Below are 144179 nucleotides of genomic sequence, written 5' to 3'. Positions count from 1 at the left end.
GGGGAGTGTGAGGTTGGGATGTGGGTTTGGGGAGTGTGGTGTTGGGGTATGTGGGGTTGGGGTGTGTGGGGTTGGGGCATGTAAGGTTGGGGAGTGTGGTGTGGGTATGCGGGGTTGGAGTATGTGGGTTTGGGGTGTGTGAGGTTGGGGAGTGTGGGGTTGGGGTGTGTGGGGTTGAGAAGTGTGGAGTTGAGGCATGTGGGGTTGAGGTGTGTGGGATTGGGGTGTGTGGGGTTGAGGTGTGTGGGATTGAGTATGTGTGGTTGGGGTGTGTGGGTTTGGGGTGTGTGAGGTTGGGGTGTGTGAGATTGGGGTGTGTGGGGTTGAGGTGTGTGGGATTGTGGTGTGTGGGGTTGGGATGTGTGCGGTTGGAGCGTGCAGGGTTGTGGTATGAGGAGTTGCAGTGTTTGGGGTTGGTGTGTGTGGGGTTGAGGTGTGCGGGGTTGGGGTGTGTTGAGTTTGGGTATGTGGGGTTGAGGTATGTGGGGTTGGTGAGTGTGGGGTTGGGGTGTGTGGGGTTGGCGTGTGTGGGGTTGGGGCATATGGGGTTGGAGTGTGTGGGGTTGGGGTATGTGGGGTTGAGGTGTGTTGGGTTGAGGTGTGTGGGGTTGAGGTGTGTGGGATTGGGATGTGTGGGTTTGAGGTGTGCGGGGGCTGGGGTGTGTGGGGTTGAGTATGTGTGGTTGGGGTGTGTGGGATTGGGGTGTGTGGGATTGGGGTGTGCGGGTTTGGGGTGTGTGGGGTTGGAGTATGTGGGGTTGGGGTCTGCAGTGTTGGGGAGCATTGGGTCGGGGTGAGTGGAGTTGGGGTGTGTGGGGTTGGGGATTGTGGGGTTCGGGTGTGTGGGGTTGGGGTATGTGGGGTTGGGGTGTGTGGGGTTGGGGATTGTGGGGTTGTGGTATGAGGAGTTGCAGTGTGTGGGGTTGGGGTGTGTGGGGTTGGGGTGTGTGGGGTTGGGGTGTGAGGGGTTGGGGAGTGTGGGGTTGGGGAGTGTGGGGTTGGGGAGTATGGGGTTGGCGAGTGTGGGTTTGAGGTGTGTGGTGTTGGGGTGTGGAGGTTTGGGGAATGTGGTGTTGGGTATGCGGGGTTGGAATATGGGCTCCTTCTTCAAAGACCGCACTTTCCCCTCCGACCTGGTCGATGATGCTCTCCACCGCATTTCTTCCACTTCCTGCACCTCCGCCCTTGAACCCCGCCCCTCCAATCGCCACCAGGACATAACCCCACTGGTCCTCACCTTCCACCCCACCAACCTCCGGATACATCGTATCATCCTCCGTTATTTCCGCCACCTCCAAACAGACCCCACCACCAGAGATATATTTCCCTCCCCACCCCTAGCAGCGTTCCAGAGAGACCACACCCTCCGCGACTCCCTTGTCAGGTCCACAACCCCCACCGACCCAACCTCCACTCCCGGCACCTTCCCCTGCAACCGCAAGAAATGCAAAACTTGCGCCCACACCTCCCCCCTCACCTCCCTCCAAGGCCCCAATGGATCCTTCCATATCCGTCGCAAATTCACCTGCACCTCCACACACATCATTTACTGCATCCGCTGCACTTGATGTGGCCTCCCCTACATTGGGGAGACAGGCCGCCTACTTCTGGAACGTTTCAGAGAACACCTCTGCGACACCCGCACCAACCAACCCAACCACCTCGTGGCTGAACACTTTAACTCCCCCTCCCACTCCGCCAAGGACATGCAGGTCCTTGGCCTCCTCCATCGCCAGACCCTGACCACATGCGCCTGGAGGAAGAGCGCCTCTTCTTCCGCCTAGGAACCCTCCAACCACACGGGATGAATGTAGACTTCTCCAGCTTCCTCATTTCCCCTCCCCCACCTTATCTCAGTCCCAACCCCTGGATTCAGCACCGCCCTCTTGACCTGTAATCTTCTTCCCGACCTGTCCGCCCCCACCCCATCTCCGGCCTATCACCCTCACCCTCACCTCCTTCCACCTATTGTATTCCCAGCGCCCCTCCCCCAAATTCCCTCCCCCCTACCTTTTATCTCAGCCTGCTTGGCACACTAGCCTCATTCCTGAAGAAGAGCTTATGCCCGAAACGTCGATTCTCCTGCTCCTCGGATGCTGTCTGGCCTGCTGTGTTTTTCCAGCACCACATTTTTCAACTCTGATCTCCAGCATCTGCAGTCCTCACTTTCTCCTTGGAGTATGTGGGTTTGGGGAGTGTGGGGTTGGGGAGTGTGGGGTTGGGGAGTGTGGGGTTGGGGAGTGTGGGGTTGAGGAGTGTGGGGTTGAGGCATGTGGGGTTGGGGTGTGTGGGATTGGGGTGTGTGGGGTTGAGGTGTGTGGGATTGGGGTGTGTGGGGTTGAGATGTGTGCGATTGGAGTGTGCAGGGTTGTGGTGTGAGGAGTTGCAGTGTGTGGGGTTGGGGTGTGCGGGGTTGGGGTATGTGAGGTTTGGGTATGCGGGGTTGGAGTGTGTGGGGTTGGGGTATGTGGGGTTGAGGTATGTGGGGTTGGATGTGTGAGGTTGAGATGTGTGCAGTTGGAAAGTGCAGGGTTGTGGTGTGAGGAGTTGCTGTGTGCGGGTTGGGTATGTGAGGTTTGGGTATGCGGGGTTGGAGTGTGTGGGATTGGGGTATGTGGGGTTGAGGTATGTGGGGTTGGAGTGTGGGGTTGGGTGTGTGGGGTTGGGTGTGTGGAATTGGCATGTGCGGGTTGGGGCATGCGGGGTTGGAGTGTGTGGGGTTGGGGTGTGCGGGGTTGGGGTGTGCGGGATTGGGGTGTGCGGGATTGGGGTGTGCGGGATTAGGGTGTGTGGGATTGGGGTGTGCGGGTTTGGGGTGTATGGGGTTGGGTATGTGGGGTTGGGGTGGGTGGGGTTGTGGAGTGTGGGGTTGGGGAGTGTGGTGATGGGAAGTGTGGGGGTTTGGGGTGGGTGGGGTTGGGGAGTGTGGGTTTGGGGAGTGTGGTGTTGGGCTGTGTGGGGTTGGGTGTGTGTGGTTGGGTATGTGGGGTTGTGGTGGGTGGGGTTGTGGAGTGTGGGGATAAGTGTGGGGGTTTGGGGTGGGTGGGTTTGGGGAGTTTGGGGTTGGGGAGTGTGGGGATGAGAAGTGTGGGGTTGGGGTGTGGGGGTTTGGGGTGTGCGGGTTTGGGGTGTTCAGGGTTGGGTGTGCGGGGATGGGGAGTATGGGGTTGGGATATGTGGGTTTGGGTTGTGTGGTATTGGGGCATGTAGGGTTGGGGCATGTGGGGTTGAGTATGCGGGGTTGGAGTATGTCGGTTGGGGTGTGTGGGTTTGGGGTGTGTGGGTTTGGAGTGTGTGGGTTTGGGGTGTGTTGGGTTGGGAAGTGTGGGGTTGAGGCTTGTGGGGTTGGGGTGTGTGGTATTGGGGCAAGTATGGTTGGGGAGTATGGGATTGGAGTGTGCGGGTTTGTGGAGTATGGGGTGAGTGGAGTTGGGTATGTGGGGTTGGGGTGGGTGGGGTTGGGAGTGTGGGGTTGAGAAGTGTGGGGCTGGGGTGTGGGGGTTTGGGGTGTGGGGATTTGGGCTGTGCGGGGTTAGAGTGTGCGGGGTTGGGGTGTGCGGGGATGAGAAGTGTGGGGTTGGGGTGTGGGGGTTTGGGGTGGGTGGGGTTGGGAAATGCAGGTTGGGTTGTGAGGGTTTGGGATATGCAGGTTGGGGTGTGTGTGATTTGGTGTCACTTTACCCACATCTGCCTCATTTATCTTGGCTCCATTGTTGTGTTTAGAGCGCTCTGATTCCTGGACCTCTTTCTTTCAGGCCTAAGTCATCCCTCTCAGTACCCAAGCCTTCCTGCGGCTGGATGGAAAATCTCACATGTCTTCTTTGCCATTTCAGTGGCTCTTGACATCAGGGTTCGACTCAGTTAGCTCTTTACAGCATTGTTGGCATTGCACTGTCCATGTCACCAGAGACTCCTGTGAACTGTGCCCACTGGCACTTGACAAATGCCACTGTACTCTCCTTCCCCCGCCTGTATTTATTCAATCCTTCCACAGGATCCCCCCTCCTGTAACTTACTGCAGTCAGGATTGCCTCCTTCATGTCCGTGAAGTGCCTCGCCTTGGAGGATAAAGTGGAAGGGACATCTGAATTCAGACATTGTAAAATTAATTTCACCTTTTCAGTGTTGTCCAGTCCATGCAGGACCCTGTGGTGATATGTGTTATCAAAGAACACATAGGGGACTATCAACGACTTGAATTTAGGGATTTTCTTGGCAATTTGTGAAAGCTGGGTGATTGAGAAAGGGCTGGTGTCTGTGACGGAGCTGTTGTTCTGACCATTCTGATGGCTGGTGGTCAGAGGGTTCATTGGGGCACGAGCAGGAAGAGAAGAGGGTTCAAGTTGCTTTGGGGCATGAAGCACCTATCTGGACAGGGGTCTGGACTGGAGCAGAACAGCTGGTGTAGTGGACACAGAGAGGTCAAAGTTGTTCTGAAAAGGGAGGTACGGGTTCCCACTCACTATTCAGGATGGCATACCTGAGCACCTCACCCAGTCTACGAGGTGGTTGCTATCCCTGGGCTCCCACAGTGGCGAAGGTGTACATTCTGTACTGACAGTCACAATTTGAGTCTGGCAATCTCACCTGGGGCATTTTCAGTGATTGAGGGTCTGATTCCATGCTTTACATCTCTGACTCTATGACAGAGCAGACTTTATTTTTTCTTCTGCTCAGTGCAAGCTCCTGATTGCTGCTTTGTAGATCTCTACACTGTTCTGCCAGCCTGACTGTGTTTCTCTGGGCAGCGTTGTGATCCCTGATCACCTGCTGTTCCTGCTGGTAAGCTTTCTCAAACTGGACCTGAAATTGCTCCCATGTGCATTTGGTTCACTTGGCTGCAATGCTCCTGCTTTTGGAACTTAAAATTCAATTTTTCTAATTCTAACCTAGTGCCTCTAATTTCTCATAAACATCAGAGGTGCCTAGTCTCCCTATCCCCAAACTTCTCAATTTCGTGTGTGGCTCTAACTATTTCTTCTCCATCACTTTCTGCATGCTTCTTTAAATTTAAGATCTCCTTTACTGCAGAGCTGTTCCATATAACTAGCTACAGCTACCGCATTAACTACTTTGGAAACTCACTTCTCCTAAACGTTTCCTTCCAGCAATTCTGACCTTCGGATCCCAGACCCAATCCTAGTTTATCACAAAATTTTTACTTTCCTGGACCACTTCTTATTCAAATACTTCCTGAGAGTTTCCTGCCAATTCATACTATTGAGCACAGCATGTACTTTATACTCTGCTCTAGGGCTCATGTCTCATGGTTTGTGTGTCCCACGATATGGGCATCTGGTTCTGCCCACTTACTGTTTGGTTAACTTTTCCGAAATACCAGAGTATCCTTTTGGATACTTTTTACTTGGAGCACCCAGTGATGCCAATGCTGTAAAGTAAAAGGGTGAGTAATGTACCCTGATTAACCTTGACGAGTTTACAGCAACCCTTTTCAATTCAGGTACATAATGCTGTGGGGTAGACAAAAGGGATAAGAGACATTCAGTGTTCAACACAATTTCAGTGAACACTTTATCAGGGAAAAACAATATTTACTCAGACTCTAATATTGTATTTTAATTTAACTCTATCAATTTCTTCACAGCAGGCTTCTGTAAACTGTGTTAAATCTCTAAGTAAACAATCTCAAATCTACACGAGCTATCTACTTCTGACACTTGCTTCTGAAGATTTGTTACACCTTATCCACAGGTCCCTACCACTACATTTGAACTGTATTTCTGAAAGTACTGGTAATAACCATTCAATAAGGCTGGGACAGGCTGTTCCTCAGGCTGTGAGAGTTGGCTGCTGTTTCAGGATCCGCAGTTGTTGATTTGGTCTTCCCTTCTCGCCTAGGGCTGTTCTGGTCTTTGGGTCATTTTATCGACATAGTATGTCTCGGAAGATGATGTTAAAGAAGGAACAAAAAGCAGAGAGAGAGAGAGAGAGATGGGGATCTTGGTTGTCCTTTTACCCACCTCTTTGCACCCTTCTCAAAGAATATGTGGCCTGTATGCAACACTAGAATTAGAATTAGAATCCCGACAGAATTAAAATCCCTACAGTGTGGAAACAGGCCCTTCAGTCCAACAAGTCCACACCAACCCTCTGAAGAGTAATCCACCCAGACCCACTTCCCTACCCTATGTTTACCCCTGACTAATGCACCTAGCATCAGGTGGGGGCAGGACGATCCGATGAGGTGACTACTCATTTGGAGCTCACGGGATATAGTATTGAACCATCAACTGTCAAGTGTTGTCCTTGTTACGCTATCTCCCTGGCCTCCTCCCGAGCTGGCTGCCACCAAGTCTGTCTAACATTCTTCTAACGAAGTACATTCACTGGAGGTGTAACCAACCATTTATTCTGAAACAATATGATCATTAGAACTTGACGAGGCGGTTTCAGGCCTGTCGAGTTTCAATGGGGAGTTGATTGACCAAGGCCTGGCTGCATGGATACTGTCTGTACAGTTTGCAAATTGAAAAGTCTGACTAAGTTTAAACTTGGCTTCTACATTTCAAAATTTTATCCATGCTCATGAAAATAAATCAAATTTCTGTAGCAATTCTGGAGGTCATGGGTCACCTGACCAAAGCTTTTGTAGAAAAGGGGCACAAATATAACTTTTTGGCTCTTCCGGTCCACTGTTTCTTGTTAAATATTTTGAAGAGTGACAAATGATTTCAAGGACAGTTAGGAATAGAAGGATCCACATATAAAACAATGATAACCTGCATTTATTTAGCAACTTTAACATATTAAAACATCACTTTTAGGTAGGGAACCGTAGAATTTAGGGTGTAGGCAGCCAAAGATGCGGCGGCTGATGTGGAGTGATTAAAGTCATAAAATCGTAGAATCCCTACAGTACAGAAAGAAGCCATTTGGCACATTGAAACTGCATCGACCCTCCAAACAGCATGCCACCCAGATTCAGCTCAATTACCATAACCCTGCTTTTACCATGTAGAATCTCTACAGTGCAGAAACAGGCCATTCTGCCCATTGAATCTACACTGACACAAGTCATGGACACACAAACAGAATTAGAGCAATACAGGAAAATCAGTAGTGACATCAATTTGGAGAAAAGATAGGAATTAAAGGTTATGCAAACATCAGATTTAATAAAAGGACTATATTGGGGAAGTGGAAATGTCTCCAATATATAGTTCAGCATTCATTTAGTTTCTATTTTAGACCATACAGTCCTGGCAGTGATTAAGTCTTGTCCTCACAGAGGGGCACCTCCTATTGTGTCCTCTGTCATAGTAAATTGCCTGAATTTTCAATCTCCCAAATAATTGTGACAACATGTCACTTCTTACATTGTTACATGATATTTACATCAGAGAAACAGGCCATCCAGCCCAACAGGTTTGTGTGCATCCCTATGTGTAGGGTACATAGAACATAGAACATAGCACACAGAAAAGTACAGCACAGAACAGGCCCTTTGGCCCACGATGTTGTGCCGAGATTTAAGACCATAAGACCATAAGACCATAAGACATAGGAGTGGAAGTAAGGCCATTCGGCCCATCGAGTCCATTCCGCCATTCAATCATGGCTGATGCGCATTTCAGCTCCACTTAATCCTACATTTAATCCTAATGTAAAATATAGTAACTTAACCTACGCCCCCCTCAACTCACTGCTATCCATGAGCATGTCCAGCAGTCACTTAAGTGTCCCCATATGCTGGGCTATGATAGATTGTGCTGGAATAAAATTATGTAGCCACTGCTGATAGCACACAGTGCCTCACGAATGTCCAGTTTTGAGCTAATAGACCACTTCTGAATCAATCATGATGCCATACAACAGAATGAAGAGTGTGTTTGGCACAACCACTGGAGTTTATGTCCACAAGGACTATATGGTAGTCACTCTTTCAATGCTGCCAGAATAGATGTATCTGTTACAGGTAGGTTGTTAAGGGTAAATTTAGATATGGTCATCCCTTGTATGCTCTTTCATCAACTGTCATAGGCTAAATCTGACCGATATGTCCTTCAGGACTCAGCCAGCTTGGTTAGTAGTGATCCTGCTGAACCAGTCTTGGTCATTAGGAATTGAACTGCCTCATCCAGATTATATTCTCTGCCCTTGCCACATCAGTTCTTCTTCCAAGTGGTACTTAAAATGGCCAAATACTAATTGATCAGCTGAGGAAGGTCAATACAGTAGCGCCTCGACATACGAACGACCCCGTTCATGAACAAATCGGTTTATGAACAGGATTGTACATAAAATTTTGCTTCAACGTACGTATGAAATTCAAGGTACGAACGAAGGTACCAACGCAAAAAGCCCGTGTGCGACCATGTGGTTTCATTGTTCTGCTTTGCTACGCGCGCTTTGAACGCAAAAGCTCTCGGGCCCCGCGTGATCTCATTCAGTTCGTCTTTGGCACGTGCGCTGTGAACAGGATTCGTTGCTACGTCCAAGCATTCTTACACTATCTGAACAATGGGAAAAATTGATTCAGTTCGCGAACTTTTCGGTTCGGGAACCGGATCCCGGAACAGATTAAGTTCGTAAGTCGAGGCACTACTATAGATGATGATCAATGGCCCTTCAAAACTGTTCACCATTCAATGAGATCATGGGTGATCTGTAGGCAAAACTCCTATATCTGTCTTGGTGTTACGTCTCTTAATGTTCTTGGTTTGTTAAAATTTATCAATGTCAGATTTAAACTGATAAATATAGCTAGTATCATGGGAGGGTGGGAGGGAGCTCCATGCCCCTCCCAATCATTGCACGTTTCCAGAGTTCTCCAGTGATTATCTTGTCCTAAACTCCCAATTTTAAATTGAGATAGCTATATTTTTGTGAGGAAAGATACCGAGGGATATGGGCTGCAGATCAGCCATGACCTCTTTGAAAGACAGAACAGGCTCGTGGGGCTGAATGGCCTAATCCTGTATGTATGTTCCTATAAATGTGTGGAAGGATGTACTGGACTTTCTGCCTTGCTAATTCCTTTCTTAATCTTATAAACCTCACTGCTGACTCAAACACATGGAGAAGGGCTACTTAGGTGAGAAGGTGGAGATCAGCTTGGTTCTGTAGCACATTGTATTAATAACTTTATACTAATTGAGACCTCATCATTAATGATGTTAAAATGATGTCTGATTTAAGACTAAATCTGTTCACATGGGACTGGGACCTGGACGAAGAACACTCTCATGAAACCTTTTTCACTGATGCCTCTATAACAAGTGTAAAATAACTAAGAAAAGTTTATAAGTTTTCAGTAGTGTGGCATCCTCGTCTGTCAAAAGCATTGAGAATGCAGTTGTGATATTTATGCAGGTACCTGTGCATCACCGAAGCATAAATCCACCTCACTAAGGGAGAAATTTGTCAAAAATGGAATTTGCAGATGCTGCAATAAAGCAACTTTAAAAAAAATGCATTAATCCCTCAAAGTTTATGATGACTTAAACATCTACTTAACCCAGATAATTGCCAACCAATCATCTCGTGCATTACTGTGCACACGATTAATGATATTTCTTCCCTCTCCCCACTTAGCAATTATTAAGAAAAAATGTTAAGAAACTGCAGTGCTGCTAAACAGCTGTTTCTCATAAGCAATCCGAACATGTGAAAAGGGAGGCAAATCATCTTTGGGAAGCAGGGGAAAAAAAGTGAATTATTACTCGGCAACTTTTTACACCATGCTAAAAATAAAGCAAGTTGTGCTGGAAATGTATGGCAGCCTACATTTATCAAAAGTTCCTGTTTCCCTCAAATATCTTCCAATGTCTCAGAGGTAAACTAAGCGGATGGATTTCTCCCACAACATACACTTACACTTAATGTGAATTAATTTTCCTGTTCCCAAATTTGTAAAAACATTTTATATTCTTTTTCCTGTTGCAATTACACTTGCTATCAATTGCTTTTTAAAATTGCTTTGTTCAAGTAAAAATAATGCTGATTTGCATTAGTTATTTTAAAGTAGTCCTATTTTTGTCTCTGCATCTAATTTTTTTTTTTAGGTGCTCTTTCTGCGTCACCAGCTTATGCTTGAACAAAAGGGTCCACACGCAAACTATCTCCCAATTCTTTTCTGTTAACATCATTCACAAGTCAGTTGTAAACCACTGCACACAACGTGAGCTGGTTCAACATTCTGCAGGGAAGTGGTCCCTTTACATCTTCTCAGGCCTCAACAACAACAACAGCCTGCATCGATGAAGCGACCTGACTGTAGCAAAATGTTTCCCCCACACATCACAGAAAGATATTGCACAAATCTGTCATTAAGACATGTAAAGGGATAATAGAACATCCTCGGAAGACACATACAGTATATGACCAATAGAGTACCTTCTGTCTTCTAGTACTTCCCTGGAGCGAAGAGTCTATGTCATGTGCTTTGCAGCCTTCATCTCTTTGCGTGTTATCAGCTATTGACACTTTACTCACACTGTCTAACACACGTGGTCACCTGCAGAGACTTATAATGTGTTGCAGCTTTTTACTTAAGTTGATTCATTTGTGTATGTAACAAAATATTACATCAATTGTATCTGTAATTTAGGCAATGCAAAAGAAATAAGATGCTGATTTGAAGTACAGAGACAATATTGTGTTTAATGTTTTTTTATTTTTTACTTATTTATTAGATTCCTACAGTGTGGATTCTGTAAATTGAATTTTCAATCTATTTTCAGGAGTTGTAGATTGAAGGAAATTCTATTGTGGTGAAATTAGATCCTCTTTACAGGATCTCTTGCAAAATAATCAGTACTTTCATTAGTGTGAAAATAAATATAAACATAGTTTTTCTGAAAAGCGTTCAGTGACATTTATGATTCATTTTCATTATCATGGCTTTATCATTTATTTTAATTTAGATGCCTATGGTTGCAGTAAGTTTTTGTGACCTTTTAGATTAGATTACATTACAGTATGGAAACAGGCCCTTCGGCCCAACAAGTCCACACCGACCCGCCGAAGCGCAACTCACCCATACCCCTACATTTACCCCTATACCTAACACTACGAGCAATTTAGCGTGGCCAATTCACCTGACCTGCGCATCTTTGGACTGTGGGAGGAAACCGGAGCACCCGGAGGAAACCCACGCAGACACGGGGAGAACGTGCAAACTCCACACAGTCAGTCGCCTGAGGCGGAAATTGAACCCGGGTCTCTGGTGCTAACCACTGTGCCACCGTGCCGCCCACCTTATAGAGGTTTACAAAATTATGAGGGGCATGGATAGGATATATAGACAAAGTCGTTTCCCTGGAATCGGGGAGTCCAGAACTATTGGGCATAGGTTTAGGGTGAGAGGGGAAAGATATAAAAGAGACCTAAGGGGCAACTTCTTCACTCAAAGGGTGGTGCGTGTATGGAATGAGTGCCAGAGGATGTGGTGGAGGCTGGTACAATTGCAACATTTTAAAGACATTTGGATGGGTATATGAATAGGAAGGGTTTGGAGGGATATGGGTCGGGTGTTAGCAGGTGGGACTAGATTGGGTTGGGATATTTGGTCGACGTGGACAGATTGGACCGAAGGGTCTGTTTCCATGCTGTACATCTCTATGACTCTATGACACTCCACTCACAGTATTTGTACAATCTTTTGATTTCTCTGCCGTTGAACTCTCTACCCATAAGTACTGTGTTCTGTGTGCTTCCCTCTCACTTCATCTGACGAAGGGGCTATGCTCTGGAAGTCAAGTAAACGTGTTGGACTATAATCTGGTGATGTGCAATTTCTGACCCTGGTTACAGAGGTAGGGGTAACAACGAGCATGAGTTTGCTAGAGTGGTAAACTAGAACCAAAGGCTAATATTCTGGGAACATGGATTAGAATCCCACCCTGGAAGATGGTGAAATTTTACCTCAATAAAATGTTAGCTGAATGGCGACATTGTAATTTCCAATAATTGTTATAAAAGCCATTGGATTCACTCACATATTTTAGGGAAGGAAAGATGTCCATCCTCAGCTGGAGTGCCCTGTACATGATTCCAGGCATGCAGTAATATGATTGATTTTTAAGTGCTCTCTGGGCAATCGGGGATGGGCAAAAAAAATGCTGTCCTGTTAAGAAATGCCCAGTTCCTGTAAAGAAATTTTAAAAAAGACAGGGAGATTTAGAGAGGTAATTACAGATCTTAGGGCTTACTTATTGAAGGCACACTACCAATGGGAGAACACTGAAAACTAGGAATCTACATGATGTCAGAACTGGAAAATTGTGGAGCCTAGGTAAAACACTGTAGGGGATAATGACAACTGCAGACATTGGAGAGTCAGAGTCGATAATGTATGGTGCTTGGAAAAGCCCAGCAGGTCAGACAGAATCTGAGGAGCAAGAGAGTCGATATTTTGGGCAGGAGTTGTAGGACTGGAGGATATTATTACAATGGGGAGGAGCATGGCCATAAGAAATAAATATTGGAAAATTGAAAGTTGAGGCATTTGTGGACAAACTAGCTTACCGATATGTCCTCTGGGAAAGGAACTTGTCACCCCTATTAATTCTGGGCTACCTGTGGCTTCAGTCTCATACAATGTTGTTAATGCTGAATGTTCTCAGGAAATACAGGAATGAGAATGGACAATCACTGCTGCCAAACCAGTGTTACCTACTTTCCAAGAGTAAAATAAGTAAAGATGTTCGGAAGAATGGTCACTGGACTTTCTCTCCACAGATGCTGCCAGGGCTATCGAGTTTCTCCAGCAATTTCTGTTTCAGTGATAAACTAAAAGTAACGGCCACTCTTTGGCATTTCTGTGGCCAATGACCTATGGAGGCCTTCAAAAATTAAACCTATTTAAGGCTGTTTATCCCTCCTTGATAAGATGCCTTTTCAAAACCTTTGGAATAAATGGGATGTTCTATCCAGCTGTGGTCCATTCAAGAAGAATAGTGTTAAATGGCATGCTTTGTATGGTCGCCATGCATTAAGTGACTATCATTTCTAATTTCCACTCATGTGAATTATTGATCTTTTAGGTAGTGAAATTAACGATCATGTCCATAGAATAAAACATGCGTATAATCAGTATACAGTCAGTGAGAGCAAGGGAGGCTAGAGATGTGATATTCTTTACCAAGAAAATTGCAGAAATTATGTTTCTGCCCTTTCTACTTTGCCAAATACATTTTTGAAAAGAAAATTTTGGAGCCAGGGTACTCATTTTACAGAAAACAATTCCCAGTGTTTTTTCACAACTGCTTTGCAATCACTTTTTCAGCGATTAACTGTCTTGCAATAAAACATTGTTAAGTTAATTGTGACAGATATTATTTCAGAGTCTCACTGGGAATTGTAAGCACTTAAGAGGAAACTTAAAAGTTTTCATGATAAGGTCAGAGTACAAATAATAGTTATTAATAGAGATATAAATTATGATTAAAACTTAATAGTGCTTGAGCAATGCCAATCCAATTCATCGTGCACCAAACTTAAAAGCCTGAGATTTAGCTCAGAATAGGAACCATGCAGGTCGAGGGTATTCTGAGCAAAGCTCTAGGCTCTGCTCCTGATGTTAATCGCTGGGTCCCATCTGCATGTAACTCTGGGTGGTTACCTGCCCAAGGTTTACAGCAATTGGCAGCTGGGCGCTTGACATGGGGAAGAATAATATTTCTTATTTTACATACACTCATTGGCTGAAATACACAAATGTGTGTTGAACTGAGTGAACTTGACGATGTCTTATTGATCTTTCATGCATTAGCATGGCACACTGGAGTGCAAAGTAATGTTTGCATCATAATTAAGCCCACACATCACTCATAAACCCATTGCCTTCCTTGGAGAAGAGGTGATTGAGAAAGGTATGATAGAGGCACACAAGATCATCTGGACAATCTTAGTGGGAAAAAAAAAATCCCATTAGCAGAAGAATTGAGAATGAATAGGGCAGGGATTTGAAATAATTGTCGAAAGAAAGATACATGAAGAAAAATGTTTTCACCCAGCTAGTGGTAAGGATTTAAATGTGTTGCATGGTGGTAGCATAATTATACTTTTTCATAATAATTTTATTCTGCCCTTTAAAGTTTTAAATACATTGAAGAGATCATTGATTAGATATGTCTTTCAAGTTGTCCAACAATTAAGATCAAACCTACAAATGAAATTAGGACAAAGTTGTTACAGGAAGATAACAGCCAGGAAATTGGGGTTACTGCCATTTCCTGTAATATATATTGCAAGACCTCCCACAACCTCCACTGTCATAAGCTGTTGGCAGTACCTTTAGTACATTCTTGTCCTGTTGGTAGCTGTGGGAGGGTGGGGAGAATGTTAACAGAGCATTTGGGAAACCCAAGTCATGCATTAATAAGCAGCAAAACAGATCCAGACAGATGGTGACATAATTATATTTTTGCCCAATAATTTTACAGAGGCAATGCCGTCCTTTAAAGTTTGGAATTATTCCTGGATGGAACCCAGCCTGGTGAATGGGCTTGTTTACTGGTCAGATGAGGAGCAGGCTGTGGAATAAGAGAGCCCTGAATACCAGCCAGGGTCAGGGTTGGCTTGGCATAGTGAGGAGGGGTCTAATTCCAGGAAGTGGTCGGTGATTTAAAGTGTTGGTGGCAGGGTGAGGGTGGGGTTGGAGGGGTTGGGGCTGAAAAGAAGGGAATATGGAGTCCATGGGAGTGGGTGATGATCAATTGCTTCAGAAGAGGGTAAAATCCAAAGAGTTCGGGGTGTTGTGCATCTGAATTTTGCTATGGTCTAGGCAGGTATTCTGAGTACAGCACGTAGGTGGAAAGACACTTGCTGGATCGAGCAGTCGCTCACCTCAATTTAGCTGGTGCTTCCCCGAGGATAAAGAAACTGGCCTGATGAGAATTATTTTTCAATTGGCAGCTGAATATGATCTACAGAATCTCATTATAATACTTCAATTATAATATTTACATTTGCATTCTTGCCTCCTGGGTACTGGTTGATCATTTGTCTCCTGATGCCACCTCTTTCAAATTCAGAAATGGATTTTTTTTTTCTGGGGTCAGACTTAACCCTTTACTGTTGCTACAGTGTGTTGGAGCTTTTCACCTTGCACTCATCAGGACAATCAATGCCAACATTCAAAGGGAACAACAATTTGTATTGCACGATAAAGGAACCAAATTGTTTGGGAAGTTGACTCTGATTGACCAAGGTATTGCCACATAGAATATGCTGGGGAGCTATTGTTGCTCATGTTTCTGTTTAATAGAAAAAGGGGACATGGCCTGGACATGTTCCTCTTTCTTGCAGAAGACGGGTCCTTGAAAAGCTACTTCTCAAAATTAAATTGCAACCTTGATCATGTGATTATGTTTTGAAGCTTTAACAAATAATTGTAGTGGAGTCATCATTGGGGGTGGAATAGGAATCATAATTTCTAGGAGAAAGTGAGGACTGCAGATGCTGGTGATCAGAGCTGATAAATGTGTTGCTGGAAAAGCGCAGCAGGTCAGGCAGCATCAAAGGAGCAGGAGAATCGACGTTTTGGGCATAAGCCCTTCTTCAGGAATGAGGAGGGTGTGCCAAGCAGGCTAAGATAAAAGGTAGGGAGAAGGGACTTGGGGGAGGGGCGTTGGGAATGTGATAGGTGGAAGGAGGTTAAGGTGAGGGTGATAGGCCGGAGAGGGGTTGGAGGCGGAGAGGTCGTGAAGAAGATTGCAGGTCAAGGGAGGGAAATATATCCTTGGTGGTGGGGTCTGTTTGGAAATATATCCTTGGTGGTGGGGTCTGTTTGGAAATATATCCTTGGTGGTGGGGTCTGTTTGGATATATATCCTTGGTGGTGTGGTCTGTTTGGATATATTTCCCTCCTCGCCCTTATCAGCGTTCCGGAAAGACCACTCCCTCCACAACTTCCTCGTCAGGTCCACACCCCCCACCAACCCAACCTCCACTCCCGGCACCTTCCCCTGCAACCGCAAGAAATGCAAAACTTGTACCCACACCTCCCCCCTCACCTCCCTCTAAGGCCCCGAGGGATCCTTCCATATCCACCACAAATTCACCTGTACCTCCACACACATCATTTACTGCATCCGCTGCACCCAATGCAGCCTCCGATACATTGGGGAGACAGGCCGCCTACTTGCGGAACGTTTCAGAGAACACCTCTGGGACACCCGCACCAACCAACCCAACTGCCTCATGGCTGAACACTTTAACTCCTCCTCCCACTCTGCCAAGGACATGCAGGTCCTTGGCCTCCTCCATCGCCAGACCATGGCAACACGACGCCTGGAGGAAGAGCACCTCATCTTCCGCCTAGGAATCCTCCAACCACAAGGGATGAATGCAGATTTCTCCAGCTTCCTCATTTCCCCTCCCCCACCTTTTCTCAGTCCCAACCCTCAGACTCAGCACGCCTTCTTGACCTGCAATCTTCTTCCCGACCTCTCCGCCCCAGCCCCTCTCCGGCCTATCACCCCCACCTTAACCTCCTTCCACCTATCGCATTCCCAACGCCCCTCCCCCAAGTCCCTTCTCCCTACCTTTTATCTTAGCCTGCTTGGCACACCCTCCTCATTCCTGAAGAAGGGCTTATGCCTGAAACGTCGAGTCTCCTGCTCCTTTGATGCTGCCTGACCTGCTGCGCTTTTCCAGCGAATCATAATTTCTCCCCAGTTTCCAAATTCTACAGTGCACTCTTCACGCTGGCATCGACATTGGATCCTATGGCTCCTGTTGTGAGCTGTTTGCATGGTCAGGTGCAACCCCCCCAACACCCAAGGATGTTAATGCAACAGTGGAGGGCATGGCTGAGCTTTGGATTCCCTTGTGATGGGAAAACATTCTCTCTGGGCTCTTGTTGTGGGGAATGTGACCAGCCCTTTGGTGATGGAAGGAGATTGCAATTTGACTGCAAGCTGTTTAGATTATCAGGCGAGCTCTGAACTCTCATCATCGTTGATTTTTTTAAAAACATGTTCATATAAAAACTATTTCTATGTTTGGTGCCAGTGGAATAAAGAGTCATTGATGTGGAACCATTATATATTTAGTGAGCTTTTCCATGTACGACAGAGCTCTAACTTGGTGCAGAGAATACAAACCAAGTAAACCCAATCCAAATTTGACCACGAACTAGACACAATGAGTGGAATTGGAAATTCTTGCACTTTGTACTTTTTCTTGAGTACTTTTCTTTGAGCTAATTTTTACTGCTGTATATTCTGGCATGGTATAATATTGTCATGTATAATAGTAATCTCACTCCAAGACTGATACCAAAAAAGAAGTAATTCTTTGACATTCATTCTTCTGCAGAAATGAGAAGAAATGGTTTTACTTAATGAGTTATGTTGATATAGAATGCATTGCTTAAAGGCATGTTGGATGCCATTCAATAATAACTTGCAAGAGGGAATTAGATTTTCACTTTGAAAGAATATCATTTGCGGGGTGCAGAGACAGAACAGGAGAATTGGGATGCTCTTTCAGAAGTTGTTACAGGTATGACACACCAACACCAGTGTCTTTGACCTGGCCAACATCCCTAGTGTTGAGGCATTGACCACTCTTGATCAACTACGATCGGCTGGCCACGTGACCAAAAGAAGACTCTCCAAGCCGGGCTCTATTCCCAGCTCTGAAAATGGCAGGCAAGACCCAGGTTGACAGAGGAAACACTACTGGGATACCCTCAAAGCCTCACTGATGAAGTGTGGCATTCCCATAGACACCTGGGAATCACTGTCCCAAGACTGTCCAAAGTGGAGGAGGAGGAGCATCCGGGAAGGCATTGAGCACCTTAAGACTTTCTATCGGGAAAGCACGGAAGCCAGGGGAAAACAGCATATGGGGCCTGCTGCCACATCAACATCCCACCCACCCCTTCCCACGACCACCTTCTGCCCCAAGTGTAACAGAACCTGCAGTCACCGCATCAGTATGTACAGCCACCGACTGATTCACCCCAAGAGTGGAAGGGAGTCATCCTCATCTGCGAGGGACCATCAATGATAATGCTGATGAAGACAGATATGAGGGACTGAATGGCATTTTTTAAATGTGTCTTGGACTGGTTGGGAAATCTGAAATGATATTAAGTCAAGTATTTACTAGTCAGGTTGTCCAGTGCCAAAGCACAGGCTTTGAGGGCAGGTGTCATGTAATCTCTGTGCTGGCTGACATTTGAACTCACGACCTGCTGATGGAGAGAATGAAACTTCATATTGAGAACTAACAGTCCATCCAACTATTATCCAAGTGCAAAAAGTATTCCAGCGAGGAAAACACAGAATGCACCTTGAGTTCTCATTTGCAAACACTAAATATTTGGGTGATGTTGTCTGACTAAACTAAATTTTAACTCGTGGAATTTTTGCTAAGGACTATGTCTTTGCTGCAGGACTAGATTAGTGAAATATTCCTATTGTTCAAGATGTTAGTTCAAATCTACTATTGCAAATATTCCACATGAGATGCAATTTACAGACTGTGACAACACGATGACTCAGTGGTTAACATTGCGGCCTCACAGTGCCAGGGACCTGGGTTCGATTCCAGCCTTGGGCGACTGACTGTGTGGAGTTTGCACATTCTCCCATGTATGCATAGGTTTCCTCCCACAATCCAAAGATGTGCAGTTTAGGTGAATCGGCCATGCCAAATTGCCCATAGTGTTCAGGGATGTGTAGATTAGGTGTAAATGTAGAGGAATGGGTTTAGGTGGGATAACCTTTTGAGGGTCGGTGTGGACTTGAAGGGCCTGTTTCCATGCTTTAGGGACTCAATAGAAAAAAACAGAAACATGTATTTGCTGTTTAACTTCTGCATATGTTTCTTCCCATTCAAATTGATCTAATCTCATCAAAATATTGCTGTATTGCTTACTCTCTCATGTGTAGTCGTAACTTCTTAAATCTATCTATACTATTTGCCAAATGAATGATAGAAATTCTTAGCAACAATGGGAGTAATTCAGTCTATCCCTTCCCTACTGGCCAATTGGCAGCCAATCTGTCTAACTCCAAATTCCAATCTTGGTCTGTAGCTTCATACAGTATAGCACCTCAAGTACATCTCTACGTTGTAAGAATAACAGTGAACAGAAGGGTCAGGGGAAGCGGCAAGCAAAGTGACAATTTGTTTATAAGACAGGCTGGGCATACTCAGCAACTGTGCTACAAAAAACACAGGGACAGCACTATTTAGGCTGAGATGACAAATTGAAAACTGACACTCATTTTTCTTCAATCCAAATTAATTTACATTTAATTTCAAGTTCATTTGCTAAAATAATAAGGAAGAAGTGCCTTGGGTAAGTGAGAGGTTGTATTGACTGTTTATTACCTTCATTCAGAACACCAAAAATAGGAAATAATCTATTTCCCAATCATTTTGATGTGAGAGATTAATTTTTGAATTGTTATTGCACAATTTCTCTTAAGTGCAACAGAGACATAGCCCATACCACACTGCTTCATGTACCTAACAGTGGGAACCACTCCGTTCCAGATTTGTACTCTCTGGAACTGTGATCTTCCTAGTGTTAAAGGATATTGAATGTGCAATTTAGTGTTCCTAGGCATGACAATGTGAACATTTCAAGCCCCATTTACAAATCTGACTACCGAACAAAAACAATTTATTAATAGTACACCTGATTTCAAGAAAATGAATAACTGTCTTGTTCCCCCAAAACTAGTTTAATAAGGAAAGGCAACTGAAATTTACTGAGACAAACAAAGTAGAGGCTGGAAAATCTCAGTAGGTCTCAGCAGTTTTGAATAAGAGTCATACAGGACTCAAAACATTAGTTCTGTTTCTCTCTCCACAGAAGCTGCCAGACCTACTGAGTTTCTCCAGCATTCTCTGTGTTTGGTTCAGGTTTGTAGCACCTGCATTATTTTGCCTTTATTTGAGCTTTATTGAGAGGCTGACTGGTGGTGTGAGTTATTGAGGTGGCTCAGAAGATGCAAGTTAATGATCCCCTGCTTTCTCCAGTATCAATCAACATGGAGAAGATTTTCAATTTGTCACCAGCGCCTTAAACTGCAGGTGCTGCTCAAGTTCCTGCAGATGAGATTATCCATTTCATTCATATGGTGGCTAAATTAAGGCCGGTTCTAAAACTGATCAGCAAGGCACAGTGCCACATTTATCCTGACCCACAACACAAAAACTAATACCAGTTTCTCCTCACTTCAACATAATTTAATTCAAGCTGCACAACGAACACTTTCAATTATCAGGAACCTTTCTGTTAGTGAGATTAAAAAATAACCCTGCCTCAGGTAAATAAGAATGTTGCAATGTTTGGTTATAACCTTCATTTAGCGCATTAAAAACAGGAAATGATCCATTTCACAATCACTTTGATATGCATGATGAGTCTGACAGCATGAGGCAGTACGATAATATATATTAGAAAAAAAGTCTTAATTTTATATAAAGATTAGTCGCACTTCCCAGCCTCCCCCTCCGCAATTTCTAGCTTTTCTAATGCAATGTGTTTTACATGAGTCATTGAGAGCTTAGCTTTTAAGATGGTAGAGTCTAATTTGTTGAAAATGTGTTGCTGGAAAAGCGCAGCAGGTCAAGCAGCATCCAAGGAACAGGAGAATCAACGTTTCGGGCATAAGCCCTTCTTCCTGAAGAAGGGCTTATGCCCGAAACGTTGATTCTCCTGTTCCTTGGATGCTGCCTGACCTGCTGCGCTTTTCCAGCAACATATTTTCAGCTCTGGTCTCCAGCATCTGCAGCCCTTACTTTCTCTCAAAGAGTCTAATTTGTTGACCAGAATGGCTGAACTGAGGAAACTTGAGACTGTGTTCCTCTGTAGCATCTTTGTTCTTCCTCCCTCCAGTTTATTGCTAAGGCTCAGTCTCCAGCAAGGGGACAATTACTCAGCAACAGCCCAATACGTTCTGGGCCGTCGACCTTATTTGGTCACACGGTTACAAAATAAAGGAGATCTGAAATAAAAACAAAACCAAGAGAGAAGTGTTGGAATTCTAAGTGCTGTGAAACTATGCAGCAGTAGTAAGGGAGGTGATGGCTGGGTGGTATTATTAGTAGACTATTAGTCCAGTGACCCAGGCAATGTGGCTGATGAGTCTGATCCGAGAGCAACATCTCTCACCACACGTTCGGCAGGTTTTCCACAGGAAGTCCTTGGCCTTAAGATCGCTCACGTTCCTTGCTCCAGTTCCTTTTCTGTACATCCTGTTGCTGACAGGTATGATCAAAGAATTGTGTCTCTTCAGATAGGTGCATCCTCCAAGTCAGTTTCTTTTAAATGACGATTGACATCTGCATTGCAGTTCTTGAGGGAAGCCTTCAAAGAGTCTTTGATATGCTTGCTTTGTCCTCCTCTCGTTTGAATACCATCTTTGTGTTGGGTGAATGCAATTTGCTTCGGCAATCGGAACTCAGGCATCCTAAGCCCAACAGAACTGTTTCCACATGATCATGATCTCAAAGCCGATGCTATTGGCTGCATTCCAATATTTATTTGTTCGATCCCGCTATTTCACGTAGACCTCAAGTAGATTGTTACCTTTGAGAATTTATTAATTTGAAACTTAACTCCTCAGACCTCCTCAGTAGAATCTCATTTCTGATTCTATCTGTTGTTTGTTCTTACAAGGAGCACTCTCCCACTCCTGCCATGAGAAGATGTCCTCAGTCCTGACACTAGGCAGGTAAAAGAACCATCAGTGCTCTTGATCCTGGTGCTGGACAATGGTATCTATTCCCTTGATTATACTGTTTCTTTACATTCCTTTTCAATCCCTTCACTTAAATTACCTCTTATACCATGCTGCCTTGGTCTATTTGCTCATCATTCTTGCAGATCTTGCCCTCAACCAGAGCTGGCAAGAATCTTATACATTTGGCATAAAGGCTGAGGTTCCTCCAGCACAGAATCTGAAGAGCAGGGCTTAAGTAGTGAGGTCAGGACAACGGGTTTTGATTCATTTGGGAATCAGTCCTGGGCAATGAGGATATTGTTTCATTGGTCAGACTTAACTATGTGATCTGCCTGTATTGCTCGCGAGACAAAGCTTTTCACTGTGCCTCGGCACACGTGACAATAAATTCAATTCAATTCAATTCAATTTAAACAGGACTGAGGTCCGTTGTTCTGGCAAATGGGTAAATGAGAATTGTAGAAACTATAGAGCTATACATTTTTAACAATGGGGTAGACTGTCAAGAATAACGAAACTTCTCAATCTAAATTGAAAAGAAAATTAAGGACAGTCCATCAAATTGGGACAGAAAATGACAAAGACCTTTAAACAGTAATAGAGCACAACTGAATAAGGTCAACTCCAAGAAAATGGTAATGCAGTAAAATTCAAGATGCTTTAAGAAATAGTAAAAGGTAGATAATTGTTTTACCTTTTACCTGTTAGGCTTCCGAATAGTAGCATTCTTTTTTACAGAATACCTAATAAAAGCTAAGAAGAGCTTGTAACAAAGGCAATACAGTAATTGTGAGGAACCTTAAAACTGGATGAAGACTTTACAGTAGCAGTTGGGGAGATACTAAAAGAGTATTTTGCAAAGAAGAAGGATATGGAAGCTGAGAACTTGGGGAAATAAATAGTGAGAGCTTGTAAAATGTCCATATTACAGAGAAGGAAGTGTTGGATGTCTTAAAGTGCATAAAGGTGGATAAACCCCTGGGACCTGATCAGGCATATCCTAGAACTCTGTGGGAAGCCAGGGCAGTGATTGCTGGGCCTCTTGCTGAGATATTTGTATCACTGATAGCCAGAGGTGAGGTGCTGGAAGACTTGAGATTGGCTAACAAGGTGCCACTATTTAAGAAAGATGGTAAGGAAAAGCCAGGGATCATAGACTGTTGAGCCTAATGCCAATGATGGGCAAGTTGTTAGAGTGGATCCTGACATTACATGTATTTGGAAAGGCAAGAACTGATTAGAGATAGTCAACATGGCTTTGTGCGCAGGAAATCGTCTTACTAACTTTACTTGAGTTTTCTGAAGAAGTAACAAAGACGATTGGTGAGGGCAGAGTGGTAGGCGTGATCTATATGCCTTCAATAAGGCATTCAACAAGGTTGAATAAGGTTTCCCATGGTAGACTGGTTAGCAAGGTTAGACCTCATGGAAGTTGAAACTTTATTGCTGGAACAGCACAGCAGGTCAGGCAGCATCCAGGGAACAGGAGATTCGACGTTTCGGGCACAGGCCCTTCTTCAGGAATGAGCAGAGAGTGTTCAGCAGGAGAAGATAAAAGGTAGGGAGGAGGGACTTGGAGGAGGGGCGTTGCAAATGTGATAGGTGGAAAGAGGTCAAGGTGAGGGTGATAGGTCGGAGTAGGATGGAGGCGGAGAGGTCAAGAAGAAGACTGCAGGTCAGGAAGGCGGTGCCGGGCTGGAGGGATCCGGCTGAGACAAGGTGGGGGGAGGGGGGATGAAGAAACTGGTGAAGTCCAAGTTCATCCCCTGCGGTTGGAGGGTTCCCAGTCGGAAGATAAGACGCTCCTCCTCCGACCGTCGGGTTGTTGTGGTTTGGCGGTGGATGAGTCCAATGACCTGCATATCCTCGGTGGAGTGGGAGGGGGAGTTGAAATGCTGTGCTACAGGTTGGTTGGGTTGGTTCGTCCGGGTGGCCCAGAGGTGCTCTCTGAATCGCTCCGCAAGTAGGCGGCCTGTCTCCCCAATATAGAGGAGGCCACACCGGCTGCAGCGGATGCAGTAGATGATGTGGGTGGAGGTGCAGGTGAATCTGTGGCGGATATGGAAGTTTCCTTTGGGGCCTTGGAGAGAAGTGAGGGGGGAGGTGTGGGCGCAAGTGTTGCACCTCCTGCGGTTGCAAGGGAAGGTGCCGGGAGTGGAGGTTGGGTCGGTGGGGGGTGTGGATCTGACAAGGGAGTCGCGGAGGGAGTGGTCTCTACGGAAAGCTGATAGGGGAGGGGAGGGAAATATATCCTTGGTGCTGGGGTCTGTTTGGAGGTGGCGGAAGTGACGGCGGATGATGCGCTGTACATGGAGATTGGTGGGGTGGTAGGTGAGGACCAGTGGGGTTCTGTCCTGGTGGCGGTTGGAGGGGTGGGGCTCAAGGGCAGAGGAGCGGGAAGTGGAGGAGATGCGGTGGAGGGCACCGTCGACCACGTCGGGGGGGAAATTGCGGTCCTTGAAGAAGGAGGTCATCTGTGTTGTACGTATTTTGAACTGGTCCTCCTGGGAGCAGATGCGGCGGAGACGAAGGAATTGGGAGAATGGGATGGCGTTTTTACAGGGGGCAGTATGGGAGGAGGTGTAGTCCAGGTAGCTGTGGGAGTCGGTTGGTTTGTAGTAGATGTCCGTGTTGATTCGGTCGCCTGAGATAGAAACAGAAAGGTCTAGGAAGGGGAGGGAGGAGTCCGAGACTGTCCAGGTGAATTTGAGGTTGGGGTGGAAGGTGTTAGTGTAGTGGATGAACTGTTCAACCTCCTCGTGGGAGCACGAGGTAGCGCCGATACAGTCATCAATATAGCGAAGGAAAAGATGGGGGGTGGGGCCAGTGTAGTTGCGGAAGATGGATTGTTCCACATACCCTACGAAGAGGCAGGCATAGCTGGGGCCCATGCGGGTGCCCATGGCTACTCCTTTTGTTTGGAGAAAGTGGGAGGATTGGAAAGAAAAGTTGTTCAGGGTGAGGACCAGTTCGGTCAGTCGAAGGAGGGTGTCGGTGGAAGGGTACTGGGTGGTACGGCGGGAAAGGAAGAAGCGGAGTGCTTTGAGTCCTTCGTGATGGGGGATGGAGGTGTACAGGGACTGGATGTCCATGGTGAAGATGAGGCGTTGGGGACCGGGGAAGCGGAAATCCTGGAGGAGGTGGAGGGCGTGGGTGGTGTCACGAACGTAGGTGGGGAGTTCTTGGACTAATGGGGACAGGACCGTGTCGAGGTATGCCGAGATGAGTTCAGTTGGGCAGGAGCAGGCTGAGACGATGGGTCGTCCGGGGCAGTCAGGTTTGTGGATTTTGGGCAGGAGGTAGAAACGGGCGGTGCGGGGTTGTGGGACTATGAGGTTGGAGGCGGTGGATGGGAGGTCCCCTGAGGTGATGAGGTTATGGATGGTCTGGGAGATGATGGTTTGGTGGTGGGGGGTGGGGTCATGGTCAAGGGGACGGTAGGAGGAGGTATCTGCGAGCTGGCGTTTGGCCTCAGCGGTGTAGAGGTCAGTGCGCCAAACTACTACTGCGCCTCCCTTGTCAGCTGGTTTGATGGTGAGGTTGGGGTTGGAACGGAGGGAGTGGAGGGCTGCGCATTCCGAGGGTGAGAGGTTGGAGTGGGTGGGAGGGGTGGGGGAGTTCAGGTAGCGGTTAATATCGCGGCGGCAGTTTGCTATGAAGAGGTCGAGGGCAGGTAGGAGGCCAGCACGGGGTGTCCAGGTGGACGGGGTGTGTTGGAGGTGGGAGAAGGGGTCGTCAGAGGGTGGGCGAGAGTCTTGATTGAAGAAGAAGGCGCGGAGGCGAAGGCGGCGGAAGAATTGTTCGATGTCACTCCGTGTATTGAATTCATTGACCCGAGAACGTGTGGGAACGAAGGTGAGACCTCTGCTGAGGACTGATCTTTCATCCTCAGAGAGGGGCAAGTCTGGAGGGATGGTGAACACACGGCAGGGCGGTGAGCTAGGACCTGGTGTGGGACTGGAGCTGGATGTGGGGGCGGGGTTAGGCCTGGGGGCGGGGACAGAGGTCGGCGTGGGGGCGGAGTTGGACATGGTGATGGACACCGGCGGGGGGGCGGGGTTAGGCGCGGTGACGGAACTCGGCCGGGGGGCGGAGTTAGGCGTGGTGGCGGAACGTGGCGGGGTTAGGCGTGGTGACGGAACGCGGCGGGGGGGCGGGGTTAGGCGCGGTGACGGATCGTAGCGGGGGGGCGGGGTTAGGTGTGGTGACGGAACGCGGCGGGGGGGCGGGGTTAGGCGCGGTGACGGAACGTGGCGGGGGGGCAGGGTTAGGCGCGGTGACGGATCGTAGCGGGGGGGCGGGTTTAGGCGTGGTGACGGAACGCGGCGGGGGGGCGGAGACACATGCGGCGATGTGGTCCAAATGTAGATTGCTGACGTCACTGGGGGCGGAAGTAGCTGCGGCGACCACGGAGACAGAGTTCTTCCCCATAGCCGCGGAGGTCGCCAATCTGTTGGCGATTGTCTTCATGACGATCGCAGAGCAGGTTGTCTGTGCGGCGATCCCGGAGGCGGTTGTTTGGGCCGCGATCATGAAGGTTGCGAGGTCGGTGGGGGCGGAAGTGACGTCATCGTCGGCGGCGTCTGCGGCTATTGCCGCGGGCGCTGTAGCGGCCGCGTGTGTAATGGCGCCGGACTGGTTTCGGAGGCCGATGGAAGTTTCTGGAACGGTTGAGGAATCCGGAGTTTGGGGGTAAGTGCATGAAAGTTTTTGGTACTTACTGCCTTTAATTTCCGAAATGGCTAGAAAGAACTGTTTGTTCAGTCTATGGATTCTTCTGTAAATGAAGAACAGTAGAGGTCCTTTACAGGTCTGTGAGAGAGTTGTCCTGAGCTGGGGTAGGTCGAGTTGCAGGGAATGTAGGTACCGGCGCATGGCTGCAAGCGTGGAGTGGAGGATCCGGAGGGAGGTCCGTTGCTGGAGGCTGCGGATTTGTTGCAGGTACTGGTAGTCCTGGTTGGGTCCAAATTGTGTTGGTCGGAAGGTGATCTGGAGTCCATGGGGGATCAGTCGGTTCCGTAGGCAGGCGCTGAGAAAGGAGATATGGCTGTGGTAACGAGTCTGCTTCAGAATGTGGCTGAAGAGCTTCTGTGCAGAGGAGATGACCTGGGGTGTGCAGTGAGAGAGGGACTCACTGAAATCTTTGTAGAGAGAGGCAGAGAGCTTCTCCAAGGAAGGCATCCTTGTAAGAATACAGGAAGATCAACCATTTGGAGGTAGGAGACAGAGGATGATAGTGGAGGGTTGTTTTTCAGACTGGAGGCCTGTGAACAGTTGAGTGCTACAATGATCGGTGGTGGGTCCACTGCTTTTCATCATTTATATAAATGGTCTGGATCTGAACATAGGAGGAATGGTTAGTAAGTTTCAGATGACACCAAAATTTGAGGTGTACTGGACAGCGAAGAAGGTTACCTCAGATTACAACAGGTCCTTGATCAGATGGCCCAGTGAGCTGAGGAATGGCAGATGGAGTTTAATTTAGGTAAATGTGAGATGTTGAATTTTGGAAAGTCAAAGCAGGACAGAACTTAAACACTTAATGGTAAGGTCCTGGGGAGTGTTACTGAACAAAGTGATCTTGGAGTGCAGGTTCATATTTCCCTGAAAGTAGAGTTGCAGGTGAACAGGTTAGTGAAGAAAGCATTTGGTATACTTGCCTTTATTCATCAGTACATCGAGTATAGGAGTTGGGAGGTCATGTTGCAGCCGTAGAAGACATTGGTTAGGCCACTTTTGGCATAATGCATTCAATTCTGGCCTCCCTGCTATGGGAAGGATGTTGTGAAACTTGAGAGGGTTCAGAAAAGATTTACAATGATATTGTCAGCATTGGAGAGTTTGAGCTATAGGGAGAGGCTATACAGGCTGGGGCTGTTTTCCCTGGAGCATTAGAGGCTGAGGGGTGACCTTATAGAAGTTCATAAAATTATGAGGAGCATAGATAGGGTGAATAGTCAATGTCTTTTCCCCAGGGAAGAGGAGTCCAAAACTAGAAGGCACAAGTTTAAAGTGAGAGGGGAAAGATTTAAAAGGGATCTAAAAGGCAACTTTTTCATGAAGACAGTGGTGAGTGTATAGAATGAGCTGCCAGGGGAAGTTATGGAGGCTGGTACAATTACTGCATTTAAAAGGCAACTGGATGGATATATGATTAGGAAGGGTTTAGAGGCATTTGGGTCAAATGTTGGCAAATGGGACTAGATTAATTTAGGATATCTGGTCGGCATGGACGAGTTGGACTGAAGGGTCTGTTTCCATACTACACAGCTCTATGGCTCTATTATTAGAAAAATAAACTAGTAAATGTAATTTGTAGAAGAAGTTCATGGAATACATTCAAGATAGTTTCTTGGAACTCTGCTTCATGGAGCCAAATGACCCGCTTTAATCTTCAGCATTTATTGCTTTCAACTAGGGAAGTGACTGTGTTAGATCTTGTGCAATGGGATGGTGTTAAATAGTAATCCCATCTGAGACTATTCCATTGAAAATGATTATATATTGTACAATTTCACATTAACTTTGAAAGTCAAATATATGCAATGAGAGTATTAAAGTTAAATGAGGCCAACTTAGTAGATATGAGAGAAAAATCACCTATGGTAGACTGAGTAATCAGATTAAAAGTTGTGATGGTAATTAAGCAATATAGTACATCTTAGGAAATATTTAATAATTCCAAACAAGCATAAAAGAAACATAGTCTATTGGTCACTAACTGAAGAGCTTAAAAATAGTATTGGATTAAAAAAGGGGTGTTATTGATCAAAATGTCCAGTAACTCTTACCCCTCCCTGATGTTCACCCTCCACACAAATGCCTGCAACTCATGATTCAATTCAATGTCTGAGAGGTGATTTGGTTGCACTCCCTCAGTTCTGGTATCATCCTTGTAAACTTTTTTGGCTCATTCTCCAGTGATTCTATATCATTTTTTGGTGATACATAGCACAGAACAGTGCGTAGTGTTATAGTTTTGTTCTTTAACCAGAGTCAATGCAGTGTTGTGGCCTGACATATTCTTCAGTATTCTTGCACTTCTTAGTGCAAATCATTGATGCTAACAGATACAAGATAGTGGTAAAACTCAGTGTTAGAATGATTGTGACACTAACTCATACCCTTCAGCACCAGAATGAAGTTATTCATGCACAGTACAACCAAGTGAGTCAACCCCTCACTTTCCATTCCTAAAACTGCACCAATAGAATTATAGGAATTATTGATTGTCCGACACTTCAGATCATAAAAATAGAAAAAGTAACTGAGTGGCTTATGTGAGGCCAATTTGGAAGCATAAATGTTTTTCATAATTCTATCTATTGTTGAATGAAAGAAGGCAAATCAAATACAATCTTTGATTGAGGATGTGAGGGGTTAAAGGCCTGTTGGTGAAAGTGAGGACTGCAGATGCTGGAGATCAGAGCTGAAAATGTATTGCTGGAAAAGCACAGCAGGTCAGGCAGCATCCAAGGAGCAGGAGAATCGACGTTTTGGGCATGAGCCCTTCTTCAGGAATGAGGAGAATGTGCCAAGCAGGCTAAGATAAAAGGTAGGGAGGAGGGACTTGGGGGAAGGGTGTTGGAAATGTGATAGGTGGAAGGAGGTTAAGATGAGGGTGATAGGCCGGAGTGGGGGTGGGGGCTGTTGATCTGGTCTGTTGATCTGGGATAAACATCCTCACTTACTTATCACATTGGATTTGATGTGATGAAGTTGGTGCAGCTGTGAAAATATCAGCACAGTGTTAATGACTACTTTTATACCAGCCCTTTATCTGCCTGTGTGGGTTGGAATCTTTTGTGCATTACTCACTTGTTTGCAGATTCACAGTCTGCAGGTTGGCAATTTAGGCCTTCCACTCCATTCTTGGGTAAAAAGACAATGAACTCTCCTAATTGAGAATGGAGTCATACCATCATACAGCATGAAAACAGATCCTCTAGTCCAAATGATCCAAAATTACCATTTACACCAATCTGACCCAGTCCCATTTGCCAGCCTTTTGCCCGTATCGTTGTAAAAAGCTTTCTTTTCATATACCTATCCTGATGTCTTTTAAATGCTGTAATTGTACGGCTGCCATCACTTTCCCTGGTAGATCGTTCCAGGCACCCATGACCCCACCATAGGAAAAAGACATTGCCAATGACCCTATCCATGTCCCACGTGGGGGAGTCCAAAATTAGAGGACATAAGTTTAAGGTGAATGGGAAAAGATTTAAAAAGGAGCTGAGGGGTAACAGTTTCATGCAGAGTGAAGTGTGTAGTCAAACCATTTGAGATTAACACTTTGAAGATTAGAATGGGGGTGATTGCAGCAGAATAAAATTCAGATCAATATGTAACACAAAACATAGTGTTATCAACTTGAAGTTAAACATTGACTTGATCTGACCATAATTCAGAACAGCCTAATGAAAATACTTTCCACTCAGTTGCATGCCATTGTAGACTCAAAACAATTTTCTCTGTCCTGTAGGTAAATCTCAAGAGGACCTGGTATCAAACATCAGCCAGAAATGGAAATGTCATTGGAGTAAAAAATCTACTTTATAAAATCTATACAAGGTAAACTTCTTTCTGATTAGTTGCATGAATGGAAATTTAAAAGGACAGTAATCTCGAAATTCTTTAATATTCTACTTTTCTGATTTAAGCACGTGAGTTCTCGTTATATTGGTGTCAAGTTGCATCTTCCAACTGCAACAGCAACAATGTGTATTTAGATAGTGCCTGTAACATAGTTAGAGTCCAAAGCACTTCACAGGAACAGAAATAGATAACAACTGATATCAAGTTATATTAGGAGATATTAGATCAGGTGACCAAAAACTTTGTCAAAAAAATACATTTTAGGAATTGTCTTGTAAAAAGATAGTGAGGTTGAGAGGCAGGGAGATTTGGAGAAGGAATTACAGAGTTGAGGGCTTAAGCACTGAAAGGGGCAGTTGTTAATGATAGAGTAGTGAAAATTGACAATGTGCAAGACTGAATGAGCACAGAGTTCTTGGGGGATTGTAAAAGTTAAAGCTCACCTGTTGCAAGGTCTTCCATTTCACTAATGTGCATGAGGGAGTGATTTAATCTCTTTAATCATTCAGACCAAATGAAAGTCAGGTTTCTTTTTTCAAATTTTTCTTATACATGCATGGGAGGTATACCTGTCAAAGATAGTGTACAACTCAAATCTTTGCCACAAAAACAATGGTTTTATACAATTTTTACACATTACAAATTTCTAATTAACTGGTTACACTTTTATTCACCCATATCTCGAACTAGGGGATACAGTCTGAGAATTACAGCCAGACCTTCAGGTCAGATGTTAGGAAGCACTTTTACACACAAAGGACAGTAGATATTTGGAACTCTCTTCCACAAATGGCATTGGATGCTGAATCAGTTGTTCATTTTAAATCTGAGATTGAAAACACTTTATTAAGCAAAGGTATTGAGGAATATGGGGCAAGGGAATAGGGCAACACTGTGGCTCAGTGGTTAGCACTGCTGCCTCACAGCGCCAGGGACCTGGGTTCAAATCCTGCCTTGCGTGACTGTCTGTGTGCAGTTTGCACTTTCTCCCTGTGTCTGTGTGGGTTTCCTCCGGGTACTCCGGTTTTCTCCCACAATCCAAAGACGTGCAGGTCAGGTGAGTTGGCTATGCTGAATTGCCCATAGTGTTCGGTGCATTAGTCAGGGGTAAATACAAGATTGGGGAATGGGTCTGGGTGGGCTACTCTTTGGAGGGTCAGTGTGGACTTGTTGGGCTGAAGGACCTGTTTTCATACTGTAGGGAATCTAATCAAAGGCAAGTATATGAAATTAGGCAAAAGATTAGCTATGATCTCATTGAACGGTGGAGCTGCCTGAATGGCCTACTTCTCACCCTTCATTCTTGTGTTCCTATCATACTGCTTCCCTCTATGTTGCATAAGCTTCAGGATACCACATTGAGCTTCCACTGAATGAGAACCTTCAAACAATAAGGAAGACATGGGTGATATGATAGTGTCCCGAGAGAAGTGATTCCAGCCTCTAGCCAGGTTATGCATGTTGCATTTGCTAAGTCCACCCCACCTACTGTGTTAACAGTAAAATTATCAAGACTTTCCAGTTAATCCACATTTCAATAGATTATTTTCCTGAAGACAACATTGATGTAACATGTCACCTGACATTTCAAAGGTCACTAGTTGCTACAGAAACATTTGACACACCAAGGTCTTGTCAAGCCATAGAATTACACCACACAGAATGTAATCATCCATCCCATTGCACTGGAGCCAGCTATTTGTAAGAAATAATCAATTAACCCCAATCTCCAGGTTACTTCTCATAGGTCTGCAATTTTTGAGTGTTTTTCCAATTCAAGATTCTTTTGAATCTACTTCCTTTCATGAAGTTATTTACATCATAAAGAATGCTTTTCCTTGATGGTTATTTTGAAACATCTTAAATTGCACAACACCAGGTTATAGTCCAACAGGTTAAATAATTTTTAATTTTTTATTAATTTAATAATAATTTTTAACTTTGTACACCCCAGTCCAACACCGGCATCTCCAAATCATATCTTAAATTGGTGTCTTTTGGTTCCCAAACATTCTCTCAGTGGAAAATCCCTTGTAGGATTTACAATTTTACTAGTCCCACACAAAAGCTTGCCACTGAATTAGCATCCAGGCAGAAGACCAAAGCATCTTTCCTTGTTGACTTATACATAATCTAAAATCTAGTCCACTACTGCTCTTAATTTAATCACAAGTAGATGATGTAGGCTCCTGTGATTCATGTGATTAATGACCAAGAAATGTTTTGGCCTGACAAGGCTCAGCTCCAGATGAGAAAAAAAGAAATTCAATTTTACTTTTCAGGCAGTTAAGTTAACTCATTTGCATTTCTGAGGAAACGAGGAAACAGAACGTTGTTCTCATGAATACTGAATCAATGATTTACTCTGATGTGTCTTGTGCTTCTCAATGAAACCCAAAATCAATTTTTGTATGAGTTTGCCTATAGCTCTTCTGATCCACTGCCCATTTCCCATTAGGTTGAGACCTGTTTCCTTCTCCATTCTCCCAACGACTGCAGTCAGAACGCCGAGATCACATGTTTCTGTTGATTTAACTCAAGTTGCACACTTAAAGAAGGACCCTACTTCCTCCTCCCAGTGTACAACTTGAAAGTTAACATCAGGATATGGAGGCAGAAGAGTCGGATCAGAAATGCCAGTAATAGAGTCATAGAGTCATAGAACTGTACAGCATGGAAATAGACTCTTCGGTCCAACTCATCCATGCCGTCCAGATATCCTAAATTACTCTAGTCACTTTTGGCAGCATTTGGCCCATATCCCACTAAACCCTTCCTATTTATACACCCATCCAGATGTCTTTTAAATGTCGCAATACTACCAGCTTCCACCACCTCCTTTGGCAGCTCATTCCATGTACACACCACCCTCTGTGTGAAAAGGTTGTCCTTTAGGTCCTTTTAAATCTTTCTCCTCTCATCCTAAAACTATGCCCTCTAGCTTTAGACTCATGGTACCGTGGGAAAAAGACCTTTGCCATTCACCTTATCCATGCCTCTCTGATTTTATAAACCTATATAAGGTCACCCCTCAGCCTTCAATGCTATGTTACAGAGAAAACAAAATCCTTATCATTATTTATGGCGCTTAACAATTTAAAGATAAATTTACATCAATGTTATTATGGCATTAATCATTGCATCATGTCTATTATCTTTCTTCCAGTGGAAATTCATCAAATCCAATTAGTTGCTTGTGAAGACTTACTCTTTGAAATCATTCTCATTATTGCTTTCAGAATCCCCTTCAGCACATCAATGACAGTTTGAAGACAACAAACCCAGAACCCAACAATTTAAGAAATACATGAGCAATAAACTAAAGAAGGTAAGACCAAACTTGTTTTGACTGAAATCAAATGTTTTTGAGATACATTCCAGTATTTGATTAATTCAATGCATAATCTTAAACTGGTTTGATGTAGGATCCAGGAACTCAGTGGAAACCTTTTCATGACCATTAGATACTGCATAAAACATTTGTGATATATTCACCAATTTTGTGGCAATATCATTTCATTCTTTCAGCTTAAATATATCAATTTTGTGTGGGCCAAACTGACCTGATTTTGGAGTCCTGGGGTAAAACTCTATAAATATTCACTTTTGATGATGTGGCAATTCTCCTCAATGTTAAGCCCAATGCTGATGCAGTGTATTAAACTTAACCATAAAATGATAACTGTGGTGTGTACTGTAGATGCATGACAAATGTGGGGCCACGCTTTTACTGTAAAAGAGGCAGCTTAACATTTGGTTCAATTTGGATTGGGTAGTGAAACAGGCGATCAGGAGATCCAACAGCTATTGAATCACAAATGCAAGGCATTCTGGTATTACAAGCATCATCAAAATGGAGAAAAGAAATCAGGCAAATGAAGGCTGAAATCCAATGAAAAACCTATCATCTAAAGGATGCTCTAATGGTGGAAAGCGTGTAGGAAATCCAGACATTTACTGATGGCCATGATATGGATGGCTATAGACACCTAAGATGATACAAAGTCCAAGCATCCAAACATCTACCCCATTTGTAAATTAAGAATAGAATGGTGGTCATCAAGGATAGTAAGCACTCGTTGGAAAGACCGTTTTGAGGATTCCTCATTAGAAACTTAGTCCTCAATGTAACTGCTGTCAACATAATCATACAGTATGTTGCCCACCACCATCTTGCAGGGGCAGCATGGTGGCTGCCTAACCGCGCCAGGCACCCAGGTTTGATTCCAGCCTCAGGTGGCTGCCTGTGTGGAGTTTGTACATTCTCCGTGTCTTTGTAGTTTTCCCCCGGGTGCTGTGGTTTCCTCACACAATCCAAAGATGTGCAGGTTAGGTGAATTGGCCGTGGTAGATTGCCCATAGTGTTCAGGGATGTGTAGGTTAGATGCATTAGTCAGGGGTAAATGTAGAGCAGTAGGGGAATGGGTCTGGGTGAGTTACGCTTTGGAGGGTCAGTGTCGACTTGTTGGGCTGAAGGGCCTGTTTTCATGCTGTAGGGACTCTATGATTCTATCTCAGCACAAACCCAGCTGGACTTGAAGTTGAAAAGAACATCTGACACCTGAGAACCAACAAGGCTGCCAATGTAGACAAAATCCTAGCCAAAATATAACAATGCATTAGAGAAACACTCCTGGCTTGTGCAGATAACTTCATTTCCCTCATCTGTAAGAAAGAGGATATGCCAGAGGGTCTTTGTGACACCCTAATGCAACCATCTTTAAGAAGGGAGATAAGACCAATTGTGGTATATACAGAGGTGGCCTCCTTCCTATCACCAAAAGTGAAGCCATTGCAAGAATCCTCCTTAATCAATAACTCTGAGATATAATGCATCAAGGGCAGAAATCAGCAATGAAAATCTACATTGCCTCCAGTGTGCCAGTGCAGCCTTGGCCAGCTGAGGAACACAGAATTTGATGACAAAGATCTTAAACCCAACACAAAGCTAATGACCCATACAGAGGCAAATTGGAGGGGAAATGTCTACAAAAGGGGTTACCACTTTGAGGGTCTCCAACAGACCCAATGGAACAGTCGGAGGAGCATACACATACCCAAACATCCCACCCACAGGGTCCAGGACACATCACCTGCCCTACCTGTGGAAGGGTGTGCTGAGTACTGGACTATTTAGTCACCTCAAGACCCCCAAACACGGTGTAGAAGGAAAGTCACCCTAAGTCTTGTGAGATTGCCTAATATGAACATTTTGGATTTGCAAATGAATGTTACCAAAACTGAATTGCTCGTCCAAGAGAAGCAATGTCATTCTTGAGCACTCAGCTGGAACTTCAGTTTATATATCACCACAACGGTTTAAGGTATGCTAAAATGCAGATAAGCTCAAGTCTCAGCTAGGTTGTCTGTGATCACCTTATGGAAGGGGATCTCCTGCATGCCCATCACAGGGCAATGTGCTGGTGACTGCTGGACAGGAACTCCCAGTTGATTTCATTTCTCAAAGAACATCTATGCTTGCAGCTGTAAATGCACAGAGCTAGCAGCAGGTGTTTGGACTGCCTGAGAGCCCAGGATGGGGTAATTGCCTGGAATTCCAAACACTTACCCCAAGTACATCCATCACCTCCTCCTTTTGTAAGGTGACCACAACAGGCAGCTTCAATTCATTTCCCAGCGAGACCCCCAACTTGTTTTTCCACCTTTTATTGGCCTTCTTGTAACATAGGTACCTACTTTTTACAAATTAGGAAACTTCTCTCTGATTTTGCAAAATCCATGGGGATAGTGGTGGAAGTATCACATTTACTTGTTTGTAGCTTTTCAGAACCTTAAGAGAGTTACCAAACAGATTGTGCAAAAATCTTTAATCATAATAATTAGCTTTGACTTGAAAATACACAATAAAGACACAAAGAAAATAAAGAAATCAAAAACCTTTTACCTCATGACAAATGTCATGATGACACTCAACCAATAACATTGGCTGCAATTCAATCAAACAAGTAGTTAGTCATTTAGATTTTGATAGTTTAAGCCATTCCTCCACTTCAATCTTTAGATAAACAGAGCTTCAGATTCCATCTACTTTGTTTCTGTTTATGCTGCTATCTATGTTTTCTTTCTTGGTTAAATTATAATAAGGCCTATTTTGGGACGAAAGGTGTTTCAACTGCCAAAATTGGAAAGGATCTTTGCTCCAGTCACTGTCTTATCAGTGTGTACTGCTGTGTTTTTTAAGAGTTTAAGTGAAGTACAAATTTCTTCACAATGGTGTTGAAGCTGTTTCAGCTCTAATTATCCTTCCCTTTCAACACTGAATACATTGAGCTGCTAAAACCACTGATGGATCCCTGGAAAGGGAAACGTGTTAGAATTTGGTGCAATAGCAAGGTACATCAGTAATGAGGGTCATCTGTGATTTCCTTCATGGCTAGTCGATAAACACACCCTGGACTCAGGCATAAGAGAACAATCTTGTATGAAGTGCTGTCATGGTACGATTGTCTATGAAATAGTGCCCAAGCAAGGTGTGCATGGGAGACAGTGATGCGATGGTAATGTCACTGAGCTGTTAACCTAACAATCCAGGCTAATAATCTGATGACATGGGTTTGAATCCCACCAGAGCAGATGGCGAAATTTGAATTCAGTAATAAAATAATTAATTCAATTTAAAAGAAAAAGCTAGGTTACTGAACCAATTGACAGTTGGTCACTCTCTAATGCCTTTTAGGGAAGGAAATCTGTCATCTTTACCTGATTTGGCCCATTTGTGACGATATGGTGTGTGAGGGCATTAGGACCTTGGAGCAACCTTTTTTGATGCCACAAAGCTCCATGTCACTGAAACATAAACAGCATAATAGAGACACAGACTCTCTGGAAAAAATGAAGGAGGAGTGAGCGTGAATGGACATGAATACACAAAGAAAATAGTTTAGTTCTTAACAATTAAACTAACAGCCAGAGTCTGGTATATCTCTGTGCACAATTAACAGATCAGATAAAAGTCTGCAGTCCTAAGTCTAAAGTCCTGCCACATTCAATCACAGGTGGTGGTGAACTAATAAACAACTTACAGGAGGAGGAGGCTCCACAAATATTCCCATCTTCCGAGATGTTAGCATTCAGCACATCAGTGCAAAAGTTAAGGCAGAAGCATTTGCAACAATCGTCAGCCAGAAGTGCCAAGTGGATGATCCATCTCAGCCTCCTTCTGAGGAGCCCAGCATCACAGAGGACAGTCTTCAGCCAAATTGATTAACTCCATTCGATATCAGAAATGGTTGAAGGCACTGGATATTACAAAGGTTACTGGCCTGGACAGCGCTCCACTCATAATATTGAAGACTTGTGCTTGTTGTGGTCCGAGCCAAAATATTCCAGTACAGCTTGTACACGTTGCCAGTACAATACTGGCAATGTGAACAATTGCCCAGCTATCTGCACACAAAAAAAACAAGACAAACTCAACCTAGCCAATTTCCACTCCATCATTCTGCAGTCGATTATCTGTATAGAGATGGAAAAAACCCCAGTAGTGCTGTCAAATAGCACTTACTTGACAATAACCTTCCCATTGATGCTTTGTTAGGGTTTTTGCTAAGTTCAGTAAGCTCTTGATTTCATTCCAGCCTTGATTCAAACATGGACAAGAGAGCTGAACTTGAGGAGGGGAAGTGAGACTGGTGGGTCTTGATCTCAATTCGATTCGATGGGAGTCAGGGGAAAAAACCCTCTGCTCTTTGGAATTGTAGATGACACAAAGGAAGATGGTTGTGGCTGTTGGAGGTCAATCATCTCAGTTTCAGGAAGAGAGGCCGTAAGACCATAACAGGAGAAATTAGGCCATTCAGCCCATCAAGTCTGCTCCACCATTCAATTATGGCTGATAAGTTTCTCAACCCATTCTCCTGCTTTCTCCCCAAAACCCTTGATCCCCTTGATACTCAAGAATCCATCTATCTCAGTCTTAAATATACTCAATGACTTGGTCTTCATAGGCTTCTGTGGCAATGAATTCCATAATTCACCACTCTCTGGCTGAAGAAGTTTCTCCTTTTCTCCATTCTAAAAGGTCTTCCCTTTACTATAAGGCTATGCCCTTGGGTCCTTGTCTCTCCTACCAATGGAAACAGCTTCCCAACATCAACTGTGACCAGGCCATTCAGTATACTGTAAGTTTCAATTAGATCCCCCCCTTAACCATCTGAACTCCATCGAGTATTGACCCAGAGTCCTCAAACATTCCTCATATGATAAACTTTTCATTCCTGGGACCAATCTTGAGAACCTCCTCTGAACATGCTCCAGGGCCAGTACATCCTTCCTGAGATATGGGCCCAAAACTGCACAGAGTACTCCAAATGTGGTCTGACCAGAGCCTTATATAGCCTCAGAAGTATATTCCTGTTTTTATGTTCAAGTTCTCTCAAAATAAATGCCATCATTGCATTTGCCTTCCTAACTACTGAATCAACTTGCAAATTTACTTTGAGAGAATCCTGGTCTAGAACTAACAAGTCTCTTTGCAATTGAGACTTCTAAATCTTTTCCCCGTTTAGGAAATCGTCCATGCCTCTGTTCTTCCTACCAAGGTGCATGACCTCATACTTTCCCACATCGTACTCCGTCTGCCACTTCCTTGCCCATTCTCCTGACCTGTCCAAATCCTACTGCAGCCACCCCGCCTCCTCAATACTACCTGTCCGTCTACCTATCTTTGTATCATCTGCAAACATAGCCAGAATGTCCTCAATTCCTTCATCTAGATTATTAATGTATAAAGTGAAAGGTTGTGGTCACAACACTGAGCCTTGCGGAACAACACCTGTCACCAGCTGCCACCCTGAGAAGGATTCTTTTATTCCCCACTCTCTGTTTTCAGCCAGACAGCCAAGCTTCTATCTATGCTAGCACCTTGCCCCTAACACCATGGGCTCTTATCTTACTCAGTAGCCACCTGTGCGGCATCCTGTTAAAGGCTTTCTAGAAGTCACCATCAGAATTTTTATTGAATGCAAGTTCCACCATTTGCCATGGCATGCTTCAAATCCAGATCCCCAGAACATTACCAGAGTCTCGGGAATTACAGTCGAGCAATAATACCACACAGACAGTCATGCAAGGCTGGAACTGAACTCAGGTTCCCTGGTGCTGTGAGGCAGCAGTGGCAACCACTGAGCCACTGTGCTGCGTGACATCATAACCAAGAACTCAAGTTGATATTTTGTCTTTTCTTACTGCCCCCTCTCCTGAGTGGCATTGACGTCAGTGGCAGAGACAGCTGGTCAGCTCAGCATGAATGAGGATTCAAACCCACTATCTCTGGGCCTCTTTCTGCTACTTCTTGAACAGACATTTTCAATCTTCTGGATACAATGCATAATGCAGTGAGAGGCAACTGAAGGGCAGAGAGCGACGAGTTAAAGAGTAAAAAAAAAACAAGGTGACTCATTCCAGCCTGCGCCTCAGTCAATAAAATGGGGCTGGAAGTATTTGTTGTGGCTTTTTGTCCAGCTTGACAGCGTCTTCTGTGCTGCTCATTTAATTGCAGCATTAAACCAGGACAAAATAGTTTCTTTCACTCAAAGCAGGCCACTTCCATTCTCTTCCTATTCTCTGCTTTTTCTGTAGATCGAGAGTAAACGTACCGCTCGACAAGTGCTTTTCCTTGAAGAAGAGGAAAATGAAAATAATCAACATGCATGCCTGGTAATCCATTAAACTCATTTCATGCCTATTTCGTTATTGACGATTAACTCTGAGAATCCATAGCTGGTCAAGGCCAGTCTTTGCAGAACCTGAAAGGGCAAAAACACAACCGATAATATTAACTATGTGTGGACTGGTCCTGGCTTCTCACAGAGCTTGCTGACTGAAACTCACTATACCGTGATATCTAGTGCTGATGATACTACACTCAGTGCGTGGTATACTGTGATATCTTGTGCTGATCATATTACACACAGTGAGTGGTACACCGTGATATCTGGTGCTGATCATATTACGTGCAGTGAGTGGTATACCGTGATATCTGGTGCTGATCATATTACGTGCAGTGAGTGGTATACCGTGATATCTTGTGCTGATCATATTACACACAGTGAGTGGTATACCATGATATTTACTGCTGATGATACTGCACTCAGTGAGTGGTATAATGTGATATCTCGTGCTGATCATATTACACTCAGTGAGTGGTATACCGTGATATCTTGTGCTGATCATATTACACTCAGTGAGTGGTTTACCATGATATCTACTGCTGATGATACTACACTCAGTGAGTGGTATACTGTGATATCTCGTGCTGATCATATTACACTCAGTGAGTTGTATACTGTGATATCTCGTGCTGATCATATTACGTGCAGTGAGTGGTATACCGTGATATCTGGTGCTGATCATATTACGTGCAGTGAGTGGTATACCGTGATATCTAGTGCTGATCATATTACGTGCAGTGAGTGGTATACCGTGATATCTTGTGCTGATCATATTACACACAGTGAGTGGTATACCATGATATTTACTGCTGATGATACTGCACTCAGTGAGTGGTATAATGTGATATCTCGTGCTGATCATATTACACTCAGTGAGTGGTATACCGTGATATCTTGTGCTGATCATATTACACTCAGTGAGTGGTATACCGTGATATCTTGTGCTGATCATATTACACTCAGTGAGTGGTTTACCATGATATCTACTGCTGATGATACTACACTCAGTGCGTGGTATACTGTGATATCTCGTGCTGATCATATTACACTCAGTGAGTGGTATACCGTGATATCTGGTGCTGATCATATTACGTGCAGTGAGTGGTATACCGTGATATCTAGTGCTGATCATATTACGTGCAGTGAGTGGTATACCGTGATATCTAGTGCTGATGATAATACGTGCAGTGAGTGGTATACCGTGATATCTAGTGCTGATCATGTTACGTGCAGTGAGTGGTATACCGTGATATCTAGTGCTGATGATATTACGTGCAGTGAGTGGTATACCGTGATATCTAGTGCTGATCATATTACGTGCAGTGAGCGGTATACCGTGATATCTAGTGCTGATCATGTTACGTGCAGTGAGTGGTATACCGTGATATCTAGTGCTGATCATATTACGTGCAGTGAGTGGTATACCGTGATATCTGGTGCTGATCATATTACCTGCAATGAGTGGTATACCGTGATATCTAGTGCTGATGATATTACGTGCACTGAGTGGTATACCGTGATATCTAGTGCTGATCATATTACACTCAGTGAGTGGTATACCGTGATATCCATTGCTGATGATATTACGTGCAGTGAGAGGTATACCGTGATATCTTATGCTGATCATATTACGCTCAGTGAGTGGTATACCGTGATATCTTATGCTGATGATATTACACTCTGTGAGTGGTATACCGTGATATCTCGTGCTGATCATATTACACTCAATGAGTGATATACTGTGATATCTAGTGCTGATCATATTACGCTCAGTGAGTGGTATACCGTGATCTCTACTGATGATGATATTACACTCAGTGAGTAGTATTCCGTGATATCTAGTGCTGATCATATTACACCCAGTGAGTGGTGTACTGGGATATCTAGTGCTGATCATGTTACACTCAGTGAGTGGGTCAAAAGGTTGAATCATCACCTAAAATAAACTCATCTCATAAAGATCAAAAAGGAGATGGATGTATTTTCTCTAGCTATTGGCAACGAGGAAGGTACACCAGTGGCTGTTGACCACGAGCTCTGTTGTGTGAGAATACGTAAGTGTGTATGTGTGAGAATGATGTAGAAAAACCAAAAGAACCTCAACAATGCAATGCACACCCTTCCCTGCAGCTGCAGTAGCCGATAACTCAGATCAAAGACATTAAAAGGTGCTGAAAGCAACTGCAAGCTATATAAAATACACCAAGATGAGGGATTGGTATCCTATATTAGGCAATGTATAGCAAAGCCCAAGCTCTAGGGCTAAGTTGCTCTATCAATGTCAGTGAGTGATATTTGAATTTCCTGACTCATTTATGACACATCAGATGCCACACACACTGCACCACAAATGAATTCCATGTCTTGTTCATCCTTTTTAATGACATTTGTGTGGTCACTGAGGTACAGTTATTACACTTGTGGTGTCTGAATCTAAGTCAGACTTTGCCTTGGTTTTCTTCTACAGTTGTGCTGTAGACTCACGAGTGTTGGTCTGGCAAAACCTCATAGAATCACAAAATTATTATGGTACAGAAGGAGGCCATTTGGCCCATTGTGTCTGTACTGGATCTTCAACTGGGTATTATTATCTAATGCCACTCCCCACCCATATCTTGGCCCATTATTTCTATCCAAACAATCAGCTGATGCTGTCTTTGATGTGTTGATATCACAATTCTGGGCAGTGCACTTCATACGCTAACTGCTCACTGTGTGAAAAGTTCTTTTCCTGCCACCTTTGCTCCTTTTGCAAATCACTTTAAATCTATGCATTCCTGTTTCTCACTCAATCCAGCCTGCTCATGATTTTGAAAACTCCCTTTTACCCCCTTGTTAACCCAACTTCTTCATTTTATCCTTATAACTAAAGGTCCTCATTTGTTGAACATTGCTTCAGCACTGTCTCCAACACATTCACATTTTTTTTACAATATGGTGCCCAGAATTGTACACAATACTCCAGCTAATATCTAACAAGTGTCTTATACAAGTTCAACATCACCTCCTTGCTCTTCTACACTGTGCCCCTGAGGATACCACATGCTTTATTTACTGCTCTTTTTAACTGTCAACTTCAGTGATCTGTGCACACACCTCTCCTTGTTCCTGCACCACCTTCAGACTTGTGCCCTTACTTGATATTGTCTTCATTCGAAAATGTATCACCTCACACTTCTCCACGTTACCCCTCATCAGCTACCTATCCACCCACTCTACCAACTTGTAATTGTCCTTTTGGAGTTCCGTACTGTTCTCACTGTTTACAATTCTTCCAAGTTTTCTGATGAAAACTGTGAAACTGTCCCCTACACACCAAGATTTAGATCATGAATACGTGTCAGCAAAAGCAAGATTTTCAAAACCAAACTCTGGGGATCTCCACTACAAACCTTCCAGTTTGAAACTTAAAGTCAGGCCAGAGCTGCCTTCACCTTGTTACTTTGTGGTTGGTGTTGGAGGGTCAGAAATGTGGAGCGATGGTGTCCTGTCGTGGCAGTCACCCCAGATTTTGTTAAGTTTTAAAATGACAAAATAATGTTAGACCTGACTTGCTTGCATATAGTTCTGGGCAGCACATTATGGGAAGGATGTGAATGCACTAGAAAATGTGCAGAAAATGTTGACAAGAATAGTTCCAGGATGGAGCACTTCAGATAGCTCTGAAGGCAAGGATAAGGAAGGAAAAAGATAATAAAGACTGAGAAAATAAACTATAAGTGCAAACTAGCAATGAATCTAAAAACTGACAACATGCGCTCCTTCAAATATATAAAAAGGAAAAGAATAGTCCACGTGAAGATAAACCCCTTGGAAAATGAATCTCGGGAGTTGGTTATGGGAAATGGCAGAGGAGTTAAATAGATATTTTGCATCAGTCTTTATGGTGGAAGATACTTTGAACATCCCACTAATACTAAAGAATATGGAGGAGGAATTAAATATCATCACCACCATTAAAGAAGTAATTTTAGATAAGCTAATAGGGCAGATCGGTCCCCTGGCCTTGAAGGCTTACATCCTAGGATCCTAAAAGAGTTAGCTACAGAGATAATGGATGCATTGATAGTAAATTTCCAAAATTCATTGGATTCTGGAGAAGTGTCAATGGATTAGAGAACTGCCAATGTGAAACCCCTAATTAAAAAAAAGGCAGGCAAAAAGCAATAACTATCGGCTAATTAGCCTAACAACTATTGTTGGAAAAGGACTGGAATTAGTTATTAAGGAGGTAATAGCAGAACATTTCGAAAATCATTATCTCATCAAGCAGAGTTAGCATGGCTTCATGAAAGGAAAACTGTGTCTGACTAATTTGTTCAAGCTTTTTGAGGAAGTCTCAACCAGAATGGAAAGAGGGGAACCAGCAGTTGTATTGTATTTGGATTTCCAGATATTTGACAAGGTACCTCACAAATGGTTAAGTCATAAGATAAAAGCTGGAGGTAACTTATTGGCATGGCTAGATACTTTGCTATCGAACAATGGAGATAAGTGGTTCTTTTTCAAGATGATGATCTGTGATCCGTGGCATTCCACAGGGCTCAGTGCTGGGACTGAATATATTTTCAATATACTGCAATGTAATGACTTGGAGAAAGGAAACAAATGTACTTTAGCCAAATTTGCAGATGACATAAGAAAAAGCTAGAAAGACTGGTGGCTGGAAAGATGCAAAATGTTTACAGGGAGAGAGATACCGATAGATTCAGTAACTGGGCAAAATGTTTGCGACCAGAGTACAACATGGGAAAATGCAAAGTTGTTCATGTGAGAGAAGAGAGAATAAAATAACAGAATATTATTTAAATGGCGAAAAACTGCAGAAAGCTGCAACTCAAAGGGACTTGGAGTTACTTGTGCACGAAACATAGAAAGCTACTTGTGCACGAAACAGGGATAGCAAGTAATCAGGAAGGCTAACGGAATGTTGGTCCTTACCTTAAGGAGGTTGGAGTATAAGAGTAAGGAAGTCTCACTGCAACTGTACAAGGTGGTGATGAGAACACAACTGGAGTATTGTGTCTAGTTGTGATCCCCTTATTGAAGAAAAATGTTATTTCATTGGAGGTGGCTCAGAGAAGTTTCACATGGATGATCCCCTGTAGGGAGGGATTGTCTTATGTGCAAAGATTAAACAGGCTGGGAATCTACTCACTGGAGTAGAGAAGAATAAGAGTTACTCTTATTGAGAAATACAGGATTCTTCATGGGCTCGACAGAGTAAATGCTGAGAGGATGTTTCCCTTCATGGGAGAGTCTAAGAACAGAGAGCACTGTCTCAGAATAAAAGGGCACCAATTTAAACTGAAATAAGGATACATTTCTTCACTCAGAGAGTTGTGAGTCTTTAGAACGCCTTACCAGTGAGAGCTGAAAGGTTAGAGTCTTTGTCTATATTTAAGGCTGAGGTAGATAGATTCTTGATCAATAGCAGAACCAGGGGTTATGGGGAAGGGCAGGAAGGCAGAAGTGAGGAGTGTGTTGGAGGGAATCCTGAGGGACAGGATGTACATGTGTTTGGAAAGGCAAGGACTGATTAGGGATAGTCAACATGGCTTTGTGCGTGGGAAATTATGTCTCACAAACTTGATTGAGTTTTTTGAAGAAGTAACAAAGAGGATTGATGAAGGCAGAGCAGTAGTTGTGAGAAATATGGACTTCAGTAAGGCGTTCAACAAGGTTCCCCATGGGAGACTGATTAGCAAGGTTAGATCTCATGGAATAAAGGGAGAACTAGCCATTTGGATACAGAACTGGCTCAAAGGTAGAAGACAGAGGGTGGTGGTGGAGGGTTGTTTTTCAGACTGGAGGCCTGTGACCAGTGGAGTGCCACAAGGATCAGTGCTGGGTCCTCTACTTTTTGTCATTTACATAAATGATTTGGATGTGAGCATAAGAGGTACAGTTAGTAAGTTTGCAGATGACGCCAAAATTGGAGGTGTAGTGTACAGCGAAGAGGGTTACCTCAGATTACAACAGGATCTGGACCAGATGGGCCAATGGGCTGAGAAGTGGCAGATGGAGTTTAATTCAGATAAATGCGAGGTGCTGCATTTTGAGAAAGCAAATCTTAGCAGGACTTATACACTTAATGGTAAGGTCCTAGGGGGTGTTGCTGAACAAACAGACCTTGGAGTGCAGGTTCATAGCTCCTTGAAAGTGGAGTTGCAGGTAGATACGATAGTGAAGAAGGCATTTGGCATGCTTTCCTTTATTGGCCAGAGTATTGAGTACAGGAGTTGGGAGGTCATGTTGTGGCTGTACAGGACATTGGTTAAGCCTCTGTTAGAATATTGCATGCAATTCTGGTCTCCTTCCTATCGGAAAGATGTTGTGAAACTTGAAAGGGTTCAGAAAAGATTTACAAGAATGTTGCCAGGGTTGGAGGATTTGAGCTACAGGGAGAGGCTGAACAGGCTGGGGCTGTTTTCCCTGGAGTGTCGGAGGCTGAGGTGTGACCTGATAGAGGTTTACAAAATTATGAGGGGCATGGATAGGATAAATAGACAAAGTCTTTTCCCTGGGATCGGGGAGTCCAGAACTAGAGGGCATAGGTTCAGGGTGAGAGGAGAAAGATATAAAAGAGACCTCAGGGGCAACGTTTTCATGCAGAGGGTGGTACGTGTATGGAATGAGCTGCCAGAGGATGTGGTGGAGGCTGGTACAATTGCAGCATTTAAGTGGCATTTGGATGGGTATATGAATAGGAAGGGTCTGGAGGGATATGGGCCGGGTGCTGGCAGGTGGGACTAGATTGGGTTGGGATATCTGGTCGGCATGGACAGGTTGGACCGAAGGGTCTGTTTCCATGCTGTACATCTCTATGACTCTATGACTCTCTGAGTGTCGGATCAGCCATGTTCCTATTGAATGGTGGAGCAGGCTCAAGGAGCCAAACTCCTGTTTCTATTTCTTATCGTTTAATTGTGAGGGATGATTCGAGAAGTTGGAACTGTAACCCTTGGAGAAGAGGAGATAAGAGGCAATTTAGTAGAAGTTTTCAAAATCACGAGGGATCTAGACAGAGTGATAGAAATAAACTTTTTCCACTCGTAAATGGATTGAGAACCAAAGGGCATAGTTTTAGAGTTTTGAAGGAAAAAGCAGATGCAACGTGAGAAAGAAAGACTTTTCTCGCAGTGAGTAGTTAGGTTCTGGAATACACTGCTTGGAAGCATGTTGGAAGCAAGTTCAATTAAGGCATTCTGGAGAGCACTGGATGATTATTTAAATAGAACTAATGTGCAGCATTACAGGAAAGAGGCAAGAGAATTGGTGCTAAGTTAAAGTGCTCAGTGAGCCAGTGTAGACGTAATTGGCTGACTTGCTGCCTTCTGCAATATGAAGTTTTGTGATTCTGAGTGGGCCTTGTGCTTTCAGTTTTAAAGATAAAATGTAAATTGTGGTCTTATTTACATCAGAGGATCCATTTTTAGCTTGTCTACCTTCAGAAAACAGGACACTCAGAATTAAGCTCAATTTAACATGATTGCAAAGTGGGCAATGTGGCAGATCAGCCATGAACCCCATTTTGAGGCCAATAACCATTCCACCAGCAATTGGCTAAGTAATGAAAATCCATACCTATTATGGTGTTGGTTATGGCATGTAAGTTGCAAATGCAAATTGGAAATTTTAATGCAAATAAAGTCGGAGATGTATACAGACTACTTATTTACTATAACCTATCACATTTACGTTATCACACTTTTATCCCCATGAAGGTGCTTTGCATGAGTTATATAACCCAGATGCTGGCCTTGGATGAAAGAGGGTTGGAAGTTCACATACCAGTTCCAAGACAACGCACAAGAAGAAAACTTTTAAATCCTGCTTTATAAGCTGAACACGTTCAATGTTGCAAAGTCAACTGAAGCTAGATTGAGGAAAGGAATAACCCATGCCATTTACTGAGTAAGATGACTGAATAGTTTAAACAGAACTAGAAATTAAGAAGTGAGAGATAACAGTGACAGCATTCTTGAAAGTTGCACTTGAAAAGAGCTCCAGCAAAACCTGCAGTGATGATGATGTCAGATGATAACTCTGGATCACCTTAGGACATACTGAAATTTTAATAACAACAAGTGTTTTTTTTAACGAAAACACTACAATAAATCTTGGACAATGTAAATTCTGGGCAATCCAATTCAGCCACCGTTTAGAAGGACTGTAAGAATTATCCTCCCCTCAGGTGGAATGTCACATCTGATGAGTGTCATGGACGCTTCAAAAAGGAAAGTGGAAATGTACTGCAAACTAAACTGAAATGTCCTGTGAGTTATTTCAGATTGTGAACATGATATTGTCTAGGTAAGAAACGTCTGTTTTTTTTCACCTCAAGAATACAGAAAAATAGTGGTTAAAAGCATGTTTCAGTGCAGTTCTTTGTGTGCTCGTGAGTGAAGGTGCGAGTCGTGAAGGTCACAACTGAAAAAATCCCTAGTCACCTCAGTGCTGTACATAAAAAAGAAAGTCACTATCTCTTTTCACTGGAAGCCAGAAAGAAAGTAAAACTGCAATCAGAGAGACAAAGATATTTTGGCTCAACTGCAAAGCAACACATCTTGAAATCAATGCTCACTTCTCAACATTAGGGCTATCATAATCACCAATGCAATGCCAAAACATCTCATTGTCTACTCTTCATGGAATTCAGAGACTGACCCATTGACCTATTAAACTTGTTTTTAATCATTTTGGACTCTTTGTTTACTCCATGTCTGGATATGTAGGTTTTGCATTATTATTTGATTTCTCATGTAATAACCAGTAAATACAATCTCTTGTTAACATTGGAAAAATGGTCACATTGTTCCTTTTTAAAATGTAAATTTGTTTGGTCTGGGACAAGGTTATCCACAAAGAACGGGGTAATTTTTAAATTTACCTAATGCCTTTCACAAGTACTGTCTTCTATGGTTTCATCAGAGAGCAGACAGAATCTTGATTTAAAAGCTCATCCAAAATATAGAACTTCTAGCAGGGCAGCATTCCTTCAGTACTGCGCTGAAGTGTCAGCCTACATTTCTGAGCTGAAGACCTTGTGTAGGATCTGGAAACACAATATTCTGACTCAATAGTGAAAGTGCTACCCACTAAGTCAAATGATCACTAAGATGGAAACAACATTTTCAGAACTTTTGAAATGCTTTTTTTCTTTGAAATAGACAAGATGGGAATATTTAATCTTGTTGCCTTGTCTAATAAAGACGACATGATGTCCTATCCTGTCTTTAAGTGGAAATTATTTGTTACTCTCAGCAAGAACAGACTTGAGACATGTAAATAATCAGGTTACAAATGTGTCACAATAACCACTGGACCTTCTTTGCAAACATCAAAAAGTTAGTCACTCTACAGATCATATAGAAACAGCCTGACACAGGATGTTGCCAAGACAGATTGAGATGCAAAGATATCAAAGCTGCATTACATTCAAAAGTGGGACACTTGACAACCAAAATGTAAAGATTATGTGCCCAAAGGATTAATGGTCAGCCTCAAAAGTCAACACGACTTTTCTCAACAGAGTCATTCATTGAGCAGACACAAGGGGATGCCTTTTTTCAAAGACACAAATGGATTCAGTTTAATAATAGTGGCATCCTTAAAAAAATCATAGTATAATCAGGCAGAGTCAACATGGCTTTGTGAAAGAGAAAGCTGTTTGGGTGTTTTGAGGAAGTTACAGACAAGGTGGATAAGTGGGAACCTGTAGCTGTGATGTATTTGGATATCCTAAATGTATTTAATAAAATGCTATATAAAAAGTTACTACATAAGATAAATAGTGGACTTCATACAGAAATCAATGCTGGGGCCTAACTATTTGCAATTTATGCCAATGATTTGGATGAAACAGCTGTTAGTGGGTAGGTAATTTTGCCAATGATGGCAAAATAATGAGGAAAATAAATTGTCAAGAGCCAGTAGAGACACTGGAAAGAGATATAAAAAGGTTAAGTGAGTGGGCAAAAAGATGGGCAGGTGGAATATCGTGTGGGAAATTTGAACTTGTGCATTTTAGCAGAAAGAACAGAGAACTAATATATTTTTTAAATAGAGAGAAACTGCAGAACTGTAGCACAGAGGGATCTTGGTATCATGGTAAATAGAAACATATAAAACAGAAACAGGATTAGGCCAATCAGCCCTTCAAGCCTGCTCTGCCATTCAGAATAATTATGGCTATTTACCCTACTCAGTACCTCGTTCTGCATTTGCATGATAACCTTTGACCTCTTCAGCCTGAAGAAATATGTCTAACTCCTTCTTGAAAACACTCAACAGTTTGACCTCATGCAACTGAAGCCTGGTTATCGATTCCCTGGTCATCGGGAACCTCCTTCCTGCCTTATGAAAATTCATAGAATTTTGTATAATATTTCCCTTATTCTTCTACACTCTAATGAGTATAGTCATATGGGTTAAATCTCTCTTCATACATCAGTCCTGCCATCCCTGAATCTGTCTGGTGAACCTTCGTTGCACTCCCTCAATAGTCAAAACATCCACCCTCAGGGCAAGGTTGAACGGATTTGATCTGTGAGGTAAAAACAATGACTGCAGATGCTGGAAACCAGATTCTGTATTAGTGGTGCTGGAAGAGCACAGCAGTTCAGGCAGCATCCAAGGAGCTTCGAAATCGACGTTTCGGGCAAAAGCCCTTCATCAGGAGGGTCTTCACTTAATATCAAGATGGGAAGTTTTTTTTCTCTCAGAAGATTGTTAGTCTGTGGAATTCTGTTCCTTAGAAACCTGTAGGGGCTGAAGCATTCAATTTATTCAAGGCAGAATTCAATCAGTTTTAGATAAACAGGGGAGCCAAGGGTTTCAGTGGGCCGACAGGAAATTGGAGATGAGACCACATTCAGATCTTACTGAATAGTGACACAGGCTCGAAGGTTTGAGTGGTCTGTCCCTGCTGCTAAGTCCAATGTTCCTTGAAAACATCAAGTCCTCCACCCTGATCAACCCTAAAGTCAAAGTCAAATTCATAACTTGCTTTGGGAAATAAGGCCAGTTGAGATGCTTAGAATGCAGGTAAAGGAAATGAATATTGCTGGATATTTTTAAGATGATTAAAAGAGTTGATATGGTGTATAGAAAAGAAACAATTCCACTAGTGAGGGAGTCCAGGACAAGGGAATATATCCTTAAATGTAGAACCAGGCCATTTCTTGACCCAAATGTGAGGGTTAGGATTTGGATGAGGATTAAGGTTAGTTATGGCAGTGGAAATCTTGAGCTTTTTCTGCTTATAAAGTTGAATTACATAGTCCATAAGACCACAGATTTAGCAGCAGAATTAGGCCGTATGGTCTGCCATTTGATCGTGGCTGATACATTTCTCAACACCACTCTCCTGCCTCCTTCCCGCAACCATTGATCTGCTTACTCGTCAAGAACCTATCTATTGCTGTCTTAAATATACTCAATGGCTTGGCCTCCATAGCGTTCCTCTGCTGAGTTCCACAGATTAACCACCCTCTAGCTGAAGAAATTTCTTCTCATCTCAGTTCTAAAGGGCTGTACTTTCACTCTGAGACTGAGCCCTGGAGTCCTATCTTCTCCACATCCCCTCTATCCAGGCCTTTCAGTATTCTGTAAGTTTCAATGAGATCCCCTCATCTTTCTAAACTTTGAAAATAGACCAGAGTCCTCAACAGCTCCTCATCTTATAAATGTTCTCTGGACCCCCTCCAATGCCAGCACATCATTCCTTAGATACAGAGCCTAAATATGCTCACAATACTCCCATTTCAGTCTGACCAGATACTTATACAGTCTCAACAGCATATCTTTGCTCTTGGATTCTAACCTTTTGGAAATGAATGCTAATGATGCATTTGCCTTCCTAACTGCCAAGTGGACCTGCATGTAAACTCTAAGGGAATTCTGAGCTAGGACCTCCCCTTTGTGCCATTTAGTCCCATTTAGAGAATAGTCTATGCCTCTATTCTTCCTACCAACTTCACACATTCCCACATCGTATTCCATCTGCCCAATTTCCTCTTCTGTCCAAGTCCTTCTGCTGCCTCCCATTTTCCTCAACACTACCTATCCTTCCGACTATCTTTGTGTCATCTGAAAACTTATCAATGGGAAATAAACCAAGAGAAGTGTAGAATGAATGGAGATTGGATTTGATGGGCCAAATAGCCTCTTCCTGTGCCACAATGATTCTGTAACTCAATGAATAAGAGGTGAGTCTGCTGTTGAAGCCCTGGAAGGTGCACAAAGCATCATAAGGCAGGGGAATGGATCCGGTTATAGAAAGCAGAAAGAAACAGCTTCATGTCAATGAAATTCACATTTTATTGACAGATGGAATATGCAAAATAAACGAAATGGCTGCTTGATACTTCTCAGGGTTAAATCTGAGACAGAAGTTGAAGCAAGAGGTGACAGGATTGGCTCCAGTAATTGCATCATCAAACTAGTGTTCTGTGCATTTTGAGTTGTTAACAATGCAGTTAGGTCTTTGAAAGTCAATAGGTGATGATGCAGATCAGAATCCAAGTACTATTGTTGCTAACTGTATTCAACCGGTGTAAACATTGACAAGACAGGGCATAGATTAAAAATAAAGAAAAACAACAAACCTGCCCAGTGATCTTTTCCAGAATGTCTTCCTGGTTGTGGATTTTCCCATTATTTTTGTCAGGAGGGAGAAGAACCAAGCCACTTTAATTCACCAGCATTCCTTATTTTTTTTAAAATAAAAGTTAGCTTTAGAGGGATGGCAGTGAAGGCAGTGCAATGTTCCTCCTGCAACATGTATGAGGTGAGGGATGCCATCGACATCCCTGCCGATTACACTTGCAGGAAGTGCACCCATCTCCAGCTCCTCCAAGACCGTGTTAGGGAACTGGAGCTGGAGTTGGATGAACTTCGGATCATTCGGGAGGCAGAGGGGGTCATAGATCAGAGTTATAGGGAAGTAGTAACTCCAAAGATGGCAGATAGATGGGTGACAGTGACGGGGACTGGGAGGAAGCAGCCAGTGCAGGGACACCCTGCGGCCATTCCCCTCAAGAACAAGTATACCGTTTTGGATACTTGTGGGGGGGATGACTTACCAGGGGTAAGTAACGGGGCTCAGGTCTCTGGCGCGGAGCCTGTCCCCGTTACTCAGAAGGGAAGGGTGGAGAAGAGCAGAGCAGTAGTAATTGGGGACTCGATAGTTAGGGGCACAGATAGGCGGTTTTGTGGGAACGAGAGAGACTCACGTTTGGTATGTTGCCTCCCAGGTGCAAGGGTACGTGATGTCTCTGATCGTGTTTTCCGGGTCCTGGAGGGGGAGGGGGAGCAGCCCGAAGTCGTGGTCCATATTGGCACCAACGACATAGGTAGGAGGAGTGCCGAGGATGTTAGACAGGCTTTCAGGGAGCTAGGTTGGAAGCTCACAGTTAGAACGAACAGACTTGTTGTCTCTGGTTTGTTACCCGTGCCACGTGATAGAGATTCGAGGAATAGGGAAAGAGAACACTTAAATGCGTGGCTACAGGGATGGTGCAGGAGGGAGGGATTCCGGTTTTTGGATAACTGGGGTTCTTTCTGGGGACGATGGGACCTCTATAAACAGGATGGTCTACACCTGAACCTGAGGGGCACCAGTATCCTTGGGGGGAGGTTTGCTAGTGCTCTTGGGGGGGGTTTAAACTAACTCTGCAGGGGCATGGGAACCCAGATTGTAGCTTCAGGGTGCAGGGCCTGGAGTGTAGGGAGGTTAGGAACATGGCATCAATTTCAAAGGAGGGTGTCTGTAAACAGGAAAGTGGCTTGAAGTGTGTATACTTCAATACAAGAAGTATACGAAATAAGGTAGGTGAACTTGCAGCGTGGGTTGGTACCTGGGACTTCGATGTTGTGGCTATTACGGAGACTTGGCTAGAACAGGGACAGGATTGGCTGTTGCAGGTTCCAGGATTTAAATGTTTTAGTAGGGTCAGAGGTGGGGGTAAAAGAGGGGGAGGTGTGGCATTGCTTGTCAAAGATAGTATTACAGTGGTGGAAAGGACGATGGATGAGGACTTGCCATCTGAGGTAGTTTGGGCTGAGGTTCGGAATAGGAAAGGTGAGGTCACCCTGTTAGGAGTCTTTTACAGGCCTCCCAATAGTCCTAGAAACGTAGAAGAAAGGATAGGGAAGGTGATTCAGGAGTTGAGTGACAGTAATAGGGTGGTTGTTATGGGGGACTTTAACTTTCCTGATATTGATTGGGAAAGCTATAGCTCGAGTTCGTTAGATGGGTCAGTGTTTGTTCAATGTGTGCAGGAGAGTTTCCTGACACAATATGTAGACAGGCCAACAAGAGGTGAGGCCATACTGGATTTGGTTCTGGGTAACGAACCAGGCCAGGTGTTAGAATTAGAGGTAGGTGAGCACTTTGGGGATAGTGACCATAATTCGGTGATTTTTACTCTCGTGATGGAGAGGGATAAGTGTGTACTACAGGGCAAGAGTTATAGCTGGGGTCAGGGAAATTATGATGCGGTGAGGCATGACTTAGGATGTGTGGCTTGGAAAAGTAGACTCCAAGGCAAGAGTGTAAATGATATGTGGAGCTTGTTCAAGGAGCAACTATTGAGTGTCCTTGATAATTATGTACCTGTCAGGCAGGGAGGAAAGGGTCGTGCGAGGGAGCCGTGGTTTAATAAGGAATTGGAATTCCTTGTTAAATGGAAGAGGGCGGCCTATCTCAAGATGAGACGTGAAGGTTCAATTGGGGCGATTGAGAGTTATAGGGTAGCCAGGAAGGACCTGAAGAGAGAGCTAAGAGCAGCAAGGAGGGGACATGAAAGGTCCTTAGTCGGTAGGATTAGGGAAAACCCTAAGGCTTTCTATAGGTATGTTAGGAATAAAAGAATGACTAGGGTAGGAATAGGTCCAGTCAAGGATAGTAGTGGGAAGTTGCGTGTGGAGGCGGAAGAGATTGGGGAGACACTGAATGAATACTTTTCTTCAGTATTTACTCAGGAACAGGGCATTGTCGTCGATGTGAATACTGAGTCACAAATAAGTAGAATGGATGGCTTTGAGGTATGTAGAGAAGAGGTGTTGGAAATCCTGGAAAAGGTGAAAATAGATAAGTCCCCTGGGCCTGATGGCACTTATCCTAGGATTCTCTGGGAAGCAAGGGAGGAGATTGCAGAGCCATTGGCCTTGATTTTTATGTCCTCTTTGTCTACAGGAGTAGTGCCAGAAGACTGGAGGATAGCAAATGTGGTTCCCTTGTTCAAAAAGGGGAGTAGGGATAACCCTAGTAACTATAGGCCGGTGAGTCTCACTTCTGTTGTGGGCAAAGTCTTAGAGAGAATTGTAAGGGATAGGATTTATGCACATCTGGATAGGAATAATGTGATCAAGGATAGTCAGCATGGTTTTGTGAAGGGCAGGTCGTGCCTCACAAACCTTATTGAATTCTTTGAAAAGGTGACGAAGGAGGTTGATGAGGGGAAAGCGGTAGATGTGGTATATATGGATTTTAGTAAGGCGTTTGATAAGGTTCCCCATGGTAGGCTACTGCAGAAAATACGGAGATATGGCATTGAGGGTGAGTTGGAGGTTTGGATTAGGAATTGGCTGGATGGAAGAAGACAGAGGGTAGTAGTTGATGGCAAAGTTTCTTCATGGAGTGCCGTCACTAGCGGTGTTCCGCAAGGATCTGTTTTGGGACCATTGCTGTTTGTCATTTTTATAAATGACCTGGAAGAGGGGTTAGAAGGTTGGGTGAGCAAGTTTGCGGATGATACGAAAGTCGGAGGAGTTGTTGACAGTGAGGAAGCATGTGGCAGGTTACAGCAGGATATAGAGAAGCTGCAGAGCTGGGCAGAAAGGTGGCAAATGGAATTCAATGTAGCTAAATGTGAGGTGATTCACTTTGGGAAGAATAACAAAAAGATGGGGTACTGGGCTAATGGTCGGATACTTGGTAGTGTGGATGAGCAGAGGGATCTTGGTGTCCATGTACACAGATCTCTGAAAGTTGCCACCCAGGTAAATAGTGCGGTGAGGAAGGCATATGGCATACTGGCTTTTATTGGTAGAGGAATTGGGTTCCGGAGTCCTGAGGTCATGATGCAGTTGTATAAGACTCTGGTGCGGCCGCATCTGGAATATTGTGTGCAGTTTTGGTCGCCATACTATAGGAAGGATGTGGAGGCACTGGAACGGGTGCAGAGGAGGTTTACCAGGATGTTGCCTGGTATGGAAGGAAGATCGTATGAGGAAAGACTGAGACACTTGGGGCTGTTTTCATTAGAGAAAAGAAGGTTTAGGGGTGACTTGATTGAGGTGTACAAGATGATTAGGGGGTTAGATAGGGTTGACAGTGTGAACCTTTTCCCGCGTATGGAGTCGGGTATTACAAGGGGGCATAGCTTTAAATTAAGGGGGGGTAGATATAGGACTGAAGTTAGGGGTAGGTTCTTCACTCAGCGAGTCGTAAGTTCATGGAATGCCCTGCCAGCAGCAGTGGTGGACTCTCCCTCTTTATGGGCATTTAAGCGGGCATTGGATAGGTATATGGAGGATAGTGGGTTAGTATAGGTTAGGTGGGCTTGGATCGGCGCAACATCGAGGGCCAAAGGGCCTGTACTGCGCTGTATTCTTCTATGTTCTATGTTCCTTGCACTAAGTTACTACATGCATCAAAATAAACAGCCACTGCATTAGAGAAGTGCACCATTTTCATTTTTTCTCATATTCATAAGTGTTATCACACACGACTGAACAGCTTCCTGCCAACGAATCGCCATGACTTTACTTTTGTTTTTAACTATTAACCACCACTAGTAACTACGTGTGCAGCCAAATAGAAGTTTACAAGCAAAGTCCACCATGGGCAATATGAACCATTAGATTAGATTACTTTACTTTACAGTATGGAAACAGGCCCTTCGGCCCAACAAGTCCACACCGACCCGCCGAAGCGCAACCCACCCAGACCCATTCCTCTACATTTACCCCTGCACCTAACACTACGGGCAATTTAGCATGGCCAATTCACCTGACCTGCACATTTTTGGACTGTGGGAGGAAACCGAAGCACCCGGAGGAAACCCACGCAGACACGGGGAGAATGGGCAAACTCCAGACAGTCAGTCGCCTGAGGCGGGAATTGAACCCGGGTCTCTGGCGCTGTGAGGCAGCAGTGCTAACCACTGTGCCACCGTGCTGCCCACAGTGAGGGCGGAGTATGGAGAGTGGGAAAGGGACTAAATCAAAATGGAGTTGGAGGGGGAAATAAAGCGCTGTATCACCAGTGGTGCCCACCTCTCTCTAAAGGCATAGTGAGTGTTGGTGGACATTGTATGCTCTTTCTCCAATAACATCCAGGCATGAACATAATTTGGAAGTGTGGCAGGGCTCATTTACATGCCACTGCCTGAACCTGTTGAAAGCCAACCTGGCCAGGCCCAGGAGCAGACTCATTGGGAGGTCTGCACCTCTCCACACAGGTTGCCCAAAGATTCAGAGTGTGGGACTAAAGTGCAATCAAAACAAAACAAAAGACTTTTCAAGTAACCAAAATAAAAGGTATGCAATTGCCCACAACTAATGTATACATTGCCTGGACTCCACAGTGCTGCAAATAAACAGTAGGACTGGGAGTCCGGGACTGCTGCATGCAACACCCTCCACCCAGGTCCCCAATGGAAAAGCTATTTTCATTAATACATCTTTACAATTGGCATCAACAGGTGTATGATTGTCCCCTAACCTTTTAGCTTGGCCTATGTGGTGAACAAAATGGGGCCACTTTCTCACCAAGTAACAGCACAATAACAAGTCATTTGGCCCAAATAGCCTTGGTTAGCATCAGTGCTCTATGTGAGTAACAAGTGGCCTGTACCTCTGAACCAGACCTGCGTTCAAGTCCCACCTGCTCTACGATGTGTATCTCTGAACAGGTTGGTTAGAAAACAGCTCATAAGAGGTCTCAATCTCACTTCTATGTCTTAACACCATTCCCCTTAAACACCATTTTTTTCTTCATCCATCTTTCAAAATTTAATTCTGAACGCCACCATCATTTCTGCCTCAGCTCCCAACCGTAGAAGAAATTCCACCCGTTCGCAACTCTCTTTGTACAGAAATTCAAACTGCCCTCTCTTCTACATCTTTAAATGTTTAATTGCATATTTATGCCGCTCATTTTTGACCTTTTAACAAATGGCTACAGCCTTCTTCCATCAACACTGTCCTATAGACTATGAATTACTGAAAATGGAGCTTGAATTATTCAAACACCTTGGCAGCACAAGAACAGTATATGCTACAAGTCACTTCAATGGTAAATTAATATTCATTACAGTTCTGAAGTCAAACAATGTAGTACCTTCAAATGTTGACAGTGTTTGAAAAATTGGCAGTGTTTGGTTAATTTGTTGATTTAATATTTTTTTTTAAACAGACCAATCCAGACAATTGAGGCCTAACTCCGATACATTCCATGATTGGAAAGTGATGGTATCAGTGATTGAGATCAATAAAGTTCATTGGGGAATTTTCATTAGGAACACAGCTAGCTTAGCATATTGCAACATACAAGTCTCTGAATAAACTTGGTGGAATAGACACTGAGGGATTGTTTTTACTGATCAGGGAATCTAAAACGCAGACACAGACTCAGGGCAATTTTCAATCATTGAGGACTGAGATGATGTTTTCACCCAAAGAGTGCTGGATCATTGGAATTCCCTACCTCTGAATGTTTAGATGCCCTAACTTTGGAACCATTTATGGTTGGAATTTTCCATCTCTCAGGGAATCAATGGATATGGAGAGTGGGCAGGGAGGTGGTGTTGAAGACTCCAAATCAGCTATGATTATATTGAATGGTGGAGCAGTCTTAACTGGCTGACTCATCCCTCATCCTTTCACCTTCTATTTGACCCCTCCATACCCCATCCTCATTCAGCTTTACACTCGAAAGCTGATGGAAGCTCCACTTTGCTTTCAGCTTCTTTTGATAAACTGGTGCCTCGAACCCTCTGTGTTCTACACTGTGTCACATAGCCCACTCATTCATCAATGTAGAGCAAATGAGTCAACACAAACCACAAAAAGGCTTTTAAATAATTTAGAAACAATATTTACCAAAATAGACCATTGCATGAATACAGTATGATTTTGATTCCCATGTGACACAAGGCTCTTTGTAAAATGTTTAGCAAATATTCTTTTCTTTGTGGATAGCCATAAGAGACAGGTATCGGTTTCATAATGTGTTAGGTTTTGGCACAGTTTAAATCATTGTGATATGCGGTTATAAACAGGATGATAAAAAAAAAACTCGCTCAAGATTTTTACAAGAGCATTTCTAAGCTGGTATCCTAAACTGGGCAGAAAACTTTGTCTCCCATGAGTCAGATAATTTGCCCATTTGTTGTTTAAATGCTGTACCTTCTAAACGGTGAAAGTATCCTATTTAATACACCCACCAAGTGCAGTTGGCAACCAGCCATTTGACTGCCACTTACAAAAGTATTACAAAGCCAGTCATCTACTATCTTAGAATGCCCTTTGATTGTCCAACTGGTCAATTATTGGAGATGGGTACTCATATGAGACCTTTCCTCAACCCACACTTGCATGCACCAATCTCCTGCTTGAAATAGGATAGGTAGGAACAGAAGAATGGGAGGTCATTTAGTTTGTCAGAATAATTCCATCAAGTAACTGGATTGTGACTGATCTGTTTTTTTCATTCTGATAACCCTTAAGTCTCATTCATGTTTAAACCTCGCTGACCAAAGAGGTTCAGTAATAGTTGTATTGTACAGTCCGCTGGCAGGAAATATGTGGACAAGGGATAGCCCATGTTGCAGAATAGTCAGCCAGTAACATGGCAATCTGCTTGGATCAAAGGCAGCCCAGATGATTGGAGCAAGCTGAAAGGCAGAAAAGTTGATCAGATTCCATGCATGTGGAATCATTTAGAATGCCCAGCACAGATGGCTATTTGACACAATAGGTTTCTGCCAATATTTATGACCCATATGGACCACATTTATTTTACATCATTTAGCTTTAACAGCAGTTCCTAATATGCTTTTCACCCTCATGTATATATTTAGCTGTTTTAAATGTATTTATGCTCCTCACCCTTGTTCAAGAAAGGGAATAGGGATAATACTGGGAATTACAGACCAGTCAGTCTTATGTCGGTACTGGGCAAATCATTGGAGAGAATTCTGAGAGACAGGATTTATGATTATTTGGAAAAGCATAGATTGATTACAGATAGTCAACATGGCTTTGTAAGGAGTAGGTCTTGCCTCACAAGCCGTACTGAATATTTTGAGGATATGACAAAATATATTGATGAAGGTAGAACAATGGATGTGGTGTACATGGATTTTAGCAAGGCATTTAATAAGATTCCCTATGGTAAGCTCGTTCAGAAAGTAAGGAGGCATGGGATACAGAAATATTTGGCTTGCTGTATATAGAATTCGCTGGCTCATAGAAGACAGAGGGTGGTAGTAGATGGAAAGCATTCAGCCTGGAGATCAGTAACCAGTGGTGTTCTGCAGAAATCTGTTCTTGGACCTCTGCTCTTTGTGATTCTTGTAAACAACTTGGATGAGGAAGTGGAAGGGTGGCTTGGTAAGTTTGCCAATGACACAAAGGTTGGTGGAATGGTGGATAGTGTGGAGGGCTGTTGGAGGTTGCAACGGGACGTTGACAGGATGCAGAGCTGGGCTGATAAGTGGCAGATGGAGTTCAACATCCAAAAGTGTGAAGTGATTTATTTTGGAAGGTCGAACTTGAATGCAGATGGCAGGGTTAAAGACAGGATTCTTTGCACTGTGGAGGAACAGCGGGATCTTGGGGTCCACGTACATAGATCCCTCAAAGTTCCCACCCAAGTTCATAGGGTTGTTAAGAAGGTGTCTGGTGTGTTGGCTTTCATTAGCAGGGGGATTGAGTTTAAAAGCCATGAGGTTATGCTGCAGATCTATAAAACCCTGGTTAGACCCTACTAGGAACATTGTGTTCGCCATCATTATAGGAAATGTGGAAGCTTTTGAGAGGGTGGAGAGGAAATTTACCAGGATGCTGCCTGGATTGGAGGGCATATCTTTTGAAGACAGTTTGAGGGAGCTAGGACTTTTCTCAATAGAACAAAGAACAAAGAAGAGGTGACTTGCTAGAGGTGTACTAGATGATAAGATGCATAGATAGAGCAAATGGCCAGAGACATTTTCCCAGGGCAGAAATGGCTATCATGAGGGGTCATAATTTTAAGGTGATTAGAGGAAGCTTTCGGGAAGATGTCAGAGGTAGGTTCTTTACACAGAGAGTGGCCAGTGCGTGCAAAGTACTGCCAGCAGTGTTAGTAGAGGCAGATACATTAGGAACAGTTAAGCAATTCTTAGATAGGCACATGGATGATAGTAAAATGAAGGATATGTAGGTTAATTTGATCTTAGAATAGGATAAAAGGTCAGCACAACATTGAGAGCCTAAGGGCCTGTTCTGTTCTGTAATGTTCTATGTTCTTTGTCTATATTCAACTCAATCACTGTTGCTGGTAGTGAACTTTGAACGATGGACATGAGCATGGGCAATTGAACTGAATCAGAGGAATAGCAACGTGGACTGGAACATTCAGCTGGAATCCATCAAAAAGATAAAATGGAATGAACCCATTAAAAAAAACACATGCTAAATAACATGTACATGTGAGGACATAAATTCAAGTTCAAGAGAAGAAACTACTTAGACAAATTAGATTTAGCTACACACACAGGAAGGAACAGACTGCAGCAAACAATGGAGGTGAATAGTACTGCACATTTCTATGGGAACTGCACAGCATTTTTTCAAAGACATCAATTGATGTCTAACCAGGATGGGATAAATGCCATTATTTGCAGCCAGTCAAGTGGGCTACGATGGCCACCATAGGTCCTAAAGTTCTAATAGTCCCTGGGTGAGATTCCTCGATTTGTTACAGTTCAAGATGTGATTCCTCATACATGAGGAAGGATGCACTGGTTCCACTTGGTTATATACCCACCCTCCTCAGCTGGTTTCAACAAGATTAATTTATAAACAATCCCTTGCCATGTGTGTACCATTCTCCCAGTCCCAAATAAACTTATATTTAAAGTGGAGTCAATTTAACCAGCATTTTTTGAATTAACAAAAATAATACGTTTATTAATTAATTAATGCCAGAAGTAGTAAAACAACACACTTTTAGACAGACTAGAAATAAGAGGTGAGCCTAAAATGTTAAAAGTAAAACAAAATATAAATTCGTCGCTGAATTCTTTGTGAAGAGCAGACAGCTGAATATTGTGACTATGTCAATAGATATGATTGGGAGCATTAATATTAATAATTGAAAAACCATATCAATGCTTTGTGTGGTAATTAAAAACTGTTTTGACTTGATCTCTTGTGGCAGCATTGAGAGTGAGAAGTCTTTCCCTTTTCTTTTACCTGCATTGCAAGGGTGTTAAAATGGCTGTTGTAAGAGTTGAGACTCTCACAGCACACTAATCTAACGACTGCTGTGTTTGTGGAAGGCTAAAACCCAAACATTTAGCAAAAGGGGAGATTCTGCTGAGAGGTAGGGAGATAGTCATCCCCTGTATCAGCTCTTTCAGTTCCGTTTCTATTTCTGTTTGAAGTTTCCCTGACATTTTGCAGATGTCACATTTTATAAGCTTCATACAATAGGAGTCAAATTGCATGTGCAGTCTTTTTTTTACTACAACACTTTTATTTAAAGAAAATCACATTTTAGAGCTAAAGGTGAACAATGTCCATGGTACTTTAGGCTTCTGCACTGTGTCTGACTGTAGAGAGAAAACTCAGCTAAAGACCCAACTAAATTTTGCATGGACACTGTTCACCTTTAGCTCTAAAATGTGATTTTTTAAAAATAAAAGTGTTATAGTAAAAAAAGACTGCACATGCAATTTGACTCCTATTTGACTCCTATGTTAAGCACACTCCCCGAAACAATATTCCTGGTTACCTCCTCAAAAGATTCAATCAAACTTGTCAAACATGTTCTTCCTTTACAAATCCATGCTGCATCTCTCCAAGATTAGGTAACATAGAGTAATAGAATCCCTGCAATGCGGATAGAAGCCCGACAGCCCATTCAGTCTGCACTGAACCTTCGAATGTTCTATGTTTCAAAATTCAGTCTAATAACCTCCACACCACTAATGTTAGACTGATTGGCTTGTAATATTCTGATCAATCCCTTCTTCCTGTTTTAAATCTTGGGAGGACATTAGTAGCCTTCCTGTCCTCTGACACCTCACCTGTGGCCAGAGAGGATTTGACAATGACTGTAAGAACCCCAATATATCCTCCCTTGCCTCCCTCAACAGCTGGAGATACATCTTATCTGGGCCTATGAATTTATCGTGTTTTAAGACTACTAAATCAAGTAGTACCCCCTCTCTGTATCTCAATTTCTTCTAATATTTCAAAGGCTTCCATTTTGATGCTCATAGCCACGTCCTTTTCCATGGTAAAGACTGACACCACATATTCATTAAAGACTGTGTCCATGTTTTCTGGGTTTACGCACAAATTATTTCTATGATCCCTAATGGGCCCTGCTCCTACCTGTTTTTTGTCTTGCTATTCTGATACTTTCAAAAAACCCTTTGGGTTTTCCTTTATTCTACCCATGCTTTCTCATGCAATCTCTTCGATTTCTCAATTTTCATTTTACAAATGCCCCCTTTGCCCTTTTTATATGGTCCAAGGATTCTGTCATATTAAGGCCTCAGCATCTTCCAAAAGCTTCTGTATTTGGCTTAACCCTAATCTTTATTTCCCAGACATCCAGGATTTTGCATTCTTAGTCCTGCCCTTTGTCTTTACGGGTACATAGTTACCCTGTACCCTCTGCCACTTCCTCATTGAATGCTTCCAATTGCTCCGACACTGTTTTGTACACAAATACTCGCTCCCAGTCTACATTGGCCAAATTGTATTTTATCTTCATAAAATTTACCTTCCCCAGTTTAGAATTTTTATTCCCAATCCATCCTTATCCTTTTCTAAAACTATTCTAAATATAACTGCGTTATGGTCACTATCTCCAAAATGGTTCCCTTACTGATACATCTTCCACCTGAGCTGAGCTCATTCCAGTTATTAGACTCAGAACTCCTCTTTGCTTGTTGGACTTTCTGCATACTGGCAATGAAAGCTTTCCTAGATGTAATTTAAGAATTTTGCTCCCTCATGATCTTGCACACTGAAAATATTCCAGTTAAGATGCAGATAGTTAAAATCTCTTACAATTCCTTCATTATCATTCCACATTCCCCTGAAATGTGATTACATACTTGATCCCTTGTCTCTCCCTAAATGTTTCAGGGCCTATAGTACATACCCAACAACGTGTTTGCCCATTTTGTGCTTTTTATTTCCACACATGTGGCCTCGTTTGGTATTTCTTTCAGACATCATTCCTTACTTCTTAATTATGACATCCAGTCCCCGTTTGCCAAGAATCTATCCACCTCTGCCTTAAAATAATTAAAATATATCGCTTCTACTGGCTTTTGAGGAGGAGAGTTATGAAGAAAATTGAATGTATTAAGCTCATTATCTCTCATCAAAATTGTCAGATGAAAGGTCTTTGACGTGAAATGTTGGGCTGAACCCTGCCAACAAGTCCAAATGGAGGTCACCATGCCTCACTGTGTGGGAAATTGTTTCCCATCAGTCACTTTCCCTGAATTTGCCAACTGGGGACCAGAGGGCAGACTGGCCATCCAAACAGTGATGGCAGAACCTCAAAGCTGGAGGGACAATCTGCGGATCACCAGATGGGATGCAGTAATGGGATGCCTTTGTTTGTAAATGAAGGAAAAGATGCCCCAAGGTGAAAGTAATCTCTTCTCACTCATGTTTTCAATTTTAGATTTAAAATAAAAGGCCTTAGCTGCTGAGATGTCACTGTGGGAGAAGTACAAAGTCTTCTTTTGAGGGTACCCGACAGCATGAGCTGAAGCCAGGTATGCTAGGAAGACCTCTTAGGCCATCTCATGTCTTGTCTCCCTCTCTGCCACTGGGAGGCCTCTTCCAGGTAATTACACTGCTCTTTTGCCTCTGTGGACCTGGGGGGTGCCTGCAAAATTTAAATTGAACTCGGACATTGGGCCTGAATATTCATAGAAGAGAATCACCACAGTGTGGAAGCAGAGTCACGATTAGAGTGGTGATGGAAAAGCACAGCAGGTCAGGCAGCATCGGAGGGGCAGGAAAATTGTGTTTCGGGCAAAAGCCCTTTCCTGCTCCTCAGATGCTGCCTGACCTGCTGTGCTTTTCCAGCACCACTCTAATCTTGACTCTGATCTCCAGCATCTGCAGTACCCACTTCTGCCACAGTGTGGAAGCAGGACATTCAGCCCATTGAGTTCATACCAACCTCTCTGAAGAGCATCCCACTCAGACCCACCCCATCATTTCCCATGAATGGATGATCTATCCAGCCTGCATGTCTTTGGACTGTGTGAGGAAATGAGAGCAACCGCAAGGAATGCAAACAGATGCAGGAAGTATGTGCAAACTCCACACAGACAGTCCCCCGAGGGTGGAATCGAACCCAGGTCCCGAGTACGGTGAGGCAGCAGTGCTAATCACTGAACCACAATGCCACCCAGATAATAAATCCTTAATGAACTGAGTTGGTGACCTACCACTTCCGAATGGGTAGCCCTGTCATGTCCCCCATTCACACCTTCTAGCAAAAGGCTCAAGAAAGCGATGGAGTTGGGGAACCAGCACAGGAAATTTCCACCAGCTCACATCAAGGTCAAAGAATTTGTCTCATTAACTTTATTCTACTTTCCATCAACGTTGTCAGATTTGCTGAGTATTGGCATTGAATGCAGCATCTTGAAATACTTTTTTATGGCAGAGATAGACAGATTCTTGATGACTGAGGGGATGGAAGCTTATTGGGGGTTAACAGGAATGCAGCGTTGAGATTAAATCAGATGCACTATGATTTTATTGAATGGTAGAGCACACTTGAATGGCCAAGTGGACTACTCCTGTTCCTTGCAAATATGTTTTTATTGCCAACATTTTCTGTTTTTATACCTGTGCTGTAGCACATTGAAACTTTTTCTGAAACATTTATGTGGCACAATTTACTGGTTTGATTACAAAACAATCATGTGATTATTATGATTCCACTCTGGTTTATAGACAAATGTAGAGGTAACTAAAGGCCTTTTCTACATAAAATTGAGTGGACCATGAATGGACCTTCTGTTGAGAGATTCCCCTGGTCACAGACGTAAGTGTTCCCACTCAATGTAGAACACACCCTGCTTCCACAATCTAAAGGCAAATGGAAGTTGGATTTCTGCTAAGCAGATAGAAGGAGAGACTAGTGAGCTGAATGGTTTAGTTCTGGAATAATCCTGCTTCTCAATCTGTGAACAAGCAAGCCCTGGAATCTCTGTCTTCACTGAGAGATGGATTTCTTGGTCTGAGGGACCCAATGCAAAAGAACAATTCTCCTGATGTACATTATTTCTTATGGTTAAACAGTTGAACTCCCCTTGCCTATCTCAAATAAAATGGTTCCAACTGCATTAACCAGTCATGTGATGGGTAACAATTGAATCTGCTGCAGTGTATCAAGCAAAATAACTCAATTTGTGGATAAGATCCTCTCCGCTTGCAAAACTATCAATCATATTGTTCTTCAGTGTGAGCACTCTGTTTATTTATCTTTCGTTGATTATTGTAAGTAACCTAATCATTGAATGGGATGTGTAATGTTGTTGTGTATAGTCCAAGGTTCACGGAGATAACTCACAACAAGTGTTTGTTTCTGAAGTGTGTCACTGAGACACTGGCCCAGGCCAGTGAATTTTTCCCAGGCCCAGAACAACGTGGGCTATGGTGAGACATTTGGGAGCATTGTCTGAGATGTTCAACGAGGCTTTTCTGGATGTCAAGACCAACATATTGTATTTACCAACCAAGTCCTGGACATGGAGACGGATTCTAATGAATCAGTGGTAAGAAACATATTAATGGGGAAAATCACGCATTATCACTCTCATTTATACCTAAATCTCGCCTTATTAATATGCTCTCTCTCATCCTCCTACCCACCATGTAGAAACTAGAAGCTGAGTATCCGAGGGGGTGCCTGGTGATTCCAACTCGCCACTTGCTCCTCCACATCTCCGGCTTGGACTCCCAGCGCCCAATATAGAATTTTGAATTAAATTGTCGCATGTACTGAAGCACACGGATACATGAGAACAGCAAAAAGTGTACAAAGTTGCCACTTCTGACGCCATCTTAGATACAAAGGTACCTAGTACAAAATCTTCGGTATAAATTAGAAAACATAAGAAAAGGTAAAAGTTCAGCAATACTGTCTTTCTAAAGCAGGGAGTCCGCACTGGACTTCCTTGAGGCTGGGAGTCCCTCAAGTCCGCATTGGCTCAACTCTCCACCATGGATGCCATCTGAGGAATTTAGGGAAATAAAGAGAAAAGAAAGAAAGAAGGAACGAAAATGAAAAGAGGAAAAAGAAGAAGAGAAACAGATTAAGTGACAAGCTCCAGCTTAGGAGTCTATTCTGCTGCCATCTTGAGGAGGGAAATCTCTCTGGTGTATTCCTTTGGCAGTGGTTGTGCACACTCCATGTCTATACACGCTAGCACCCCATACATGCCTGCTTCTCAATATCATCTGATCCACTCATAATATATGCCTGCCCTTTAATGCTGTACTTTTGAATGCACTGGCATCTTCCATTGGAATACTGCTGCAAGGACACTTTGGGAGCAGGTCCAGACCCCCAGCTCATAGACTGGACCAGACTGCATCTCAAAGCTGCTCACACACTCCCTTAGTTACATTCACTTTGCTCCTGCTTACATTTTCCCAGTATCCCAGACTCATCTTGCATTTTAGCATTTTGCCTCACATGTGCTTTTTGGAAGCTCACAGTACTGATCTAGCCGTTTCATGCACACACAATGCTCGGCTGCCTGTCAGCAATTAACATCATAGTCCTCCGTCAATCTCATACATGTAGAGTGTGCCAGGCATGAATGCATCAAGTGAGTGGCCATGTCTCAAAGTCTAAAGGGAGTGATTCTGAGTCAAGTGCGGGGAGATGCCAATCAAGCAGGCACAGCCTCTGATATCAATACCTTTGCTTGCATGTGGGTCAGGATGATCAAAGTCAGGGGGTCAGTATCTCTGCAGTCCAGGAAGTGGCCATGATCAGCCCTGTGTATCTACTACTACTAGTCTATGAGTCACAGAAAGACTGTTGTTTGGGTATGAGTCGGGGTAATAGGAGAGGAGCACAACAATGCTTCTTACTCAGGAATGTTCTTGAAGTTCCACATCATGGGGCCCAGACTTTCCCTGCAATGGCTAAGACTGTCTCCTACACTGTCACAAAATGCACATCTAGGGCCCCACCACTGGGCTCTTGTCCTGATTGTCTAGCCCTATTACAAGGCATTTACATCCATAATGATAGAAAGGGAGGGATTGGGCCATGTGAAAATGGGTGGCAAGCTGTTTGTGCTGTTGTAGTAAGGGGAAAAGTGGCTTTAAGGGCTCACAGGCTCTCTTGAGTTCATTAGACCATAGCGTTATCGTCTTAGCATTGGTAACTGCTCTCCTGGGCTATCGCAGAACCAGGAGATGAGGTGAGAGTGAGAGTCCTTGACATCAAGGCAGCATCTGACTGAGTTTGATATCAAGGAGAGCCAGTAAAATTGGAATCAAAGGGAATTAGGGGGAAAACTCTCTGCTAGTTGAAGCTACAAGGAACCTCGATTATTTGGCATTCAATTATTCGAATTTCGGATGATCCGGCAAGATCGCAAGGTCCTGATACTTGGCTAAACTATATTATCTGGCATTCGATTAACTGAATGAAATACTCCCCGGTCATCTTCTTTGGATAATTGAGGTTGTTGTTATTGGAGGTCAATCATCTGAGGCATAGAGTCAAAGAGAATGTACAGCACGGAAACAGACCACTCGGTCCAACTCGTCCATGCTAACCAGATAGCCCAATCTAATCTAGTCCCATTTGCCAGCAACTGGTTCATATCCCTTTATGCCTTTTAAATGTTGTAATTAAACCAGCCTCTCCCACTTCCTCTGGCAGCTCATTCCATACACACACCACCCTCTGTATGAAGAAGCTGCGTCTTCGGTCCCTTTTATATCTTTCCCTAAACCTAAGCTCTCTAGTTCTGGACTCCCCCGCCACAGGGGAAAGACCTTATTGATTTACCCGATCCATGCCCCTCATGATTTTATAAGCCTGTATAAGGTCACCCCTCAGCCTCTGATGTTCCAGGGAAAACAGCCCTAGCCTATTTAACCTCTCTCTATAGCTCAAAACCTCCAGCCTTGGCAACATCCTTATAAATCTTTTCTGAACCCTTTCAAGTTTCGCAACATCAGTCCCCTCAGAGGGAGACCAGAATTGTACACAATATTCCAAAAGTAGCCTAACCAATGTCCTGTACAACCACAACATGACCTCTGAACTCCTGTACTCAATACTCTGACCAATAAAGGAAAGCATACCAAACACCTTCTTCACTATTCTATCTCCCTGGAACTCTACTTTCAAGAAACTATGATCTGCACTCCAAGGTCTCTTTGTTCAGCAACAGTCCCCAGGAACTTACCATTAAGTGTATAAATCCTGCCTTGACTTACCTTTCCAAAATGTAGCACCTCACATTTATCTAAATTAAACTTCTTCTTCCACTCCTCAGCCCATTGACCCATCTGATCAAGATCCCATTGTACTCTGAGGTAACCTTCTTCACTGTCCACTACACTATGCTGTCCCAGAACATTAAAGCAGGCATACCTCAGGATGTATTTGGCCCAACCATACCAGTCTCTTCATCAATGACCTTCCCTCCACCATATGATGGTTATAGAAAAAAAGGCAGGAAAGTGGAGTTGAAGATTATCAGTTCTGACATAATCTCATTGAATGGTTGAGGAGAATCAAAGGACCGAAGGGCCTATTTCTGCTACTATGTCTATTGTCTTGTAGTCTTATTGAATTTGCTGGTTTCTATTTTTCTATTTGGTTTGTTAGGGGCTCCTCAAGGAGTTCCAATAGCTTTGTCAAATGTGATTTCCCATTAATGAATATTAAGCTAATGTGTTTATAGTTACCTGTTTCTGTCTCCCTCACAATTTGAATAAGTGTATTACATTGGTAATTTACTAATTGCCAATTCCAATCGCCAGGAGTGACAATCGCCGACAATCTGTCGTGGACCACCCATGATGATGCAATGGTCAAGAAGGCATAAGAATGCCTCTTGTTCCTTAGGAGGCTAAGGAAATTTGGCATGTCCATAAGGACTCTCACCAACTCTTAGAGATATACCATAGAAAACATTCTATCTGGATACATCATGGCTTGGTATGGCAACAGCGCCGTAAGAAACTCGAGAGTTGTGAACACAGCTCAGTACATGACACATGCCAACGTTCCATCCATTAAATCCATCTATATTTCTTGCTGCCTTGGAAAGGCAGCCAACATCATCAAAGACCCCTCCCACATGGTTATAATCTCTTCCTCTTCCAATATATCAGGCAGAAGATACAGAACCGTAAACACACATACCAACAGGTTCAAGAACAGTTTCTTTCCCGCTATTATTAGACTTCTGAATGGACTTCTCAAATTTCAAATTTAATGTTGATCTTACTTTCTGTAGACCTTTTTGCATGCCGTAACTATGTATTCCCTACTCTGTTCCATCACCTCATGATCTGTATGTCCTTATTTGCTATGGTCTGCCTGTATTACACGCAAAACAAAGCTTTTCACTGTACCTAGGTACATGTGGCAACCATAAATTGTTATGGACTAGGCCAGACACTCAAAACATTCTTAAGCAGGCAGCCCAGACCATAACTTTGCAATTTGTTTCGGTAAGTGTACAGTGAAAATTACCTGGAGTGAGTTAGCTAGGTTGACTACCAGGTCTTAAAACAGACAAAAAATGAATCACAAGACTACACAATGAAACACAAGGAACAGAATAAAGAACCCCTGCAAAACTCACTCTATCCAAATTAGACATAGTTATGCTGTTCCGAATGTACACAATAGTTCCTATAAGCAAACCCTCTTAAAACATAATTAAAAATGGAACAGATGCTTACAGGTTGAAGTTAGAAGGGCAGAGAGAGGGAGAGTTTGTTTCTACACAGCTCACTGTTGAATTCTCAACTAGTTCTGGACTGAACTAAACAGCTCAGCTAGAGAGCTGACCACTCCCCTTTCATTATAGAGGTCATTATAGAGGTCACTTCTAAAACATGACCACTTTGGCCTGAAGTCTCATCTGTTTACATACAAACAAAAGGCCTCTCAACATCCTTTTCATCTCTGTGCCAACCTAGACAAATCGGCACCGAGAGCAGTTTACGGCCCCTCTGAAAAAAAGCCAAGGACACAACATCCTTGAGAAAAGGAACAACTTTTAGAAAGAAGGACCAGCTTTGTGACAAATTCAAATCAAAAATTGTCTGGGACTTTTCCCAGAATCATCAGTTCTTGGGAGATTACTATCAGTGTATCTGCAATCTCTGTAGCCAGTTCCTTTACTAAAACTTCTGGCAGGATGCCACCATATCTTCTCCTCTCCTCCTCTGTCAGCTTTCTACAGGGACCATTCCACAGGGACTGTCCCCCCTGCAATTCCCCTACATTCTTTCATCAATTTTAAGACTTTCCTCTCTGCGTCTGGCATCTTCCCATGCAACTGAAGATGGTGGAACAGCTGCCCATTTGCCTCCACTCTACTCAACACCCCGGGGCCCAAACACACCCTCCAGGAGGATTTTATTTGTACCGGTTTCAACCTAGCCTACTGTATTTGCAGCTCACAATGTGGTCTCCTTTACACTGGTGAGACTGGGTAAAAGTTTTGCAGAATGCCTCTGCTCAGCTGAAGGAATGACCTCAACCTTCCAGTTGCTTTCCATTTCAATAAACCACCTTGCTCCCACATTAACGTTCCCACTCTTGGCCTCCTGCAATCTTTTGATGAAGTCAATGCAAGCTGGAAGAACAACATCTCATTTTCTGCTTGGAGACTTTACAGCCTTTTGGACTCAACATTGAATCCTAGAATCGTCAGAAGGGCTCCTGCCCGAAATGTCGATTTTCCTGCTCCTCGGAAGCTGCCTGACCTGCTGCACTTTTCCAGCACCACTCTGATCTTTACTGTTGAATCATAGAATCCCTACAGTGTGGAAACAGGCTACTTGATCCAACAAGTGCAAATTGACTCTCTGAAAAATAACCCATCCAGACCTACTCCCCTACCCTATTACTCTACATTTCCTCTGACTAATACACATCACCTACATATCTCTGAACACTAAGGGCAATTTGGCATGGCCAGTTCACCTGACCTGCACATTGCAGAGCACCCAGAGGAAACCCACGCAGACACAGGGAGAATGTGCAAACTCCACACAGTCACCTGAGGGTCCCTGATGCTGTGAGACAGCAGTGCTAACCACTGAGCCACTGTGCTGCCCCCACTGAGCTCCCATGCAGTGGCTTGGACAGAAGCTTGCAGATGATGATATTCCCTTGTATTTGTTTCACCTGCATTTCTGGAGGTAAATGGGCGTGGATTTAGTGCTACCTAAGGGGAACTTTGATGATTTTTTGTGGTACATCTTGCAGATCATTCACCCTGCTGCTTTGGACTGTCAGTGGTGGAATGACTGAATGTGGCACTAATCAGACAAATGTACTGAGTTGTGTCAAACTTCTTGAGTGTTGTTAGAGCTGCACTTATCCAGGCAAGTAGGGAATATTCCTGACTTGTGTCTCAGAGATGATGGACAGGCTTTGGGAGCTAGGAGGTGAGTTACTCATTGCAATATTCTCAGCTTCTGACCTGTTCTTTTAGCTATAATGTTTATGTGGCAAGTCAATTTTAATTTCTGGTCAATGGTAACTGCAAGCATGTTGGTAGTTGGGTATTTATTGAATGTCAAGGGGCGATGGTTAGATTGTCTGTTTATGGAGATGGTCATTGCCTGGCATTTGTGTGGTGCAACTCTGCCTTGTCACTTTTCAGACCAAGCCTCGATATTGTACAGATCTTGTTGCATTTGAACATTAGAGCACCAAATGAGGATTGGGAATAGTGCTGGATGTTATGCAATCACCAGCAAACATCACCACTTCTGATTTTATGAGGGAGGGAAGGAAATGAAGAGCTGCAGATGCTTTGGTCTAGGACACTACCCTGAAGAACACCTGCGGAGATATCTTGGAGCTGAGATGACAGATCTCCAACTACAATGTCATCTTCCTGTATGAGTTCAACCATCAGAGAGTTTGCGCCCTGATATCCATTGATTCCAGGTTTGCTAGGGATACTTGATGCCTCACTCTGACAAGTGCTTCCTTTATGTCAAGGGTTGTCATTCTCACCTCCCCTCTGGAATTCAGCTCTTTTGTCCATGTTTGAACCAAGGCTGCAATGAGGTCAGGAGCTGAGTGGTCTTGGCAGAACCCAAACTGGGTGTCACCAAGCAGGTTATAGCACTGCTGATAATACTTTCCTTCTCTTTACAGATAATCGAGACTGACGGGGTGGTAATGGCTGGTTTGAATTTGTTCTGCTTTTTGTGTTGAGGACATACCTGGGCAATTTTCCACAATGTCGGATAGGTGCCAGTGTTGTAACTACACTGGAAGAGTTTGGCTAGGGGAGTGGCACGCTCTGGAGTACAAGCCTTCTGTAGTATTGCTAGAATGTTGTCAGGTGCAATATCCACTGCCTCCAACAATTTCTTGATATCATGTGAATGAAACAAATTAGCTCAGAGCTGTCATCTGTGGTGCTGGGGACCTCTGGAGGAGGTTGACTTTCTCATCAGCAGCCAGAACTCGTTTTCTCCTTTTTATACCAAATTACCAGTTCCTTTTTTACCACTATCTTAGTCCTTTGCTCTGCTGTCCCTCATCATCACTTGCTCCCCCTCTCCCTCTGCCAACAACTTAAAAAATATTACTTTTCCAACTCAGTCCAGTGCTGGGGAAAAGTCATACTGGTCTGAAAATGTTAACTTTGATTTTCTCTCCACTGTTCCTACTGAGTTTCTCCAGCACTTTTTATTTTTATTTTAGATTTCCAACATCCAATATCCTAGGATGTAGCCCATCACACTCAGGGAGTTTATCAGCCTTTCACCCAATTAGATTACTCTAGACTGGCTTATGATTGCTCGACTATTAATACAAAGACTCAGGCAATAATCTGGTGGACCCAGGTTCAGATCTGGCCATGGCAGAAGATGGAATTTGAGTGCAATAATAATAAAAATCTAGAATTTAGAGTCTAATGATGACCATGAAACAGGTGTTGAGTGTCAGGAAAACTCCATCCAGTTCATTAATGTTCTTTCGGGAAGGTAGTCATTGTCCTTACCTGGTCTGACCAACATGTGACTCCAGATCCACAACAATATAATTCACTCCTAACTGCCCTCCTGGCATTAAATGCTAACCTAGCCAGTGACACCCACATCCTGTCAATGAATTTTAAAAAAAGATCTGTCATGATAGCTATTTCATTTATTTTCTCCAAGCCTTCTGCTCTTGATAATTTAATATTTATGTGATGCTGTTAATGTCTTCTACCTTGAAGACTGATGCAAAGTATCTATTCAACTCTGCTGCTGCCCCTTGGTTCCCCATTGTCATTCCCCTAGACTCATTCTCTAAAGGACTTTAGCCGCTGTCTTCCTTTTTATGTATGACATATTTTTATATGTTTAAAGAAGCTCTTACTGTCTGATTCTATGTTACTTGTTAAGTTTGTCCTGATAGTTTATTTTCTCTGCCTTTACTAATATTTTTGCCGTTTGTTTTGGCTTTTAAAATATTCCTAATCCTCTAATTTACCACTAACTTTTGCCACATTGTAAATTCCTTCTCTTGCAATTTGTTGCAAGGGTGGCACAGTGGTCAGCACTGCTGCCTCACAGCACCAGAGAACCAGGTTCAATTCCCAACTTGGGCAACTGTCTGTGTGGAGTTTGCACATTCTCCCCGTGTCTGCTTTGGTTTCCTTCGGGTGCTCTGGTTTCCACCCACAGTCCAAAGATGTGCAGGTCAGGTGAATTGACCATGCTAAATTGCCCGTAGTGTTAGGTGAAGGGGTAAATGTAGGGGAATGGGTCTGGGTGGATTGCTCTTTAGAGGGTCGGTGTGGACTTGTTGGGCCGAAGGGCCTGTTTCCACACTGTAAGGAATCTAATCTTAACATCCCTAATTAACCACAGTTTATCCCCTCCCTTTTCTGAACTAGGGTTCTGATGAAAACTCAGAAACCTTCCACCATTATTTCTCTGCAGTCAATTCACAAGGCAACTTGCCATGATACAGTTTGAATCTTGTTTGCTTCTCTTGTGTCACAACCACAAGGATGTTGGTCTGAAAATAAATTTTAATTTAAGTTCACGGTGGGCGACACGGTGGCACAGTGGTTAGCACTGCTGCCTCACAGCGCCAGAGACCCGGGTTCAATTCCCGCCTCAGGCGACTGACTGTGTGGAGTTTGCACGTTCTCCCCGTGTCTGCGTGGGTTTCCTCCGGGTGCTCCGGTTTCCTCCCACAGTCACAAAGATGTGCAGGTCAGGTGAATTGGCCATGCTAAATTGCCCGTAGTGTTAGGTAAGGGGTAAATGTAAGGGTATGGGTGGGTTGCGCTTCGGCGGGTCGGTGTGGACTTATTGGGCCGAAGGGCCTGTTTCCACACTGTAAGTAATCTAAATCTAAAATCTAAATAACTAGGCCAACATTACTGAGGTGAGTTTGCATAACTTGAAATGTTATTCTTCAGATATTGTCAAGCCCTGGTCTGACTTGTTGGTGAATTGGACTTCGAATGCTGAATGATGGTATAAAGAAGAGATAGCAGTTCTTTTGGAAATTGAGCCAACATTCCTACATCAGCCATCAGCACCAAAACCAGTCTCACCACACATTCAAGTGTTGCTGTCTGTGGACATTTACTGTGTGCCAAATGGTTACCTATATCATAACTGCCACTATATCTCAAAGTAATTAATTACATGTAAAGCACTTTAAGATATTTTTGAGGAGCAGAATGAAGCATAATTGTAGATAATCGAACACAAATTGTTCTTCCCATGATATGTCACATTTTTCCTTGGCTGACTGCACAACAATGTCTTTTCAAAACCTCAAAAAGCAAAAATAGTGGGATGAGGAGGAAAATGCACAGCAGTCAACGCCACTGGTTGACAGAGGACATTAGTTGATGGAGAACCCCTTCGCCCACCTCCAACACATTGCATCCACCTGGACACCCCGCGCTGGCCTATTACCTGCCCTCGACCTCTTAATTTCCAACTGCCGCCGAGACATTAACCGCCTCAACCTGTCTACCTCCCTCCCCCACTCTAACCTCTCACCCTCACAACGCGCAGCCCTCCAATCCCTCTGCTTCAATCCCAACCTCACCATCAAGCCAGTGGATAAAGGGGGCGCAGTGGTAGTCTGGCGCACTGACCTCTACACCGCTGAAGCCAAACGTCAACTCGAGGACACCTCTTCCTACTGCCCCCTCGACCATGACCCCACCCCCCATCACCAAACCATCATCTCCCAGACCATACAGAACCTCATCACCTCAGGAGATCTCCCACCCACAGCTTCCAACCTCATAGTCCGGGAACTCCGCACTGCCCGGTTCTACCTCCTTCCCAAGATCCACAAGCCTGACCACCCTGGCCGACCCATTGTCTCAGCATGCTCCTGCCCCACTGAACTCATCTCTACCTACCTCGACACTGTCCTATCCCCCCTCGTCCAGGAACTCCCCACATATGTTCGAGACACCACCCACGCCCTCCACCTCCTCCAAGACTTCTGTTTCCCCGGCCCCCAACGCCTCATCTTCTCCATGGATATCCAATCCCTCTACACCTCCATCCGCCATGACCAGGGCTCCAAGCCCTCTGTTTTTTCCTCTCCAGACGTCCCCAACAGTACCCTTCCACCGACACTCTCATTCGTTTGGCCGAACTGGTCCTCACCCTTAACAATTTCTCCTTCGAATCCTCCCACTTCCTCCAGACCAAAGGGGTAGCCATGGGCACACGTATGGGCCCCAGCTATGCCTGTCTCGTTGTTGGCTATGTAGAACAGTCGATCTTTCGTAATTACACCGGCACCACTCCCCACCTCTTCCTCCGCTACATTGATGACTGCATTGGCGCCACCTCGTGCTCCCGCGAGGAGGTTGAGCAATTCATCAACTTCACCAACACATTCCACCCTGACCTTAAATTTACCTGGACCTTCTCTGACACCTCCCTCCCCTTCCTGGACCTCTCCATCTCCATTAATGATGACCGACTTGACACTGAAATTTTTTACAAACCCACCGACTCCCACAGCTACCTGGATTACACCTCTTCCCACCCTACCTCTTGCAAAAATGCCATCCCAAATTCCCAATTCCTCCGCCTCCGCCGGATCTGCTCCCAGGAGGACCAGTTCCACCACAGAACACACCAGATGGCCTCCTTCTTTAGAGACCGCAATTTCCCTTCCCACGTGGTTAAAGATGCCCTCCAACACATCTCGTCTACATCCCGCACCTCCGCCCTCAGACCCCACCCCTCCCACCGTAACAAGGACAGAACGCCCCTGGTGCTCACCTTCAACCCTACCAACCTTCGCATAAACCAAATCATCCGTCGACATTTCCGCCACCTCCAAACGGACCCCACCACCAGGGATATATTTCCCTCCCCACCCCTTTCCGCCTTCCGTAAAGACCGTTCCCTCCATGACTACCTGGTCAGGTCCACGCCCCCCGACAACCCACCCTCCCATCCTGGCACTTTCCCCTGCCACCGCAGGAACTGTAAAACCTGCGCCCACACCTCCTCCCTCACCTCTATCCAAGGCCCTAAAGGAGCCTTCCACATACATCAAAGTTTTACTTGCACATCCACTAATATCATTTATTGTATCCGTTGCTCCCGATGCGGTCTCCTCTACATTGGGGAGACTGGACGCCTCCTAGCAGAGCGCTTTAGGGAACATCTCCGGGACACCCACACCAATCAACCACACCGCCCCATGGCCCAACATTTCAACTCCCCCTCCCACTCTGCCGAGGACATGGAGGTCCTGGGCCTCCTTCACCGCCGCTCCCTCACCACCAGACGCCTGGAGGAAGAACGCCTCATCTTCCGCCTCGGAACACTTCAACCCCAGGGCATCAATGTGGACTTCAACAGTTTCCTAATTTCCCCTTCCCCCACCTCACCCTAGTTCTAAACCTCCAGCTCAGCACTATCCCCATGACTTGTCCGGACTTGTCTTACCTGCCTATCTCCTTTTCCACCTATCCAGTCCACCCTCTCCTTCCTAACCTATCACCTTCATCCCCTCCCCCACTCACCCATTGTACTCTATGCTACTTTCTCCCCACCCCCACCCTCCTCTAGCTTATCTCTCCATGCTTCAGGCTCACTGCCTTTATTCCTGATGAAGGGCTTTTGCCCGAAACGTCAATTTCGAAGCTCCTTGGATGCTGCCTGAACTGCTGTGCTCTTCCAGCACCACTAATCCAGAAATTAGTTGATGGAGGACTATCAAAAGGGATTCACGAATGAAAAAGAAGACATTTGTGTTTATTTGTTGTTCAGCATTACATTCAGATTCATAACAGTGCAGTTGGCAGATTTCAGATGAACAACTCGTGTGACTGGTGTTTTAAAACTATTTTCTACAGTATATCACCACATGAGAACTGAATTACAATAAAGAGCAAACTGTGTTTGGAGGTGGGGGATGGGTTGGGGGAGGTGTGGGGAAGAGAGAACAGTAGACTTTCCAACAGAGGAAAAGAATCGGAACACAGTTTCTAATTGCAATGTGGGCCACCACAATGCGTCATTGAAAAAACAAACAAATAGAAGATTGAGAAAACATGTTCAGACAAGAACGTGGTATTTTAAGAATGAGGATATTTTAAAAATGTTGTCATGCATAAAGGAGACTTTTACGATGATTTTAAGCGCTGTTGTCAGACTCAGGCCACAGAGAAACAGTGAGCTAAAGGAAATCAAACACTATTAAGAATGGAAGGAAACCATCAAGAACTTTCCCACGACTAAGAGCAATCATTCTGAATTAGTTTAACGGATAAATATTCTTAGGTTTGGGTGGATCTGGGGGAGGCATAGATCTGAATACTTCCAAATATGTCAAAAATATCCCACTATGTCAAGGCAAGAATTCTTGTAATTTCAATATTATACTATTCCTGAGGCAAAGTGTTTGCAGAACGCATATCATTCTGAGGTATTAATGGATTTTAGTGAAGTATGAACTTATACTTCTTTCTTCTGGAGTTGGAAGTGTTGCAATTGCTGCTGAACTGTAAGTTGCCTTCGCGAACACTTTCACTTTGAAATTGTCCTTGTGATGACAGTGCTTCCACAATGGAGTTCGGTCAAGTACTTTAAGATATATAAAATTATGAAGGGAATAAATAGGATTCAAGCAAGGAGGTTGAAGCACTGATGGGAAAAACTAGAACTAGGGTGCCTAGCCTCAGAATAAAGGGGAGCAGATTTAGGATGAACTTTGCCCAAAGGGTTGTGAATCTGTGGAATTCCCAGCCCAGTGAAGCAGTTGAGGCTACCTTGAGTGTTTTTAAGGCAAAGATAGAGTTTTGAACAATAAAGGAATTAAGGGTTGGTGAGTGGGCGGGTAAGTGGAGCTGAGTCCATGAAAAGATCAGCCATGATCTTATTGAATAGTGGACAGGCTGTACAGGCCAGATGGCCTACTCCTGCTCCTATTTCTGATGTTATTATATTCTTATTACAACACAGTGATGATGAAGTGGTGGCTTAAGTCCAAGTCAGGATATGCGTGATTGAGAGATATCATGTATATATGTATAATGGTCATGGTTTGCACTTTCTGTGTTAGTATAAAGTTATGGAAGTCTATATTTAACAGCATTGTGAAAGCAACATCCCCCCTGGTTGAAGGAAAAATCCCATCAGCACTTTTGCAGGTTAACTAACTCTTGTCACAAAAACCTCTGTTGACCTCAGATTTACTAGGGTTCCTTAGGATTATCACCATGTTGTCAGTGAAAATATCAATAAATACTGGCTTTTATGCAGCACCTATAACATAATTATACACTTCAATGTAATTTATAGGTGCATTATCAAATAACAGACACAGGGATATGTAGGGAGATAGCAGAATAGGTGACCAAGCATTTAGTCAAAGAGATAGGTTTTGTGGGAAAGAAAGAGAGATAGAAAGTAAGAGATATTTAATAGGGAATGCTAGAGTTCACGAATCAGGTAGATAAAAACCTGATCTTCAATAGTGGAGGAATTCAAATTAAGAAAGCGCAAATGTCCTGAATCAGAGGAGCACATAGATCTCAAAGGGTTATAGGCTGGAGAGGAGGTTACAAATTTAGGGAGGGGGAGAGCTGATGAGCTGTTACAATCTCTTCCTAGCTGCTATCAATCTCATTTCTATTCCTTGCTGAAGGCTGTGACAAGCTTTGGTGCCAATTGGCTTTGGCAGAACCAATACTATGTATCAGCAAGCAGGCTATTGATCTCTTGGTGTTCAATGGTGGTATTGATTTTGCCTTCCATCACTTTGCTGATGATTGCATAGGGGCTGATAGGATAGTAATTCACTGAATTTGTCCTGCTTTTCATGTACAGGACACACCCAACCAATTTTCCCATTACAGAGAGATTCCAGTATCAGGACTGTGGTAGAGTGATTGGCTAGCGGCATACATATCCTTTTTAATTTCAGTCGTGTGGAACAGATAGAAGAGTTGAGGTTATAACACTGGAATCGTTCAAGAAACAATTGGATGTGACAATGAAGGTATTGGACGGGGAAGGACTTAGGATCTTTCTCGATGGCTGAGAGGACTCCTTCATTTAATTTCCTTCGCAGTAATCTCAGTTGGATGCGTCAGATGATTTTCTAGCTTGGAAGATGGGGAGTTTTCTCTGGGGCAAATCTGAATTGAAGCAGAGTAAGAGATTTACTCACTATCCAGCTTATATTTCACCTGACAGGAGAATATTCAGTCCTGATTATGAATAGCCTCAATTTCTAACTTGACAAAGAGAAATCTATTAAAATGAATTTAGACTTTGCAACTGTCTGAACGTTTTTTGTGATATTGTTGCCAAATTAATGCAACAGAGGTATGAATCCCAAAAAAACATCAATTGTACAATTGTCTCACTTTATCAGCAATGTGATTTCACTGTTCCTGATAAAATCCCTTCTTTGTCTCATTTCATCTAATTCTGGGAAGGCTCTTCACCCACACATTACAACCAGTGCCTGCTGGTTCCCTGACTACATTATTGCACATTTTCTCTTCCATCTATTCTACTGTCAGCTCATTTCTCAGCCTCACAACTTAGCCTTCCGGAGCTCCAATCTGAACCCACTCCAGCTCACTATTCTCATCTACTTTCATACACCTTCTTCAACCTTCTGTCGTTGACTGTGTTTTGAGCCTGCCTTTAATTCCATTGCTCCTCATCCAGTGTCCACTCCTTCGCATTGTAAAGCGCTATAAGAATTTCCCCTGCAAAGAAAATGATATAAAATGTTAATTGTTGATGTTATTTTGACATACACATGCCGTAATCTAAGTTTAGATTTTCAGGCAAGTCTTTCCTTTGGGCTATCACAACTACTTAACCATCTCAGGATAATGGCATGATCTCCCCAGTGGAGAATATTTGCCAGCAGCAATTCGTTCAAATGCCATATGCAGCAAATTGCCCGTGGCATCGCCCATGGGCAGTTGTTGAATGCAATTTATTTTTCTGAGTGAGCTGACAAAAAAATTGGGATGAAATTTCACAGCTGCATTCCACATGCCACATAATGGTTTGAGCTTCCAACAACAGTGTGCCTGTTCACTGCAAAACTAAGCTGGAGATGTTGTTACAGCCATTTGCTCAGGGAAATATTGGCATAACTAAATGACTGCAAGAATTGTGGCAGGACATGAAATGCACAAAAAAGATGAATAGTATTAAAAATAATTATAATAACAGCTTTATGTTTCTACCGTTGGATCACTTCATGAAGAATTTATTGTTATAATAGTATATGATTCCTTTTGGAAAGAAGATCTTCTTTCCTTACCAAGTCTGGACTACAAGGGACTTCAGACTTGCAGCAATCTGGTTGATGCTTTAGTGACATCTGAAATGTTGAAACTTTATTGCTGGAACAGCACAGCAGGTCAGGCAGCATCCAGGGAACAGGAGATTCGACGTTTCGGGCACAGGCCCTTCTTCCTGAAGAAGGGCCTGTGCCCGAAACGTCGAATCTCCTGTTCCCTGGATGCTGCCTGACCTGCTGTGCTGTTCCAGCAATAAAGTTTCAACTTTGATCTCCAGCATCTGCAGACCTCACTTTCTCCTCGAAGATGACATCTGAAATGTCCTAGCAAGGCACTCAGTTATATTTAAGAAAGTGGCTTATTGATAAGTTCTCACAAACGTTTATCCTGGATAATAAATACCAGCCATGGTCACGTGCCATGAATGAATGAAAAAAGATTCCATTTTGCTACTATCTGGGTAAAGAAGGCTTCAGTGCAACTAATGACTCATTACCATTACAACATATAGTACTGGCAGTGGCCACTGCCTATCAGGGGGTGTCGCTGAAGATACTAAGCTGCTGGTTTCCCAGTGACGGGCAATTCTTGGGGGTGGGACATCCACACCAATAGTCCTTGATCCGAAGGGAGGGTTTGCCTATGGCCTGTTAAGTACCTTAGTGGCATAAGATGCAATGGACCTGCTGAAAATACTGGTTCTCTAGCTGGCACTAGGATCCAGTTGCCTCCACGAAATACCATCTCAGAGATGGGAGCTCAAATCCCATAATGCCTGCTGGAGAATTAAAATTCAGGTAAGCTAATTAATCTGGAATAAGACTCTAGCTTCAGTAACACTGATTATGAAACTAACGGGTTGTTGTAAAAGCACATGATTCCAATAATGTCCTTACCAGGCCTGGATTACAGGTGACTCCATAGCAATGTGTTTGGTGCATAATGATATCTGAAATGACCTACTAAGGACTCAGTTGTATTTAAGAAAGCGGTTTATTGAGAGTTTCTCTTGAATAGTTCGTCTGGGCATCAAATACCAGCAACTTCCACATGCCATGAATAAATTATACATTCTACTATTATCTGAGTAAAGCACCAAGACAGGTTTGGCTGCAACTAAAGATTCATTCCCATTGCAATATATGTTCAATCTGCAATATATAAAAAAAACTTCATGCATTACCTATTTCAATTGCTGTTCACTTTCCACCAGCCACTCTGTACAGCTCAGAGTGAGCTTGGCACATGTCATAATATAGATGGTTCATGTTTATACTCATCACTAACTAGGTCCAAAACCAATTGCCAGTGGACCCAGGAAGTGAGGGACATGAGAAAGGACACAAGGTCCCACCCACTTAGTCAGGCTTCAGACCTAGCAAATAAAAGAGCAGTTTTAAGCCAGTCAGTTGCTCAGTTTCCCTTCTTGTAGCTGTCATGAGACAGCCTACGTACTAAAATAGCATTGCTGTGGAGTGGTTTCACGTCACATTGATGTTTAATTTTCAGAGTAATGCAGCTTGATTCTTGGGTCAAGCCAAGCTAATACAATAATCAAGAAGAGTAGGACACTGGCACTAACCCTGTGGTACAAATACACCCCTTAAAAATCAGTAACCTATTTGCTCTTCCCTCATAAATTTGTATTCATTTTATTCATGTAGCATATTGTAAATAATCCCAAAAAATATGAGTCCCCATACTCTACTGACCTTTAACACAGATCATGTAGCTATGGTACTGTGTATAAATAAAAAGAATTGATTGAGTGGCTTATTTTTCATAAACTATTGATTCCCTGTCATGTTTCTATTTGTACTACAGATTTTTTTCAAGTTTCCTGCATATTTCAACAGAAAAATAAGCATCACTGATTTTTATTTTCTCTTCACATCATAACTGTAGCAGAATTTATAGACACTGCCTTCCTCCATCACCCCTTTTACTTCCTACACCGCCAACCCACTGTAAATCCCATTGTACTTCCTCAGGCAGACGATCTGCTTTCACTCTGTTATTTACAGCATTCTAGTCAAACAACTTGTTCCCACTTGACCAGCTCTCCAGCTGCTCCATTCTGTTTGTTCCTATTCCACCACACCCTATTCTATCACTGTGGGTATGGTACCTACAGCTGATAGCAGACACTACAACATCTTGCTAAGCATACGCCGGCAGTATCCCAAACCTCCTGACTTCAAATCCTGGGATGGGCAACAATTTGAAAATAGAAGGAAAGAAAGATTGATGGAAAAGAAATTTTTAAAATCCATGCATTTATTTTATGTCTCTCATGACTGCAGGATGTCCCAAGTGATTTGTGGTCAATTAAGTACTTTATGAAAGCCAGTCACTATTCTAATGTAGAAAATGCGACTGGCAATTTGAATCCTTATAACAAGTAATAACTAAATGTGGTGCTTGGTACTTGCTGAGGATATGGCCATATTGTGCCTATCTGTGGAATAGAGGTTAAACTGAATAGAGAGAATATCACAGATATACCAAGGGAGGACACCTTGGAGCGCTCATCCAGCGAGACCATATGGGTAGAGCTCAGGAATAGGAAGATTGCAATCACTTTGATGGAGTTGTACTATAGGCCTCCCAACAGCCAGCGGGAGATAAAGGAACAGATGTGTAGACAGATTATGGAAAAATGTGAAAACAACAGGTTTGTTGTGGTGGATAATTTTACCATCCCCAATTTTGAATGGGACTCCTTGAGTACCAGGGGCTTGGATGGTTGGGGAGGTGGAGGTTGTTAAATGTACCCAGGAGGGTTTCTTGAAGCAATATGTAAATAGCCCAACTAGAGAAGGGGTTATACTAGACCCGATACAGGAGAATGAGCCCAGCTATGGGATTGAAGTTTCAGCAGGAAACCATTTTGGGAACAGTGACCATCATTCTGCAAATTTTAAGTTAATTATGAATAAGGATAAGAGTAGTCCTTGGGTGAAAGAATTAAACTGGGGGAAAACTAGCAACAACAATCTTAGGCAGGAACTGGAAATGCAGATTGGTGACAGTTGTTTGATGGTAAATCCATATTGGCCATGTAGGAATCTTTTAAACGCCAGTTCTTTAGAGTTCAGGGTCAGTATATTCCTGTGAAAATGAAGGATAAGGATAGTAAGATTCAGGAACTTTGGACCACAAGAGAAATTATGACCTGAGAAAGAAAAAGGAGGCATACATAAGGTGTAGGAAACTGAAGACAGACAGAGCCCTCAAGAAATATAGATAAAGTGGGAAAGAAGTTAAACAAGGAATTAGGAGGGCTAAAAGGGGCCATGAAATGACCTTGGCAAACAAGAATAAGGAAAATCCCAAGGTATTTTTATATACCTGTATAAGCGAAAGTAAGAAACTCAGGAAAAGGTAGGAGAAAGTGAGGACCGCAGATGCTGGAGATCAGAGTTGAGAGTGTGTTGCTGGGAAAGCACACAGCAGGTCAAGCAGTATCCATGGAGCAGGAGGATTGACGTTTCGGGCATATGCCCTTTTAAGGGCTTTCCAATCAACACACTATCAAGTCAGGAAAGGGTAGGTTTATTCACAGACAAAGGAGGGAATTTATGCACAGAGCTGGAGGAAATGGGTGAGGTCCATAATGAACACTTTGCATCTGTATTCACAAAACAGAGAGGCATGTTGGATGGTGAGTCTCGAGGGGGTGTTGATATTCTAGGACATGCTGATATCTAAAAGGAGAAATGTTGGGTGTTTTGACAAGCATTAAGGTAGACAGGTCCCTTGGACCTAATGGGATCTATTCCAGAATGCTGACAGAGGTAGGTGAGGACTTGAGAGTAGCTAACATTGTTATTTTGTTTAAGAAGGGCATCAGGGATAATGCAAGAAATTACAGACTGGTGTGCCTTACGTCAGTGGTAGGGAAATTATTGGAGAAGATCCTTAGGGACAGGATTTATTCACATTTGGAAAACTATGGACTCCCTGGCAACAAGCAGCATGGCTTTGTGTAGGGGAGGTCAGGTGTTTCAAACTTGATTTTTTGAGGAAGTGACAAGGATAATTGATGAGGGCAGAGCATTGGATGTTGTCTACGTGGACTTTAGCGAGGCCTTTAACAAGGTTCTTAATGGCAGGCTGAAACAGTAAATGAAGTCACATGGGATCTATTGTGAGCTGGTAAGATCGATACAGATCTGGCTTAGTCATAGAAAATAGAGAATAGCAGTGGAAGGGTGTTTTCCTGATTGGAGATCTGTGACCAGAGGTGTTCCACATGGCTCAGTGCTGGGACTTGTGGTGGTTGTAATACGTATAAATGATTTAGAGGAGAATGTAAGTGGCATGATGAGTAAATTTGCAGAAGACACAAAGATTGAGGGAGCTCTGGATAGTGAGGAAGATTGCCAAGTGGATACAGCAGGATAGAGATAGGCTGGAGACTTTGGCAGAGAAACAGCAGATGAAATTTAAGACAAAAAAATGTGAGTTGATGCATTCTGGAAGGTGGGAAGTATGCAATAAATGGCAGATCCCTCGCAACATTAACATAGACAGGGATCAAGGCATATAGATCCACAGTTTCCTGAAAGTAGCAACTGAAGTGGATAAGGTGGTCAAGAAGACATAGAGCATGCTTGCCTTCAATGGTTGGAGCAAAGAGTATAAAATTGGCAAGTCATATTGCAGTTGTGTAGGACTTTTTAGGCTATACTTGGAATATTGTGTACAGTTCTGATTGCCACACTATAGAAGGATGCGAACACTTGGAGTGGGTACAGAAAAGGTTTACCTGGTTGGAAGAGATCTGCTATGAGGAGAGATTGGACAAAGTTGGTTTGCTTTCATTTGAATGTCAAGGCTGTGGAGCAACTTGAGAGAGGTTTACAATATTCTGAGAGGCATGGATAGAGCGGAAGTTGGAGTCTTTTTCCTAGAGTAGAAATGTCAATTTCTTTGGAACATAGGTTTAAGTTAAAAGGGGGAAAATGAGATGCAAGTTTTTTTTACACAGAGGGTAGTAAAGTACTGCTGGAGGAGGTGGTTGAATAAGTTACAATAGCAATGTATGAGAGGTAACTTGACAGATGTATGTACAGGCAGGGAACAGAGAGAGAGGGATGGACCATGTAGAGGCAAAAGACTTTCCCTTAGAATGGCGTCATATGTCGGTGCAGGTTTGGTGGTCCATCGGTTCTTGTACTGTACTGTTTTTTGTTCTTTGTTCTAAAAATGCAACTTAATTGAAATATAAATTGTTGTTGTCAAATAGCAGTCTGTTAGGGCATTTCCTGATGTGATGTGTGATGTCAGAGACCCGAAAGGCCAGAATTTACTTTCTGGTCACCAGCTGAGATATTTCCCCATATCCCACACCAGCTCTCCTGGACATTATTAGGGATTTAAGTTAGGGAATCCTTTGTTTTCCTCATATCTATTAGGGTCTGTGTTGAATTGGAACATATCAATAGATATGTTTCAGAATCCAGGTACAGAACATTTTAACTCCACTGGTCTGGCATAGGTTTGATATATTGTCCCTACAATATGGGTTCCTTCGTGTTTTGGGAGCCTTTATCATCTCCAACTTCCTCTTTCAGTCACTCAACATCTAAAGTGAGACAATCACTGAACTGATATTCTGGAATTCCATGCTTATCAACCATTGTGGGCTTCCCATTGCCACCATTTGCTGTCAATAATCTCTACATTGTATGGAGAACAAATGGATAGCTAGGAATAGCAAGATGATCCATTCATGTGGGGACAATGGATGAGGCCGGGATCCACGAAAGGTCAGTTTTTACCCACTATAGCAGCTTGAAGTAGTTAAATTATATTGTAGGCTGAGGCCATTCCATCCTGTTGTAGAAGGTAGGATAGAAAAGTTAAATGAGCAAATAATCCTCGGAGAACCCTAACACACCTCCTGGCTGCTCCAAAGTGAAAACCAATGCAGGTTTTGCAAACTTGTACAACTCCTATTTTATTGAAACTATCATTGGTAAATGCACTTTTAGCTGAGTGGACCATAATCCTACAATTCCTTTCATAAACCTCTCTGTCTCGATTCAGAACCCCTCTCTCTCTCTGTCCTCCTTTAAGATGCTCCTCACAACCCAGCTCTGGTTCTATCTCCTTCGTTTCCTTTTCCTCAAATAGCTCTTTGATAATGTTCCTGTGAAGAGACTTACATCATTTTTCCTTTGCTAAATGCAGTATATAAATACAAGTTATTGATGTTATTGTTTTAAATGCCTAACTCTGACAGAATCTCCCCATCCAAATGATAATACGTTATGAAGTATTGAATCAAGAAATTGCTGGAAAAACTCAGCTGGTCCGGCAGCATCTGTGGCGAGAAAGCAGAGTTAAAGTCTCGGGTCCAGTGACCCTTCTTCAAAACTGTTTTCTGCTTATGTTTCTGATTTCCATCATCTGTGGTTCTTGACTGATGGAACTATCTACATACACTTTGGAAGACGTAGAACAGCAGGTGGCTGCAGTGAGTTACCAGGAAGCCATTGAATTGAGTGGTGCTGATAATATGATCAAACTCAAAGCTAAATCTTGATTTGTTGATGAATATCATCAGAAGTTTGGGGTTAAGTTATTGCGTTATACCTACTGTCATTCTAGTTGATGCTTCGTTGCACATAATCTTTTCAACAAATGAAAACATATTTAATTTTCCTGTCTTTCATTCTATCTCTCTCTCGCACACACACACACATGGTTTATAGTTAAGAATATACATACAAATAAATGTAATTGATTGCACAGCGCCAGCGTATGCAGTCTACCTCATCTGTATTGGTCTTTAGGCTCTATGCAAGCCTCCTCTCTTTCTCAGCATTCTGAAGTTTTATAACTGCAGAACCAACTTTTACTTGGCGAATTCCCATCTGGTAAACTACACGTGACTGCTTCCAGATGAACAAGTGGAAATTTGGGAGTGACTTGGAGAAGTTGTGGAAAGATGTGATCAGATTTGACTGTGTGAGGGCCGTCACTTAGGTATTGGCAAAGATTAACCAGCAGTACTTGCACATGAAGAATCAAACCTTAACTGTTTTCTTTTATGAAATGCGGGTGTCACCAGTATTTGTTGCTCAAATCCCTAATGCCCTTGAATCTAAATGATTTGCTTGGCAGCTTTTGAAGGGAGTTAAGAGTCACACAAACGTATGAACAATGAACAAGGGGTGATCCTTTGGTCTTTTGAACCTGCTCTTGTATTCAATAAGATCGTGGCTGATCTGTTTTTACCCTTAACTCTACATTCCTGTATATCTCCAATAAACTTTCATCCCCTTGGTGATCAAGACTCGATCTACCTCTGCCTAAAAAATATTTAAAGATTCTGCATCCACTGCCTTATGTGGAAGGCAATTCCAAAGACTTACAAACCCATGAAAGAAGAAAATGTTTCCTCATATCTGTGTTAAATAGGTGATCCCTTATTTTTGAACTATGATCCTAATTCTTGAGGCATTGTCCTTCCAACATCTATTCAGCCAAGGTCCCCTCAAGATCTAGCAATTTTTACTAAAGTCACCTCTGACTCTTCTAAACTCCAGAGGAAATGGAAAAGCACAGCAGTTCAGGCAGCATCCGAGGAGCAGTAAAATCGTTGGTTTCCAGCATCTGCAGTCATTGTTTTTACCTAAACTCCAGAGGATACAGGCCTAACCTTTCCAATCTTTCCTCCACAGGCAATCCAAATCAACCACATTGCTGTGGATCTGGAGTCACATATCGACCAGACCAGGTAAGATTGGCAGGTTTTCATCCCTAGAGGGCATTAGATACCCAGTTGGGTTTCTGTGATAATCAATGATAGCTTACTGGCCATCATAATTGAGGCTAGCTTTCAACTACAGATTTTATGAATTCAATTCAGATTTCACCAGCTGCAGCAACCAACATATGAAAGGCAACTCCCAAAAACTATGCAGATTAATGATGAGATTATCTAATTCAGTGGTGTTGACAGAGGGATTAATTTTGGACAAATCACAGGGAGAATTCACATGTTCTCCAAATGATATTGGACTTTTTCATAAGTATCTGTAAGAGCAGGTGGTACATCTGCAAGTTCCCCTCCAAGTCACACGGCATACTGACTTGGAAGCTTATCTCCATCCTTTCAGTGTCACTGGATCAAAATTCTGAATTACCCTCCCTCATGGCGTTTTGTGTTTACTTAAACCAAAGGGACTGCAGCAGTTTAAGAAGACAGCTCACCACCACCTTCTAAAGGGCAAGGTGGGAAGGGAAATAAATTCTGGCCAGCCAGCAACACCCATGAGTGAATAAAACAAACGCCAATTTCTCATCCCATCCAGAAAATGGCAGCTCTGAAAGAAACTGCAGTGCTCCCTCTGCACTTCACTGCAGAGTCAGCTCAAACTTTGTGTTCATGCCCCTAAAGGGGCATTGGGCCTTGTGATTCAGACGCATGAAAATGCTGGCGCTGAGCCTCAACTGACACCTTTGGAAAGCTTGTAAATCAGGGAGCCAAAGTTGGTTAACAATATCAGAGAGCTGCTTGCACTGCGTTGATCACAAAGTTTGCATGGATTATGCTGCAGAAAAAAGTAGCAGATATAAGGACCTGTACAGGAAAAATAAAGTTGGCAAGTTGGTGGCTCTGAGCTGCAACACACACACACACATTCTACACATGTGCACACCGGCTCATACACATACACAGACAGACATGTACAAATATATATACATAGCCACAAATATACTCATACACACACAGTCACACACATTCTACACATGTAGACACTGGCTCATTCACACACACACACCTGATTTGGTACCACAGTGCTTTATGACACCTATGTTTAACTTCCGAAGCTGTCAGCCTAAAAGGTGCTATACCAAATATTTGGTTTTAATGTTTCCTCTCTGAACGTAAAGCTGCTGTCCGATTGATGCTACAGTATCTGGGAAACACCACCTTTGAAAAGGCAAGGTGGGAAGGAAAATAAATGCTGGCTGTAATGTACTTCCCCTTTCCCTTCACTACTCCTGTCCCAATATCTTTGAATTTCCCTGAGTTTTCTTGCAGTGAAACTCGAAGATCATTAGCCAGAATTACTAACCTATTATCTAAGAGTCAATGTTTTTGTGCAGTGGCGTAAGGCACATCAGTGAGACATTAACTTTTCTTATAGATTAATTGCTATTGCTGTGACCCTTGGCAGGCTCTTGAAGATTGCAAACCATAATTGGTTTGGAACTAAGACTGTCCTGAGCAAAAGGGTATTCCTGGAAAACCGTTCCTAAGTTTAAATCTGATCGTGCCAGATTAAGCCAAACCTGTTTAACATCTGGTGTGGGAGGCTGCTGAGGGGTTTGGAATGTCTTTATTTTCTTCAGGAGAAGGGGACTGGTCGCCCTAGTGAAGAGTGTGAGCACTGGGAAAGTCATGCATGAGCATGCGCTCCATAAGAATCACAGAACATTTGTTATACAGAAGAAAGACCATTCAGCCCCTTTGTCTGTGCTAGTCAATGAAAAATTACTCAGCCTAGTCCCTTCTTGCTGCACTAGCTCCTTCACCCTGCTATGTCCAGTAGTTATCCAGGTACTTTGTCATTGTGATGAGAGTTTCTGCCAAAAGCAACCTTACAGGCAATGTGCTTCAGGTCCGTACACCTTCTATGTGAAAATATCTTTCCTTATGTCCTGCCTCAACCTTCTAACAAGTCGTTAGAATCAATGTCCCTGATTTTTGACTCTTAGAATGATAGAATTTTACAGGACAGAAGGAGGCCATTCAGTTTATCGTGTCTGTACTGGCTCCTGAAAGAGCTACCCTGTTCATCCCACTCTCCCGTGCTATCTCGTGGCCCTCTGAATGGAACACTTTCAAATATGCATCCAGCTCTCTTTTGAAACCTCTGAAGAAATCCACCTCCACCACTCTCCCAGGCACCGCATTCCAAATTCTAACAACTCTCTGAGTTAAGAATTTTCTCCTCATCTCACTCCTAGCTCTCTTGCTGACAATCTCAAAATTGTGACCCCCTTGTTACTAGCTTGTGAAAACTGAATATCCTTCTGTCCCCTGTTGAAATTGTGCATAATTTTGAATATCTCAATAAGGTCAACTCTTAATCTTCCCTGTTCCAAGATGAATAAGACCAATTTCTCTATACTTTCCTTTATCTAAAATCCCTCATTCCTGGCATCCTCTTTGTAAATTTCCTTTGGACTTTCTCGAGATAACGTCTTTTCCCTGGGGTCGGGGACTCCAGAACTAGAGGGCATAGGTTTAGGGTGAGAAGGGAAAGATGTAAAAGAGACCTAAGGGGCCACTTTTTCATGCAGATGGTGGTACGGAATGAGCTGCCAGAGGAAGTGGTGGAGGCTGGTACAATTACAGCACTTAAAAGGCATTTGTATGGGTATATTAATAGGAAGGGTTTGGAGGGATATGGTCCAAATGCTGAGAAATGGGACCAGATTAGGTTAGGATATCTGGTCGGCATGGACGAGTTAGACTGAAGGGTCTGTTTCCGTGCTGTACATTTCTATGACTCAAGACTCTAAATAAGGTGCCCAGAACTGAACACAGTACTTCGCATGTGGTCTGATCACCAATGATTTGTAGAAGTGTTGCATCATTCCTTGTTTTGATACCCTATGCCTCTATTTAAAATCCCAAAGATCCTATAAGCTTTCTTAACAACCGTTTCAACTTTCCTGGTCAACACCAGAGAAGAATGGGTGTGAACCCTGAGGTCCCTCAAATCCTGTACTCCCCTCAACGTAGTACCATTACGCTTGTGTTGTTTCTTCAATCAACATGTTTTAGTTCACATTTCTCTGCACTGAACTTCACCTGTCAGGTATCTGCTCAATTGGCCAACTTGTTAATGTTCCTCTGAAGTCACTCAGCATCATCCTCACAATTCATTGTTAGGGAGATGGAGTCATACAACATAGAAGCAGACTATTCAACCCATCATGGCTATGCCAATCAACAAACAACAAGCTACATTAATCCCACTTACCTGCACTTGGTTCATTATCTACTCTGCCCTTGCATTTTAAGTGCTCATCCAGATGCTTCTAAAATGTTGAGAGAGTATCCTCAATGCTGGTATCCTGCTAGGCTGTGTACTCAGCTGTTTACTATATTTCTTATACACTTACAACCATGTGGCCAAATTAAATTCGAACTCCATTTACAAATTTGCTGAAGACACCACCATAGTGGGTCAGACCTCAAACAACAATGCAACTGAGTACAGGAAAGAGATAGAGAGCTTAGTGGCATGGTGTAAAGATAACAATCTTCACTCAGTGCCAGCGAAAAGAAGGAGCTGGTCATTGACTTCAGGAAGCAGAGTGGAAAACGCACCCCTGTCTGCATCAATGGTGGTGAGGTGGAGATGGTTAAGAGTATCAAGTTCCTCGGAGTAAATATCACCAACAATCTCTCCTGGTTCATTTATGTTAATGCTATAGTCAAGAAAGCACACCAATGTCTCTACTTCCTCAGAAAGTGAAGGAAATTTAGCATGCCCACAAAGACTATTAACAATTTTTATAGATGAAACATAGAAAGCATCCTATCACAATGTATCACAGTTGGCACAGTTGGTATTGCAACTGCTCGGTCCAAGACTATAAGAAATTGCAAAAAGTTGTGAATGCAGTCCAGTCCATCATGAAAATCAGTCTTCTTTCCATTGACTCCTTCTATACTTTCCACTGCCTCAGGAAAGCAACCAACATAATCAAAGACTTCACCCACCCCAGTTATACTCTCTTCCACCCCTTCCATCAGACAGAAAATACAAAAGTTTGAAAACATCTACCAACAGGTTCAAGAACAGCTTCTTCCCCACTGTTATCTTTCTCTCAATACTTTTCACAGTAGCTTGGTACATGTGACAATAATAAATCAAATCAAATCAAATATCTGCCTCCATTAACCTCTCAGACAGCATGTATTTCGACCACCCTCTAGGTGAAAAAATTTCTTTCTTAGGTCTCCTCTGAACTATTAGCTTTTCACATTAAACAAATGTCCTTTAGTCTTAGATCTGCTTGCCATGGAAAAGAGATTCTCACAGTCCACCTAATCAATACTTCTAATAATGCTGTGTACCTCATTTAGACCCCCCTTTAGTCTTCCAAGGAAAACCAACCAAACCTATCCAGTGTCCCTCCTCATATCTGAGAACTTAATCCCAGGCAACATCCAGTGCAATCATTATATTGTGGTAACCAAAACTCAACACAGTATTCCACCTGTGGCCTAACCAATGTTTTGTAAAATTCTAACAAGACAGACTGACAGCTGTATTGTATTCCCTGGCTAATGAAGACAAGATCCCTATGCCTTCTTTAACACCCTGTCCACCTGTGTTGAGACATTCAGGTGTCTATGGACTAATACGCCAATGTTCCTTTGTTCCTTAGTCCTCCCTAGGGACTTATTGTTCATTATGTATATCCTTCCCTTATTAGACCACAAGAAATGCATCATCTTGTACTTATCAGGATTAAATACCATCTGCCGTCGAATTTACCGGCTGATCAGTATCAGACTGTAGCCTAAGCCCATCCTCCTCTGTCTCAACACTGCCAATTTTTGTGTCATCCGAAAACTTACCAATTCTGCTTTCTACAGTCAATCCAAATTGTAACATAAATAACAAACAGCAAAGGTCCCAACTTTGATCCCTGTGGTCTTCTGCTGATCACAGAGTTTCCAATCACAAAAACAATCCACCACCACCTCCTTTTTCCTCTGATTTTCAAGCCAACTTTGGATCCAGTTTGCCAACTTGCCTTGGATCCTGTGGGTTCTTACCTTTTGGAAGCAATCTTCAATGCGGGACCTTGTCAAAGGCATGACTGAAGTCTATGGAAATCACATCAACTGCACTACCCTCATCAATATATTTAGTCACCTTTCCAAAAAACTAAATTTAATTAGTTAGACAGGATCTCCCTCCGACAAATCCATGCTGACTATCCCTGCCTTTCCAAGTGTTGACTAACCCTGTCCCTCAGATTTGTTTTGAATAACTTGCCTACCACTGATATCAGACTAACTGATTTGTAATTATCTGGCCTATCCCTGCTCCCATTCTTGAACAAAGGAAACACATCAGCCACCATCCAGTCATCTGGCACTTTACCTGTTGCCAGTGAAGTATTAATGATCTCTGCCTGAGCACCATCAATCTTCTTCTGTGAATACACATGAAACTTATTAATTCAAGACTCACCAACATCCATTGTCTCCACCCACAGGTTGCCTCATTGGTCCTGAAAAGTTCCGCTCTTTCCTTGGTAATTCTCTTATCCTTAGTAAACTTATGAAAAGCCTTGAGCTTTATCACATCCTACTGAAAGGCTCCCCTGTTTGTAATATACTGTACCTGACATGTGCTTCCTTCTTTTTCTTCATCAAACTCTCAATTTCCCTTGACATCCAGGCTTCCCTGGACTTTCTGCCCTTTCCCTTTACTCTTAGAGAAATGTGTTGATCACTATACTACTTTCAAAAGACTCCCACTTTCCAAATGCACTCACCTGCAAGTAACAGCTCCCGGTCTATGTTTGCCAAATCCTACCCAATGATATTGAAGCTGGTCTTCCCCCAGTTTAGACACTATCCTTATTCCTTTCCATAATTACTTTGAAACTTACAGAGCTCTGGACACTATCCCCAAAATGCTCATCCACTGAAACTTTAACCACTTCACTGGCTTAGTTCACTAGGATTAGATCTAGCACTGCCCCATCTCTAGTTGGACTGTTTTCTTGAGCTTAGTATCATCTACTTTAGCTTAGGTTGCTCAGGAAAAATGACTTTTCCTTCCCTGTTACCAAACACAGACTCATCAGAATTTTATTCGCTTCAACCATGTCATTCTTTGACCTTGTTGGTGCCTACTTCTCAGTGAGTAGAGTATCCAACAGTATTGGTAGATAGTAATTCTCAGTCAAAATGTTCTGTATTGTAGGCATCTTTATGGTCCAGATTTGAGGAATTGACTGAGACTGATGCAGGATGGTAACAGTCCTGAAGGGGTTAATGCTCATGCTTTGTTGAATCCATCCATTCTACTGAAGTTACAAACGGTGTGTAGGTGAAGACAATCAGTTCTCTTCTAGCCTTTAGAGTCATAGAGTCATTGAGTTGTACAGCATGGAAACAGATCCTTCCGTCAAACTCATTCATGTCAACCAGATATCCTAAATTAAATTAGTCCCATTTGCCAGCATCTGACCCATAACCCTCTAAGCTCTTCCTATTCATGTACCCATCTAGATGCCTTTTAAATGTTGTAATTGAATCAGCCTTCTCTACTCCCTCTGGCAACTCATTCCATACATGCACCAACCTCGGAGTGAAAATAATTGCCCCTTAGGTCCCTTTTAAATCTTTCCTGTCTCACCTTAAACCTATGCTGTCTAGTTTTGGACACCCCTTCTCTGGGTTGACTATTCACCCTATGTATGCCTCTGATGATTTTATAAACCTCTATAACATCACCCCTCAGCCTCTAACATTCCATGGAAAACAGCCTTAACCTATTCAGCTTATCCCATAGCTCAAACCCTCTAACCTTGGCAACATTCTTGTAAATCTTTTCTGAACCTTTTAAAGTTTTTTATAGCAGGGAGACCAGAAAGAGGAGCAGTCCTATTTGTACAAACTCCCTAAGATCCATGTAATTTTTCCTGACAAAATATCTCATGCAGTACCTTGGCATTATCTCAGAACAATGCTTCTTCTGTTGGTACTCCATGGTGATGCATCCTCCCTCAGTAATCACTAGTGGGCTCAAGGCAAAGCAAGGTCAAAGGGGAATTGGTGGCAGAACCCAATCTTTGTGGTATATGCTAACATAAAAGACGGCATTCAGACTATATTACACTGTCAGTGGTGTTTGACCTAAAAAAACACACTTTGGTAGGGCATCAGCCTTAGCAAAGAAGGATCTTTCAAGAGCAGCTGAATGCTACAGGAGATAAACATTGAGACCCCAAAAGGGAAATTGGAATCACTTTCTGAAAATGGTGCAAAGAGTAGATCAGGAATGCAAGGGTGTGATGAAGACTCAAAGCATTTATTCTGCTTTCTCTCCACAGATATGGCCAGGACAGCTGAGTCCAAAAGTTCAAGGAATTGTTCATTCTTTGGATGTACTCAACATACTTGAACATCGACTGCATTTTGCAATCACAGATGAGTTATCACAATGTGACAAAAGGCTTGTTATTCCAGCTTCCTTTCAGGGCTGCGGTGACTTTACTTTTACGCTGAGTAACAGTAGGAGTCCATTCGGCCCCTTGAGCCTGTTTCACCATTCAATTAGAATATAGTTATTTTTATCATACTTGCTTATAAAGTCTGTCAATCTCAGGAGTATTCAAGGAGAAATCTGCAAAAAAAATTTACACTTCTGTGGACCCTAATACAGTCAAATGCTAGGAAATGACGGTTGGTGCCACTATATGGTCCCAGCAAGTTTTTTTTATACATTATACTGCATCTTGTACTTTCTGTGGCATAGAATGTCAATAATCTAAAGGATAACAAAAGACTAAACTCGGCTTTATTGGGCTTTTCATATGAAATATTCCACCACAGAAACTGAAATAGACAAGAGCAATTATTAAAAATACATCAAATATATTTCGGTCTGAGTATTTGGTGAAAAGAAGATTTTGCCTTTGATATTTTTTTGACTGGTTAAATGATGGTGTTAATGACTGAAGAAATTAGATATGCATCAGCTGTGGTTTGAATGAAGATTCCTACAGTATGGAGGAATTTTTAAATGCATTAATCAGCCTTGTAAATGGATATCCTGCCAAGTAGCTCCCTTCCTCAAAGTATCTACCAAGGCATCAGATTTCTTCTCTCTTACCCACAACGCCCTAGATCTTCAGACTGTGCTTCCGTGCTCTTTTGCAAAAATTAGATTTCTCTTTCAGCTTTTCATTGTTTCAACATGAAACAATGTTAGGAAAAGCAGCCATGGTTCTGTGCTTAAAATAGGCTGGCTTCAACTACATTGTTTACATGTAGCAACATAGCTTCCATTTCCTGTCAGCCCCATCATATATCTCCAAGCAAGGAGATTGGGACCCAATTACAACCTGATATCTAATCAATACACAGCTTATTCCTAGAGCAGGAAGTAAGAGAGTAGGCCCTTGGGAACTAGAGTTCAAATTACTCTACTGTCAATTCAAGATAGCAACTAATGATAGTAAAATACATCTAAAAGGGGGATGGGCAGTCCAGCTGTCTCACAGAGCACTTAATCCCAAAACGACTTCCATCTCAATAATACCTCTGTATTCCAACCCTTTCTGACATTCTTCTTAAGAGCATGTTTCTTCTTTGCAAAATATTGCACACACCATTTTAAAACAATACGCAGTGTCCCATGATTAATTGCTGCTTCAACTTTCATTATCCAAAGATAAAATCTTAGAATTTGAATCAGAGAATCCAAACAGTTTGGAAGTAGGCCACTCAGCCCACTGACCCGCCAAATATCAACCTACCTCATCCCTGAAGTCCTTCATTTCCCATGGCTAATCCACTTAACCTGCACATTATGGGCAATTCAGCATGACTGATCCACCTAATCTGCACAGCTTTGGACTGTGAAAGGAAGCCAGATTTCCCAGAGGAAACCCATGCAGACATGGGGGGATCATGCAACCGCCACACAGACAGACACATGAGGGTGGAATTGAACCTGGGCCCTGGTACTGTGAGCCAGCAGTGCTAACCATTGAGCTACCTTGCCCACAAATGGTAACGTTAACTCAGTTCAGGCAAATTTGATTTCCTTTTAAAAACAACAGTTACAAAATAGTGATGACAATCTTTCTGTTGCTTTAGTTTTTGTGCTCACTGTGTGTTGAGTTCCTCAGAATGAGAGTTTCAGATCGACATAAACACACTATTGAAGTTACCTTGCAACTGGATTATTATATGTTCAAGTCCCACCCCTGGAATGTGAGCAAAAATTGCCACCATTTACAAGGATGTTGCCAAGATTGGAGGGGTTGAGTTATAGGGAAAGTCTGAATAGGCTGTGGCTTTCTTTCCCTGGAGTACCAGAGGCTGAGATTTATAAAATCATGAGGGGAATGGATAGGGTGAATGACCAATGTCTTTTTCTAGGGTGGGGGAGTCTAAAATTAGAGACCAGAGGTTTAAGGTGAAGAGGGGAAGATTTTTAAAGGACCTGAGGGATAGCTTTTTCATACTGAGGTGCATACATGGTATGAACTGCCAGAGGAAATGGTGGAGGCAGGTAAAATTACAAGATTTAAAAAGCATCTGGATGGATATATGATTAAGAAGCATTCTGAGGGATACAGGCCAAACATTGGCAAATGGGACTAAGTCAGATCGGGATGTGTGTTTGGCAGGGACAAGTTGGACCAAAGTGTCTGTTTCCATGTATGACTTTATGGATGACTTTATGACTCTATGACATCATTGCAAGATAGAAGGAGCTCTGTGCTGGGAGTGCTACACTACCAGAGACACACTTTTCTATTTCAGACTTTAATGATAAGACCCAGAATTTTATGGAGCTGTGAATATTCAGTGGATCCATCAAAATCACAGATGGTACAAAGGTCCAGAAATTCCTTCCCTATTTCCCACATTTTCACTGATAGGAAGTAGGAAAAAAACTGAACTAGTGAGATAATTTAACCTCGGTGCTGAGTGCTGACAACTGCAAAGTTATTTAAATGCCCAATCAATTAAATAAAGGAACAAACTGTCTGTGTAAAAGACAATTCTGATCAAGCAATTGCAGTAGCTATTGACATTATTGTAAGAACAATCATTATGCAGATTTCAATACTTGGCTACTTTCCACAATCTATCACTACCTCACAAGTTCACAGTCTGAGTGACACCTGAAGGAGGTTTTAAAGGATTAGCTAACATTGATATGAGGTTCGGAATAAATGCATTTCAAAAGTACCTGAGGGATTTTTGAAATTTTAATGGGATGTCACGAATGCGAGGGATGGTTTACTATAGCGAAGCCTGGAATAGATGTTTAGACCATTGTTTTATTTCATCTCAATGTGGTTGCTGAAGTCTGCCCATGGTGGAGACTGTGTGAGTTGGTATGGAAGATGTACAGGCAAAGGGTGCGCCACATTCCTGATGAAGGGCTTATGCCCAAAATGTCAACTCTCCTGCTCTTCGGATGTTGCCTGACCTGCTGTGCTTTTCCAGTGCCACAATTTTTGACTCTGATCTCCAACGTCTGCAGCCCTCACTTTCTCCGAGGGTGGAGTGAGTCTGCATGAGATTGGAGTAAAGACTGTAAGGAGCTATGGTCGTTGGCAGGGTGGATTCGTTGGCATTGGGGGGATCAAGTCATTTGGAGTGGGTAGGGTTATGTATTCGCATAGATAGAGCATAAGGAGTCAGTAGGATGGTCAGGGAGAGTGAGGGCCTAAAAGATGAGCAAAGAACTGGGACAAAGTCCAGAGAAGAAGCAAAGCAGGCTTTTTAATTAGATCCTCTAGGCACTTTGTAAACCTTGGGACCAACTTCAGGTTGCATTTGGGGGCAGTGGGACTGACTCAATCCTGCAGTACCCTGCACTGGGAACAAAGATCATGCCATTAAGGGACGTTTCTCCCAAGGCTTGTGTGCTGAGGTGGGAAACTGTTTAACTAGCACCTCCCACTGCAAGAGCATTGACACTATTTGGACCAACGGTGGCACTGCGGTCTCACAGTGCCAGTGACCCAGGTTCGATCCCAGTCTTGGATGATTCTCTGTGTGGAGTTTGCATGTTCACCTTATGTCTATGTGGGCTTCCTCCCACAGTCCAAAGACATGCAGGTCAGGTGGAACGGTCATGCTAAACTGTCCCATGTTGTTCTGGCTAGGTGGATTTGCCATGGGAAATTGTGGGGAGGGGGTGTGGCCTTTTTGGGAAGGATGCTCTTTCAGAGGTTTGTATGGATTTGATGTGTTGCATGGTCTGCTTCCTCACTGTAGGGATTCTAAGAAGAGGAAAATTATTTCTAGCATCAAAGACAGTAATTATCTCTCAAACAACATCAATGATAAGCAAAATAATTTGCTATTTGCTCACTGGTGCTTGTAGGGGCTTGCTGTGCACAAACTAGTTGCCATTTCTTCAATGTTACAAGACTTTATTGAAGTAACTAATTGTCTGTGAAGTGTTTTGGGACATACTGCAGTCATGAAAGTTGCTACATAAATGCAATGTTCTTCTTTTATTAGGGTCATCAACTCCTCGCAGCTCATAACTTTTGACATCAGCAGTTACCATTTTAAAAAAGGGTGGGGGGGGAGCAACACTGTTTTTTGAGAATTAGCACTATCAAGAAACAAACTAGTCCTACAAACTGAAAATATCTGGAGACACTGACAGTGAAAGAACAGTAAACTTTGAAAAGCAAACACTATTAGCCTTGAAGTGGATGACAAACTTGGCTGTGCGAGTGATATTGGCTTTATATTTTTTGCATTTTATCAAACAGTGAAATCAAAAGTCAGTGCATACTCACATTGATAGCTTTACTGATTAATTTAGAGAACAGTATCTTTAGCAGCTAGTTCCAAATGAGGAAAGTTTAATTGCAGCCCAAACATGGATAGAACCAATTTAAGTAACAGCACTATTTATATCTCAAGAGATTCAGGCTTGGCCACTGACATTTTATGCATATGGTCACCATACTAACATTTAAACAATAATTAGAGAGTTAGGAGCCAATGTAACATTGATTTGAATGTAATATGCATTTTGTTGAAGTGCAGTGAATATGGGCTGGGTTAACATTAAATATAGTTTTGTCAATGTTGAATTTTGCATTAATTCAAGTGTTGCATTGGTGAGTGGATCAATATTGTATTCAAAAGTTGTTCATATGCCTTCTGTACAACATATGAAGAACTTAAGGAAAAGTCAAGGACTGGCTAACAAAATATTTGCCTTGTAATATTTCAACTTACCCAGTCTTACCTCTGAATACATTTTAAAATCTTCCTATCTCATTGATCTAGTCACCTGGCAGTAGGCCAATTGAATTGGCCATCACCATTCGCATGAATGCACTTTAAAAAAAAGGTTTATTTCGTCAGTTTGCAAATAAAGTCTCTTGTATTAATGATCAGATTTAAATAATAACCTTGGGTTTCATATTTCCTATACTATTTAATACCTTACATGTTTCGATAAAGTCTCTTCTCTGTAGAGTCGATATTTTGCTGTACCGTTGATTTATATCTCTAGTCTTTGATAATGTTATACTTACTTTAAGAAACTGAAAAGTGCTCACCAGGAGTTTGGAAATATATGCATTTCTTTTAATTGTCTGGTCGGCCAAGTGTTGCTGTCCAGGTCAAGACTCATAGACACCTAGGGATACAACCATCTGGTCATATGCTTCCAAGCCTCACACCGTCCTGAGATGCAACTATATAGCTATTCCTTCAGTATCACTGAGTCAGAGTTCTAGAGCTCCCTCCTGAACAACAATGTGGGGGTAGCTACACCAGACGGACTGTAGCAGTTCAAGAATGTAGGCCATTACCATCTTTTCAAAGAAAATTAGGGGTGGGGAACAAATACTGATCTTGCCAGAGAATCTCACATTCCATGAAATAATAAAAACATTTAAACAAAGATCCTATTGCTTTTTGCTCTCCTCATTGATCTGGCCAATATTTATCCCTCAACCAACATTACGAAAAGGATCATAAGACCATAAGGCATAGAAGCAGAAATTAGGCCATTCAGTCCATCGTACCTGCTCCGCCATCCAATTATGGTGATTCAATCATCTCACTATCATAGTATAGTCTGTGTAACTTTGCTGTTTAAACATTGGCCACCATGTTTCCTACATACATTAGCTACTACACTTCCAGAAATACTCAATGCACTGTCATGGATGTCTTAAGGGTACATTGACATTATGAAAATACTTTCTTAATGATTAAATTCACATAGAAACATCATTCATTTTTGCCTAAATATAAACCAAAAGAACTGCAGGTGCTGTAAATCGAAAACAAGAACAGAAATTGCTGGAAAAGCTCAGCAGGTCTGGCAGCATCTGTGGAAAGAAATCAGAGTTAATATTTCGGGTTGAGTGACCCTTCCTCAACACATTTTTGCCTGTTTTATTAAAAATATTGGAAAGAATATAAGGAAAGGAGGAGACCAATTTGCTCTTTAATCTGTCTTAGCATTCAATTAGATCAGAGCTAAATTTCATCAACTCCTTGAATTCTGCAACACTATATATTCCGGTTAAGCAAGTGAAAGGCCTTTGGGGGTGAGGGGTGTGACATTTCCCACAAAGTCCCAAATATTTGGGAGTTTTTTGGTGGCACAGTATTTCTATCACTGGTTAAATTAGATTTTGATCAATTGCATCTCTAGGATGGTAGTGGTAGGGTACTAATGATTGTAACACTGTCAAATTGTAGTATTGCACAGTAATTGAGTTAATAACAGGACATTTGGAATGTCATTGCATGGGATAGAGTAGAGCATCTCTCCAGATCAGGCTCTGGGAAGTCTCACCACAACTTACTCCTTGCCCACCACCCAGGGACTGGCAAAATTTTACCCCTAGTGACTGATTGCCACTGTACCTACTTCCTGTGCACAACAGAATGAAATTGCAGCTCTTCCTTTTTTACCAAGTCTCATAGCGGGTGAGGGATATGTTTAAACCTGGACTGTTGACCTAGTTTCATGTATTTCTGTGTGGCTTGCAGGGTGGTGATTTCCAGCAGCTGTTACAATGTGTCTGCACCAAATGAAATTCACACCATAGCTTCTGGTAATCAACTGTGGATTAACACTTGAAACATTTGTGGTAAGATAACTGAGTAATTACTGTTGGTGATATCAGTAAGTGAACTCTTGCAGTGCTTCCTTTGCATTCTGGAGCTTGCTAATATCAATGCCAGGGCCACTCACTTCCTGACCTCATTACTTTCTTGGTTTAAACTGGACAAAAGAGTTGAACTCAAGAAGTGAGACATAAATGACTGATCTTGACAACTGAAGATAATGGGAATCAGAAAGAAAACTGGTTGGAGTCACACCTCACGTTAAAAAAAATGGTTATAAGTGTTGGAGGGACTAGTACGTGTGACAATAATAAATCAAATCAATTCAAAATAGTTGGTCCAACTAGGTGTCCAGTTGTTGTATACTCTCTCTAATTCCTTATCCTGGTTCTCTAGCCAACATCAAAGACTTTCTTAACATAAATATGATGTTTGCTGGTTCTTTCATTGTCTCTTGCCCATGACCTCTGACTCCACTTCTCTTCTTACCAAAGACAGTGATCCTTGCAGGAAGAAGTCCAAAAGGAATTAATGTGCTCTCTGCCATTGTCACCAGCTGCTGTCAGAAATCCAGTTGCACCTCAAAAGACACACGTATTCCTGATTTTGAACAATACTCTTCCTCTGTCATTGGGTCAAAATTCTGGAACTTTCTTCCAAATGGCACTGTGAGTGTAACTGCGGCACGTGAACTACAGCAGTTCAAGAAAGTGGTTCACCACTACCTTCTCAAAGGCAACTAGGTATAGGCAATTAATGGCAGCCTACTTAATGATGCCCATGGCCTGTGAATAAATAAATTAAAAAATATATTAGAATCTCTGCTTAGATTAGATAGTTCTTATGTTAGACCATCAGCTGTATGTTTTAGACTTATCACTTATACCCACAATCTAGGTATCATCTCATTCTAAGGGACGTTCCAACATTCCCTGTGACACTAATGATTACAAAAGGATCCAAAGGCAAATTCAACCTCACATGAATTTTCTGGTGAATACTTAAAAAAAAAACAAATGCATGGGCTAATTAAGTAGCCATTTGATTTGAGATAAAGATAAAATCTTTGCAAAATCTCAAAATGTTCTGATTTGTACATACAATGGTATGTGGGGAATGTGCAGCTGAGGAGCACACTGTGCTTAAAGACTCATATATAAAACTGTAGGATTTGGAATTCTCCCTTAACCTTTCCTTTTCTCCCATTGCACTAGCATGCCATTACTCTCATGTAAGAATCACTACTTTATCAGGGTCCTCATTCAATCAAAACAGCTCAGCAGACAGCAGGCAGTGTCAATGGAGGTGATGGGGATCTTGGTCATCAGCTGCAGAGCTCATTTCTTTTCAGGAGGGCTTGCCAGATCTACGTTTTCTGTCTAAAGCTTGATTTTGTTCTTGTTCTCTCCCCATGCTTTCAACTTTGCATCATGCACCACGTGCCTTGAATGATACTTAATCATAAAACAGTGTGCTCTGAGTACAATTTTGGACTTACTCTTTCTTTGTCTTCAGAAGTAGATAATTTCTCTGTCAGTCTGCGATAATTCTGCCATGAACAATAACATCGTTTTTGTTCAATGTTATGGAATAGCGCAGATTTCATTGTAAATTGTTACTACATGGACGTGTTGCATTTAAGCGCAAGTTGGACATATCCAAGAGGCGGAAAGGAATAGAAGAATATGTTAGATATTTCTTTACAGTGTGGAAACAGGCCATTTGGCCCAAGTCCACACCGATCTTCTGAAGAGTAACCCACACAGACCGATTCCCCTACATTTCCCATGTCTAATACACCTAATGTACATATCCCTAAACACTATGGGCAATTTAACATGGCTAATTCACCTCACCTACACAGATTTGGACTGTGGGAGAAAACCAATGCAGACACAGGGAGAATGTGTAAACTCCACACAGACAGTCGCCTGAAGCTGGAATTGAACCCAGGTCCCTGGTGCTGTGAGGAAGGAGTGCTATTCACTGAGACACCTAGCTGATAAGTTTAGATGATATGAGGTGTGTTACAATAGTGGTAAATATGAACTATTACATTTTAGCTTCCGTCATCTAATTGTTGTACCTGAGGGATTTCTAACCTTAAAATTACTTTGAAAAAGGACCAATACTGAGAGACCTGGAGAGAATGGATGTGAAGAAGAGGTTTGCACTGGTAGGAGAGACTAGGGTCTGAGACCACAGCCTCAGAGTGAAAGTACATCCCATCAGACGTGACTGATTGTTATTGTAATGAGGTCAGCCAGGCACACTTCATAGAATATAATTAGATTAGATTAGATTAGATTCCCTACAATGTGGAAACAGGCACTTAGGCCCAACAAGTCCACACCGACCCTCCGAAGAGCAACCCACCCAGACCCATTCCCCTACACCTAACACTATGGACAATTTAGCATAGCCAATTCACCTAACCTGCACATGTTTGTACTGTGGGAGGAAACCGGAACACCCAGAGGAAACCCACGCAGACACGGGGAGAATGTGCAAACTCCACACAGACAATTGCCCGAGATGGGAATTGAATCCGGGTCTCTGGCAATGTGAGGCAGCAGTGCTAACCACTGAGCCACCATGCTGCCCCATCCCTGTTTGGGGCTATTAATCTGGTTCAATCAGGGATCCCTGGCTGACAGATAAAAAAGAAACGTGTCAGACATTATGACACTCTCAGAGCTGGATCTGAGGGAGCTGGGCCAATGTCAAGGATATTCAATGTGTAAATAAAAGGTGACTTGGTGACATGCCTCTGTTGAGTTGTTTGAACGTGAGGACGAATTTCTTCAGCCAAAGGATGGTAAATCTGTGGAACTTATTGTTGCAGAAGACTGTGCAGGCCAAGTCATTGAATGTCTTCAAGACAGAGCTGGATAGGTTCTTGTTTAGTAAGTGGATAAAGGGTTACATGTGGAAGGCAGGAGAATGGGGTTTAGAAATATTAGTCATGATCAAATAGCAGAGCAGATCCAATGGGCTGATTGGCTTAATTCTGATTCTATATCTTATGGTCTTATTATCTAAGTTTTGACCTAAAATGGCTGCCATGTTTATCAGATCAAAGACCAAAGCAAGTCGAGGAGACCAACTGGGATGAGCAAAACAAATGGTATTTAAATAACACTTTAGCTAAAGACCTTGAAACCAGGTAACTGGATCAACATTAAGAAATTTGCATTTTCTGGCTAATTCACATAATATGTATTATAAGTACACATAATTTGGATATCAAACGTTGCCAGCTAAGGTTATGTCTGGAAAGACAATGGAGCCAGTTTTGGGAATATTCAATGAACCATATTTTAATAGCTGTTTTCAAGCAGCAGGGAGAAATAAGAAAAAAAAATAAATTTGCCACAATAAAAGTTTCTCTATGTCACTATTTCTCTAAGCCTCTCAGAAGATACACAGTATAAAAGCAAATTGGGGAATCAATCATTCACGAAGAACTTAAAGACTTCTATAAACTTTGTTACTGCTGAGGATATGAGTCAACAATTAAATATCTGTGGTCTCAATGTAACACTTTAAGAGTTCTCAGCAGTTTTACAATGTGTAACCTTTATTAGCCCTGACTATACTCCTTAACAAACTGTGTGTGTGTGTGTGTGTGTGTGTGTGTGTGTGTGTGTGTGTGTGTGTGTGTGTGTGTGTGTGTGTGTGTGTGTGTGTGTGTGTGTGTGTGTGTGTGTGTGTGTGTGTGTGTGTGTGTGTGTGTGTGTGTTCTTGATGTCATCGTTAGTAATTTCTTCAGGGCAGAAAACTTCATAATCAACTCATTCATTTTGAGCTACCTAACTATATTTTTAATTTATTTGTGATATAGCTGAGTGCTAAAAGCAAATATAAATATTTGCTGTGACAAACCAAAAGGGGTTATAAAGATGAGAGCAGAATTAACCTTCTGGACTTGATCCTAACAGGTGGACAAAAGTTTGTGTGGAATATAAAAGCTGGTGTAGGTTCGATGGACTGCATGACCTATTCCTGTGCTGTAAATGTTATGTAATTGTGCAAAGTCTAAATATTGACATCTCTAAGATGACAGTATTATAGGAATCATGAAATTACTTCAGTTAAAAACTGAAGAGCACTGTACTTTTAACTGCTAATGGGAAAGAAAATATTGATAACTTTTTTTGTCTAAGAAAGAGGACCATTAAGGCAGAGCTTAAAAACATTTGGCAAGATCTGAAAAGAAAGGCCAAGGTGACCAGCAGTTGAAACAATAAGCAATGATTAGGTGGCACCAAAGCTTGGTTTTCAAAATCTATTGTTGGAAAATGGGGATAGAAAAAGTGTTAAGGTTGCTTCAAATCTGAAGTCATGGAAAAGGACAAGGTGGAGCAAGCAATTTTTTTCAGCATTGATTTCAGTATAATGATGCCTGGAAGAGACAAAGTCCTATTTATAGCTTAGGGGAAACAGGGAAGGTAGATAATAATGCCCACAAATGCATTTGCTCAAGGATATAGGGCCCTGGTTGAAAACTTTCAGCCTCACCAATGAAACAATACATTTAAACATGCCTTTTACATACATGTATTTTGCTATTAGTTAGAAATGTCTGATCTCTTAACATTTTTCAGGCAGTTGTATATTCTTTTACTCTGGTGAATTTTAAAACTCACATGAACAGGATATAGTTGCCTATGTAAATATGGTCCATGGATAAAAGATGGCTAGAGATTTTAAATTCAAATCCCACCATAGAGTGTATTCAATGAACCTGGTAGTTTGTGAACCAGCACTAGACCGTGACTGTGAAAGCTACCAGAATGTTGTAAAACCCAACTAAATTATTAATGTCTTGTGATTGACTCTCAAAGGTCCACAGTATAATCAATAGTTTTGCCCACGTCGGAGGATAAAACAAAAGAACATCAAAAATTTGCTTTTATTTAGTTTGTTTGACACCATCAAATAATCGCATGTCATTTCACAAACTGGAGGAATCCATTTCAAACAGAGAATGAGGGACAAGGCTTAATGCAAGGTGAAGAGGTGGAAGGATTTGGGGAAGAAGGTACACACAATAAAACTAATCAGCGATAGGCTCTGTCAACAATACTGGGTAAAAAGGCATAAATGGCTGAAGGTCCATCAGACTGGAAGAGATTGCAGAGATAGGAAAGGGGGAGGTAATATTAAGATTTGAGGATGAGCATTTTATATTCAGCAGGTTGGGAATTGGGAGTGAAGCATATTGGAAATAAGACATTGGGGCTGAAGTAAGTTACTTAGCCCACTGTGTCTGCTCTGCTGATCTGATAAGCTTCAACTTCACTTTTCTACCTTTTTCCCATTTCCTTACTGATTAAAAACCTGTCTATCTTAGTCTTTAATATATTAATGAGTCGGCCTCAGCAGTCCTTTGTTTTAAAAAATTTCACAGATCTAGAATTTTTTTTCACAAAATAGTCTGCGGTTAAGAGGAGGTCAATGGAAAGTTTCAAAACCTCAAGATTCTTGGTGAGGTAAAAGGAACTTAAAGGTAAGGAAAATAAAACTGTTGGATGGAGTTAATACAAAATGATGATCTCGCAACGTCCTAAACTGGCTTTGAGAGGCTGATTGGCTGATTCCCATTTTTAGTTTCATGTGAGCCAGTTTAAATCAGCGAGGAGTTAAAGATTTTAATACCCTTCATTATCCATTACTGAGATTTAATTACTGTCTTCCTATAGGATGGATGTAATTAAGGACAATCATATCCAATTGAGTAAAGCAGTTTGCAAGTGACGATGGGGAATCCTCTGTTGACATCTGTGATCTGTGATTTCCAACAGATCAGTAAGACATGGCTCAATCAGCAACAGAGTCAGTTACTGAATAGCAATAGCAATGTTTTGATGTATCGTGTTGGGGCAGCAGAGTTGATTGAAGAACTTATCCTGAAGATTCCATTTTTGGACAAATTGGGCATTTTCAATACCCAGCGGTGTATTTTAATTAATTATTATTAATTTATTAAGGTAAAATAAGAGTAATTTGCAGCATTGAGTGACTGGTTTTGCTGTCAGATTATTACCACAGATACAGCCTCTAAAGACACCAATATATTGACTGTTTATTTAAAGAAGCAGTCTTGCCTCCTCATTATTCAGTGACTCAAGAATGTAGGAAAATGTAGGCCAGGGAAAGATTGCCATCTGGCCGGCCCTCAACATTCCTAACCTTTAATCATTCACTCCCTAAAATATACACCCGATCCTCACTTTAAATCTCTCTAGCCACCACCCACTGCCTAAAACATGACACTCTGACATAGTAAAGATGCCACTTTTAGGCTGGATCAATAATCCAGATGATAAGAGCTGAAGTTCTGATTGAGAATTTGAGTTTTGTTAGAAAAAGAATTTTGACTAACCAATGTAAAGCTAGTCATGACAGAAATGACCCTGAAGCCATTAATTTCTTACTGAAAAGATCCCTGTTTTATTCATGTCCTTTAGGGAAAGAAATCTGTCTTGGGCTGCATGTGACTTTAGTCTCATACCCAGTGTGGTTTACTCTTAACCTCCCTTCGAAGCTGTCTGGCTTGCAAGCCACTCATTCGTACAAGGGCAGTACAATATGGTAAATTAATGCTGGCTTTCTATCAAAGGTGACATTTTAAAAATGGATGAAGGAATTAGTTAATTCTAAACTAAATATTTCGTTAATGTCTACTTTAATACTTCTATTTTTATGGTCATAGAGACGCACAACATGGAAAAAAACCTTCCAGTCCAACACATCCCTGCCGACCAGATACCCCAGATTAATCTAGTTCCATTTGCCAGAGCATATGTTTAGGATGAGAGGGGAAAAACATAAAAGAGATCTACGGGGCAACTTTTTTACACAGAGGGTGGTACGTGTATTGAATGAGCTGCCAGAGGTAGTGGTGGAGCCTGGTACAATTGCAACATTTAAGAGGCATTTGGATGGGTATATGAATAGGAAGGGTTTGGAGGGATATGGGCCGGGTGATGGCAGGTGGGGCTAGATTGGGTTGGGATATCTGGTCGGCATGAACAGGTTGGACTGAAGGGTCTGTTTCCATGCTGTACATCACTATGACTCTATGACTCTATTTAGCCCATATCCTGTTAAACCTTTCCTTTACATATACCCATCCAGTTGCCTTTAAATGTTGTAATTGTATCAGCCTCTGGCAGCTTGTTCCATATATGCACCACCCCCTGTGTGAAAGAGTTACCCCTTAGGTCCCTTTTACATCCTTCCCCTCTCACCTTAAACCTATGACCTCTAGGTTTGGACTCCCCAACCCTGGGGAAAAGACCTTGGTTGTTCACCCTAGCCATGCCATTTTTTGAGATCATATCAGTGAGTTTGACTACTTATCTAAGAAGAGCTTTACGACATTATTGCTTTGAGACATATTGCACAATCTAGTTGATAAAACCCCAGCTGTACTGTGGGCTGAGTGTAAATACCAAAGCATATTCCTTGTCAAGAGAGGTCTGCCTGCCTGGGCTTACATGTAAGTGTAGCTATCTGTTCTCCTGACAGAAGTTCCTTTTTAATATTAACAGAGAATGGCCAACAACATTGCTCACTTCTGCTGAACATAAAGACTTTTCAGGAAAAAGTTAAAAATCACACAACACCAGGTTATAGTCCAGCAGGTTTAATTGGAAGCACAAGCTTTCAGAGTGCAGCTCCTTCATCGGGTGGTTGTGGAGATCTCCAAATCATTTCATTAAAAAGACTGCCAAATCCTTCTACATTTCCTGAGGAATGCAAGTGGACTACATTTTTCTGAAACTATGTTCATCAAAAGCCAGAGTGATTTCTCAGAATGTGCCTGGCTCAAGTGTTGTGTTATTCTTGAGGATGTTGTCTGTGGTTCACTGCATTCTGAAGTTGGATCAGAATGTGATGAATACTTTAACAATAGTGCACACCTGAAACCAACCTGAAGATACAGGTTCAACAAAATAATCTAGAAAAGAATTCTAGAAACAAGTTGTCTAAGCTATCATACCACTAAAAGTGAAAACCCATATTGATCAGTACATATTGCAACCGAACATCAGGAAATCTTAAGGTATGTGTATACAACTACTGCTGGTATTATTAAAGCTCAGAGGCAGATGATTCAACATTACTACTGAGGTTATTATAAAGATAGAATGATTAAACACCAAGAAGATGTTTCAGATCCAGTGACCCTTCTACAGAACTGATGGCAGCTCGGAAAACTTTGGTATGTATGCAGAAGATGGGCTGGAGGGAGGAGGGGAGGAGTAAACTATAGGTGGAGATGGAGACAGAAACACAGTTGGGTAGACAAAGAACTGGTCAGCCTGAGAGAATGAATACCTGCTAACAGTGGCTGACAATGAGCTGTGCGTGGTAGCAGCCCATATGATGTTCTTCTGAAAGTAACAAACTACGTAGTTCAGATGTTTAGGAAGCAATATTTCCCTTTAAGAAGTAAGCGCAGGGTGGTTATACCAGAGTGATCCAAAATGATGGTTGGGCCACAGCTAGAGACTATGTGCTGTTCTGGTTACGTTTGTGATCACACTAGAGACAATACAAAGAAGATTAGCAAGTATGTTGCCAGGAATGGAGAATTTTACCTGTGAGATAGGAGTGGATTAGTTTTGGTTGTTTCCTTTGAAACACAGAAGGCTGAGTGAAGATGTAATTGATTATTATAAAATTATTAGAAAGATAAGGAAAAACAACTTCCTTAGCCAAGAGATCAATTAATAGGGGCATAAAGTTAGTGTATTTGGTGGGAAGATTAGAGGAGACTTGAGTAGGAATCCTGAAATCACTGCCCAAAATAGCGCTGGAAACAAATATCAAAAAACATTTTAAATGTACTTAGATCCGCATTTGAAGTGCTGTAACCTTCAAGCTACAGATCAAGAGATACAAAACATTTAAATTTTTTTACATTATGACTTTATTATGACATGTACTCAAGTAGATGGCTCCTTTTGACATCCTTCTCTGCTGGACAATTCTATGATTCTATGCTTCTTGACCAAGACCATTGCCATGACAGTTGATCAGAAACAGAGTGAGCTAGCAGCTGGACTATCATGAGAAGTAGCGAGATAAGTGACCAGAGGATTGCTGGAGGCGGTAGGAAGACAGCACGAGACATTTCCTTACAATAACATTGTGCTTAGCAGCCATACTGGTGGATTATTTCAGTTTGTCTGCAAGCTAAGACAACATTGGCTTGAGACTGAATAGGGCGGCAGGTGCAACATTTTTGAAAGCGACAGAAGAACTAATACCTAATTGAAGCAAGATGTAGTACTAGATCTGACACAAGCGAAGCAAGAAACCTTCAATGACAGCTGGAATAACATCAGGAGTTCATTAAAATGTTTCTCTTTCTAAAAAAAAACTGCAAAAGGGGGATTAAAACAAACAAGTGTACTTGATTAGCATGTGTGGCTTTTAACTTTTCTGAACATTAAATTTGTTTTTATTTGTATGCTATTTTCCTGGCAGGAAGAGAAATGAGCTGGAATATTAGATCAGGATTTTTGCTGGAAGTGAAATTAGTTTACTTGCAGCCAGACATGACTGGATCCTCTAATGGGCAGCACTTGTGGGAGGACGACAAATCTATCGAGTAAACCAATTACTTAAGGAGGCCATCAATACCCTCAAACCTCATCGCAGCAGACTCTGCTTTGAATCAAATACATTGCAACTTTGTACAAATGTTAGAATTTCATCCATGAGTTTTCTAAATTGATTCAATGAACATACTGTTCAGGATTATTCCAATAATTTCAGACACATGCCTATGCTATCTTTCCTTCACAGTTACTATAGTAAACAATCCATTCAACTGCAGATTGGTGAAACACATTGGTATGTCAGGGTATAGGATTTTACTGAGTGTCATTTAAAGTAGGAACACTCTGGCAAAGAATCTTGGAGATTAGTTGCTCAAAACATCAGAACACAGCTGTTGACCCTGCATTTTAGGGACTTTAAGTTAATAGTGACTTTGACAGTGGATGAAGAGAGCCTGGTCTGGGATAGAAAGAGTTAAGGTATACAGGGACTGAAATATTTATGAAAAATGTCAGAACATTTTGTTAGTCTCACCCAGTAACAGCATGGAATGCCAATAAAGGAAAATATTATGACACAAAAGGAGCCACTGCTCAGAAATAAAACAAACAAACAAACCAACAACATTCTTCCAACAGCGGCGAATAAAAGTCCAAGAATGGAAACACACAATGATTGTAAAATTCAGGAACATATTGTTGGGAGAAAACAGGAGAATGAGTAACAGATTTGCTAACATTTCTCCTTTCTTTGTAAACCTCCTCTAGCCCTACAATCTTCTGAGAGCTCTGCTCTCTTTAAATTCTGACCCCTTTTGAATCCCTGATTTTAGTTCATGACACAAGTGGATATTGGAGGCTCCCTGGTGACTGTGTAAGTGTAGGAAAACCCTTTAAAAAACAGTGCATTTGCAGTCTATAAGTAAGACAAAAGTACTTACATTGCAGAGTGAGCATTGCCACTGTAGATGGTGGGTTCTATGGATCTAAGATCATAACACTGCGATTATGGTGTTAAAGTTGCGATTTAGAAGCCTAAGCAGACAGAATCCACCAGATGAAAGAAGTAAGGAGGCTAGTTAGTCTGTAATAGGAGCAGGTGATCCATTACTGAGGCTGCAGTGAAGGTGGGAAAATTACTTCAGGCTGCAGAAACTGGGATTGAGTTGAAGAAACCATGAACAGCAATCTTTATGAGAGTTCTATGGAGTAGGCATTATTAGAAGCAGGGCAGATGGTGTAATTTGTCTAGGGAAAGCTATTAAGTAAATGGAATTCCTTTCTTAAGGCCACAGATTGCACAAGTTTTCAGCAGGGTTGGGGAAAAGGGTCAGAATTGTTTAATAGATGATGAAAGGTGGAATATCATCCACTTGCTTGTGAAAATTGGGGTATCTCCCATTCTAGTCACACACGGCAAGAATCTTCTATTTTGACTGCAGACGTGTATAAAAACTTTTCCATTCAGCAATACAGTGGCAGCATTGGTATACTGCAGGATTAAAGGTCTTTCAGACAAATAAAAATAAAACTGTTTAGTAGCTTTAAAGGTTTCAGGCAAAGAATAAAGCAGGAGTGAGACATTGCAGAATTGGAGAGCTTTAATATAAGAGTTACGAATAATCGCGTCATGAAGTAATTGTACCATAAATAATATTGCCAGGAGGATTTCAAAGATGGGCCGAATAGGCCTCAGAATTAGACATCTTGGAAAAAAACAGTTCTTAAGATATAAATTGCTTTCACAATAAGCACTACATCAAAAATTGAATAATTAAACACACTTTTGAGGTCAACTGAGTCTATACCTGATGATGTCATAGCTCATCAAGTCATAAAAAAAGATATTCTACAAATGTTTGATGATTACTTTAATCTTAGAACAAGTAAATCTCTTGAAAGATCAAACTTTGACAGAAGAGTTCAGAATCCAGGGGAGTTCATGGATATTTTCATTAATGATCTTTATAGATTGGTGAAGAATTGTGCTTACAGAGCTTTAAAGCCAGATTCATAAGCGCTTGAATTGTCAATAATATTTATGAGTCCGTGTCAGATTAATTACAGTACAAAGAAGATTTCACGCTGGAGAAAGCCATTCAGATGAAGCAAAAGTCTGAAGAGAACAATCCTGAGAAGAAAGAGCCAAACTTATCACAGTATACCACAGAAACCATACACAATTAGTAAATCCATAAAGATACGTATGAAAAGCCAGTAGAGAGAGTAGGCCAGGCAGCAAATACTAAGAATCAGTGTCAATGCTATGGAGCAAGGTAACTCTATAAAGACAATAAAGGTCCAGAAATAAAAAAAAAAGGAATGCTACATTCTGTAAAATGTTAGGTCACTCCCAGAAGATGAGCAGACAAGAACACAGTTACAGAGCTGTGAAAAGTCAAATAGTTACTCACACAAAGAAATCAATGAGTCAGAGCAACCTGCACCAGAAAAGAAATTCAATTCCTTTTGGAATTTGGTGATCCAACCAATTAAATTTGGCAAAAAGTGATATATGCTGAAAAATGTGTTGCTGGAAAAGGGCAGCAGGTCAGACAGCATCCAAGGAACAGGAAAATCGATGTTTCGGGCATAAGCCCTTCTTCAGGAATCCTTGGATGCTGCCTGACCTGCTGCGCTTTTCCAGCAACACATTTTTCAGCTCTGATCTCCAGCATCTGCAGTCCTCACTTTCTCCAAGAAGTGATATATGTCAAGGGACATTTCTTTAATTTTAAACCTGTTATGTGGTTGAGTGTCACTCTTTTGTCAGATTGTATACCATAGGTGGAGAAATACTGCTTACAGAATGGTTCAGAAGATCAGAGAATCCCTACAGTATAGAAAGAGGACATTTAGCCCATCAAATTTGCATCAGCTTTCCGAAGAGCATCCCACCCATCTAACCCATCCAACATTTACCATGGCTAATCCACCAAGCTTGTACATTCCTGGACATAACAGAGCAATTTATCATGGCCAATTCACCAACTCAGCACATCTTTAGACTATGGGAGGAAACTGGAGCACCAAGCAGATGCAGGGAGAACGTGCAAGTTCTGGACAGACACCTGAGGCTAGAATCAACCTGGGTTTTTGCACTGTACCACAGCAGTGTTCACCACTGAGCCACCCATATGTACAGATTTACGATGTACCACTTAAGACTTAAGTTATGTTACAAGCAACTCCATAACACTAGGGTATCAGATAGTAAAAAACTTCACGACATACTTCATAATCAAGTTGTGAACATGAATGTGTGTCCTGTCTTCAACCTTATTCAAATGTAAAAGGAGTTTAACTAATTACAATTAAGCACGAGCAGGTCAAAGAAAACCTGTTATGCCAGGTCAGAACAAAGAGACACCAGTCAGGAAACTTCTGGTCAAGCAGCAGTCAATCATTGCCCCATGGTCAAGGAAATATTAATTATTGAATAAATATGTGTTGACCAGTTAGTCAAGGGACAATTTGTAGAAAATTGCATTGCTCTTCCTAGAGTCATGACAGCCATGATGTGGACATGCCAATGTTGAACTGGGGTGGACAAAGTTAAAAATCACACAACACCAGGTTACAGTCCAGCAGGTTTATTTGGAAGCACTAGGTTTCGGACTGCTGCTCCTTCATCAGGTAAGGAGCAGCACTCCGAAAGCTTGCACTTTCAAACTATCTTGTTGGACTATAACCTGGTGTTGCGTGATTTTTAACTAGAGTCATAATGGAAGCTAAAAAGAGAAAAGGCAATCTCAATAGATTCTATGCTGGTGTAAGACAACTGCTTCATTGTGTGAGCAGGATGGAACACTCTGACGATACACAATCAGCAGAAACACTTTCCTTTTAACACTGAAGAGAACTCAGATGACAAAAATCAACAAAATATGTGAGAAGGTACAAGTTATGAGGAAAGATAATGAGCCCCCCTTGAGCACGTTGAAGAAGTTTTAACTGACATTGCTCAGATACCAGCATAATGTGACCAACAAATTACTGTAACAGATTCAAAATTGATATCAGATGATAATGCAACACAACTGCAAGAGGGACTTCTTAAAGTCTTCATTTTCTCAAGAATAATCATCTCTAACAGTAACAGAATTCATGCAAGTAGCATGATGGAAGATGTAAATTTATTGGGTTTGTCAATAAAACAACCAAGGTTAAGGAAAATGGCCAAGTAAATCTACAAGTATAAATAAAGAATCTACAGACTTCAAAGCAGGCTATCAGTAAATTGAGATCAAAGGTTTGGTCATACAGATTGGAAATTGGTGCATCCAGCTCAAATAACCAATGTCTACAGATCCAGGACATGGTAAAGAAGAAACTGCCTAGTTTGGAGATGGCAAGAAAGAAAAAGTCTGTTTTGACAGTGCTGCAATCTTCCTTTTTTTCATTCACTCACAGGATGAGGCTGGGCCAGTATTTATTGCCCATCCCTAATTGCCCAGATGATAGTTAAGTGTAAACCACATTGCTGTAGATCTGGAGTTACATGTAGGCCAGACTACACAGAATCCCTACAGTGTGGAAACAGGCCCTTCGGCCCAACGATTCTACACCGACACTCTAAAGAGCAACCCACCCAGACCCATTCCCCTACCCTATTAATATACATTTACCCCTGACTAATGCACTTAACTTACTCATCCCTGAACACTACAGGCAATTTAGCATGGCCAATTCACCTAACCTGCGCATCTTTGGATTATTGGAGGAAACCGGAGCACCCGGAGGAAACCCACACAGACACAGGAAGAATGTGCAAACTCCACACAGACAGTCACCCGAGCTTGGAATCAAACCCGGGTCCCTGGTGCTGTGAGACAGCCGTGCTAACCACTGAGCCACCGTGCCACCCCAATTCCGTCTCTATAGGATGTTTGTGAACCAAGCATGTTTTTCCTGACAATCAACAATGACTTCACAGTCATCATGAGACTTCTAATTCCAGATTTTAAAAGAACACTTAATTCAAATTTCATCATGGTGGGATTTGAACCCAAATCCCAGACGTTAAGGAAATGTATCAGATGAAAGATTCACCAGATGATATGTGGCAATTATCTGTTTTGGCAGGGAAAAATTCCTCAATGACGAAAATTGAGGAGATTGAGGGTCTTCCAGATATATTTCCAGGCTAGAAGGAACAACATTGTTTGTGAGGGACATCCAAGAGATACAAGGCCATTCAGGTGCTTCAAATACCTCATCCAACCAAGAAGGGAATCTTGGTTAACAGTGCTCAAGTCAAAGACCTACTAATGTTTCAAATCGGAAGAACGTGTGTTCTGGAAGAACAGTTAAACCTCCAGACTGCTTGAAATTTGAAGTGATAGACTTGGGGGGAATGAAGTAATGGTAAAAGTAAATGTATTTACTTTGGAAAAGGATACGGAAGATATAGACTGTTGGGAAATAGATGGTGACATCCTGCAAAATGTCCAGATTACAGAGGAGGAAGTGCTGGATGTCTTGAAACGGTTAAAGGTGGATAAATCTCCAGGACCTGATCAGGTGTACACGAGAACTCTGTGGGAAGCTAGAGAAGTGATTGCTGGGCCACTTGCTGAGATATTTGCATTATCGATAGTCACAGGTGAGGTGCCGGAAGACTGGAGGTTGGCAAACGTGGTGCCACTGTTTAAGAAAGGTGGTAAAGACAAGCCAGGGAACTATAGACTGGTGAGCTTGACTCAGTGGTGGGCAAGTTGTTGGAGGGAATCCTGAGGGACAGGATGTACATGTATTTGGAAAGGCAAGGACTGATTCTGGATAGTCAACATGGCTTTGTGCGTGTGAAATCATGTCTCACAAACTTGATTGTGTTTTTTGAAGAAGTAACAAAGAAGATTGATGAGGGCAGAGCAGTAGATGTGATCTATATGGACTTCAGTAAGGCGTTCAACAAGGTTCCCCTATGGGACACTGATTAGAAAGGTTAGATCTCATGGAATACAGGGAGAACTAGCCATTTGGATACAGAACTGGCTCAAAGGTAGAAGACAGAGGGTGGTGGTGGAGAGTTGTTTTTCAGACTGGAGGCCTGTGACCAGCAGAGTGCCACAAGGATTGGTGCTGGGTCCTCTACTTTTTGTCATTTACATAAATGATTTGGATGCGGGCATAAGAAGTACAGTTAGTAATTTTGCAGATGACACCAAAATTGGAGGTGAAGTGGAAAGTGGTTACCTCAGATTACAACAGGATCTGGACCAGATGGGCCAATGGGCTGAGAAGTGGCAGATGGAGTTTAATTCAGATAAATGAGAGGTGTTGCATTTTGGGAAAGCAAATCTTAGCAGGACTTATACACTTAATGGTAAAGTCCTAGGGAGTGTTGCTGAACAAAGAGACCTTGGAGTGCAGGTTCATAGCTCCTTGAAAGTGGAGTTGCAGGTAGATAGGATAGTGAAGAAGGTGTTTGGTATGCTTTCCTTTATTGGTCAGGGCATTGAGTGCAGGAGTTGGGAGTTCATGTTGCCGCTGTACAGGACATTGGTTAGGCCACTGTTGGAATATTGTGTGCAATTCTGGTCTCCTTCCTATTGGAAAGATGTTGTGAAACTTGAAAGAGTTCAGAAAAGATTTACAAGGATATTGCCAGGGTTGGAGGAGTTGAGCTATAGGGAGAGACTGAACAGGCTGGGACTGTTTTCCCTGGAGCATCAGAGGCTGAGGGGTGACCTTATAGAGGTTTATAAAATTATGAGGAGCATGGATAGATAAATAGACAAAGTCTTTTCCCTGGGGTCAGGGAGTCCAGAACTAGAGGGCATAGTTTTAGGGTGAGAGGGGAAAGGATATAAAAGGGGCAACCTAAGGGGCAACGTTTTCACGCAGAGAGTGGTACGTGTATGGAATAATCTGCCAGAGAATGTGGTGGAGGCTGGTACAATTGCAACATTTAAGAGACATTTGGATGGGTATATGAATAGAAAGGGTTTGGAGGGATATGGGCCGGGTGCTGGCAGGTGGGACTAGATTGGGTTGGGATATCTGGTTGGCATGGACAGGTTGGACCGAAGGGTCTGTTTCCATGCTGTACATCTCTATGACTCTATGACTCTAAATGTAGAAGTATTCATTATCGGAAAAAAAGCTGTGGGGAGATGCTGTATAGGGTAATGGCTACTAACCACTAGTGGCTTGTGATTAGGGTGGGTCCTCCTTTATACTCTTCCTTACAGCAATTCAACAAATTAGGCAGCCTTGGTGGGGCGGTGTGATAAAAAAAAATTAAAAGGTCAATGGAAACGAACAGAACTGGAGTCAAAATAGCATTGAGCATATGAATTCAACATAACAGGGATGATGATAAACTGCAGCCCTTGTGTGTTCTCTGAAGGCCTCTATCATGTGAGTGGACGCAGCATGATCCCTTTCAGTGGCCACATGGGCAAAGAGGTCCAACAGTTGCATGTAATGTGCCCCTCCATAGCCCGCTGACTGGATTTTTTGATGGCCAATTTGTTCAGGACCAAGAGCAAGTCCATGGCGAAGCCCCCTTACTCTCGTTCCCCGATTGCCCAACCCCCTCCAGACAGTGGGCCCATAGATCAATAGCATCAGGATAATGTGTAACCAAAATTTTAAAAGCTGCTCCTTTGAGAAATTAAACAGGGGCTGCAAATTAAAATGCTCAACATAAACATGGAACAGCTTTCTCCAGGCCAGAAAAGATTACATATGGCCTGGCATTTAGTGAAACTAGTTAATCTTTTACTACATGAGACTGTCTCATGTAACAATCTTCATCCCAGTTCCCCAGTGGAAAAAGTAAGAATCCCCTCATAGAGGGCTTTTCCACTGTGGCTCTCTACTGCCAGAGAGTGAAATGTTACACCTGGGCATTACTGAGCAATGGACAAAAGTGAGGAAGGGAAGAGAGTGCGGCAGCAATTCAGGAAATGTCTGTGTGCCATTTTGAAGAGCAGGGAGGAGTTTTCCCAAGATAGCTCAGATCATGCGATACCACATCCTGAGGGAGGGTCTAGTATACAGGAGCCAATGTTGGTTTCCAGACAGACAGCATTAGTTCATCTGGAAGCTCCGCGCACACTTGAATCACCTCAATCTCCTGCGCTTTCTTGGAATCAAGTACCATGGTCAACCGAGGAGGAGAAAGTGAGGACTGCAGATGCTGGAGATCAGAGCTGAAAAATGTTGTTGGAAAAGCACAGCAGGTCAGGCAGCATCCAAGGAACAGGAGAATCGACGTTTCAGGCATGAGCCCTTCTTCAGGAATGAGGAAAGTGTGTCCAACAGGCTAAGATAAAAGGTAGGGAGGAGGGACTTGGGGGAGGGGCATTGGAAGGAGGTCAAGGTGAGGGTGATAGGCCAGAGTGGGGGTGAGGGCGGAGAGGTCAGGAAGAAGATTGCAGGTTAGGAAGGCGGTGCTGAGTTCGAGGGATTTGACTGAGACAAGGTGGGGGGAGGGGAAATGAGAAAACTGGAGAAATCTGAGTTCATCCCTTGTGGTTAGAGGGTTCCTAGGCGGAAGATGAGGTGCTCTTCCTCTAGCCGTCATGTTGCTATGGTCTGGCGATGGAGGAGTCCAAGGACCTGCATGTCCTTGGTGGAGTGGGAGGGGGAGTTGAAGTGTTGAGCCACGGGGTAGTTGGGTTGGTTGGTCCGGGTGTCCCAGAGTTGTTCTCTGAAACGGTCCGCAAGTAGGCGGCCTATCTCCCCAATACAGAGAAGGCCACATCGGGTGCAGTGGATGCAATAAAAGATGTGTGTGGAGGTGCAGGTGAATTTATGGTGGATATGGAAGGATCCCTTGGGGCCTTTGAGGGAAGTAAGGGGGGAGGTGTGGGCGCAAGTTTTGCATTTCTTGCGGTTTCAGGGGAAGGTGCCGGGAGTGGAGGTTGGGTTGATGGGGGGTGTGGACCTGACGAGGGAGTCATGGAGGGAGTAGTCGTTTCGAACGCTGATAGGGGAGGGGAGGGAAATATATCCTTGGTGGTGGGGTCTGTTTGGAGGTGGCGGAAATGATGATGGATGATACGATGTACATGGAGATTGGTGGGGTGGTAGGTGAGGACCAGTGGGGTTTTGTCCTGGTGGCGATTGGAGTGGCGGGGCTCAAGGGCGGAGGAGCGGGAAGTGGAGGAGATGCGGTGAAGGGCATCGCCGATCACGTCTGTGGGGAAATTGCGGTCTTTGAAGAAGGAGGCCATCTGGGTTGTACGGTATTGGAACTGGTCCTCCTGGAGCAGATGCGGCGGAGACGAAGGAATTGGGAATATGGGATGGCGTTTTTACAGGGGCAGGGTGGGAGGAGGTGTACCAAGCCTGGCAGATCTGTAGTTAATATTTGAGTCCTAGAGTCAGTAGGTTAGTACTGTGTCAGTAAGTACAGCACAGAAACTAACCCTTTGATCCAACTTGTCCATACGACCAGATAACCTAAACAAATCTAGTCCCATTTGCCAGCACTTGGCCAATATTCCTCTAAATACTCCCTTTTCATATACACATCGAGATGCCTTTTAAATGATGCAATTGTACCAGCCTCCACCACTTCTGGTAGCTCATTAAATACATGCGCCATCCTCTGCATGTAAAGGTCACTTTTAAATTTTTCTCCTCCTGCCTTAAACTTATGCCCTGTCGTTTTAGACTTCCCCTACTCTCCTTCGGGAAAAGACCTTGGCTATTTTCTCTATCCATGCCCCTCATGATTTTATAAGCCTCTATAAGGTCACCCCTCAGCCTCCGATGCTCCAGGGAAAATAGCCCCAGTCTGTTCAGCCTCTCCCTATAACTCAAATCCTCTAACATTGGCAAGATCCTGATACATCTTTTCTGAACCCCTTCAAGTTTCACAACATTGTTCCTATAGCAGAAAGACCAGAATTGAATGCAGATTCCAACAGTGGCCTGAACAATGTCCTGTACAGCCACAATGTGACCTCCCAACTCCTGTACTCAATGCACTGAACAATAAAGGCAAGCATAACGATCATTTTCTTCACTATCCAATAAACCTGTGACTCCATTTAAACGTCTTTGGAGGTGACAAAGATAATTGATGAGGGAAGGCCTATAGCCTTTAGTCAGGCATTTGATAAATTCCCACTGCTAGATTTCTACAAAAACTAAAATCACATACGATTCAGTGTGGGCTGGCCAGATGGATGCAAAACTGGCTTGGTCATAGAAGACAGAGGGTAGCAGTGGAAGGGTATTGTTCAGAATGGAGACCGGTAACTTGTGATGTTCCACAGGGATCAATCTTAGGTTCTCTGTTGTTTGTAGTATATATAAATGATCTGGAGGGAAAAATGGGTGTTCTGATTAGTAACTTTGCAGATGACACGAAGATTGATGGGTTTGCTGATAGCGCGAAAGTTTGTGAAGGGATGTAACAGGATACAGGTAGATTGCCGACTTAGGCACAGAAATAGCAGATTGAGTTTAATTCAGACAAATGTGAGGTAATGCATTTTGGAGGATCAAATTTGGGTATGAATTATACTGTAAATGGCAGAACTCTTAGGAACCTTAACATGCAGACAGGTTTGGGCCTGCAGGTCCACAGTTCCCAAAAAGCGCAACACAGATGGCCAAGGCAATTAGGAAGGCATATGGCATGCTTGCCTTCATCGGCCAGGACATGGAGTTCAAGAGTTGGCAAATCATGTTGCAGCGATATAAAACCCTTGTTAGGCCGCATTTGGAGTATTGTGTTCAGTTTTGGTCTCCACTTTATCAGAAGGATGTGGAAACTTTGGAGAGAGCGTAGAGAAGGTTCGCTAGGATGTTGTCTGATCTCGAGGGCGTTGGCTGTGAGGAAAGGTCAGAAAGACTGGGATTATTTTCACTGGAAAGACGGTGGCTGAGAGGAGACCTGATAGAGTTGTACATAATTATGAGAGGCATAGATAGTTTAGATAGTCAGAGGCTTTTTTCCCAGAGTTGAAGTTCCAATTACAAGGGATCACAGGTTCAGGGTGAGAGGGTGAAAGTTTAAGGGAGATGTGTGAGGGACGTTTTTTACGCAGAGAGTGGTAGGAGCCTAGAATGCATTGCCAAAAGAGGTGAGGGAAGCTGGTATGTTGGTGATATTTTAGAGGCATCTGAATGCTTAATTGAATAGGGAGGGAATAGAGGGATATATACTGAATAAGGGCACAAGGTTTCTTTTTTAGTTTAGTTCAGGCATGATGTTTGACACAGGGCTGGAGGGCCGAAGGGCCTGTTCCTGTTCCTCTCTTTACTGATTCTGCTGGACCTGCTGCGTTTCTCCAGCCGTCCCTAATTTTTAATTTCAGATTTCAAGTATCCACAGTATTTTGCTTTTATTTGAATTTTTTTTAATCTCAGACAGTCTCTGCTTTTCCTTTTTGATTGAGCAGGTGTCACAGTGGAGGGTGAACATCAGTATGTATAGGCCACTTAAGAAAGAACGGATGTTGCATGGTTATTGAATAATTCGAAACACCAGACAATTGGGTAATAAAATGGCCTGTTATTCTCTAGCATTGCAGGACGTCGTGAACAGATTAGCAGTGGAGTCATAACCTGCTCCATATTGACTCATCCTGCCAATTGGTTGACAACTGAACTCTGTGACCTTGCACCGATTTCATCTGCATTGGAATAAATATTTTCAGGTGCTGTTTTATCAGTAATGAATGAGGCATAGAAAAAGTGCTTCATCCATTATTAAGAGGAAGGCTTAGAGTAAATTATTGAATGCGCAACAGTGCTTTGATTTACTGATGCCTGACCTTGGATTAATATCCGCATGCTTGCTTGTATTGCAAGTGCTTACCATCTATAAGTATATAACTGTTAGTCTTTGCCATTCTATTGAGTTGTAGTCAGTCTACCAAAGTCCTTGTAAAAGCAAAATGCGGCATTGTTGGAAATGTACTTGATTGTTCCACATTTTTCTCAGAACAAAATAGACACTGCAAGCATTTGTTTTTTTACAAAGCCCATTTAATGACTTCCCTAGATAGGATCTTGAATTCTTGTAATACAGTGAAAGAATGAACAGAGGAGCTCTATCACACATGTAAAGGCTATTTGGCCCTTCAGTTTAGTTCCTGAAACCAGATCATAGAAACCCAACATTGCAAAACAAGGCTATTCAGCCCATCAAGTCTGAGCTGACCCTGCAAAGAGCATCCCCTCCAGACCACTGCTCTGTCTCTGTATTTATTGTGGTAATCTACCTAGCTGGCACATCCCTCATCACTTTAGCCTGGCCAATCACCTGACCTGAACACATTTGAACTGTAGGAGGAAACTGAAGCACCAAGTAGAAACTTATACAGAACTAGGGAGAATGTGCAAACTCCACACAGACAGTCATCTGAGGCAGGAATCAAACCCAGGTTCCTGGCACTGTGAGGCAGCAGTGCTAACCACTGAACCACCATGCCAACCACACACAAACAAAAACATACAATTTGGAAACAGGTTTTGCATCTGTTCCAATGATGCCAACTTTAATAACGGAAGCTCTGAAATATCCACTTTTGTCCTCAAATGAGAATTCTCCACCACTGTGATTGATAGGGACCTCAGATGGGTCTGACCCATCTCCCACACTTCAGTTCTTACCTCCTGTCTTCCCACCCATGACAATGATAGGGTCCTACTTGTCCTCACCTAACATCCCGCCAGCATCCGCATCCAAAGGATCATTAACCACATCCAGTGGGATGCTACCACCGACACATATTTCCCTCTCCTCCTTTAACAGGCTTCCGCATGGACCATTCCCTCTGGGACACCCTGGTCCTGTCCTCCTCCACTCCCAACATCTACCCACATCCCCATGGCACCTTCCCATGCAATTGCAGAAGGTTTAGTACCTGCTCTTTTACTTCCCTCTCTCCTCAATAACCAAGGCGCTCGGCCTTCCAGATTAAGCAGCGATTTACCTGCACTTCACTCAATTCCTGATGAAGGGTTATGCCCAAAACGTTGATTCTCCTGGTCCTTGGTTGCTGCCTGACCTGTTGTGCTCTTCCAGCACCACAATCTCAACATTTCACTCTATCCAATCTACTGCATTTGCTGTTCACTATGTGGTCTCCTCCATATTGTGGAGATGAAGTGTAGACTGACCTAATGTTTTTCAGAACCCCTATGTTCTTTCCACAGAACTCTTTCCAGTTGCCTGCCACTTCAACATATCTGACTAACATCTCTCTCCCGAGCTTGCTGCAGTGCTCCGACAAAGCTCAATACAAGCTGGAAGATCAGCACCTCATCTTCTGCTTGGGGACATTGCAACCTTTTGGACTCAATGTTGACTTTCATAATTTTGGGACCTGAGCACTTTCTTCCATGTCCTTTCTCCACCCCTTAGGCAACAGGCCTTGTTATTATTTAGAGTCGACATTAGAGTGGTGCTGGAAAAGCACAGCTGGTCAGACAGCATCCGAGGAGCAGGAAAATCGACGTTTCGGGCAAAAGCCCTTTTTGGCCTGCAACGTTGATTTTCCTGCTCCTCGGATGCTGCCTGACCGACTGTGCTTTTCCAGCACTACTGTAATGTAGACTCTGATTTCCAGCATCTGCAGTCCTCACTTTTGCCTTATTATTTAGGCTGTTACCACATACAACCCATTGTCAGCCACAAATGGTCACCATTAGCAGTTATTGATTTCTTATATTCATTCAAAGGATGAGGGTGTCACTGGCTCGGCCAGCATTTATTGCCTATCCCTAATTGCCCAGAGATCAGATAAGAGCCAACCACATTGTTGTGGGTCTGGAGTCATATGTGGGCCAGATAAAGTAAGGATGGCAAAATCCTTCATTAAAGGACATGAGTGAACCAGATGGGTTGTTTTTCCCAACAATCAACAATGGCATAGTCATCATTAGATTCTTATTCCCAGATTTCTATTGAATTCAGATTCTGTCTTCTGCTGTGGTGTGATTTGAACCCAGATACCCAGAAGTTACTTGAGTCCCTGAGTTAACAGTCCAGCGATAATGCAAGTGCACCACTGCTTTCTCTTGATTCCTCCAGGGTGACCTTTACCCATTCCTTTGCCTGCCCAGCTGTTTTTCTCTCTCTATCGCTTACTCCTCCCCCCTCCCCCCATTTTCAGTATATATACCAACCAATTCCGAGCTATAACTGGTTCTGAAGAAATGTGACTGGACCTAAAATGTCAACTCTCCTTTCTCTCCACAGATGCTAATGGACCTGCTGAGATTTTTCCAGCAATTTCTGTTTTTGTTCATGATGGAATTGGACTAATTGATTCAACAAATCTCAGTTTGATTTTCCCAACATGGCAGCATATAGCTCAAGCAGGCTTACCTCACTTGGTACCAATACCCTTTGCACCTATTTTCCTTGACCCTTCTATCCAATCTAAACTTTGAATGGTGACAGAGAGCATAATGTTCTCCTCTGTGTACAGAGGAACCTGGAAGGAGACAATGGGGCATATTTCATTCGGTTAATCAAATGCAGGATAATTGAATGCGGGTTAACATAGTTTAGTCAAGCGTCGGGACTTTGTGATCTTGCCGGATAATCCGATACTCGGATAATCAAATGCCGGAGAATCGAGGTTCCTCTGTACTCGCTGAGTTGGGGTATGGGCTGTGGGCTCTATTTGATCCAATCAATGGACTATCTGGGACAGAAGGAGAGAGCAAGGAGATGGCCATTGAATGCTATGCTCCTCATTTTGCCTGAGATAAGGAAAAATGTTATTACTCAGAGTGATGTGAATCTTTGGAATTGTCCACACAAGGAGGGTTGTGGCAGTTCAGTCTTTGAATATATTTAAAGTAGAGGTTGATTGATTTCTGGTGACCAATGGTGGAAAATGTTTGGCTGATAGTTTGGGCAAATGGTGTTGATGTGTTCAATCAGCAATAATGACATCAAATGACAGAGAAGGCTCAGGGGCTAAATAGTCTGCTCTTACTCCTCTGTTCCTATGCTTTATTACTTTTTTATATGTTACATTGAATTCCTTTCTTGTTCTCTTTTTCAAAACCTTAAGTTCATATCCTTAATCATTCGAACACCAGTCATCCATCACCTTTGTGCTCACTGACCAACATTGCCTTCTGATAAAACGATGCCTCAGTTTTAATACTTCCATTCTTGTTTTCTAATCCCCCTATTACCTCACCCATTCCTGTATCTGTACTCTCCTTAGACCTATAGCAAGCTGAGAGATATATCAGTGCATCTCTGATTGTACCTTTAGGCTTGAATCTCTGGAATTCATTCCTAAAACCACTCCACCTCGTTACCTCAGATTCTTCTGATAGGAGACTTCTCAAAATCTACCTTATTGACCAAGTTTTTGATCGTGCATCCAAACATCACTTTAAGTATCTCAGTGCCAATTTTTAAGCTGCATAAAGCTCCTGTGACAAACCTTTGGGTTTGTGTTTGCTATATTTAAATGCAAACATGCTAAATAAATAGAAGTCGTTATCATTGATGACTTTTTTTATTCATTCCCGGGATGTGGGATTTGCTGACTGGACCACATCTATTGTCCATCCATTAATGTCTTTGAGAAGTTGATGTTGAGCTATCTTCTTGAACTGATGGTCTCCATTCTGTGTACGTAGACCAGCAATTTTGTAAAGGAGGGAATTCTAGGATTTTGACACAGTGACAGTGAATTAACAGCGAATTAAATGTCCTGTGGCAGTGGTTGAATTGTCTTTTCTCACAGATGTTATTGCCTGGCACATGTTCGGCTAAAAAATACTACTTGTTTATTGAAAACTCAAGCCTGGATATTGTTACAATTGGACATGGACTGTTTCTATATCTGAGGAGTCACAAATGTTGCTAAATATTGTGCAATCCTCAGGGAAAATCCCCACTTCTGACCTTATGATGAGGCGAAGGTCATAGATGAAGCAGTTGAAAATGGTTGGGCCTAGGTCACGATCCTGAGGAACTCCTTCAGTGATGTCCTGGAGCTGAGATGAGTGAACTCCAACAACCACAACCCTTGTGCTACATGGGCTCCAATCAGTGAAGAGGTTTCCCTGATTCCCACTGATTCTTGATTGCGAACACTCCTTGATGCCAAGGGCAGTCATTCTTACTTCATCACTGGAAGTTTCTTTTGTTCATGTTTGAACTGAGGCTAAAAAGAAGTCAGGAACAGAGTGGCCCTGGCAGAACCCAAAGTATGGGTCCGTAAACAGATTATCACTGAGAAAGTGTTGCTTCATAGCACTGTTAATGATGTTTTCAACTCTTTATTGATGTTCAAGAGTAGACTGATGGGATGGCAGTTGGCAGAGTTGGATTTATTCTGCTTTTGGTGTACAAGACATACCTGGGCAAGTTTCCATATTGTCAAGTAGATGCCAGCATTATAAATATACTGGAACAGCTTGGTTAGGGACATAACAGGTTCTAGAGGGTAGATCTTCATTACCAGAATGTTATCAAGACCCAAAGTCTTTGAAGTGTCCAGTGCCTCCAGCTGTTTCTTGATATAACATGGAGTGAATTGAATTAGCTAAAGACTGGTATCTGTGCTGTTTAGGGACCATTGGAGAAGGATGGGATGTATCATCTACTTGGCACTTCTGGCTGAAGATTAGTGCAAATGCTTCAGCTTTACCTTTTGCACTGATGTGCTGAGCTCCCCCATCATTGAAGAAGTGGGTAATTGTAAATTGCCCTTCTCTCGTCAGTTGTTTAAAATTGCCCATCCGTATTCTTAGCTGGTTAAGGAGGAGTTACAGAGCTTAGATATGCTGGTTATGCTGTTTGGTATGAACATAGTCCTGCTTTGAAACTTAACCAGGAAGACACCTCAGTTTTAGATGTTGATCTTTGCATGTTTTCCTGAATGCTTCATTGTACCAAGGGTTGATCTTCTTGTTTGATGGTAGTGGTAGAGTGGGGAAATGGGTTGCAGATTATGTTTGGGTACAATTCTGATGGCTCATAGATGCCAGTGTTAAGTTATTAGATCTGTTTGAAGTCTATTCTATTCAGCACAGTGATAGTGCCACACAGCATGACGAAGATTATCTTCAATGAAAAGATTGGGTTTTACCTTCACAACGACAGTGTGGTGGTGGTGTCATGGACAGATGCATCTACTGCAGGCATGTTGTTGAGGATGAGGTCAAATATGATTTTTCCCTTTATCTACCATATCCCATGTTTATATAGTTTGAATAGTTGTGTTGTTTTTGTTGTGTTTCTATTTTCTTACACCAGGCAGCATTCGGAGTACCTATGTTGCTTTTCTCTAAAATTCCAATCTCCTTTATCTGATCTAATACACCAGAGTCACCATAACTGAGGTCTTATCAAAATATTGGCATCACCTCCCCTACAGCGAGAGGTATAGGTATAGGACTCTAAACTTGGAAAGACAGCTAACATCATCAAAGAGCCCTCCTACCCTGGTTATAATCTCTTCCAACCTTTTCCTTCAGGCAGAAGATACATAAGCTTAAACACAAGTACTGACAGGTTCAAGAATATCTTTGTCCCCACTGTTATTAGACTTCTGAATGAACCTCTCAAATTTCAAATCTAATGTTGAACATGCTTTCTGTGCAGTTTTGTGTAACTTTCTATTCCTCGCTCTGTTCTATCACCCTATGATCTTTGTATGGTATGATCTGGCTGTACTGCATGCAAAACAAAACTTTTCACTGTACCTAGCTACATATGGCAATAATAAATTAAATCAAATCAAAGAGTTTCTCCTGCAGAGAGTTGACATGGACTTGATAGGCAAAAAAAGCCCCTTATCCCTTCAGTAACCATTCAATTGGCATAGAGGTGAAGAGCCTGAGTACAATTCTGAAAATGTACCCTTAACTCTTACTGTCTTTCTTTACTACACAACAATTATAATGCAAATTCCTATTCTTTACCATATTACATGCTCCTTAATCTTGTGCCATTTGTCTCTTTAAAGCTTTCTCTCCGTTTGTTCAGCTCAAAAGTGAAGAATGTGACTATCATGTGAATGTTTCTCCAGAAGGCAATCTACCTGATGCAGGACTAAAAACACAAAATGCTGGAGAAACCTTTCTCTCTGCACAGATGATGCCAGACTTGCTGAGTTTCTCCACCATTTTCTGTTTTTACTTTGGATTTACAGAATCAAAAGAATGTTGTTATCTGATACAGGAGTTCTTTCTACTGTAACCTACATTCCTCAATGCTCAACTCTTAGATTGCATAATAATTAATTTGAAGCAGGAGAACAATGTTTCTTGAGATATTTAATTGAATGTAGATTTACTTAGCTCTTTTAATAATCATATATTTTTCCATCTCCATTATAGAGTTAGAGTTAAATTGGATAACTCCTAGTCAGGTCCATAGTATGCAATTAATTGCACCTATTCATTGTGATGCTAAATTGGAGCTGGCTGCTGTATTACATAATTGCTTTGCATAGTCAGCATGATCCACACTATTCTTTAATTGCACGCATGTAACATAACATTATTTAAAGGTAGTCTCAGGCTCTTAAATGGGAGGTGCATTGTGGCTGGAAGATGTAGTACAAGTCCTTTTTGAAGTCAATCTGCTGTGCAAAAAGATTGAAGAACATTCTAGAGACAGCGTACCAAGCTTTGCTGACCATGTACTGGAAGTCTCGGGTGCCAGACGGGGGGAGGCATCGTCGATTGACAGTGAGGCAAGAGGACCCTCCAGAATGTATTCACGAGGCAGTGGGAAGATATAGTGGCAGAGATGAAGACAAAGTTTTGCGGCACCAGAAATATGGATGCAGTGTGTGAAGAAATTTGACAATTTGACAGGAGCTATCAAGATGAGTGTATTTGAGCTTCAAATGTTATGTGTGCATTACTAACCTCAATCACTGCTCAACTTGCTACACTCCTGTCAGCTATCTTCCAACAATCTCCATCATAGTGTACTCAACCCTTTCACCCTCATATATGTAAAGCTATCAGTCATTTAATGCCTCAGTCTAAAAGAGGAAATTCTATATTTATTCAATTTTTTATGAACCACATCATGTGATTAAATTTACCCTCGTAGAAAATAGGCTTTTTTAAAAAAAATAAATATCACAGATATTAAATAAGCAGCCTTAGGGTATATTGATTTCTTCCTTTGTACAAGACATACAAATATTATGCTGTTAACAAAATTAATACAAATGAAATACATTAGAAAACGATAAACGAATAAAGCCCCTTGCTGAGGTATAAACAATGGACAATTTGACTTTACAAGGTTTGTCATGTCTCGATTGGAGCCTCTCCTACCTCTGTGTTCAAGTCCCACTTTAGGCCTTAAATATAGGCGTCAAGGCTGAAACTCCAGTACCGAGCTGAAGGAATGCTGCATTGTCAGAGATGCCTTCTTCTGGATGAAATGTTAAATCAAGATTCCATTTACTTGCCCAGTTGTATGTAAAAGTTCCCATGATGCTATTTTGAAGATAAACAGAAGTATTATTCCCAGTGAACTGGCCAATATTTATCTTTCAGTCAACATCCAAATGCCTGACGACCACATTGTTATTTGTGGGCAAATCTTACCTTACAACAGTGACTACACTTTGTTGACTGTGAGATATCCAGTGATTATAGGTTCATACACAGGTCCTTTGGCTCATCGAGTCTGCACCGACATAACTACCACCAAAGGCACGCTAATCTCAATTTCCTGGATTTGTCCAATATCCTTGAATGTTATGGTCATGCAAATAATGTGCTATACAATACAACTCTCCTTTTTTTAAAGGATAATTTGATATTGGTAAGAATGAAAACATCAAAACTTAAACCAACTTGTAAGTTTCCAACCATTGCAGCACGAAATTTGTAATTTACTTCATATAATTAATAGATATTTTGTAACCAACCCATTAGTAAATGCTTCTGGAGCATGTGGGACTTGATAGAGGTCTTTTAGCCCAGAGGTAGGGACACCACCTCTAAAGCACCTAAAGAGTTTACATGTTGGCAAGTGGATTAGGAGCAGATGCGGGCCATTTGGCCCCTCAATCCTGACAATAGCCGATCTAATTATCCCATGTTGTATTCTCGCCCCAATAACCTTTCACCTTTTGCTATTCAAGGATCTGCCTACCTCTGCCTTAATTATAATCACAGGCTCCGCTTCCACTGCATTTCACAGAAGAGAGTTCTGAAGATGTGTGGCCCTCTGATATTAAAAAAATCTCCATATTTGATATATGTGGGTGATCCCTTATTGTTAAATAGTGGGCCCTAGATCTGGACTTTCTACATGAAGAAACATAATTTCCATTAAACCCTGTCAGACCCGCAGAATCATATGTGTTTCAATCAAGTCAACTTCTTCCCTTCAAAACTCCATTGGGTGCAAGTCTAGTCTGTCCAACCTTTCCTCATAAGATAACCTGTCCATTCCAGACATTAGTCCAATCAATGTTCTCTGAACTGCTTCCATTGCATTTATACCATGTGGTGGCCAATAATCTGTGTCTCAGATCTCTGCAATCTCTCACAAATTTAGATGATATGCATCTTTTCATTCTTCCCACCAAAATGGGCAATTTGACATTTTTCCACATTGTACTTCATTTGTCAGATCTTTGCGCAGTCACTTTACATGTCTACATTTCTTTGCAGCCTCTCTATATACTCTTCACAAAGTATCATTATATCATCAGCAAATTTAGTACCAATATCTCTACTACTCACATTCAAGTCATACAGTCATAGAGTCATAGAGATGTACAGCACGGAAACAGACCTTTCAGTCCAACTTATCCAGGCCCACCAGATATCCCAACTCAATCTAGTCCTGCCTGCCAGCACCTGGCCCATATCCCTTCAAACCCTTCTTATTCATATACCCATCCCTTTTAAATGTTGCAATTGTACCAGCCTCCACCATTTCCTCTGGCAGCTCATTCCATACACGTACCACTCTCTATGTGAAAACGTTGCCCCTTAGGTCTCTTTTATATCTTTCCCTTCTCATCCTAAACATATACCCTCTAATTCTGGACTCCCCGCCCCAGGGAAAAGACTTTGTCTATTTATCCTATCCATGCCCCTCATGATTTTGTAATTTCACTATTTTTTAATTTTCCAAGTCAATTAGGTAAATTATAAAAAGTTGAGGTACCAGCACACATCTCTGTGCACATCTTCCCTTTGGGGAGCCGACAGTCTTGTGGTATCGTTGCTGTACTGTTAATCCAGAGATGCAGATAATGTTCTGGGAAACTGTATCCAAATCCTGCCACAACAGATTGTGGAATTTGAATTCAATAAAAACCTGCAATTGAGAGTCTAACGATGACCATGAATCCACTGTCAAATGTTGGGAAAAACCCACTGGGTTCACTAATGTCCTTTCCTTTCTTTAATGAAGGAAACTGCCATCCTTACCTGGTCTGGCTGACATGTGACTCCAGATTGAGCGCAGCTTGACTCATGGCGGCCGATGTCAATGGAGGCAAGAGGGGTTGAAGAATGGTATCAGGCTTCTGGCGGTGTGGCCCCGGGCCTTGGCTTCGCCTGGATGCCTGATGGTGGAACATTAACATTCAGGCTGTGGTAGTGTGCAGGCACTCGGGCACCTGGGCGTTCACAGACTGAGGAATGGACTTTGTGGCTTTGTTTTTCCAGAGTGGGTGGGGGAGGAGGGGATGATCTGGATATTTCCTTTTCTTTTGATTCTTTCTTCTTCTGTTCTTAGTCCTGTCTTTTATATACTAAGATGGCTCTGGAGATTGGAGACTTTATACATTTTTCTCTGTACTCCTGTATTCCTGTACTTGAGTACACATGACAATAAAATTTAAATCTCGATGCACAGCAATGTGGTTGACTTATATTTACCCTCTGGGCAATTAGGGATGGGCAATAAATGCTGGCCTCACTAGCAATCACATCCATTGAATAAAAAAAGTTCATTACATATTGTCGACCAGAAAATCACACATTTATGTTTGTTAGCTGGCCAATCTTCTATCCATAGGCCCCATTCCTGATGAAGGGTTTTTGCCCAAAACGTCGATTTTCCTGCTCCTCGGATGCTGCCTGACCTGCTGTGCTTTTCCAGCACCACTCGAATCTTGACTCTCAATCTTCTATCTATGCCAATATGTTACTTGCTACATGGTGAGCTTTTAATTTCTGGAACAACCTATGATGTGGCAAGTTGTCAAATGCCTTCTGGATATCCAAGTACAATACAGCCACCAGATTTCTCTCTATCCAGAGCCAATGGTACTTTGTCAAAAAACTCCATTAAGTTTGTTCCCTTCACAAGTCATAGTCAGAATAACAAAGAGCAGTTTTTCAAAACTTCCTAACCTTACTCAAAAAGGTGTACAGTCCACCCACTACCCAGACCTTCCTGCTGTTTTTCTTGATCATGACTAACACAGATTTATGTGAAAGGAAGACATTTAGTCACCCAAATCACGTTCCAAGTTAAAGGAATATTGCAACATTTCAGTGCAAAGGTGTTGTCCTTACTGATTTCAGGCAAGCCAGGTTAGTTATAGAATCTCTACAGTGTGGAAGCAGGACATTCAACCTATCGAGTCCACACCAACCCTCCAAAGTGCATCCCACTCAGACCCACCCCATCCCTGTTACCCTGCATTTTCCATGGCTCATTCACCCAGCCTGCACATCCCTGAACACTATGGTCAATTTAGCATGTTTAAGCCACCTAACCTGTACACCTTTGGACTGTCGGAGGAAACCTACACAGACACAAGGAGAATATGAAAACTCCAACAGACAGTCGCCTGAGGGTGGGGTTGAACCCAAGTCCCTAGTGCTGTGAGGCAGCAGTGCTAACCATTGAGCCACTGTGCCATAGTGAAGTGCAGAGAGAAGCTTGCTTTCTTTTGTTGGAGGAATGTTCCTTGGTCTCAAACTCAGAAGGGCAATTCTTACAACCACCAGTATCACATTTCTCCATTGCTTGCTATACAAATACTGTGGAACTTCCATTATCCAAAGGAGATGGGTGGGGAGTATTTTGTATTGATTTTTGATTGTTTGGATAACCGATTTGATAGAAATCAAATGGTAATTTATGAATGCAAGTTGTCAAACATTTCTCGGTTATCCGGCAATACATGCCATAATGCCGTTTAAATTGCTAACTGAATGCTGAGTTGCCTAATGCCACTTTTACGGGACCTTAAGATCTTGGTTTGGATAATCTGAAATTCTGATAATTGATGTTTGGATAATCGAGGTTGTACTGCACAATGATTTGAGTGAGTGCTAATTTCCCCCAAATTTTCGTGACGAAATGATTGGTGTTGTGACCAATATCATGAAAAATTCAAATCCTGGGCATTTAGATTAGATTACTTGCAATGTGGAAACAGGCCTTTCGGCCCAACAAGTCCACACCGACCCTCCGCAGAGCAACCCAGCCAGACCCATTCCCCTACATTTACCCCTTCACCTAACGCTATGGGCAGTTTAGCATGGCCAATTCACCTGACCTGCACATTTTTGGACTGTGGGAGGAAACCGGAGCACCCGAAGGAAACCCACACAGACACGGGGAGAATGTGCAAACTCCACACAGACAGTTGCTTGAGGCAGGAATTGAACCCTGGTCTCTGGCGCTGTGAGACAGCAGTGCTAACCACTGTGCCACCGTTTTTGTTTTAATTGATAAAATGGGGACAATTGCAAGTTTGGGGGACAGTTCAATACTCATTCCATTCCATGGGCTCTATTTCAACTTCCTTGCATATAGGAAGAGTAGACATTCTGGAAATAGGTCACAGATGAGGTATAGCATCAAGAACCATTTTGGTCCAAATACTATTTATTTTAGGAGTGAGTGATGAGAGTTTTATAAATATCAACTTGCTTTGCAAGATTTAATATCAGCTGCTGGCCAGAAGGCAAACACCAAGTGGGCTTCCAATAAGAGTGGGAGGGATTAGGGGAGAAGACTTCCCAATATAGTAGATTCATGCCAGTAATGGGATAGGGAGGAATAATTCCAGCACTAATATTGATGTTAGATAATATTTATATCTGACAGAAGCCTGATATAACCTTTTCTTCCAAACAGGACCTATAGAACCACCTGCTGCATGTACTCAATGGTTGAACTTGTTTAATGTTGTCTAATGCAGTATATCCTCGATGTCTGTGCTACTGGAGTGCAGTGACACATACCATAGAGAACTATATGATGTAAATGAATTCCTAAGTAATTTTTCAAAGCTCCTATTTTTTCAAATATGATTATTCAAGATTTCATTGTCTTTTCACTGAGGTGGGTTAAGCCAGTTTTCGCATGATTTCTGTTTGTCAAAGAAAAGAAAGCTTCAAGCTTGGATTGAGCAGAGACAAATTATCATCAGTGCAGACAAAAATAGGAACTCTATGATTTGAATGCCAAAGGATGAACTAAAAGAGAATTCCTTGTCTGAGTTGGCCCACTATGCTTCATATTCAGACAGTTCAAGGTCAGCAATAGGAAAAGTGTGCAGGATGTTCCATTGCATTGCCAATTCACAGCATTACAGTTGAACATTGCGGGTCACACCTAGGCTATTAGGTTGCATTTAGTCAATTCATACCTAGACTGTGCAAGTGATGTCTTACAACAATGATGACTTGTATTTATATAGCTCTTCCAATATAGTAAAATATCTCAAGGTACTTGGGATAGTTAGCATGCAACAGTAAAGGTGAAAGGTAAAGTTGCCATAGTCCCAGAGGACCACAGGGATGATCTCCCATTAGAGAGAGAGAGTGAGAGAGAGAGAGAGAGAGAGTGTGTGTGTGTGTGAGGGAGAGAGAGAACTGGTGGTGATTTTAACTTGTGGGTCACTGGGCCTCAGGTGAACGGTGGGCGTGAGAAGGTGGTGCTTTCATGGTAACCTCAAACAACAGCAGCCACGAGACACATAAGTGGTCAATAAGAAAGATCTCCAGAAGATTGTTCAAAGAGGTAAGTTATAGGTCGTGTCTTAACACACTGGATTAAGAGATATGCAGAGGTGAAGATACTTAAGAAAAGGATTCTGGTGCTTAGGACTGTGGAAGCTGAAAGTGGCAAGGTGGCTCAATGGTTAGCACTGCTGCTTCACAGTACCAGGAACCTGGGCTCAATAGCAGCCTCAGGCAACTGTCTGGGTGGAGCTTGCATGTTCTCCCTGTATCTGTGCAGGTTTCCTCTGGGTGCTCTGGTTTACTCCCACAGTCCAAAATTGTGCAGACAAGCTGACTAAATAGCCATCGTGTCCAAGGTTGGGTGGATTAGGGTGGACTTAGTGTGAACTTGATGGGCAAAATGGCCTACTTCCATGCTATATGGTTGTAAGGCTCCATAATAGTGGAGTAATAAAAATTGGAGTCAGGCAGGACACAAGAATTGGAACAGTGCAGATGGGGGGATGTCGGACTGGAGGATGCATTATGCATAGGGAAGGAAAGGCCATGTAGATATCTGAATGAGGATTTTAAAATTGAGTCATTGCTGCACTGGGATACAGAATCAAATGTAGACATGTGTTCAATTGACAGGAGTACTTCATTTTTTTGTTGGATGGAGAGCAAACGCAGACTGACACAGTACAGCCAACTCCCCTGGATAGCTGCAATGTCAGGCTGTATCAGACAGCATACACATGAGGATGTAGACTGCTGTCAGGCTTTTTTTTAAACATGTCATTTCTACCTTGAGAACTGCAATCCAAAAAAAGGAAACCTAGTAATAGACAGTAAAAAGCTTTTTTTTTACAGGACTGGAAGAATCAGATTGCATGAATTGCAATCTTTAAATTGATTTATTTTCCCACTGTGCCTCCTTCTCACTCTCAATCTTTGTCGGATGATGTTGTGGTTCAAAATCATGTTCTGGAGTAAAAGGAAAAGAAAGCAGTATCTCGTAGTAGCATAATAATCCATTACACAGACAGATGACATTAATATCTAGTTTCTCTGACCCAACCTACCCACATTTTGCAAAAAAAAAAGATATATCTGTCAAGAGTGAACTTGAATTTCATACAATCCAGATAAAATGACCCAGGCTATATCCGTGAATGGAGTTATTTTTATTCAATTATACCACGATTTATTTTAAGACCTGGACTATTTTTAAAATAAAAATCACTATCCTGAACAGTGAGTAGATTAATGGGAAGGCATTCCATTGAACTATCTCCTGTTTTCACTGGATCATTGATCTATGCAGTACTAAAATAATACAGCAATTAAATCTATTATAAAATAAAACATTATTGAGCCACAAGAATAAACCAGTTGCCCCATGACCTCTGCTGAGCTGGAATTTCCTTTGACTCAATTTCTTTCTTCTCTTATCCTTCTTCCTCTTTTCCTCATTCACCCTCTCACTATTTCTCTCCCTCTTTTTTTTCTTTACTCTCCGTCTGTACCACCTCTCTTTCTTTTTTCTTTCTTACTCATTTGAAAGTTGCAATGCCAAGAGATACCAGAAGTGCAGGTTCACTTCCTATACCAGTGGAAGTCATCATGAAGACCCTGCCTTCTTAACCTTACTAGAAGCACGACAGCCCTCAGGTTAAACTCACCATCAGTTGTCTCTTGCTAATGAGAGGGCAGCCTGTCGCTGCTCTCACACATTATTCAAACAATCCTAAGATACTATCTTAAGTGAAGCACTGTAACATGGCAACACACTCCCCTTAAGGATTTCTTCCCTAACCCTTGGAAGATCTTTGTCAAAAGTCCCCCCCAAAAAAAAATAACATAAATTGACTTTAGTCTGACAATGATCTGCAACAATCCTTTATTATTGCAGGGGTCCCACATCATCAATGAAAATTGTTTCGCAAGTTTATATCAGGTCAAAGTAACTCCTCACATTCTGAATGCCCTCATTTTCCAATGAACAATATCTGATTGCGGCAACAATGAATCTTTGCAAACATGAGATACTTGCTGTGTCCAGGCGGAATTACAAGAGACAACAGCAGCTCAAACTACACAATTCAAGTAATATCGTTTAAAAATCACACTAGGTCATAGTCCAACAAGTTTAATTGGAAGCACTAACTTTTGGAATGCCTGATGACAACCACCTGATGAAGGAGCAGCGCTCCGAAAGCTAGTGCTTCCAATTAAACCTGTTGGACTATAACCTGGTGTTGTGTCATTTTTAACTTTGTACACCCCAATCCAACACCGGTATCTCCAAATCATAGTACAGAGTCACGGAGTTCGAACCTTGTGGTATTTTCTTAGAAACCATTTTGTTTGGAGCCGAATGTTTTGAAAGGTTGAACAAAGTGAAATTGTATCAAGTGAAGCTTTACTGCGTGGACCAGGAATAAATTCTCTTTTTAAGTGTGATGTTGCTGGTCACTGTAAGACTCAGTAAGTATTATTAGCCGTTCCCTTGCTGTAAGATTTTGATGTGTTAATGTCATACATGATGATTAATTTCATACAGGTGTCACATTCTTTAACCCAGCCAGGTGAGGATTGATGGGAGACGGTAGGATGATCCATTACTGGAGGCAGGCGGTACTGTATCAGAGCTGCTCACTGTCACACCTCCTACAGAATGCTTCACTAATGACGCCCTGCTCACCATGTGATACCAAAAATCAATGTACTGCCTTCAAGGTCAACCTGCTGCTTGGAAAACTCCTCAGGATCCAACAGATATATTGTGTTTATTGGGAGCGAGGGTGAGTAGTGACTGGCAGTTCATTGTGTCTGTGTCTGTAGCAGTGTTTAAAAATTATTCTTTTCACTGAAGTGAGGATTTGAAGCATTAGAATAATACAAAAAGTAAACACCCCTTAATACCTTTTTAGTCCAGTCCTACTTCTCTGTGATCTCCAAATCAGACCTTGCTCTTCCCAGACCTCCTTTAGGAAAATGGGTGATTGTATCGAGGCATCTGTCACCACTGAAGAGATGAGTTCATTATTGTTGATAAGATTTTTGTGATTGTGTTTCTCATACAGGTGAGGACTGGAAGCTGGTATAATTGTAACATTTAAAAGGCATCTAGATTGGTTTATGAATAGGAAGGGTTTAGAGGGATATGGACCAAATGCTGGCAACTGGGACTAGATTAAATTAGGATATCTGGTTGGCATGGAAGAGTTGGACCAAAGGATCTGTTTCCATGCTGTACACCCCAATTACTCAAAGACTCTATGACCCAGCTCTGAATTGTCATTCTGAAGGGTCATAGTAACTTGCAAGCCTTGAAATGAGGTCACAGTTGGAGAGGTTTGGCCATGTTAACATAACTTGACCCATCCTGAGGAAGTAAAATGTACTATATTTATGCAAGTTATTTCTTGTGTTTCAGGGCAAGTTAGGCTCAGGACGACAGCCGGTACCCATACGTTTTCAATATAATTTTTGTTGCATATTATTTTTATGTTTTCAAGGAAATGAAAGATTTTGAGATTTTTTTTACTATTTCTGAGTTTAGAATCAGCTTGCTATTGGAGAGTTATATTAATCCCTGCCAAATCTTTATCCATCTACGAACAGGTCAGGGGACTGGGTCAGGGCCTAGCACTGACTGGCTAGCTCCATAAAGAGCTAGCATGGATTACAAGGGATGAAAGAGCCCCTTCTGTGATTTGATGAGATAAGAAGACTCTTTCTGTGCCATTATAATATTTGTCCTGAAGACAACCTAAATTGATCATTGATTATTGAGATCATTGGAATCTAATAGTCATTCAAAAATGTAATTTTTATACAGAACACATTTTTGTGTCTGGATAGTAGTGAAATGCAAATCTAGATTTGAATACATCTCCTGTGCAGGCTTGTGACAATTTAAGGGACTTTATAATATATGCTTTATGTAAACTAAAACAGGACCTGAGACTCCGGTGATGAGCCAGCTGAGAGGAAAGTTTAGAAGAGACAAAAATGAGTCACTGTCAAAATCTTGCACGACAAAAGAAAGCTAGCCTGGCAATGACGTAACTATCTCTCATTAGAGATAAACAAACAACTTAGAGTTGGTACAAAAGCATTGAAACATTATCATAGTTGATTTTTATTGAACATCTGTTGTGACCTGGAATATTTACTTTTAAAAGTCTGAAACATAATCCTTCAGCAAAGAAATTGACATTACAGATTCTGAAAAAAATCATAAAAGTTGAGGTTTATGATTGGAAGGTTTTAATATTTTTCTCTTTGCTGTCTCTCTTTCCAATTTGCATATCCAAATCTCTATCTTATGGTGGTGTCATGATTTTTATTCAGTCATGGGACACGGGCATTGCTAGCAAGGGCATAATTTGCCCATTCCAATTTGTAATTGAGAAGATTATGTTGTTGCTAAGGCTGCTTAGATAACACCTATCCAACCCACAATGCTCACCATCTAGAAGGACAAGGGTAGCAGCAAAAGGAAAACCACTAATTAGTCTTACCAAGAAGAGGTTGTTGTCTTAACAAGTAGTTAAATGTAGTTGAATGCAGTGAAAGCAATTTGCTACAAGTTACATCAGCTAGTTAAACATTGTTACTAAAACTATTGGGAGACATCGATAACATAGCGCGTGGGCGGCATGGTGGCACAGTGGTTAGCACTGCTGCCTCACAGCGCCTGAGACCCGGGTTCAATTCCCGACTCAGGCGACTGACTGTGTGGAGTTTGCACGTTCTCCCCGTGTCTGCGTGGGTTTCCTCCGGGTACTCCGGTTTCCTCCCACAGTCCAAAGATGTGCAGGTCAGGTGAATCGGCCATGCTAAATTGTCCGTAGTGTTAGGTAAGGGGTAAATGTATGGGTGGGTTGCGCTTCGGCGGGTCGGTGTGGACTTGTTGGGCCGAAGGGCCTGTTTCCACACTGTAATCTAATCTAATCTAATCATACCTGTCACGTTAAAGCACCAGAGCTAATCTCTGATTTCAACCCCAAGACTGTGTGACCTCTTCTGCTTTGCTGGAGATGGATGCAGCCTCCAACATTAGCCCTTTCAGATACATCACATTATGCAACAGCTCCCCTCCATCTTTCTTCCTGTAGTTAGCCTTTGTACATTCATGTTTATAATTGCAGTTGTCACTAGCATGTCTGCTGCACTTTGACTTCACAAATCATGTGGTCTAAAGCATGCACATTCTTCTAATGTATGTTTTTTTTCACACAAACGATGGTAGAAATATAGAGCCTGCTGCTTGAGAGGGTAATGGAGGCAAGTGGTCTCACAACATTAAAAAAGCATCTGGGTGAGCACTTAAAATGCCAGGGCATAGTAGGCTACTGACCTATTTCAGGTAATTGGGATTTGTGTAGCTTAGTGCTTGTTGGTTGGCATAGACATTGTCGGCTGTATGGCCTCTTTCTATACTGTATGACTTTATAACATGAAGATCAAGGAGTTCAGGAGGGTCAAAAAATGAATAGAGTCATAGAGATGTACAGCACAGAAACAGACCCTTCAGTCCAAATTGTCCATGCCAGCCAGATATCCCAATCCAATCTAGTCCCATTTGGCAGCATTTGGCCCATATCCCTCCAAACCCTTCCTGTTCA

The 144179-nt window shown here is 42.6% G+C and overlaps 2 long non-coding RNA genes across 3 annotated transcripts; one reads left to right on the top strand and one right to left on the bottom strand.

Annotated features, from left to right (window-relative positions):
* Positions 1-30124: 30124 nt before the first annotated feature.
* On the top strand, positions 30125-98086 carry LOC122558664 (uncharacterized). Of its 2 annotated transcripts, XR_015759852.1 has the most exons (5): positions 30125-30251; positions 33515-33603; positions 39876-39953; positions 89937-89992; positions 97360-98086. It is a non-coding gene; the product is annotated as an uncharacterized LOC122558664 (long non-coding RNA). The 2 variants fall into 2 exon arrangements; XR_015759851.1 differs by lacking the exon at positions 39876-39953.
* On the bottom strand, positions 78714-114712 carry LOC148147285 (uncharacterized). Its single transcript, XR_015759853.1, has 4 exons — positions 114630-114712; positions 104600-104895; positions 81627-81693; positions 78714-81111 (listed from the first exon to the last, which is right to left on the bottom strand). It is a non-coding gene; the product is annotated as an uncharacterized LOC148147285 (long non-coding RNA).
* Between the last annotated feature and the right edge of the window lie 29467 nt (positions 114713-144179).

Source organism: Chiloscyllium plagiosum, unplaced genomic scaffold, assembly GCF_037043375.1.
Source record: "Chiloscyllium plagiosum isolate Xiang-an unplaced genomic scaffold, Cpla_swu_hap1 HiC_scaffold_17, whole genome shotgun sequence".
Classification (NCBI taxonomy): Eukaryota; Metazoa; Chordata; class Chondrichthyes; order Orectolobiformes; family Hemiscylliidae; genus Chiloscyllium; species Chiloscyllium plagiosum.
Note: the sequence above shows the minus strand (reverse complement) of the source record. Positions and strands in the feature narration are given on the sequence as shown.